Raw genomic sequence first — 144,179 nt, forward strand, 5'->3', positions numbered from 1 at the left:
TTTAAGAAGGCACTTAAAGGCAAAGAGAAAAATAGAATGGCGATGGGGGCGCAGGGACAGAGAGACCTGGGGGTATATGCGCGCAAAACTTTGAAGGTGGCAGGACAGGTTGAGAAAGCAGTTTAAAAAAGAATGTGGGATCCTGGGCTTTACAAATAGAGGCATAGAGTACAAAAGCAAAATCCGCTTCATCCTGGATCACAATGTCTTCACCTTCGATAACCAGTTCTTTACCCAAACACACGGAACAGCCATGGGGATCAAATTCGCACCCCAATACGCCAACATATTCATGCACAAGTTCGAGCACGACTTCTTCACTGCACAGGACCTCCAACCAACGCTATACACCAGATACATCGACGACATTTTCTTCCTATGGACCCACGGCGAAGAATCACTGAAGAGACTACACGATAACATCAACAAGTTCCATCCCACCATCAAACTCACCATGGACTACTCCTCAGAATCGGTTTCTTTCTTGGACACACAAATCTCCATCAAAGACGGGCACCTCAGCACCTCACTCTACCGCAAGCCCACGGACAACCTCACGATACTCCACTTTTCCAGCTTCCACCCCAACCACGTCAAAGAGGCCATCCCCTATGGACAGGCCCTACGAATACACAGGATCTGCTCAGACGAGGAGGAACGCGATGGACACCAACAGACGCTGAAAGACGCCCTCGTAAGAACGGGATATGACGCTCGACTTGTCGATCTACAGTTCCGACGGGCCACAGCGAAGAATCGCATAGACCTCCTCAGAAAACCGACAGAGTACTCTTCGTCGTCCAGTACTTCCCCGGAGCGGAGAAACTACACCATGTTCTCCGCAGCCTTCAACATGTCATCAATGACAACGAACACCTCGCTAAGGCCATCCCCACGCCTCCACTACTCGCCTTTAAACAGCCACCTAACCTCAAACAGACCATCGTTCGCAGCAAGTTACCCAGTTTTCAGGAGAACAGCGTCCACGACACCACACAACCCTGCCACGGCAACCTCTGCAAGACATGCCAGATCATCGACACGGATACCATCATCACACGAGAGGACACCACCCACCAGGTACATGGTTCATACTCCTGTGACTCGGCCAACGTTGTCTACCTCATACGTTGCAGGAAAGGATGCCCCAGAGCATGGTACATTGGCGAGACCATGCAGACACTGCGACAACGGATGAACGGACACCGTGCAACAATCGCCAGACAGGAGGGTTCCCTCCCAGTCGGGGAACACTTTAGCAGTCAAGGACATTCAGCCACCGATCTACGGGTAAGCGTTCTCCAAGGCGGCCTTCGAGACACACGACAACGCAAAATCGTCGAGCAGAAGTTGATAGCCAAGTTCCGCACCCATGAGGACGGCCTCAACCGGGATCTTGGGTTCATGTCACGCTACACGTTACCCCACCAGCAAAAAGGGGAAAAAAAATTATGTTTTTAATATTCCCTCTCTCTCTCTCTGCCATTTGGGTTTCTCTCTGTCTGTCTGTGTAATTGACACAATGTATATCCAGTGTACTGGGACATTTCTTTTTTATTCGTTCACGGGATGTGGGCGTCGCTGGCGAGGCCAGCATTTATTGCCCATCCCTAATTGCCCTCGAGAAGGTGGTGGTGAGCCGCCTTCTTGAACCGCTGCAGTCCGTGTGGTGACGGTTCTCCCACAGTGCTGTTAGGAAGGGAGTTCCAGGATTTTGACCCAGCGACGATGAAGGAACGGCGATATATTTCCAAGTCGGGATGGTGTGTGACTTGGAGGGGAACGTGCAGGTGGTGTTGTTCCCATGTGCCTGCTGCTCTTGTCCTTCTAGGTGGTAGAGGTCGCGGGTTTGGGAGGTGCTGTCGAAGAAGCCTTGGCGAGTTGCTGCAGTGCATCCTGTGGATGGTACACACTGCAGCCACAGTGCGCCGGTGGTGAAGGGAGTGAATGTTTAGGGTGGTGGATGGGGTGCCAATCAAGCGGGCTGCTTTATCTTGGATGGTGTCGAGCTTCTTGAGTGTTGTTGGAGCTGCACTCATCCAGGCAAGTGGAGAGTATTCCATCACACTCCTGACTTGTGCCTTGTAGATGGTGGAAAGGCTTTGGGGAGTCAGGAGGTGAGTCACTCGCCGCAGAACACCCAGCCTCTGACCTGCTCTCGTAGCCATAGTATTTATATGGCTGGTCCAGTTCAGTTTCTGGTTAATGGTGACCCCCAGGATGTTGATGGTGGGGGATTCGGCGATGGTAATGCCGTTGAATGTCAAGGGGAGGTGGTTAGACTTTCTCTTGTTGGAGATGGTCATTGCCTGGCACTTATCTGGCGCGAATGTTACTTGCCACTTATGAGCCCAAGCCTGGATGTTGTCCAGGTCTTGCTGCATGCGGGCTCGGACTGCTTCATTATCTGAGGGGTTGCGAATGGAACTGAACACTGTGCAGTCATCAGCGAACATCCCCATTTCTGACCTTATGATGGAGGGAAGGTCATTGATGAAGCAGCTGAAGATGGTTGGGCCAAGGACACTGCCCTGAGGAACTCCTGCAGCAATGCCCTGGGGCTGAGATGATTGGCCTCCAACAACCACTACCATCTTCCTTTGTGCTAGGTATGACTCCAGCCACTGGAGAGTTTTCCCCCTGATTCCCATGGACTTCAATTTTTCTAGGGCTCCTTGGTGCCACACTCGGTCAAATGCCGCCTTGTTGTCAAGGGCAGTCACTCTCACCTCACCTCTGGAATTCAGCTCTTTTGTCCATGTTTGGACCAAGGCTGTAATGAGGTCTGGAGCCGAGTGGTCCTGGCGGAACCCAAACTGAGCATCGGTGAGCAGGTTATTGGTGAGTAAGTGCCGCTTGATAGCACTGTCGACGACACCTTCCATCACTTTGCTGATGATTGAGAGTAGACTGATGGGGCGGTAATTGGCCGCATTGGATTTGTCCTGCTTTTTGTGGACAGGACATACCTGGGCAATTTTCCACATTGTTGGGTAGATGCCAGTGTTGTAGCTGTACTGGAACAGCTTGGCTAGAGGCGCAGCTAGTTCTGGAGCACAAGTCTTCAGCACTACAGCTGGGATGTTGTTGGGGCCCATAGCCTTTGCTGTATCCAGTGCACTCAGCCGTTTCTTGATATCACGTGGAGTGAATCGAATTGGCCGAAGACTGGCTTCCATGATGGTGGGGATATCGGGAGGAGGCTGAGATGGATCATCCACTCGGCACTTCTGGCTGAAGATGGTTGCAAACGCTTCAGCCTTGTCTTTTGCACTCACGTGCTGGACTCCGCCATCATTGAGAATGGGGATGTTTGCAGAGCCTCCTCCTCCCGTTAGTTGTTTAATTGTCCACCACCATTCACGACTGGATGTGGCAGGACTGCAGAGCTTTGATCTGATCCGTTGGTTGTGGAATCGCTTAGCTCTGTCTATAGCATGTTGCTTCCGCTGTTTAGCATGCATGTAGTCCTGAGTTGTAGCTTCACCAGGTTGGTACCTCATTTTTAGGTACGCCTGGTGCTGCTCCTGGCATGCTCTTCTACACTCCTCATTGAACCAGGGTTGATCCCCTGGCTTGTTGGTAATGGTAGAGTGAGGAATATGCCGGGCCATGAGGTTACAGATTGTGCTGGAATACAATTCTGCTGCTGCTGATGGCCCACAGCGCCTCATGGATGCCCAATTTTGAGCTGCTAGATCCGTTCTGAATCTATCCCATTTAGCACGGTAGTAGTTCCACACAACACGTTGGATGGTGTCCTCAGTGCGAAGATGGGACTTCATCTCCACGAGGACTGTGCGGTGGTCACTCCTACCAATACTGTCATGGACAGATGCATTTGGGACAGGGAGATTGGTGAGGACAAGGTCAAGTAAGTTTTTCCCTCGTGTTGGTTCGCTCACCACCTGCCGCAGGCCCAGTCTAGCAGCTATGTCCTTCAGGACTCGGCCAGCTCGGTCAGTAGTGGTGCTACCGAGCCACTCTTGGTGATGGACATTGAAGTCCCCCACCCAGAGTACATTCTGTGCCCTTGCTACCCTCAGTGCTTCCTCCAAGCGGTGCTCAACATGGAGGAGGACTGATTCATCAGCTGAGGGAGGACGGTAGGTGGTAATCAGCAGGAGGTTTCCTTGCCCATGTTTGACCTGATGCCATGAGATTTCATGGGGTCCAGAGTCAATGTTGAGGACTCCCAGGGCCACTCCCTCCTGACTGTATATCACTGTACCGCCACCTCTGGTGGGTCTGTCCTGCCGGTGGGACAGGACATACCCAGGGATGGTGATAGAAGAGTCTGGGATGTTGGCTGAAAGATATGATTCTGTAAGTATGGCTATGTCAGGCTGTTGCTTGACTAGTCTGTGGGACAGCTCTCCCAATTTTGGCACAAGTCCCCAGATGTTAGTAAGGAGGACCTTGCAGGGTCGACTGGGCTTGGTGTTTTGCCGTTGTCGTGTCCGGTGCCTAGTGGTCCGATGCCGGGTGGTCCGTCCGGTTTTATTCTTATTATGACTTTTCGTAGCGAGATTTTACAACTGAGTGGCTTGCTCGGCCATTTCAGAGGGCAATTAAGAATCAACCACATTGCTGTGGGTCTGGAGTCACATATAGGCCAGACCGGGTAAGGACGGCAGGTTTCCTTCCCTAAAGGACATTAGTGAACCAGATGGGTTTTTACGACAATCCGGTAGTTTCATGGCCATCATTATTGATACTAGTATTTTAATTCCAGATTTTTTAAATTTATTTAATTAATTGAATTTAATTAATTAATTGAATTTAAATTCGCCAGCTGCCGTGGCGGGATTTGAACTCATGACTCTGGATTTTAGTCCAGGCCTCTGGATTACTAGCCCAGTAACATAACCACTATGCTACCGTGACTGGCCTGTTTGAATAACAACGACACCTTTTGATTGGTGTGATGCTGTCCCAGCCTTGTATAAGATATGCGATTTGAGAACCTTTTCACTCATTCACCTGACGAAGGGGATAATCTCCGAAAGCTTGTGATTTTAAAATAAATTTGTTGGACTATAACCTGGTGTTGTAAGATTCCTTAGAAATATATCGCCATTCCTTCATCGTCGCTGGGTCAAAATCCTGGAACTCCCTACCTAACAGCACTGTGGGAGAACCTTCACCACACGGACTGCAGCAGTTCAAGAAGGCGGCTCACCACCACCTTCTCAAGGGCAATTAGGGATGGGCAATAAATGCTGGCCTCGCCAGCGACGCCCACATCCCATGAATGAATAAAAAAAAGTTACCAATACACCTGCCAGTGATGCTTCAGTAAAACAAATAGCAAAAACTGCAGATGCTAGAAATAAAAACAGAAACTGCTGCAATCAGCAGGTTAGTCAGCATTTGTGGAGAGAGAAACATAGGGTTAACGTTTCAAGTTGATAAGATTTTGTTCCGACAAAAGGTCGCTTCAGTGATGGCAACTCCTTAGCCATGCAAAATGTGTCACGTTTTTCTGTGTGAACTGGAAATGTATGTATCATGGAGCCTCAGGGGGCACATATAAAGCTGTTTCCATTAATTTTTATATAGATAAAGTTGTGATACTAACTTTTCTTGGTTTTTTGATTTGCCATTTAGCCATCAGCGAGGGAACAGTGCTACAAACAGCTTTATCAACAAATGAGTTGCCTGGGCTTTGAGAGATTGATTGCCAAAGCTATAGAGCCATGGCTGCAGTTTGAACACACAGAGAGAGACAGAGAGAGGCTACTCCATGGTCATGCACAGTTTACAGTACTAATTCAGGTTTTCATACAACCCTCTTTTCCCTGAATGGTTTCACAACCCTTCACCCCTAGGATCCAGAAACTGTATTTTTAATGGAATCTGCCCTTGCAGAGTTGAGACACCTGATCGATTAACAATTGCCCTTATTTATTTAGTGGATTAAATGTAGTCTCATGCTACACCATCATACTGGCTTTGGAATGGCATATATTAAACTCTAATACACATTCTAATAATCATTATTATACAAATTACAACATTTAGCAAAACACCAACACGTACAAAATGGAATTTAAATACGAGAAAGGTCCATACCCTTTATAAGAACTACTTTCGAAGAAATAAAATAGTCCAAATAAAAAGGGAGAAAAAATGGTAGCTGCTAGAAACCTGAAGTCTAAACAGAAAATCTTTGAGATACATAGCAGAACCATCTTCATTTGAAAAGTGAAAAGATGTTAACTTTTCAGGTATAGGCCTTTTGTCACAACTTATAAATAAAATAGTTTGGAAAACAAAAGTCTTGATCACGTGCAAAGGAACTGAGTAGTAATGTTTTCCTGTACCATTTTTGGTATTGACGTAACAATTGAAATGGATCCTGCAAGCAGGAAGTCAAAATAACACTCAGCTCAGCATCTAATGACAATTTGAATACCTCTAATGTCTTTGCCTCTACTTGCCTAGCAGATTATTCCAAACATTTATGAGTAAAAAAGTCTTCCTAATATCTACTTTAAATTTACGTCACTTGGTCCTACTAGGAAGTAATATGCTGATCTTGCCTTATCTGTACCATTTCATACTTCATATACCTCAGTGAATACCTTTAGAGCTTGAACTGCTCTAATCTTTCCCCATAGCACATCCCCATTACACTTGGGATCATTTTTGTTGCTCGTCTCTTCAATGGATGTTTGTCCTTTTTGTAATAAGGTGACCAAAACTGAACAGTATTACAAGTGTTGACTGACTAGTGCATTGTAAACCTTAGCAAATCCTCTGTACACCTGTACTCCACCATTCTGTCTACATATCGAAACATTCTATTAGTCTTTTTCAATTGCTTTGGGCAAGTGTCCCAGCATTGAAAGTATTGAGTCTGTGTTACTTTCAGGTCCCCTTCTTAGTGTCTTTGTGCTAATTCTATTCTATTCATTGTATATAAAAAAAAGGACAGAACAGGGTACTTTCTAAATGGTAAAAAGTTTTTAACTTTTTACCATTTAGAAAGTACCCTGTTCTATCCTTTTGGGTGTCCAAAGGGACTTAGGGGTTCAGGTACATATATCATTGAAGTGTCATGAACAGGTGCAAAAAATAATCAAGAAGGCAAATGGAATGCTGGCCTTTATATCTAGAGGACTAAAGTACAAGGGGGCAGAAGTTATGCTGCAGCTATACAAAATCCTGGTAAGACCGCACCCGGAGTACTGTGAGCAGTTCTGGGCACCGCACCTTCGGAAGGACATATTGGCCTTGGAGGGAGTGCAGCGTAGGTTTACTAGAATGATACCCGGACTTCAAGGGTTAAGTTACGAGGAGAGATTACACAAATTGAGGTTGTATTCTCTAGAGTTTAGAAGGTTAAGGGGTGATCTGATCAAAGTTTATAAGATATTAAGGGGAACAGATAGAGTGGATAGAGAGAAACTATTTCCGCTGGTTGGGGATTCTAGGAGTAGGGGGCACAGTCTAAAAATTAGAGCCAGACCTTTCAGGAGCGAGATTAGAAAACATTTCTACACACAAAGGGTGGTGAAAGTTTGGAACTCTCTTCCGCAAACGGCAATTGATGCTAGCTCAATTGCTAAATTTAAATGTGAGATAGATAGCTTTTTGGCAACCAAAGGTATTAAGGGATATGGGCCAAAGGCAGGTATATGGAGTTAGATCACAGATCAGCCATGATCTTATCAAATGGCGGAGCAGGCACGAGGGGCTGAATGGCCTACTCCTGTTCCTATGTTCCTATATCTATGCCTCACAATTTTTCACCGGTTTGTCCAGTTGTGTAACTGATCTAAATCTCTTCGCAACTTGTTGGCTACTATCTTGGTCTCTGTTGCTTTCCTTATATTAGTCTGATCTGAAAATTTGACACTCTCGCAATTGGTGCTGGCAGATTCATTTGCTCACTCCTAGCTGCAGGTGAAAATTATTTCAAAACAGCATCCTTTACACCTGGCTGCTGAAAGCTGATTTATAATAATTGTCAGGGTCACTGCCAACATTTTTTTTGTGTTGAGCAAGCTCTTGAAAATATAAACTCACGAAACTAATGCAATGGTGTCTACTTTTCTCTCAGGTATTTTAATGAATTTATATGAAAAGTTAGGCATCATTTTCAAAGTCATTCCATATTACATTGAGTAACTTCCATACCCCTTACTTTTGAAACCATTTTTCTTTAAAGTTAAAAACATAGTCACACTTTAAACAACTAGCCTCTGACACAATAATTCTACTCATCTGAATGATAAGTCATCATAACCAGGGACTGGTTACTAATTACCACAGACTGACAGCTGAAAGCATAAATCACAAGGGTCAGAAACAAATGGGAAAACAATGTGCAGGAAACTGATAAAACATCTAATCATTGCCCTGTTTTTTTTGGTGGTAATCTAGCTCATATTTGAAGGCCATGACTTTAAAAACTAAAAGGGTGGTTAGCTCTGTAAATGAGTCACATTCTCTTTCCCTTCCTAAGAGAAAAAAAATCATAAATTTCACTAAAAGTAAGTGAAACTCGACTGTTGAGAAAACTTTAGCACATCTGAAAGGCAGACAGCCAAATAAATATCATAGCTAGCGATATGCTTTCCACTGTTATTGCTTCACACAAGAATTCTAAATGTTATACTATGCAATGTTTAGTTCATGACGTGACAGCAACCATATATGATTTTCATGCAACTATTCCTCTTTATATGGGCATCAGATCCTCTGACTTTAAATTAAAAGCTGCTGTTTCCCCTTGATCAGCACGCTACAGAAAATCATGCACTAAACACTCAACATTACCTTTGGAACTCCTCTCTCACCATTAAACAAAGTAAAGACTGGAGACTTAAACTAACCGATTGCAATAGTACCTACAATTACAGCCATGACAACAATTGCACTCTTTGCCTTCCTAACAAGTATACTTCAAAGTAGTTAATTGTATGTGGAATACTTTGGAATGTTTCTGAGAGGTGTAAGGCGCTATATAATTGCAAGTTTTTTCTTGCTATTATGACACCTTTTACACCATCATTATGCATCATGTAGCACTCTTGTCTGAGTCAGGAGTGACTTGTGGGTTCAAGTCGCAATCCAGGATTTGAGCACAAATTCTAGACTGACGCTTCAATGCAGTACTGAGGGGCTGTTGCACTGTCCAAAGTTGCTTCCTTCGCATGACATGTTAAATCAACATCCTGTTCCAGTGATTCAGGTGGATGTTGAAGACCCCAAACAACATCATTGCTGTCTGCAAAATGACTTGTGTTTGCCTATACAACACAGTGACTGCAATTCGTTGCATGGCCTTTTTTTTAAATGATTCATAAGGATGATACTGGGTTGCCCTAGTGTCATCAACAGAAAAGAATAAATTTACACTGGACCCCCCTTTTTTTTTAAAGGAGACACAACTAATAAAGAAACTTAAACATAAAGTATACTTTTCAACAAAACAAAAAGAAACTCATAAAACTAAATCATAACATTGTTGTTCATGTCTATTAGACACTCCATTCCTTGCGGTGCCCACCGGTCACAAAAGGGCAATTTGTTGTTTGTGAAGCGCTTAGGGCTGTTTTTTTTAGATATGCAATAAGGTGTTATATAAATGCAAGTTCTTTCTAACTAAACTCATAATATATTACGATATGAATATGACATTCAATGGGCATACCCAATATCTTGCCAAAGAGTGAATAAATACAATGCATGACGTCATCTCCCATTGAACATTTTACAGAGCATTGATGTCACAATTCCGAATAGTCAGGCAGCTCTGCTGAATAAAAAAAATTAGAGCAATGTCACTCAAAAATCTGCAGATCTACTTAGTTCTCATCCAAAATTAAAATGTTACCCACCTTTATAATTTTAATTACTCACCTTATCTGTGGTATAAAGTCACCGAGGAGCTGTGGGATATGAATTAGCCTTGAGTTAGGGCACCAGGACTGGGATATAAATCGTATCCCTAGCTCCTTCATCATGTACCCTCTTTAACTAAAGCCTCCCAACACACAAACATCTAAAAATATATATGTATGTGTGTGTATTTATATTATATTGCATTACAAGGAATTGAAATGTATTGTAGAAGCCTAGGTGAAGGAGACAAGGCCCCAGGGTAGGACAGCAGCAAAGTAGAAAAGAGCAGAAACAAAATATACATTAGAAAGTGATAAAACTGTATTGATAAAAAATACTAAATGCAACTATAATGAATTTATCCAGTAAAAAAAGGAATAATATTTGAAAAACTAGCATTGGGGGAGGGAAGTTGCTGGTTGCTACGGCGACGGGCGCGCAGGCGCTCTGCGGCTGGTGCGTCACTTTGGGGCCTTGAAGCCGGATGAAAGTTTTAGGCTGACTGCAGCCACTCGGCTTAAATTTCGTGGGAAAACCGCGGCCAGCTTAACCGGAGGAAGGAAGAAGCTGCGCCCCTCCTTGCACCGAAGCCTAAGGGACTAGGGCTCTGCTGAGGGCTAATTTTACCCGCTCGTCTTCCGGGCCTTGATTCCCGCCGCTTTCGCGTGCAACTTCCTCCGGGCCGCTCCGCGATGTCAACGAGGAGGAATGAGCAGTCTCCCCTCGAAATCTCCGGTCAACACCCCAGGCAACCCCCCAGCCTGGTGCGTATGGTGAAGTCGATTATGCCTATCCTGCCCTGTTCCACGGTCTCCAGCGCCCTGCTCGGGTGGATCCTGTTCTACCTCACCATCAGGTACAAGGTGATGGACGAACACACCTTTACACTTGGCAACGTCCAGAGCCGCTTTCAAGGTAAGGGGTAGGTCCTGGGCACCAGGGTAATGAGACTACCGAGGGGTAGGTGCTGGGCACCAGGGTAATGAGACTACCGAGGGGTAGGTGCTGGGCACCAGGGTAATGAGACTACCGAGGGGTAGGTCCTGGGCACCAGGGTAATGAGACTACCGAGGGGTAGGTGCTGGGCACCAGGGTAATGAGACTACCGAGGGGTAGGTGCTGGGCACCAGGGTAATGAGACGGCCAAGGGGTAGGTGCTGGGCACCAGCGTAATGAGACGGCCAAGGTAAGGGGTAGGTCCTGGGCACCAGGGTAATGAGACTACCGAGGGGTAGGTCCTGGGCACCAGGGTAATGAGACTACCGAGGGGTAGGTCCTGGGCACCAGGGTAATGAGACTACCGAGGGGTAGGTGCTGGGCACCAGGGTAATGAGACTACCGAGGGGTAGGTCCTGGGCACCAGGGTAATGAGACTACTGAGGGGTAGGTGCTGGGCACCAGGGTAATGAGACGGCCAAGGGGTAGGTGCTGGGCACCTGGGTAATGAGACTACCAAGGGGTAGGTCCTGGGCACCAGGGTAATGAGACTACCAAGGAAAGGGGTAGGTTCTAGACATTAGGGTAATGATGCTCTTATACTTCATCCAATGTGCAAAGCAACCAGTGGTGCAATGACAGGTGTTGCCTGCCAAACCTCCGAGAGGATTTGGATGATGGATGTAGGTCTGCCTGTGGGAGTGGGGGGTATATTACATAAGAATTACATAGCAATTACAACATGGAATTTGGCCCACTCAGTCTGTGTTGGTGTAGTCTAATTCCACATGTCCGCTCTGTTTCCATATCCTTTTATTTCCCTTACCTACATTACAACAGTGGCTACACTTCAAAACTACTTAATTGGCTGTAAAATGCTTTGGGATGTCCTGTGGTCGTGAAAGGAGCTATATCAATGTACGTTGTCATTCTTCATTTTTCCTTCAACCTATCTAACGTATTGTTAAATATTGTGTTGCTGCTTCAATCGCATTCTGCACTCCAATGCACTGTATAATGTAGTGCATTCTCCAGCCTCACTGATTTCAGTTGATGAATTAATCCCTCTTTTACCTTGATGGAGTGCTGAAATGTGTTCTCCTAGTATTGCGGGTGCTCATAGAATAGAACCATAGAAAATTTACGGCACAGAAGGAGGCCATTCGGCCCATCCTGTCTGCACCAGCTGAGAAACGAGCCAGCCTAATCCCACTTTCCCGAATTTGATCCATAGCCCTGCAAGTCACGGCTTTTCAGATGCACATCCAGGTATTTTTTACATGAGTGGAAGGTTTCTGCCTCTACCACCCTCTCAGGCAGTGAGTTCCAGACCCCCATCACCCTCTGGGTGAAAAATAATTTCCTCATTTCTTCTCTCATCCTTCTATCAATCACTTTAAATCTATGCCCCCTGGTTATTGACCCCTCCGCTAAGGGAAATAGGTCCTTCCTATCCTCTATCTTGGCCCCTCATAATTTTGTACACTTCAATCAAATCACCCCTCAGCCTCCTCTGTTCCAGGGGAAACAACCCCAGACTATCCAATCTGTCATCATAGCTAAAATTCTCCTGTCCTGGCAACATCCTCGTAAATCTTCTCTGCACCCTCTCTAGTGCAATTACATCCTTCCTGTAATGTGGTGTCCAGAACTGTGCGCAGTACTCAAGCTGTGGCCTAACTAGTGTTTTATACAGTTCCAGCATAACATCCCTGCTTTTATATTCTATTCCTCGGATAATAAAGGAAAGCATTCCATATACCTTGTTAACCACCTTATCTACCTGTCCTGCTACCTTCAGGGATCTGTGGACATGCACTCCAAGATCCTTCACTTCCTCTCCACCTCTCAGTATCCTCCCATTTATTGTGTATTCCCTTGCCTTGTTTGCTCTCCCCAAATGCATTATCTCACACTTCTCTGGATTGAACTCCATTTGCCACTTTTCTGCCCATCTGACCAGTCCATTGATATCTTCCTGCAGTCTACAGCTTTCCTCCTCACTATCAACCATGCGGCCCATCTTTGTGTCATCCGCAAATTTTTTAATCGTGCCCCCTTCGTTTAAGTCCAAATCGTTAATGTATACCACTAAAAGCAAAGGACCTATTACCGAGCCCTGCGGCACCCCACTGGAAACAGCCTTCCAGTCGCAAAAACACCTGTCGACCATTACCCTTTGCTTCCTTTGCCACTGAGCCAATTTTGGATCCAATTTGCCACAGTCTCTTGGATCCCATGGGCCTTTACTTTTTTGACCAATCTGCCGTGCGGGACCTTGTCAAAAGCCTTGCTAAAATCCATGTAGACTACATCAATTGCGCTACCCTCATCGACCCTCCTTGTCACCTCCTCGAAAAATTCAATCACGTTAGTCAGACACGACCTCCCCTTAACAAATCCATGCTGACTGTCCTTGATTAGTCTGTGCCTTTCTAAGTGACAGTTTATCCCGTCCCTCAGAATTGATTCCAATAATTTGCCCACCACAGGCTGACTGACCTGTAATTACTCGGTCTATCCCTTGCTCCATTTTTAAACAATGGTACAATGTTAGCAGTCCTCCAATCCTCCAGCACTACGCCTGTATCCAGTGAAGTTTGGAAAATGATTGTTAAAGCCTCCGCTATTTCCTCCCTGGTTTCTTTTAACAGCCTGGGATACATTTCATCCGGCCCTGGTGATTTATCCACTTTCAAAGATGCTAATCTCCTTAATACTTCCTCTCTCACTATGTTTATCCCATCCAATATTTCACAGTCCTTCTCCTCCCTAACTTCAATCCCTGTATCATCCCTCTCCTTTGTGAAGACAGATGCAAAGTATTCATTAAGAACCATACCCACATCTTCTGCCTCCACACATAGTTTACCTTTTTGGTCTCTAATAGGCCCTATTCTTTCCTTAGTTATCCTCTTGCTCCAATGTATTTATAAAACATCTTTGGGTTTTCTTTGATTTTACCTGATGATAATATTTTTTCATGCCCTCTCTTTGCTTTCCTAATTTTCTTTTTAACTTCACCCCTGTACTTTGTATACTCCTCTAAGCTTTCCCTAGTATTGAGTTCCCAGTGTCTATCATTGGCTTTCGTTTTCTGCCTTATCTTACCCTGAATGCTTCTTGACGTCCTGGGGGCTCTAGACTTGGCAGCCCCTCCCTTTTTCTTTGTGGGAACATGTTTACCCTGAACCCCTTTGAATGGCTCCCACTACTCTGACACTGATTTACCTTCAAGTAGCTCGAATCGGGCCAGGACCTACTCCATTAATGGTAGGGCGTTGGGGAGAGTTATAGAACAAAGAGATCTCGGAGTACAGGTTCATAGCTCCTTGAAAGTGGAGTCACAGGTGGATAGGGTGGTGAAGACATTCAGCATGCTTGGTTTCATTGGTCAGAACATTGAATACAGGAGTTGGGATGTCTTGTTGAAGTTGTACAAGACATTAGTAAGGCCACACTTGGAATACTGTGTACAGTTCTGGTCACCCTATTATAGGAAGGATATTATTAAACTAGAAAGAGTGCAGAAAAGATTTACTAGGATGCTACCGGGACTTGATGGTTTGACTTATAGGGAGAGGTTGGATAGACTGAGACTTTTTTCCCTGGAGAGTAGGAGGTTTAGGGGTGATCTTATAGAAGTCTATAAAATAATGAGGGCATAGATAAGGTAGATAGTCAAAATCTTTTCCCAAAGGTAGGGGAGTCTATAACGAGGGGGCATAGATTTAAGGTGAGAGGGGAGAGATACAAAAGGGTCCAGAGGGGCAGTTTTTTCACTCAAAGGGTGGTGAGTGTCTGGAACGAGCTGCCAGAGGCAGTAGTAGAGGCGGGTACAATTTTGTCTTTTAAAAAGCATTTGGACAGTTACATGGGTAAGATGGGTATAGAGGGATATGGGCCAAGTGCAGGCAATTGGGACTAGCTTAGTGGTATAACTGGGCGACATGGACATGTTGGGCCGAAGGGCCTGTTTCCATGTTGTAAACTTCTATGATTCTAGCTGTTTCCAATTTACTTCTCCTAAATCACTTTTCAGTTTAATAAAATTGGCCTTTCCCCAATTGAAAACTTTAACACTTGCTCTTTCTTTGTCCTTTTCCATAACTATGCTAAAACTAACTGTACGATGATCACTCCCACTGCAACTTCTTCCACCTGCCCCTCTTCATTTCCTAGAACTAAATCCAGAACTGCTCCCCCTCTCGTTGGCTCTTGCTATATACTGGCTAAAAAAATTCTCCTGTATGCAATTTAAGAATTCTGTGCCCTCTATACCATTCAAACTGTTTGTATCCTAGTTAATATTATGGTATTTTAAATCCCCCACTATTACTGCCCTATTGTTTTTGCACTTCTCAGAAAGTTTCCTACATATTTGCTCCTCTATCTCCCTCTGACTGTTTGAGGGTCTATAGTACACTCCCAGTAGTGTGACTGCCCCTTTTTTGTTCCTTAGCTCAATCCATAAGGCCTCATTTGATGCTCCTTCTAAAATATCATCTATCCTCACAACTGTAATTATTTCCTAAACCAAAATTGCCATCCCCCTCTTTTTTTATCTCCCTCTCTATCGCATCTGAAAACTCTGTAACCAGGGACGTTGAGCTGCCAGTCCTACCCCTCTTTAAGCCATGTTTCTGTAATAGTTAAGATATCATACAGCCACGTGCCTATCTGTGCCCTCAGCTCATCCGCCTTATTTCCTATGCTCCTTGCGTTGAGGTAAATACATTTAAGGACTGCCAAACTCCTCTGTTGTTTATTTTCTAAACATAAAATGCTCCTTAACATAGGTGACCCAATCCCTGGAGAATTGACTTGAATGCAAACAAGAGGTTTTTGTGGGCCATGCAATCTACTGTCAGAAGGCCATGGGTTCAATCAAGCTCCACTGCAGACTTGAACACACAATCTAGGCTGACATTTCAGTGTAATACTGAGGGATTGCTGCACTGTTGGAGGAGCTGTCTTTCGGATGAGATGTTAAACCAAGGCCGTTTCTGCCATTTCAGGTAGATAGAAAAGATCCCATAGCACTATGCAATGAAGAACAGGGGAGTTCTCCTGGTGTGTTGGTTAATATTTAACCCTCAACCAACATCACCAAGAAATAGTTTAACTAGACATTTATGTCATTGCTGTATGTAGGACCTTGCTGTGTGCAAATTAGCAGTCACATTTGCCTACAAAACAAGTGACGACACTTCAAAAATACTTAATTGGCTGCGAAGTGCTTTGGGAAATCCTGAGGTGGTGAAAGCCCTTATATAAATGCAAGTTCTTTCTTTTAAATTACTACTCCTTCTGGCCCATTAATTGTGCCAACCTGATTCGGTGTGCTTGCATCGTGATGCAAAATAGTTAATGATAAAAACCTATTGATGCTTGGTTCGATTTTGATGTCGTTTCCCAGGCCTGCATGTGTCAGAATGTCTGTACGAATGCACAGTGCAGAAAAGTGACAGTGTGCACGTACTGCTGGATGGATAGTCCTCATCAAATCAACCCCAAAAGGTCTGTTGTAAATTGCTCTGTTTCCCACCTCCCTCTCCTCTGTCCATGTTTGCTGCACAATGCAGTTTCTGTTGGCAGACCAGCACTTCCTGTGTTCAGAAACTTATACCCTTGTATGCACTGTGAACAGGAGCAGCATGCCACAGAATTAACGATTATCATTTTTACTGTAGGTTTTGCGTTGGAGGTTGCAGGGGATGCCTCTTGAGGTGTAGTCATTGTTCTAACGTAGGAAATGCGGCAGCCAATTTTTGAACATCAAGATCCCACAAACAGCAATGTGATATATGACCCGATAATCTGTTTTAGTGATGTCGGTTGAGGGATAAATATTGGCCAGACACCAGTGAGCGCACTCATGCTCTTCTTTGAAATAGTGTCATGGGATTTTTATGTCCACCTGAGAGGACAGATAGGGCCTCTGTTTAATGTCTCATCCGAAAGATAACACTTCTGACGCTCGAACACTCCCTCAGTATTGCACTGGAATGTCAGCCCAGATTTTGTGCTCAGGTCTCTGGAGCAGGATTTGAAGCCACAACCTGCTGACTCCGAAGCGAGAGTGCAACCACTGGGCCATGGCTAACACGCCGTGCAATCCCCTCTGAAAGGTGGAACACACTACGCGGTCAGATTGTATAGTTCATGCAACATCACCATCGAGTTACATCAAGTCTACAGCGCACAAACATGCTATTCGGCCCAACTGGTCTATGCCGGCATTTATGCTCCACATGAGCCTCCTCCCACCCCTCTTCATCTAACCCTACCAGCATATCCTTCTATTCCTTTCTCCCTCGTGTGCTTATCCAGCTTCCCCTTAAATGCAATTTGCCTCATTTACTCCTTGTGGTAGCACGTTTCACATTCTTACCGCTCTGGATAAAGAAGTTTCTCCTGAATTCCCTGTTGGAATTATTAGTGACTATCTTATATTGATGACCCCTAGTTTTCGACTCCCCCACAAGCAGAAACATTTTCTCCACATCTACCCTATCAAACCATTTCATTATCTTAAAGACCTCTGTCAGGCCACCCCGCAGCCTTCTATTTTCTAGAGAAAAGAGCCCCAGCCTGTTTAGTCTTTCTTGATAAGTATATCCCCTCAGTTCTGGTAGTATCCTAATATCCATCAAGACTGCCTACTTCCACCTCCATAACGTTACCCGTCTCCGTCCCTGCTTCAGTTCTCTGCTGCTGAAACCCTCATCTATGCCTTTGTTACCTCTAGACTTGACTTTTCCCATGCTTTCCTGGCTGGCCTCCCATCTTCCACCCTCCATAAACATGAGCTCATCCAAAACTCTGCTGCCCGTAACCTAACTCGCACCAAGTCCCGTTCCACCATCACCTCTGTGCTTGCTGACCTACATTGGCTCCCAGTCTGGGAACTCCTCGATTTAAAAAAAAAAAAAAAAAAAAATTCTCATCCTTGTTTTCAAATCCCTCTGTTCCTATCTCTGTAACCTCCTCTAACCCTACAACCCTCCGAGATCTCTGCGCTCCTCCAATTCTTGCCCATCCCCGATTTTAATCGCCCCATCGTTGGCGGCCGTGCCTTCAGCTGCCTAGGCCCTAAGCTCTGGAATTCCCTCTCTAAACCTCTACACCTCTCTACCTCTCTCTCCTCCTTTAAGATGCTCCATAAAACCTACCTTCTTGACCAAGCTTTTGGTCACCTGTCCTAATATCTCCTTATGTGGCTCAGTGTCAAATTTTGTTTAATAGCTTCCCTGTGAAATGCCTTGGGATATTTTACTATGTTAAAGGTGCTATATAAATGCAAGTTGTTATCCTTGTAAATCTTTTTTGCACCTTCTCCAGTGCCTCTATATCCTTTTTATAATATGGAAACCAGAACTGTACACAGTACTCCAAGTGTAATCTAACCAAGGTTCTACACAAGTTTAACATCACTTCTTGCTTTGCAATTCTGTCCCTCTAGAAATGAACCCTCATGCTGGGTTTGCATTTTTTATGGCCTTATTTACCTATGTTGCTACTTTTAGTGATTTCTGTATCTGTACCCCTGGGTCCCTTTGCTCCTCTACCCCATTTAGACTCTTATTATCCAAGCAGTATGTGGCCTCCTTATTCTTCCATCCAAAATGCACCACCTCACACTTTCCTATATTGAAATTCATTTGCCAATTAATCACCCATTCTGTAAGTTTATTAATGTCTTATTGCATTTTGACGCATTCTTCCTTTTTGTATTAACTACACCCCCCAATTTCATGTCGTCTGCAAATTTTGAAATTGTACTTCTGAGTCCAAATTGTTAATATAAATTGTGAGCAGCCATGGTCCCAGCACCGACCCCTGTGGAACACCACTCCCTACCTTTTGCCAGTTTGAGTAGCTACCCTTAACCCCTACTCTCTGTTTACTGTTTTGTAGTCAGCTTGCAATCCATTCTGCTACCTGTTCCCTGATTCCACGTGCTCTGACCTTAGTCATGAGTCTATTATGTGGCACCTTATTGAAGGCCTTTTGAAAATCCAAATATATTACATCTACTGCATTACCTTGTCTTCTCTTTCTGTTACTACTTCAAAGAATTCAGTAATGTTGGTCAAGCATGACTTTCTCTTTTGAAACCATGAAGGGTCTAGACAGAGTAGGGTCGAGATAGAGAGAAATTGTTCCCATTGACGGAAGGGTCAAGAAGTAGAGGACATAGATTTAAGGTGATTGGCAAAAGAACTGAAGGTGACATGAGGAAAAACTTTTTTACACAGCGAGTGATTAAGATCTGGAAGGTACTGCCCAAGGGGATGATGGAGGCGGATTCAGTCATTGCCTCCAAAAGGGAACTGGATAAGCACTTGAAAGGAAAACATTTGCAGGGCTACGGGGATAGGGCGGGGGAGTGGGCCCAGCTGGATTGCTCTTGCATAGAGCCGGCACGGACTCGATGGGCCGAATGGCCTTCTTCCGTGCAGTAACCTTTCTGTGATTCTATGAAATCGATGCTGACTACTCTTCATTATATTTTCGGTTTCTAGATGTTTTTCTATTACATCTTTGAGTAAAGATTCGATTATCTTTCCTACCACCGACAAGCTAACTGGGCTATATTTCCCTGGACTTGTTCTATCCCCCTTTTTAAATATAGGAATAACATTAGCTGTCTGCCAGTCCTCTGGCAATATTCCCTTTTCTAATAAATGTTTATATATATATGTAATAGTTCCTCTGCTATCTCTTCCCTAACTTTTAATATGCGTGGATGCAATCCATCCAGACCAGGGGTTTTATCCTCTCTCTAATTTTGATTAGCTTATCAATTATATCTCCCCTTCCTATCTTGAATGTCTTGATATCTTTTTCGACCTCTTCTTTTAATGTCTTGCCCACCTGGTAAATACTGAGGCAAAGTAACTATTCAATATTTCTGCCATTTCGATGTCATTACATGTGAGTTTATCTTGTGCATCCCTTCATGGCCTTGGCCCAATCCCTATCATGATTTTTCTTTTGTTATTTATGTGTCTAGAATACTTTACTGTTTCTTTTATATTCCTTGATAATTTAATTTCGTAGTTTCTCTTTGCTTTCCTAATTTTTTTTACTTCTTTCCTAACCTATTCACATTCCCTTTTATCATCTTCCTTTATTGTTTGTGTACTTAGAATATGTCTTTTTCTTTAGTTTCAATTTTGCCCCTATTCATCCATGGTGTTTCATTATTGGCTAGTTTGTTCTTGTTATTTAGAGGAATATATTTCTCCTGAACTCTATTGATCACTGTTTTAAATATTTTCCACTGCTGTTCTATCTCTTTGTTTGTTAAAATTTTTGTCCCGTTTGACTTCACTAGTTCCATTCTCATCCTCTCAAAATGAGCTTTTTTCTAATCTATTACTTTGGTCTTTGTCTTACTTATGTCTTTCTCAATCATTATTTTAAACTTTATTATGTTATGATCGCTATTGCCGAGATGCTCCCCTATGCTCACTTACCTTTTCTGCTCTGGTTCATTTCCCATTACTAGATCCAGCAGTGATTCCTCTCTTGGGCTTCTCACATACTGGGTAAAAAAGGAGTCCTGTACACACCATAAAAACTCCATTCCCCTTTCCCTGCATCCTTTTGCCAGTTTATTTGGGAGTAGTTGAAATTTCCCATTGTTATTATTCAATGCTTTTTACTCATTTCATAGATTTGCCTACATATTCCTTCCTCCATTTCCCTTCCACTATTAGGTGGTTTGTAGAATACACCTAATAATGTGATCGGTCCCTTCTTATCCTTTGTCTCAATCCATATGGATTCTGTTTCTATCTTAATATCATGTTTCTTTTTTCTATTGCCATAATATTGTCTCTAATTAATACAGCTACTCCACCCTCCGTCCTTCCCAATCCTTTTTAAATACGTTATATCCTGCAATATTTAACTGCCAGTCCTGTTCCTTATATAGCCATGTTTCAGTTATCCTTACTACATCTGGCTCCTCACTACGACTTATTGCCTACAGTTCTCCCGTTTTGTTTTGGATGCTGTGCCTATTGCTATACAGGCAAGTTAATTTGTTTTTAATAATTGTTCGCCTCACTTTATTTTTAAGTCATTTTGTACTTCTGATCTATAATTGTATTTGTTCCCTGACTGTTTATGCTACCCTTGGTCTGACCTTTACTCTCATCTCCTATTTCTTTTATCTTCAGACTTATGTTATTTTCACCAGATCCCTCCTCCAGTCTTACTAGTTTAAAGTCCTATTGACAGCCCTATTTATCCTTTCCGCTAGGACACTGGTCCCATTCTGGTTCAGGTGGAGCCTGTCCCAATAGTACAGTTCCTTCCTGTGCCAGTACTGGTGCCAGTGTCCCATGAAATGGAACCCCTCCTTCCCACACCAATCTTTCAGCCACGTGTTCATCTTCCTGATCTGTCTATCCATATGCCAATTAGCACGTGACTTAGGTAGTAATCCCAAGATTACCACAAGTGAGGTCCTGTTAATTTAGTTCCTTGCCTCTGATATTCCCTTAGCAGGACCTCCTCTCTTTTCTTCTCTATATCATTGATCCCATGTGGACCACAATAGCTGGATCTTCGCCCTCCCTTTCCAACTTCCTCTCCAATTGTTCCGAGATATTCTTTACCTTTGCACCAGGTAGACAACACACCCTTCTAGACTCTCGGTCATGACTACAGAGGACGCTATCTATCTCCTTAATTGTCTACAATCTTTCTACTCTGCTCTTCCCCTCCTCCGCCCCCCCCCCCCCCCCCCGCCCCGACCTGACCTTAGACTGCCTCCTACTCCTCGGTGTCATGATTAGCATTCTGGCTGTCCACCCCGCAGTCTACATCCTTATCCTCACAGGTAGCAAGTACATTGTACCTGTTGAATAGGACAACAGTAGTCAGACTCATTAGCTTCTGTGTAATTATAAATCTTGCAAAATTGCAATAATCAGCAGTACAAATGTTAGCTTGCATATTATAATCTTGCTTGGAAATCAAAAATGCTTGCATTCTTGCATTCTTTCTCAGACACTTTTAACTGAGTCGTTAGAGATCAGAATGTGGGTGCCTCTGTCCTCAAGTGTTGGCTCACCACTGCAATGTGGAAAACAAGTTGATGGAACGAGAAAAACCCCACCCATTCCCATTCCTTTGAGACTTCAAAGAAGAAAGAGAGAACATGCAATTATACAGTAACTTCAGTCCCCAAAGCGCTTTACAGACAATTAATTACTTTTGAAATGTAGTCACACGAACAGCAGTGAGATAAATGACCAATGTTTTGGTGGTGTTGACTGATGGATAAATGTTAATGGATAAATGGAAATCCCCTACTCATTGTTGAATACTATCATGGGATCATTTACATCCACCTGAGGGCAGGCAGGACCTCTATTTAACACTTCATCGGAAAGATGGCACCTGAAAATGCGGTACTCTCACTACTGCACTGAAGTGTCAAGCTAGATTGTTCTCAAGTCCTCTGTGGGACTTGAAGCCATGCTCGTCTATATGCATCTTTGCACTGCTGATTGACTGACTGATTTGGCCTGTATACCCTGAGGTGGCTTGGAATGATCTGGAGGCATGAAAGTAAAGGGCTCGGGTCACCTTCACCATCACACCGGCAGAGCTGTCCCTGACTTTGATCTTTCTGAAAGTTAAATTGGAGGATATCACTACCTCCCACGTGAAGTGGAGCCAGCAAAGGTAGATTTCCTTTGGAAGTAGTTGTTCCTCGGGTAATTGCATTCATAATTGGATCTGCCTCCCTTTGTTCATCAGATCCTCTGCCTCTTCCTCCAAAACAAGCATAGAGAGGAATGAATGTTGGTAGCAGCAACAACAACTGCAGCTCCCAGAATCTTTATATGCGAGATGCAGGCAAAGAGCACACAAAATGTAAACGCCAAGGCAAAAAAAAAGCTGGAACAATGAATGCAGAAAGCATAAATCTAAAACAAAACTGCAACAAAAAACACTCTCAACGCGTATTTAAGATCGCAAGCTCTCAAGCCAGCATGTTCCTTCCCAGCATTGCCCATGTTATGTGGGCTTAAGTCATCATACCGCTCATTCCCAGCAAGACATTTGAGAAATCAAGCCTTAAGGAAAATTGAAGTCATTATAAAAGACCCTTAATGAAGCTCTTTCATGTTTTGTGAGATGGCACTTCTATGCTGGAATATGACCAGTTGGAAAATAGTTTTTAGCACACTTCAAGCAAGAAATGGGCAAAATGCCTTCTCGCTTAATTTCCTGGCCTTTGTTTGCCTGTTCTTAATCTGCACCACTAGCCATGCAGACTGGAGAATTGGCCTTGATTTATTTTTGTGTATGTGTCCAAAAGCACTACTTAAACATGAAATTCCACTTTAATGCAAGACTGGATAAGAACAGTGTGTAACTGAAGGCCAGTTGCCTTGCATCGTAAGTATGTTCTACGAATGATGAATTCTTTCATGTCATTTAACATTGGCCATCGAGCAGCTCACTAGTGAAAGCAACACTAAATGGTCTTCATACCAGCAGAGAATACAAATACAATGGATGTGGTTATAAAGAACCCATTCAAGGATACTTTGTGAGAGAAGTACTAGAACTGACTTTATATCAGAGGACAAGTTGATACGTCTTTTTTTTTGAAAAAGCATATGGGATCCTTGGCTTTATAAATAGAGGCATAGAGTACAAAAGCATGGAAGTTATGTTAAATCTTTATAAATCACTGGTTAGGCCTGAGCTGGAGTATTGAGTAATTCTGGGCACCACACATTAGGAAGGATGTCATGACCTTGGAGAGGGTGCAGAGGAGATTTACTAGAATGGTACCAGGGATGAGGGACTTCAGTTACGTGGAGAGACTGGAGAAGTTGGGATTGTTCTCCTTAGAGTAGAGAAGGTTTAGAGGAGATTTGATGGAGAGGTTCAAAATCATGAGGGGTTTTGATGAGATTAAATAGGGAGAAGTTGTTTCCACTGGCAGAGGGGTCGGTAACCCGAGGACACAGATTTAAGGTAATTGGCAAAAAAACCAGAGGGGAGAAATGTTTTGTCGCAGCGAGTTGTTATGATCTGGAATGCACTGCCTGAAAGGGCGGTGGAAGCAGATTCAGTAGTAACTTTCAAAAGGGAATTGGATCAATACTTGAAGGAGAAACAGTTGCAGAGCTATGGAGAAAGAGCTGGGGAGTGGAACTAATTGGATAGCTCTTTCAAAGAGCTGGCACAGGCACGATGGGCCAAATGGCCTTCTGTGCTATGTGATTCGATGACATAAACTGATGCCAATTATCTGCAAGATCCTAGACTGCTTCAGATGTTGCACTGGAATAAATCCAAGTTTCTTCCTCCTTTCCTCCCTTGCTCTTTCCTGTGGGTACAGTTCCACAAGCTTCGACAGGCCTCCAGTACCTCACCCAAGTGACCATTCTTCATGCGACGTAAGCAGAAAGTGTCAGATCTTCAACCTTGTGGCTATTGCCGATAAACCCAATTCTGTCTTCGCCTGATGTCCACGTAACAGCAGGTCAAACAGCATGTCTGTTAACCTGGATGGAAGCAAGAATCATCAGGCTGGTGATGTTGATCCGTCTAGCACCGGAGAATTGAGCTCTGATAATTAAGGCCAGAACTGTGTGATTTGCTTTCATGCCCTAGTAATGGAAAATCTGGGCACATGTTTAATTTTTTATTTCTAAAAATTTCAAGAGGAAAAATTGTGTAACACCGTCTTTCTGTTTTGATGATGGTTGCTATGGTTCTCAATAGTCAAGGTTCCATTTAAAACTGTGCACTTGCATGTTGTGCATTTTGCAGTTATTGCACCTTTTTTTGCCCCTCAGGAGGATTTGAGTTGGATGTGTGGCTTATGTATAGGGGGCGTCTACATGGAACAGAGCGTTACACTGTCCCTTGTGACAGGATACTCAAATGGACCTGACTAAACATCATGTTCTTGTGTGTTAAGTACTAGGTTCGTTGTTCATAGACGTCATGTCATATATGCTGATACATTGCGTTCAGTGTTTTGTTTGTCAGCTTGGTCTTAAACTTAGTCCAGAGTGCTGATATTGTTTCCTTCAGGCACTTTGTCGATGGTTCAGTGGATAAAATCACTACTTGATGTGGGCACTGAGCTGCACAGCTCGGGAAGTTATAAATTCAATCCCTTGTCTGTGGTGAGTTAGGTGACTTCAGTCAGGACGCTGATGGATTACATAGAATTACATAAATTGTACAGCACAGAAACAGTCCATTCGACCCAACAGGTCCATGCCGGTGTTTATGCTTCACACAAGCTTCCTCCCTCCCTACTTCAACTAACCCGATCAGCATATCCTTCTATTCCTTTCTCCTTCGTGTGCTTATCTAACTTTCCCTTAAATGCATCTATGCTAGCTGCCTCAACTAGTCCCTGTGGTAGCGAGTTCCACATTCTAAGCACTCTCTGGGTAAAGAAGTTTCTTCTGAATTCCCTATTGGATTTATTAGTGATTAACTTATATTTATGGCCCCTGGTTCTGATCTCCCCCACAAGTGGAAACATCTTCTCCACACCTATCCTATCATAGAAAATAGGAGCAGGAGTAGGCCATTAGGCCCTTCGAGTCTGCTCTGCCATTCAGTATGATCATGGCTGATTCTCTATCTCAATACCATATTCTTGCTCTCTCCCCATACCCCTTGATACCTTTGTGTCTAGAAATCTATCTAGCTCCTTCTTAAAAAAATATTCAGTGACTTGGCCACCACAGCCTTCTGTGGTAGAGAATTCCACAGGTTCACCACCCTCTGAGTGAAGAAATTTCTCCTTATCTCAGTCCTAAATGCCCTACCCATATCCTGAGACTGTGACCCCCTCGTTCTTGACCCCCCAGCCAGGGGAAACATCCTCCCTGCGTCCACTCTGTCTAGCCCTGTCAGAATTTTCTATGTTTCAATGAGGTCCCCTCTCATTCTTCTAAACTCGAGTGAATAAAGACCGAGTCTCTCATCATACGATAATCCTTCCATCCCAGGAATCAGTCTGGTGAACCTTCGCTGCGCTCCCTCTATGGCAAGTATATCCTTTCTTAGGAGCCCAAAACTGCACACAATACTCCAGGTGTTGGTCCCACCAAGGCCCTGTATAACTGCAGTAAGACATCCCTGCTCCTATACTCAAATCCTCTTGCGATGAAGGCCAACATACCATTTGCCTTCCTAACTGCTTGCTGCACCTGTATGTTTGCTTTCAGTGACTGGTGTACAAGGACACCCAGGTCCCTTTGTACATCAACATTTCCCAATCTATCACCATTTAAATAATACTCTGCCTTTCTGTTTTTCCTTCCGAAATGGATAACTTCACATTTATCCACATTATACTGCATCTGCCATGTATTTGCCAATTCACTCAACTTGTCTAAATCGCCTTGAGGCCTCTTTGCATCCTCCTCACAACTCACGATCCCACTCAGTTTTGTGTCGTCAGCAAATTTGGAAATATTACATTTGGTTCCCTCATCCAAATCATTGATATATATTGTGACTAGCTGGGGCCCAAGCACTGATCCCTGCGGTACCCCACTAGCCTATCACCCCGAAAAAGACCCATTTATCCCTACTTTCTGTTTCCTGTCTGTCTATCAAACTCTTTCATAATCTTAAAGACCTCCATCAGGTCACCCCTTAGTCTTTTTTCTAGAGAAAAGAGCCAGAGTATGTTCATGATAGGTATAACCTCTCAGCTCCATTATGATCCTAGTAAATCTTTTTTGCACCTTCTCCAGTGCCTCTGTTCACAGTACTCCAGATGTTCTATACAAGTTTAACATAACTTCTCTGCTTTTCAATTCTATCTCTAGAAATGAACCCCAGTGATGGGTTTGCTTTTTTATGGCCTTGTTAACCTGCATCGCTATTTTTAGTGATTTGTGTATCTGTACCCCCCCAGATCCCTCTGCTTCTCTACCCCATTTAGATTCTTATTATCCAAGCAGTATGTGCCCCCCTTATTCTTCCTACCAAAATGTAATACCTCACACTTATCTATATTGAAATTCATTTGCCAATTACACGGCCATTCTGTAAGTTTATTAATGTCTCCCTGTATTTTGTCGCAGTCCTCCTCTGTTTTAACTATACCTCCCAATTTGGTGTCGTCTGCAAATTTTGAAATTGTACTTCCGATTCCTGAGTCCAAATTGTTTATGTAAATGGCTGTTGGACAATTAGCCTCGATGACTGTAGGGTAGGAAGAGGATAATCAGTTACGGTTTCAGCTCCTGATTGCTATCCAGTGCCCTCTGCTGAAAAGCAGGCATGTGTGGGTGATAGAAGAGGATTGGAATAGGCTCTGCCGTAATGCTTCCATGGTTGAATAGCCAGCCAATGCACCTCCTTAAACTAAGAACACCCACTTGCGTGAGAAGCAGTATGCCCGTGGAACTATATCCCTGTGAGAGTCACTGTCATCTGGAAAGGGAGGGAGAAAATGGAGGGCGTTAATTGTTGCCTTCAGCATCAGTCACTGTTGATAAACTATATTCTTATGCATTGCCGCTAATGTATGTTTTTTTTTTAAATGCAGTGTACAAGTTGCTTAGTTATGTGTTCATCCATAAAAGTATGAGTGCGCTGGTGTGCAACGTTCTTATGCTGTGGTATTTCGGTGGTGCTGTGGAGAAGGACATTGGGACAGTAAAGCACGCATACCTCACTCTCCTGTTCGCAGTTCTCACTGGAATCATCTACGCTGTGATTGGTTCAATACTTTTCGGCCTGCAAAATCTAAAAGAAATTCAGGGATTTACTATAATAGTGTTTGCCTATGTGGGGATGTCTGTCTATCTCTCCCCTATGAAGTACATTGTGCTGATAACAAATGTCAAAATGATCTATCTCCCACTCGTTTTACTCATCGTTGCACTTTTTATACCGGAATCATCGATCTTGGGCAACATTTGTGGAATCGGAGCAGGACTTGCTTGTATCCTTTGTTTTTCAAAAACATTGCTAAAATTCAGAAATCTTAAATATTGTGCTAATTTTGAATTTGGCTAATTCTATCTTCCCTCTAGCGGTTTGAGGGTCTAACCATAATCTGCCTTGTATAGCTGCCATCGAAATCTTAACTGTTATGTGCATACAGGATAAAACTGCACGTCAATCTGATTTGATCAATCAAGATTAATGGACACCTGAGATAGAGATTTCTTCAACCAAGAGAGCAAAGTTTGAGCCAAATTTTAACCCATCATAAGACAGTAAGAAACTTTTTGAGTGATGCAGGAAGATTTGGCCCATGCTGTACCTGATACACTTGGTGCAGTCATTATGTGTGGAATGGAAAAATATTCCATGTCATTTACATACCAACTCAAGTCTGTCTACTTAAATGCCCATTCTACATCTGGACTTGTTTTTCTAATAACTCTGAGACTTTTGGATAGGAGTAAAAGTTCATCATCTCTTGGGCAATCCTTCTAACTTCTAGCCTCCAATTGGTCTTTCTGCTTGTCATGCCTTGAAGTTTTGAATATTATCATTTTGATTCTTGCTCCTGCGGAATTTCCCTCCCTTGCTCCTTCCACTCGGTAAAATACGCTGATCTACACATTCTTCCTGCTCCCTAGATCCTCAATGTGACAAAACCAAGATTCATCGTACTGTTTCTTGCTCTAATTCATTCTTTGCCAGCACTTTAGTGAAATTCCTTGTGTCATTCAGTCTTCCTTTTGCAATTTACAGGTTTTTACAATCCATGTTTGACACCATCTAATCAGAGCTTTCCTGATCTTCTGTTAGTATTTTCAGCCTTGGTGATGTTCTTCACTTTGGGCCTTTCACCCTAGGTTTCTCAAAGAAAAGATTAATTGCTTGATCTCTTAGTAAAGAATCTAAGTCAATCTTTGTATCTAATGAGAACATTTATATTTGTCCTTAATGATGCCCCATTTACCAGATGCTTATGGCCGGAAGTATTTTCCTTATCTGGATCTGCATGAGATGACAGCTGCTTCTCTAGAGAGGTATTTTCCATTCAACTATCTGAAACATTTACCAGGTCTCACATTTTATTCGGCCTTATGGGAGGTGAGAAATGTCGAGGTGACCAACAGGTAAGCATGCTGTTCACAAAAAAAAATTACTCGTGCATAAAATGTTTTTTTTAAATCCAAGTTTCTTCCTCCTTTTCTCCTGAGGGTGTGGACTCCTGTGGGTGCAGTTCCACAAGCTCCGACAGGCCTCCAGTACCTCACCCAAGTGGCCATTCATGTGACCCTAAGCAGTGAGTGTTGGCTCTTAAACTGTAGTTAGTGCCGACAAACCCAATTCTTTCCTTGCCTGATATCCACATGCATACAGTAGGGGTGGCCGCACAGCGATCAGGCATGGGAATGCTAGCTAATTTTCCTCCCAGCCATTAAGCAGTTGTAGCACTGCTACTGTTGCTGCTATCAGACGATACAGCACAGGCTAGCAATTGAATCTGAGACCTTTCTCTTCTGTGCGGTTCAGTACCGGATCACGTGGTCGATGTACTGACAGGCATCAGAGGAGCCTGTTTTTTAAAAAAAAAATGCAGCTGAAGTGTGCTGTCTTTCTTGTGATTTCTTTTTTAAAAAATACCTTTTTATAAAGTGTTATATAAATAATTTTTTTTGTGTTCACATTAAAATGTCTCCATTTTGCTGTCAAATGCTGCATATACCTTATGACACTCCCTGTCTCCTCCCTCAGCATCCTACATGAGCTATAAAATGAAGTGACAAAAGGGAAACGCTGCATTTAGGAGATCTTCCTCTGTCTTTTGAGTCAGAGCTGTAAATAATTGAGCAATTGTTTCTGTGACGATGCCACAGTCCCTCTTTGGGAGTGCGTGCAAGCACAGTGACAAAACTTGACTTGCAAGCAATGTGCTTTGTAACCTGCCTTGGAGGGTGGGATTTAGAGCGATGCCATTATGCAGTAGGCAAAATAGATCTGAGATCAAGGTCTGTGTATATAAGCGTGTTTATATGGTTTGAGATGTTACTAAATGGAGCATTGCAGCTTTAACATCTGTATAAATTTCCAAAATGACACTTTAGAGAATGTTCCACAGGGAGTCTCATCATCAGTATCACCTTTCAAAAGGAATGTCACAAAGAGTTGTGATTTAACATTTTTAAACTTTTTTTTTGTTATGTTGACTTTTGAGGTATGAATGCTGTTGACATCATGGGGTATTCGATCCACACAATGTGTGGGAGCTGAATTATCCTCATCAGGCATCTAATGATTCAGGGTGCATTCTCCAAGTGTTTGTACAGTGTTCTCAAACTGTCAGCTTCATATTCTGATGAAGCCAACTTAAAACCACACAATATTTATCAACTAAAAATTTGCACTCATTCACACGTGGTTTGTGCATTTAACTGATCTACATTTTTATTTGACTGGAATATTTGTATTGCTCCTGTATAGTTGGTCTCTTCCCTCCTTATCTCTCCTTTTGTGTAGTGTATTAAATCATCACATTTTATGGTGTTGGAAAAAATAACATTTGAAGAGTTGGTAAGTGAAGTATGTGTTGGCTGTACAAAGCCAGCTATTATCTCATTCCACAGCATGATCACTGACAATTAAACAGACACCTATTTAAAATCGGAGTTCTGAATATTGAAAATGCTGGTGTGCAAACTAACACCAATTGTTTACTGTAATTTAACAACACACTCCACTTGCTAGATGCCAAAGCACCCAACTCCTGTTGGGATGGTGCAAATTATATCTTCATTCCATCAAATTCTCATTCAAGTTGTAATCTGATAGTGCGGTATTACGTAGGCAGCTTTTACACTGGCACTGGGTGACCAGTGTCCAATAGCCAGCTCCCCGAATTTAGACTAAATCCACCTCCCTTTATCCTGGCTATGGACCTAGAAGTTGGAATTGTAGAACGTGTGTGTGTGTGTTTTGCAGGTATAATGGAGGTAGATTTAGTGGTGTAAATTCGGGGAGACTGCTCCCAGGCGTCAGTCTCTCGGAACGCCAACTAAAACGTGCCAGTATAAAAGTGACTATAGAATGCAGTGGGCTGCGTGGCCATAGTGTTATCGCAATGGTGTTTAAATGGGCAATCTGTTACCATTAGTCAGGTGAGACAGTTAAGTGTTAAATGGTACATATAATATGATGTCTAGGACAACAGGTGTTGGAAATGGAAGAAAGGTCTCTCTTATTCAGTAGGAGTTGTAGTTCTGATGGGACAGATTAGAGGGCATTTGCACATTTTCGCCTGCGAGTGTTTGATGCTGACATTGAATACCCAAAATAGAATCTGATCCTTTCCCCATCTCTAATATTGCTCACCCTGAAATGAATTTAAAATTCATTTTTAAAAAATCAGAATATGATTGTCTATAAAAGTTACCAGTCAAATATCCCAATTTCTAGCTTTCCGTCTCAACTGTAATTAGTATATTTCAGAAATACTGTGGGGCCTTCCTTCCATTGAGGAACAAATTGAATGCTTCATTTTTTCTTAGTGCTTAGTTATTTTGAACCCTGCCTAACAGAAATATTTTGTTTTCAGGTGGTTTGCCAGGTGGGAGTGACTGTTGCATAAGTTCAGGGAGAGGATTTCTCATTAATGAATTTGGTGTCCTTTTATCTTGGAATCGGATGCACTTTAGCTAGCTGTGAACCATGTCAAATTTATACAGGCCAGATGTTATCAGTGAAGCATAAAGGTGATGAGAACCGTCTGTACAACATCGTCTCTAAGAAGGAACATTAAAGAGTTAGACAATCTCTATATAGTTTTGTTATTTATAGGCTCTTTATAGGTCTCTTTCCCACCTCCCCATACTGTGCACCTTGCCCAGGAGAGTGGGCTTGCAGCCTATTTCCTTTATGCCTCCTGTCAATGTTGCCCTATAACTGACCAATTTAAGCTGTACAAGAACAACCAGTCACTAATATTTAACTTTTTCTTTCCTTCCTTATATTGTATAAGGTCCCAAGTTTCCATTCAACACTCATATTTTTCTTTTTGTTTCGTGTGCTTTCTTTCTCATCCTCTTTTCCTTCCATTTTCCTTCTCTTTTCTCTTTTTCTTCCCCTCACCTCTGCCCTCACCTCTGCCCTCACCTCTGCCCTCACCTCTGCCCTCACCTCTGCCCTCACCTCTGCCCAGGAAGAGATCAAGGATTCACTCTTTGGGAACTGAATGCGTAAACCCACACTGGTCCAACAGACTGTGCCACCATTGCAATCTTAGCAGTACAATATCATAGGTAACCAACTTCCTTTTAGGAAGAGGAATCAAAATTGAATCTGGAGTGGGACATGCTTTGTAGTGCTAGAAGTTCAAAAGAAATTTTAGGTATGGGAGTCATATTCCAGTTGAGCTCAAATATCAACATCTGCTGGACATCAAAATTTTAATACTTTTATAGGGGAAAAATGTGGAGTCTGCTGAGTGGAGCAATTAATGGGTCTCTTCTTGGGTGATGTGAGAACTCCATCGTGTGACATCATAGTGTGGTAGAATTGAGATTGGTGAGTTCTTTGATCTCAGTTGTATTCTGTGGAGGCACCAAACACAGCCCACCCATAATTACTCAGGAAGGAAGGGAAAATCTGACAGCCAGGCACCCCGGGCTGCTCTCATGCAACTTCTAGCTGCCAGTAATAGAACAACATTGACTGAGGGCAGGTGTCCATTCTGCCCTCTTGATGTGGCAGGATGAGATGTTGAGGAAGAGGAGGGAAAAGTATCTTACAATTATGTGGGCTGTCAAGTGATTTTAAAAAAATAATTGTGATTAATCTCAAGATTTTTAATCTGTTAACCTTAGTTTTAATTGCATATTTAATTGATACAATTACTGCATCCATCTCATTCAAGTTTGTTTTATTCCTGATGCTATTATTATAATTCAAAAAACAACTCAGCATAAAAATCTTGTTTTCCTAATTTCTGATTCATATTGTTGACCTCTCTTTATAGTTTTACATTTACAGTGTTTTACATTGAAATATATCTACTGTCAATTAATTGCAGTTAACTTCTGCGATTAACGCGTTCATTTTTTAGAGATTAATTTTTAACATTAAGCGCAGAAGTTACATGGAGTACTGTTTACATTATATATATATTTTTTTTAAATCAGACCCCGTCATCTAGGCTGAGTGATCCCAAATTAAAATGATATTTCAGTGTTTTTTTAATAGCTTACATTTTTGATGTTTGCCAATGGTAGTATGCTGGGTTTATGTATATACATATGCAGAACTCTAATGCATGCACTCAATTCAGAATTGTATGTTGTTGGCAAATCAAAGCTCTATCTCTACCTCTTGCAATATCTTCTCTTATGTTCTCACTACTCAGCAATAGACAAGACATTTATGCCCCCCAATCCAGTTATATGGTGAGTTGCCAAAAAGGATTGAGACACCAGCTTTTGTGAAAAGCCCATAATTCAAAAGGGGTTGATATGATTTGCATCCGTTATCTAGGATGGCTGTAGCATACTTCAGCACCTAATAATTGTTTCTTGTATGCTTATCACACTACTACTTTTGCAATGAATTAACCCAACCTTAAAAACCTTTTGCATTGAGCTGTTGAGGCTAGGGGTCAATTGAAAATTTCAAAACTGAGGTTAATAGATTTTTGTTAAGTAAAGGTATTAAGGATTATGGAACCAAGGCGGGTAGATGGAGTTAAAGTACAGATTAGCCATGATCTAATTGAATGGCGGAACAGGCTTGAGGGGCTGAATGGCCTACTCCTGTTCCTATGGTCCTATTTTCCATTATCAACATCTTTTTTTAAAAGGTTAGATTTAACCAAACAGCAAGAGTACAGTTACCATTATTAACCTAATATACAAGCAGGGTATTCAATTGGAAGATTGAGGTTTTTAACGTAATATTATAGTGGGTCAATATGAACCCAAGGTGTTATGGCAGTGGGAACTCGTGCAGCTGAATTTCCAATCTCAGCCATGCTATTAAGGGAGGTGCCAATCAGAAGCAAGAAGCCTCCCTGTAAGAAGAAAAGAAACAAAGGGAAAAAAATTCAGGGCACACACCCTCACTGACAGAAAGTGTTTCTATGCTGCTGAATGCAGTATAATCAATAGTTTTAGTATGGTGAAAGTGCTGTCTAATTTAATGGTAGTGATTCATATGAAAGTCATGTTAACGTCAGTGTGTTTTGGGCTTTGCCTTTTCCACATCTAATGTTTTCTGCTGATTTTGTTGGAGTTTAGCTGCTTTTTTGCAATCTCTACCTTGCTCTTTCATGCTGTAGGTGCTTTCTTTATCCTTTCTCCAATGGCCCTATTAATAAATGCTCAGGATATGAACCATTTAAGCAGATGTCAAGTTGTGATTTTTCTTTTAAAAATTGTAAATGCATTGCTGCAAAGTGATACTTGAGATTGTATTGGTTAAAATAGCAAATTCTCATGTAAAGTATTTGTAATATAAAACAATAGAACATTTTCACAACACGATTAAAATTACTCTATTCAAAACCTCAATTAATATAATGTTATTTACAAATTGATAGAATTATCAACTTAAGGGAAAGTTTCAACATCAACCATTTTTAAAGATTAGTTAAGGAATTTTGATAATGCTTTGTTTTGCTCATTGTCCATTTAAATGAGAGTTGCTGACATATCTGGAGGGGAGAAACTGCCTTAGAAGGATTAGTCAACCCAACAGTGCAGGGGAGCTGGAATTTATCTATATATTTGATTCTAAATTATTCCTGGGTTTGAGACTATACTTGCCTTCAGCTCCTAACAGTCTGCCTTAGTAACAAAATATTAAAAACCAAAGAAATAAACTAAACAAAAGGATAATGGTTATATTGTTTTCTATTTTAGAAGTGTCTTGTTGGTGAGAATACTTCATGGCTCAGTAAGCCATTGAAATTGCAGTAAAGGAGGTGGCCATTCAGCCCATTGAGCCTGTGCCCATGCTCCAACTGGAGCAATCTACTCTAATTCCATTCCTGCATCATCTTGTATTCTTCCATTTCAAATACTTATCCAAACACTTTTTAAATGATGTTAGAGTCTCTGCCTCAATAGTCATTTGTGGTAAAGCTTTCCATGTTCAAATAACTGTGAAAAATCTCTTCTACCTTTTGCTCTAGTGATAATCCTAAATCTATGTCTCCTTGTCAACCAGTGAAAACAATCCGTCATTATTTACCCACAAAACTTTTCATAATTTTGAAAACTTCTGTTCGATTCCCAAGAATCTTATCTGTTAAGGTTTTTAAAAAAGCCCTAATTGTCCAAACCTTTCTTCATATCTATGACCTCTAATTCCTCGTATCATTCTAATAAGTCTTTTCTATACCCTTCCTACGGCTTTAATATCCTATGTATAATGGGTACCAAGAACTGCACACAATACTCCCAACTGTTGGTTAACCAATTTCATGTACATATTCAATGCCTTTGTATATAAAATCCAGAATCCTATTTCCCTTTTATATGGCCCATTTCTACCTGCACACCCACCTTATTAAAGATCTATATATCTGCACCCCTAGATCCTGACCTCCCTCCTCCCCTCTTCAGGGTATATTTCCTTTCACTGTTTCTTTTCCCAAATCTGCTACTTCACGTTTCTGTGCATTAACTGCTGCCAATCTGCCTACTCATCTAACCTGTCCTCCTGCATTCATCCTCAGTTTGTCAGAGCCTTGAAGTATACTGACAATAACAATTTAAAGATCATTCCTCATGTGCCTGTGTCTAATTCATTATAAAACAAGGTCCCAGCACAGATCCCTGGGGCAGACCTTATCCCACCAATCTGGAAAAACCTGCATTTACTCCATTTTGTTTTCTATCCCTTGGCCATCTCTCTATCCACACAGCTCCATTCTCTTTAATACCATGCACTATAATTTATTTTAAACATTTTATGTAGCAGCTCATCAAATGATTTCTCAAAATCCATACATATGACATCCATTGTGTTCCTTTTACCTTTACATGATTTCCTCAAAAATTCAATTATTAGTTGAGCAAGATCTGCCCTTTACAAATCCAGGTGACTGTCCCTAATTAGCCTAAGTCTTTCTAAGTGTTCAGTAACCTTGTCCCTTATTATAGATTCTAGAATTTTACCCACAACTAAGGTACAACTAACTGGCCTATGATTTCCTGGCTTAATATTTTCCCTTTCTTGAAGAGGTATGTAACATTTACCACTTTCCAATCCTTTGGCATATTTCCTGTTTTGAAAGATTTTTTTTTTGAAAATTATGTGTCAGCTGCCTCTCTTGTCTCTATTTCCAACCTCCTTCAGTATTCTGGGATGCATACCATCTGGGCCTGGTGACTTTTCTACTTTTGGTCCCATTGACTTTTAATGCACTGTCCCTTTGAATACTTACCTCCAGTAGCAGCTCTTTCACATCCTCCTCCAGATACTTCTGCACTTGCATTTTCACCTTTCCTTTTTGGAAAAAAAATGGTTCTTGGGATGTAGGTGATGCTATCAAGACTGTTATGGCTCATCGCTAATTGCCTGAGAAGGTAGTGGTGGGCCTTTTTCTTGAACTGCAGCATTTGTGGTGATCATCTGATACAATGCCTGGATTGTTACCTCTGCTCAATTTGTAATATGTTCTGAACATAGCATCTAATTATTTGCTTTAAAACTGTAACTCCCTCCACGATACAGATATTAGAGTTGCTAATTAATATGCCACGATTAAAACTGTGCACAATTAAGTAAGGCAAAGGCCACAGGGTATGCCGTTTTCCCTATAATGAACAATGGAATAGACCACAAACAAACCTACACTATGGCCCCGATATTTACGGGGAGGGAGCATGGGTGACTACCAGCAGCTGGGACATTCGGGGAACATGAAGGTCCTGTTGTATTTAAAAGCAGGACCTCATTTGAGCTATTTTTCCTCTGTTTCCTGCCCAACAGCTAGCCAGATTGAGAGGCTGGCTGGATGCTGGGCAGGAAGGCCTGCAATAGAAGGCCGCCAGCTGGGGCCCAGGAGGGAGGGTGTCGCCGGGGTGGGGGAGATCACGGGTCGGCATTGGATCGCGGGGAGGGATCGGATTGCGGTGGGGAGAGGAGTGTCGGCGATCGCGGGAAGGAAGGTTGGCAGATCGCGGGGAAGGAAGCAGGTTAGCTTGAGGGGCGGGGGGGAGCACTTCTGCTCCTCCTGGCCCACAAGCAGTGCTGGAAAAGCACTTACCTGCAATTCTCTCCTCCCTTCAGCTGCCGGGTTTCCCGAGCCTGGGGAAACCCGTCCCATAGCCATTAAATCTCAATAGCTGCTAAAATCTGAGGCATGCCGCCTCATTAACATATTTAAATTACTGACCCGCCTTTCGAGAGCAGGTTACTTGCCCTCCCCCGCAACCCGCCTCGGTTAAACCAGAAGTAGGTGCGTTTGCAGCGGGTTGGAATTGGGTTTCACAATTTTAAGAGTTTAACATCCCTCTCCTGCCCATCTTGGGGAGTTAAAATTCTCTTTCCCCCCCCCCACCTCCCCCAGCCCCCATGTGTCTCTATATTGCAGTGGGTATCATACCTTTCAGAGAAAACTGTTAAGTGTCAATGTTGTACCAATATCAGGAAACACAAATGTGTTTTTTTTGCTATCAACTCGGTTCTGGTTGGTGACACATTTGATGCCAACTGTACCAAAAGGCCGTGAAAGGTGCTGTATAAATGCAAGTTCTTCCCTTCTTATTAGAATTTTTTTTAAAGCAACAAAAAGCTTATTCTTCATTAAGTCACGTGACCTTGCAAAGTGTGCTCCCTCAGGTGAATATTCCAAGTCTGTTTTCTCCAGCTTCAACTTCTGTTGTACTGCTGCGTGGGAATCCCTTTGTACCCCTTTGAGATTGAGAGCAAATAGTATTTTGTCTAGTTCTTTGTATATGTTAGTTTCAGCATTTCAATTCTTTAAATAAATGAAAGAGACTGGTGTCTTCAGTGTGACTTCCCCAAGCCGAACTTTGCTTCATGCAAATTCTGCCATACATTCTATTGACTGACTATAAACAGATTAATACTCCCATGAATTTCCTATGTGTGGTGAAATCATGTGAAAAAATTTTCCCTGGCCTTCGAACACATGAAGAACAATAATCATATAGAGACTGCTATAACAATGTGAATTGTATGATGGTACAGGTAAATACTCTCTGCAGGTTTTCTGATTCACTTCTCCAGTTTATCAATCTAGCCGTTGCAGCCATAGCCAGCAGTGCCTGTTCTAGGTAGTGAAAGTACTACAGTGCTAATTAGATGCAGGAGAGACTAGCCCAGGTGGCACGTGAAAATCGAACACTTATAGAACTGAAGTTCTTGATGTTTGGACTTCTAGTTAAAAATAGTTTAACGGGATTGAAAAAAAAATTGGTATTTGAAATAAAAACTAAAGAAACATTGCAACATATACAACTGAAAGACCTAGCATCCTTGTCTGCTACAAGATGCTGTACAGGGCTATAGTTTACTTTGTTTGCTAATGTTAGTGGAAAAAGTCAGCTTGGGTATAAAGTGGGGAAACCTTCTTTAACTTTAGTCAACTTTTTGCTAACGATAAATGGAGTAAAATATGTCCTTGTATCCTATAGTTTGACATTTGAGCCTCTTGATTGTATTACAGCTCTGCAGCTTCCTCTACTTTATATGCATTTCAGTAATGATTAAAATTACATTTCAATAGTAGTGTGATTACATTATGAAATCGCCTCAGTTAATGCAGTTAATTCCTTTTTTATGATTGGTGAAATATCCCTCTGGTTCAGATCGTACGGTACAATTCAAATCTTGATTGGGTTGTAGAATCCTACTGTCCATGCATTTAGTGTGGTGTGGGGGGAGGAATGAAGAAATAAAAAGAAAAATAAACATAGCTTATGATGGCATCTGAATCCTTGTGATACTGCTTTTCAATTCACTGGAGCATTTGGATTATCCTAAATGTAAAGCTCAGTACTTTGTTATATAGCAGTGTATTATAAATACATTATTTAATAAAACGCTTCCTGAAATATTTTGAAATGCTTTACAAATGGAATTTGGTGCTGGTGTTAGAGGATTTAAAACTGGCAAGACATTACAGGGATGAGCTATTGTACCATGGTGTGTAGTCCAGCATCAGGCATAAATGCTGCCGAGGACTGAAAGTCAGACTGGGAAGGAGAAAACGCAGGCACCGTTTGCATAGTTGTGAGGATTTTGGAGACAAAAACAAACTTGATTTATATTTGAATGGGATTTATTTTTAAAAACATTACAAAAAAGCAACAAAACCCTGAATTTGGAACACAGAAGTTTCTTACAGAATTCCTTGATTTAAGTTGTGTTTTTCTTCCGACTGCATTTTCCCCCCTCTCCCGGTCCTAGATGAGAGTTGAGGCTCCCAGCCTTGCCACCTTTGCTGTAATAAGGTAGCTGCTAGGAGGCGTGCAGCAGTCTAGGGATGACTGTCTCTGACAAACGCATTGACTGTTGCCACACCTGACATACTCCAGACACCCCAACAGGTTTGTTCTTGTCACACATGGTCAGTCAGATGTTGCTTGGATGGAGCACAGTTGGTATATACCTGACAAATTGGTATATAAAGTTTAAAAAGAGCCAATAGATGATAGCTTCGGGTTCTAGGAGCTGATGGATGAATTTGTTCTATTTGAAAGTGTACTTCTGTTGCTTGTGGTTTACAAAATCTAGTAAACCATGCCCTAAGAGGCAAATGTGTCCCTGTGGTACATTATCTCCCTTTTTTAATGAAGAAACTGAAGCTGGGTTAGAAAAAATAATTGCGAAAAGCATCTGAATGTCAATCTTTGAACGTTCTTATAACCTTTACAGTCTGGGGGTCAAATATTGGTCATTTCACCCTTAGCAAGGTATTAAAGTGAATTCTCTTAATTCTAAATTATTATAGATGCAAACACACTTACTAGTAACTGATTTATTTTAAGACTACACTACAGAGTATTTGCAAACCAAAGAACACCATGTAAAATAACCCAAGGCATTCATTGAATGTAGTGTAAGTAGGAGCAGGTCAGTAATTCTAGACAAGGATTTCAAGCAACCAACAATGTTTCACAATAAACTTATTTTCTTCTTTTTGACAGCTAAATTAACTCCAATTTTTCTAATCTGCTATAAATACCTCATCTGTTTTAGTGATCTTGTTTCATTGGGATTGGAGCTAAAAATAGCTAATTACAAGAATGGTTAGTTTTCCCAGGCTCTGACTCCTTAATATTAATCCCATAGAGAAATTGTTCATTCCATACCTTGTGTAGGACTTCCTCACTAATTATTTAGGATTGGCATCTTTTATAAAATAAAAAAACAATAGAATTAGGCAAAATGATCAAGGGAGTGATTTGGTATAATAATGGGAAAGTTCCTGAAATACTAACTTCTAAAAATATTCAGAGAGTGATGTTGTATACTGTAGTCTTTTTGGAGGAGGACAAATGAGTGTTTTGGCTGGCAATCCAGCTGGAATTAATTTTAAAAGACGTTTGGTGCGTGACATTGCAATTTTCCATCGGTCTGTAGCGTTCTCTGCTCTAATGTTGAAAGTGATGGGGAGAAGTGGTATGCTTCTCTGATGGGGGAGTCAAGAATGAGGGGACATAATCTTAAAATTAGAGCTAGGCCATTTAGGAGGGAAATCAGGAAGCACTTTTTCACACAAAGGGTAGTAGAAATCTGGAATTCTCTTCTACCCCGCCCCCCACCCCCCCAAAATGCTGTGGATGCTCAGAGAATTGGAGATTTCAAAACTGAGATCGATAGATTTTTGTTGAGTAAGGATATCAAGGGACATGGAGCAAAGGCGGGTAAATGGAGTTGAGGTACAGATCAGACATGATCTAATTGAATAGCGGAGCAGGCTCAAGGAGCTGAATGGTCTACTCCTGTTTCTATGTTCCCTGGTTGCTTAGTGTAAATGGCACTGCCCAGAGGCATATTGACTAGGTAAAGCAAAGGTTTGATTCTAGGTCTGTGCTACGTTAGCTGATCTTAGCCTGGGTAGTGCTCTCGGTGCTACAATTAGTTTCAGTACCCATGGTCCAGAGTGGGGAAAAGAATCTAGACAGGGTTCCCACTCCTGATTGTTATTCAGTTACCCCCCTCACTGAAAAATGAGACATTGGGTGAGACAGACCAATTAACATTTCTAGTCTAGGCTCACCTATGAAGAATGGGTACTTGGATGAGTTACAAGAGGTTTCTCAGTACCTGAGCAACTGTACTCCAGGAGGAGTCAGTAAATTCAGTAAAATGGGGAGAAGATTGGCATAATACCTGTCTGTTAATACAATAAAACGCGTGTTCTCTGCATCTACTACCTTTCAGGCTCTCCAAAATCTCTTCCGTTCCCCGCCCCCCTCATAGCCTACGCACCGAGTGATGAGCCATCCTTAGTGACTTCAGCCCGCATCCAAACTCCCCTCTGCCCTTTCCTGACTCAATTTCATCCTGCACATTAATCACTGCATGCACACCCTACCCACCCATCTGACACCACGTGAGGCCTTCGTCACCAGCGAGGTTATCTCATTTTTAAAAAAAAATTTGTTCACAGGATATGGGCATCACTGGCAAGGTTGCATTTATTGCCCACCCCTAATTGCCTTGAGAAGGTGGTAGGCCGATGCCTTGAACTGCTGTAGTCCTTGTGGTGATGGTGGTAGGTAGGGAATTCCAGGGCTTTGACCCAACACTGATGGAGGAACGGTGACATATTTCCAAGTCAGGATGCTATGTGACTTGGAGGCAATGGCTATCACTGCCTCCTCACCCTCACTATCCACATCCCCTACTTCACGACCCCTGTCCTCCCAACTTCCATTCACCACAACATCGATGTTTCTGTCATCCTGCTCAAAAGCTGCTTTGCTTCATCTTTCATTGCTTTCAACTGTGTTAGATCACTCACAGTCTCCCTTTTCCTACTGATGTAGCACCCATCTCTGTGACCCTAAATTTGAGAGCTAGGGGCTTGAGGACCCATGATCATGACTGTACTTCAAAAAGTAATTAATTGGATGTGAAATGCTTTGGGACTTCTTAAGGTACTATATAAATGCAAGTTCATTCTTTCACATGGCATGCAACTGGCCTGGTTGTCCACTGCAGATACTAGCTTGACCACTCGAGCAATATTGCCTCTCCCTCTCTGTGCTGCCAAATTCTTTTACTACTCCAAGACTATCCATGAAGTTAAGGACGACCACAAACTCGCCTCCACCACATACTGCCTCCCTCAGTCTCCCTTGCTTGCCTCTTTCGTCCTCATCTTCTGACGTCAAGTAGGAAGAGTTTGTGGATCATTATGTCTTCAAAATTGACATCTGTCTCAACCTCCTGTTGCCCACCATGAAGTCCCTGTAGGCCTCCCCTGATCCCAGAAAACATTCCAGCTTCTCCCCTGTCTTAGCACCCCGCCCCATCCCTCAGCCCTGATTTCGATCAGTCTCAGCATCTGCTTTCCTGACTCAGGAGCTCAACTACTCTTTAGCCCCTGCTTGCAGACATCACCAACTGCATCTCCCTGGTATGGTCTCCCGCTTTCAAAACTGCTTCGACATACCTTCTTCAAAAAGCCTCTCAACCTCTCCGCCCACTCTCAACCCCTTCACCCTCTCCCAATTAGCCCATTCTTACCAATTCTCAATACATTGATTTCAACATGCTCATCTTGTCTACAAATCTCTTAATGGCCTTGCGTCACCCTATCTCCGCAATGTACTCCATCCTTTTAACATAGCTGGCACCCTCTGCTCTTTAATTGAGATTACTGCATGCCCCCATCCTTCGTCAGCTCTGCCATCAGTGGCAGAGCCTTCAGCTGACTACTACATTCAAAAATTCTCTCCAAACTTCTCTGCTTTGCTTCATCTCTCCTTCTAAATGAATGATGCTGAAAATCTGAAACAAAGTCAGAAAACGCTGGAGACAGTCAGCAGGTCAGGCAGCATCTGTTGAGAGAACACAAATCAGTTAATGTTTCTGGTATAAAGGGGCAGTGTATACCTGAAACATCAATTGATTTGTGTTCTCTCGACAGATGCTGCCTGACCTGCTGACTCTCCAGTGTTTTTATTTTTGTTCTTCCTCAAAACCTACCTCTTTGACCTTTCTTTCAGTCACTCCTCCCCCCCCCCCAGTCTCTCAATTGCTGCTCATTATCTGATTTTTCCCTCTTGCAAAATTCTTGGGATGGTTTGCTATGTTAAATATATTTTCTACGGGTGAGTTGTAGCGCTGTGGGTGGCAGTTAAATCTATCCAGCAACAAAAGAAAAATCAAGTGTCAAGCTTTTCCCGTTGGCTGAAATAAACAACATAACCATACTAAGTCGCTGAAAGGTAGATCCCACAGAAAGGCAACACCTTCTGAAAGTTGGAATTTCAGCTAATCACATTGCTGAATTCATTTTTTTTCCCCCCAAAGTAGTTCCTTCTTACATTGCAACACTTCAAAAGTACTTCATTGGCTGTAAAGAGCTTTGGGATGACCTGAGGTGGTGAAAGGCGCCATAGAAATTCAAGCTCTTTCTTTCTAATGCAGCTTAATGTATAGCTGTGTAAAGAAATTGTAAACAATTTTACAACACCAAGTTATAGTCCAGCAATTTTATTTTAAATTCACAAGCTTTCGGAGATTTTCTCCTTCCTCAGGCAAATGTTTTGGAAGGAGAAAATCTCCGAAAGCTTGTGAATTTAAAATAAAATTGCTGGACTATAACTTGGTGTTGTAAAATTGTTTACAATTGTCAACCCCAGTCCATCACCGGCATCTCCACATCATGTGTAAAGAAAAGTAAGATAACCACAAAAAAATACGTGATCCTCCTTGAAATCATTCCACATTCCTACACTACGATTTCTTTCCAGAGCCCTACCTAGGGGCTTGGGACTTCACTATCCTGCAGCTTTATTTTTTCATGACCTTTCCACCAGTTTTATTTCCTTTACAGATTGGGCCACTTGCATGAGTGGGCTAAGATCCTTACTCTCTGCTATCCGTCGGAGCCTTTGTCTTTTCCTGTTTTGCTGACTGTCTTCCCCACGTTCCCCAATCTGCTTCTACTCTCCCAGCTGCCCAATGTGGACCTGCTGTTCGCTCCGCTGAGATGAAGCCTTCTGCTCCCCTGAACCCACCTATCTCCTGCTCGCTACTCCTCTCCTGCCCTGTCACTGGTTGCAGTTCCTGCTTGGCTCCTCTCCATTTCATCCTTTCATATTTTCCTCTTTGCTACGCCTTCTGTTCTCAACGACCTGCTGACCAGCTTCATGGCTGGCACTATGTCAAAGAAAGCAGAAATGAGTGGGAGATATTGCAACGGTCATGACTATGACCAGCCACTTTGTTACTTCAAAGATTTCTGTACAATTTTATCATAGAATTGTCAGAATTGGTTTTATATTGCGAGATGCATTAATACCAGTTAATTATATTGCCCTAGCAAAGTCTCCATAGGAATGAATTCAATCTGCCTACACTTTCCTCAGCTTTACGTTTTCATACAATTCCATCTGAAAAGTGTGCGTCAGATTTCAGTAATGTTTCTGATTACTTTTATTATAGATTGTGGTCACAAAGTATAACCCTCCTATCATTTTATGTCTACTCCATCTGAGTAATACCAGGGGAGAACCACTAGTATATATTAAATATTAAGGAACGATTCTGTTTGGGGCACAAACCCAGGTTCCATCTTAGTTTCCCATATGAGAAGCTACTAATTTCAGTGCGTGCTGTGGTAAGATGGGGCCAAATGAAGGTCAAGCACTTTTTCAGTGGGTGGGAGGGAAAATTGAAGGACTGGTCACCGAGTTGTGGGTGGTCACAGGGCAGGGTTAGCTTGTGAGCAGGAAGCCTGCTCTCAAACAGGGATGCATGTTCTGTTGGGATAACATTAAAGGGAATGAGGAGTTTCATTTGGATATATAATGGGAGATACATGTATATAATTAGATCTCCCATGACATTTCACACAGGAAGGTCAAGGCCAAGTGGTCTTCAGGGTGAGGGATAATTGAACCAGGATGTGAAGTCATAATTTTGTCCCTATTTTGAAGTCACACATTCTGTCCTTATTTTTATATTTCCATTATAAATTCCCATGTCCACATTTATAATGGAATCTGCCTATATAAATTTGTCACGCTGTAATTGCAGCCTCCTGCCAATAGTGGTGCTGCTGCTCCTGCACTGGCAGAAGGGTGCAATTACAGCGTGACCTGTTTACATAGGCAGTTTCCATAATAAATGAGAATTAGGAAGTGCATACCAATATAAGATTTTTAATGTTATATATGTGTGCGTGTTATGTAAGGTTGTTAAACCGACACTAAGTTATGCAAGTGGATCTTTCACATAATGCATTTGCTAAATTAGGGATGGGCAATAAATGCCGGCCTTGCCAGCGACGCCCACATCCCGTGAACGAATAAAAAAAATTTTTTTTAAATCGCTTGAAAAATTTCCAAATTTTGTAACATCTGCAAACCATTTATTTTTAGATTTCTAAAATTGCTTATGAGGAAAGAATAATACTTTCTGTGTGAAATACTCTGCTAACTTTGTAAATTCGTAAAGATAATTGTTTGACTGTCTCCTACCTGAGATGGGTAAATCCCTATAGCCCCAGTGAGAAAGCAGCCTGCTGGAGAATTGCCATTTTGGGTCTCCAAGTCGGCAAAGATCTAGTTCAGGGGCACATGCAGCCAGTCTGTCTTTGGCTGGTTCTTGTACATTTTGCAGGGCTCACCATCCTTGTTGGTCTTGGAAGCCGTTCACAATGCTGCAATGTATGTAGGTTCAGTTTCACTGAAGGGGACCAAGCTGGTACTGTAGCTTTTAGTTTCATTTTAAAAGCAGCAAAAGTTGCCAGTTTTCTTCCCTCCTCTTCTCGCTAAGGTATGGTTTCATGGTCACCGGGTGCCCTCCAATATTTCATCCAAGTGGGCACTATTGATGTCATTGAGTTGCCTTGATATTGAGTATTGGCAGGCCATTCAACTGCAGAGGCATTGGAGCACGTCCTCACTTGACATCCAAGCGGCTGCAATTTCAGCCGGGGTGGGAACTATCTCAATTTTAAACATTTGTTTATTATAAGTTCATTCCTTGCATCTTATGAAATAATTTACAAATTTTGGGTTATTCTTGATCTCTTTATTGGGCAACTGCTCTGGGTTGAGCTATTGGTTTAAGTTTGAATGCCTTTTCTTTTTCCTTTCACAGTCTTAAACTGGCCTTTTAAAATCTTTCCATTTTTCTCCCATTGTTTTATTTTCAAGTGCCACCTCCCACGTAGAGAGATATTCCCTAGTACCTTCTGCAAAGCCCAAGTGCACTCTTCTAACATCTTGCAGATCTGTATTGTTCTTGGCTTTAATCTTAATTGCCGTATCAAAACGTAAAAGTTGAAGCTAAGTAGAAGCAGACCTCTAGACTAAAAAAAAACTTTAAGATCTCCAAACCTAAATCAACAAAAAGTAAAATGCAAATAATGAAAAGGGCACCAGGCGGATTTTAAACTCCTGGCAAACTTTTTGTGAATGTAGTCATTGGTAATTAGGGTTTTGTGTGAATGTAATGGTCTAATGCACAGGCTGGTACTGTGAGAAAAAATACTGTATCCAAAGTGTAAGCAGACCAGGCGTGGTACTGGTGTGTGTCTTATTTTTTCTCTTTTCATGCTGATCTGGTAATTGGGCAGAAAGTTGATACCCTGAAGAAACATCGAAGTGCTCGTCCTGTGGCCGGCCTTGTCACCAGTGTCTGTGCTGTCAGTTCTGGTCACCTCTTTCCTCACCTTTTTATACCGCCCCACCCCATCCTAGCACCTTGAGGCCCCGTTTGCTCTGTTCCAGTTGCATTTCAGTTACGCTCGTACATTACACTGATTCATGAGTAGTGTTACATTCAGGCTTATGCTAAATAGTTTCCGCGGAAACTTGGGCGCGGTTTCGCCTCGGCCAGGCAGGCGCAATTTGGGTGCAATTTTCCGATTGCGCCCACGGAGGAAACTCCAGGCCGTTGTCCTCTACACGTCTCCTGGTTAATGGAAAGTTGTAAGACTGCAATAAATGGGACTAGCTATGTAGTTGGTGCTGAAGTGGTGGAGTGGAAGTGTGACTTGAACTTCATGCCAACATTACAAATCAGTAACAAGTGGAATGGGTGGTTAATTGTGAGGGTGTGAGAGAGAGGTGGGAAACGTTCAAACATTTGGTGGTACAATGAGATGCTGTTTATCCAGAACTGAGGAAACACCACTGTGGATAACAAGTTAATGAATTCAGTGCTATGCTGTTTTAAATAATATTAATTCAGAACAAAAACTGGCATGTGGTGTGAATAACCATACACATGAGTTGTGGTTTAGATAACTGGGCAGGTTAAACAAGTGATGTTTGGATAAAGAGGACCCCTCTGTATCATGTGAAGCAGTCCTACTGAATTCTAAGTAAATATTTATGGATTAAAAATGTGTATGAGTTACTCTATCCAGCAGAGATGAATCCAAGCTGCATTCTCAACTAACTAGGACAACCACTGACTTCAAGCAGAAAGAACTGGTATGCTCCTCCACATCCTTTCCACCACTAACCATCACCTCATGTCCCATTCACAACTGAACTCCTATCTGGTACTACATACCCTCTGTCTCCAACGCCCTCTGCCTTTTTGCGGCAGGCTGATGGTCCCGAGTATTAAAATGAAGTGTGAAATTATCAGCTGCTATTGAGAATTGGATGAGTCTTAGCAGGCCATCTCGCCTAAGACCAGTGCTGTTCTCAGTGCACGTCCGTGCCTTTTCGAGCAGGAGTGACTGGATAGTGCTCAGGAGTAGGCACCCTGGCTAGGACAGAAGCTAAAGATCTAGGCTTTTTAGCAATTTTCTTTCCTTCCCCTCCAAATTTCTTGCCTCCTCTCCTAAAGATGCTGACTCATGCTAGGATACCATTCCATAGGCACCAATTGTACTCTGGTAGTTCTTCAAACGACAGCAACCATAACTATTATAATTACTTTATTGCACCTTTAACACAGACATGCGCCCTAAGGTGCTTCACAGAGACATAATCAAAAATGTAGCCATCATTGCCTGAAAGAGTGGTGGAAGCAGATTCAATAGTAACTTCCAAAAGGGAATTGAAAAGGAAAAAATGCAGGGCTACAGGAAAGAGCAGGGGAGTGGACTAATTGGATGGCTCTTTTCAAAGAGCCAGCACAGGCACGATTGGCTGAATGGCCTCATTCTGTGCTGTATTGTTCAATTGTGTATGAACTGGATATTGAGTTTTGGCAGCTATCCAGCAGGAGGTCACAAGATGGCGATCTGGAGTAGGAACCAGAGCTGGTTTTTCCTCTCCCTAGCCTAGTTTTAGTGCAAATTCTCCCACCTTGGCTGAGATTAACTAATTCAGCACAGGCCAAGAATTAAACATCGGTATTCTTGTCTGCGGTTTTTTTATTTGTTCTTGGGATGTGGGCGTCATTGGCAAGGCCTGCATTTATTGCCCATCCCTAATTGCCTTTGAGAAGTTGGTGGTGAGCCGCCTTCTTGAACCGCTGCAGTCCGTGTGGTGAAGGTACTCCCACGTAGCTCAATTACACATTCATTGCACCAATTAAGCCATCAGGGGAGCAATTAACCTTTACTAACTAGGCAGAAATGTTGTAAAAAATACAATGGTTTATCAGTGGGGGATCTAGAACAAGCCTCACTTAACTTGATTCTACTTAAGCTAAAACATGAAGTGCGTGCAAAATCAGTAAGACACCTTTCTGCATGTGGCCAAAAGATCTCACAAAGAGTGGGGAACAAGTATCTAGTCCATCAAGGCTGCCTCATCTAGACATGGTGCAACTAGGTACATCATTGACCGACCCCCTAACTACACAATCTTCTGAGAGCTCGTCAAAAAAATAAAAACCTGCAGCCAATTGAGGAAAAACGTTGGGAAATTCCTCTCTGGCTCTCCAAGGCAGTCAAGCAAGTACCCATAATTCCTAATAATTGCTGTTAACTAGCAACTTGCCCCATGTTAGAGATGTCCTCCTCACTCGAGAACTTTCTTAAGCTCCCTTTAGAGGACTGCAGCAAATTCATACCCACTGTGTTTTGGCAGTCTATTCCAGATGACGATGACTGTCAGTCAAAAGAAATACTTTCTGGCATCTACCCTAACTTTGCCTATGGAATTTATATGGTCCTACCATCCTTATTCATCTCAAATAACTTATCCAGCTGGACAGAATCCAATCCTTTCGTCATTTTTAAACACCTCAATCATATCCTCTCTAAGCCTGTTTCTCTTAAAATAAATATCCCTAACTCTAGGAGCCTATATTCATAACTTAGAGCCCCTACACACAGTATCATTCTGGTCACTTTCTAATGCACCTCTTCCACAACCTCCATATCCTTTACCACATGCAGGACACACTGCTCCAAGTTGCAGACAAACCAAAGCCTTATAAGGCCTAAATATAGTGCTTCTGTTGCTGCTGCTTCAGCCTTGTCTGGTGAGCTGGGTGTTGGCTGACAAAAGCAAACCCACAACCAGCAGCTCCTGGTTACAGGGCTATGTTGTCAAATGGACGGAAAAGGCTCATGGCCATGCGCCTCTCACAAACCAGAATCAAGACTTCAGCCCAGGTTTGGCTGTCAATCAAACCTCTTACTTCAGAACATTCACAGGATGTTAATTACATCAGATGTTTGCCCCAGTTACTTTGAATTATCAAACATTTTAACCAGCTAATATCAGGGGCACCACTGGACAGAATGACACTAATTGTTCTGCACTCAACAGGCATTAGCATATTAAATCCCCTTTTGTTTGACAGGAGCAAACTACACATGCAAATTAAAATGCCTTCATTATTATTTTAGGTGTCACGGTTCAGTGGTAGCACTCTCGCCTCTGAGTTAGCAGGTTATGGGTTCAAGTCCCACTCCAGAGACTTGAGCACAAAATTTAGGCTGACACTCCCATTGCAGTACTGAGGGATTGCTGCACGGTCAGAGTTGTCATCTTTCGGATAAGACCAAGGCCCTGTCTGCCCTCTCAGATGGACGTAAAAGATCCCATGCTACTATTTCGAAGAAAAGCAGTGGAGTTCTCCCTGGTGACCTGGCCAATATTTATCCCTCAGCCAACATAACTAAAACCGATTATCTGGTCATTTATCGCATTGCTGTTTGTGGGACCTTGCTGTGCGCAAATTGGCTTCCACATTTCCTACATTAGAACAGCGACTACACTTTAAAAGTACTTTGTTTGCTGTAAAGCATTTTAGGATGTGAAAGGTGCTATATAAATGCAAGTTCATGCTTTTCATTGGCACACAGTCCCCACTGCTTATAGCGGGCTCATTGGTGCGAACGTGATTTGCCCGTTGTATGCGATGGCCAGAATAAGTTGCGAATGTTGTAGATTACAAATAAGTTGAACAAGACTGCGTGTAATGCAACTAGCTTTATTTAAACTGCGGTCAGTGCTTAGAACAAACTGTAACCCCACAGCACTTAGCAGGGATTAGAGGGGTTTAAGTATATAAACAATAATTGAACCTTAACGAAGTGTTATTTACTTATACAAATGTAAAATACTGTTTCCAGCATTTTCTGTTTTTATTTGCTATTTACTTATGTTTGTTCTTGCATTCAGTGCACCTTAATGAGTTGCACTGAATGCAAGAACTACTGAGTAAGTACAGCTGTTTCTGCCCGAAATAAACTGAGCTCTTTAGACGCTATAATCGGCAACTTTGAAATTGACTTTTATGACAATAATGGTTATCACCTTTTGGCCGATATATGTGTCTGCCTGTTTTAAACGTGGACGTTTTAAGTGGTGGAGACTGTACCAGACATAATACATGTTCCTTGCAGCTTGATAGATCGACATCAACTTACATTTATTTAGCACTTTTAACATAGAAAATATTCAAAGATGCTTTGGGTAGGGGTGGCGCGGGTTGGGGGGCTGGGAAGTAGGACTAGATAAGGGAAAGTGTAGGAGAGGTGACCAGCAGATTGGTGGAAAAGATGGGTTTGGAAAAGGGTTTTAAAGGCGGAGAGAGGATGAGCTGACTACCTAGCTTTAACTCTAAATATTCTCAGCAGCAAAAAAGAATTCAAGAAATAATCCATTATACACAAAGAATGCTTCATTTTTGTCACACAGAGGTCATGAAATTAACTTGGTGAAAGGAAAGTTAGTCTAGATATCAAGGACAACCTTTTTACTCAAAGGGTCGTACCTGTTTGGAATGATTTGCCAGGCAGGGTAGCACAGCTAGGCATTAGGAGGATAATTTTGACTTTGGGCAATATTGTAAAACGGGCAATATCTGATCAGCTGCCCGTTATACACCCCCCATTTACATTTCTATTGTGGCAATGAATATCAGGAGAGATGTATAACTGGCGGTAGATCCATTATCGCCTAATTTACACTATTGCCCAAAGTCAAAGTTGCCACCTGGGCGTGTACAAATGCAGGTGGCCGCTAGAAGGGAAGAGTTAGGACAAATGACCTTTTTTCATCCCTGCCTTATATTCAAAAGTATACCAGCCTCCATTAGCTGGCCAACCAACAAAGTGTAAGAGTCAATGTTTGCAATGCAGTATCTGTAAATCTTTTGTTCAAACCATTCACAGCTAGGAAGTCGAAGGCAGAGGAATGGAAAGATGCAATGAAACAGAAATAACTAATGTTGTGTAGTTTCCTTTCCATCTGGTTCTCATTTTTCTTGCTTAAGGCTAATTTTTCTCTAATACTGCCATAGAATGGAAGCAGGCTTTTCTCTTCCCCCTCCCATTCCACCATGATTTCTTCCTTTCCCCCAGATAATGTAGTTTTCTATATTAAAGGCACTCTATAAACCCAGACTGGAGTTGCCACCTATTGCTGAGTTCAAAACTGTCTCAATTTTGGGTTTTCTAATAGAAAGGATGAACTTGTATTTATATAGCACCTTTTATGACCTCCGGACGTCCCAAAGCACTTTACAACCAATTAAGTACTTTTGAAGTGCAGCCACTCTTGTAAGGTAGGAAGATACTCTCTTGGATTCAGTGTCACTCCAGTAAGGACCGAGCATCCCCTTTTACTGCCTAATAGCTAGTTAAATGATTGCAAGATCTAAGGACCTAAGAATCTGTTCTCTGGCTACTGAAATATTGGACATAATGCCTCATGAATTCTTTCTTTACAGAAGATGGACAGAAAAACACTATCGAGATGAGGCACGACTTCAAACCATGAACTGGTTTATATACATAACTTATGCTGTTCACTCATAAATTTTTTCATAGTGAGAACAAACCATTTCACTATGCCTCTCAGTTATGACTAATAATGAAGATACAACTTGCTAACTGTACAAACACAGGTTCACTTCTCTAGCTCAGCTATTCAAACCTAATCTGCTTCAGATTTTTAAAATGCAGAACACTTGCTGCTGTTACTCTAACCTTACACCTCACTGTGTCTGGGAGAAAGATACTTCTCGTCATCTGCCTCAAGTTTGTAAGATGGGGGTTGGGCCATTGAGCTGTCAATCAAAGTTACTGCCCCTTTGTGTGAGCACAAGGCTGCCCAGCATCTGCCTTTGCCAAGCCTTCAATTAGGCAAATGGAATGGAATGACACCTCTCCCCTCGGGTGTGGCAAGAGACATCTTCCCACAACGGCATGAAATGCTTCAGATTGTGTAACCTCCTTGTACCAATTCGGACTGCAAATCGCTGGCCTAACATTTAGGAAAAAAAAATGCTGTGTGCAACCTTGGGAGTTAACCCTTGATAAGCTGAATCTAACATTATAGAAATATAACTTTGAAAAATCCAACTCTGGCACAACTGCAAAATCCAAGTTGCTACATGTGTCAATTTTGTACCATTGTGTTTTTGATTTTGATGGATAGTTTCCAAATGTGATAATGTCTCAGACCAGCTGGTGCTCTCTGGACACAGGGACTCGGGTAGAACAATGTTTGTTTAGTGACAAGAGCACAGGTCCCGTAATCAAACTGAATGAGGTTCAGTGTTTGACCAGCTCATGTGAATTTGAGCCATAAAGAGGAAACTAGGCTTTGGTTTTTGATTGACCCTCCTGAAATTTTGACAATCTCAAAACTCGACTGTCCGGTTGAAAGCCAGACCAGTGGCTACTCTACAAATGACCTATTGCCAGGCCTCTCCCATGGTGCTGTACTGTTTTTACCCACCCTTCCCTCCTCCATGTGAGAGTTCCTTTGTGTGGCACCTCCCTTTGTGCATTGCTCCAGTAGACTAATGCCATCTGCCCACTTCAGCAGAGCATGGTTTGATAACCAAGAAGTTCTTCAAAATGAGATTGTCGTATGCTTGAAAGAATACATTTATAAAATTCACAGAACCGCTTTCAACAGAATACATACGTTTGTCATGTCAGTGATGATTTATTAGACATATAACTAAGTGATGTGGAACCTGTAGATTGCTTTTTTATTTAATGGGTTACAGAGGGTAGGAATTGTTCTGCATTTAATTTGCTCATAATTATTATAACTATATTTCAGATGAAAAATCTGAGCCTCTTGTAATAAAGAAGGGTATTGCCAAGAACAATGTTGATTTGATTACAAAATGCCCTTTTGTGGGTCTGTGGCACTGTGAAGGGGCAGAGATCCATTCTGTTCCAAATTATAGAAATTCTATATATTTCATCTCTTCATAAAGTTTTGATTATATGGTTTCTCATTTCTGACTTTAAATGTATTAGATATCAACAAAAACAACTTGCATTTATATAGCACCTTTAACGTAGGAAAACGTTCCAAGGCACTTCACAGGAACGTAATCAGACAAAAATTGACACTGAGCCAAAGCAGGAAATATTAGGATATTTGGACGGGTGATCAAAGAAGTAGGTTTTTAGGAACATCTTAAAGGTGGAGAGGTTTAGTGAGGAAATTCCAGAGCTTAGGCCCCAGACGGCTGACGGCACGGCCGCCAATGGTGCAGCGAAGGGAGTGGGGGATGTGCCGTTCTCGGAGTGTTGTAGGGCTGGAGGAGGTTACAGAGATAGGGAGGGGCGAGACCATGGAGGGATTTGAATACGAAGATGATGAGAAGTTTAAAATAGTGGCATTGCCGGACCAGGAGTCAGTGAAGGTCAGAGATCACTGGGGCAATGGGTGAACGGGACTCGGTGTGGATTAGGGTACGGACAGCAGAGTTTTGGAGGAGCTCAAGCCTACGGAGGGTGCAAGTTGGAAGGCCGGCCAGGAGAGCATTGGAACAGTCAAGTCTGGAGGTAACAAAAGCATGGATGAGGGTTTCAGCAGCAGATGGGCTGAGGCAGGGGTGGAGACGATGGAAGTAGGCGGTCTCTGTGATGGAGAGGATATAGGGTCGGAAGCTCAACCCAGAGTCAAATAAGACACCATGGTTGCGACCGTTCTGGTTCAACCTGTGACAATGACCAGGGAGAGGGATGGTATCGGTAGCGAGGGAACAGAGTTTGTGGCGCGGGCCAAAGACAATGACTTCGGTCTTCCCATTGTTTAATTGGAGGAATTTGCAGCATATCCAGGACTGAATATTGGACAAGCATCCTGACAACGCAGGTAGTGGAGGGGTCGAGTGGTGGTGGTGAGGTAGAGCTGGGTGTCGTCAGCGTATATGTGGAATCAGACGTCATGTCTTCGGATGATGTTGCCGAGGGGCAGCATGTAGATGAGAAATAGTAAGGGGTCAAGGATACATTCATGGGGAACTTCAAAGGAAACGGTGGAAGGGCAGGAAAAGAAGCCAGCCATTGCAGGAGATTCTGTGGCTACGATTGGATAGGTAACAGTGGAACCAGGCAAGGGGAGTCCCGTTCAGCTGGTCAACGGAGAAGCGTTGGAGGAGGATGGTGTGGTCAACTGTTAAAGGCTGCAGAGAGGTTGAATGGATGTGGCGGGATATTGCACCACGCTCACAGTCACAGAGAATGTCAATGGCAACTTTGATTAGGGCTGTTCCAGCGCTGTGGCTGGGGCAGAAACCTGATTGGAGAGATTCAAACAAGTTGCATGAAAGATGGACACAGATTTGAGAGGCAGCAACACATTCAAGAACTTTGAAGAGAAAAGGGAACTTAGAAATGGGGCTGTAGTTTGCAAGGACAGAGGGGTCAAGGTTGGGTTTTTTGAGACGGGGGATGATGATGCAGATTTGAAAGGGAGGGGGACAGTATCTGAGGAAAAGGAACCGTTAACAATATCAGCTAGCATAGGGGCTAGGAAGGGAAGTTGGATGGTCAGCAGTTTAGTGGGAATAGGGTTGAGAGAGCAGAGGTGGATCACCTGGACAAGATGAGTTCAGAGAGGGGAAATGGGAGAGAAACTAGAGAAAGTTGTGGGTTCAGGGCAAACTGATGGCTTTTGAACTAGTTAGGGTTAAAAATGGAAACTACCTGTCCTCAGAAGAACACCGGTTTAGAATGGGGTAAAATTGTCTGAGAAAGCATGCCAGATTGTTTGATCTGGTAAATATGGCAACTCAGTGGATAGCGCACTCACCGCCGAGTCAAAAGGGCATGAGTTCAAGCCCCACTCCAGGACTTGAGCACATAATCTAGGCTGACAACTCTTTGCAGTATTGAAGGAGTGTTACATTGTTGGAGCTATCTTTCCAACGAGAGGTCTGCCTGTTTAGGTGGATGTACAAGATTCCATAGCACCATTTGAAGAAGAGCAGGGAGTTCCCACTGGTTAACACTCCTCTCGATCAACATCACCAAAAGCAAATTAACTGGTCAATAATCTAATTTGCAAGGCACAGGCTCGATGGGATGAATGGCCTCCTTCTGTGCTGTAACAATTCTATGATTTGCTGTTTGATCATGGCTGATCCTCTATCTCTATACCATATTCCCGCTCTCTCCCCATACCCCTTGATGCCTTTTGTGTCTAGAAATCTATCTAGCTCCTTCTTCAATATATTCAGTGACTTGGCCTCCACAGCCTTCTGTGGTAGAGAATACCACAGGTTCAGCACCCTCTGAGTGAAGAAATTTCTCCTCATCTCAGTCCTAAATGTTCTACTACCCCGTATCCTGAGACTGTGACCCTTCGTTCTGGATCCTCCAGCCAGGGGAAACATTCTCTCTGCATCCAGTCTGTCTAGCCGTGTCAGAATTTTATATGTTTCAATGAGATCCCCTTTCATTCTTCTAAACTCAAGTGAATACAGGCCGAGTCGACCCAACCCAGTCTCTCCTCATACCACAGTCCTTCCATCCCAGGAATCAGTCTGCTGCACTCCCTCTATGGCAAGTATATCCTGTCTTAGGTAAGGAGACCAAAACTGTACACAATACTCCAGGTGTGGTCTCACCAAGGCCCTGTATAACTGCAGTAAGACATCCTTGCTCCTGCACTCTCATCCTCTTGCAATGAAGGCCAACACCATTTGCCTTCTGAACTACTTGCTGCACCTGCATGTTTGCTTTCAGTGACTGGTGTACAAGGACACCCAGGTCCCTTTGTACATCAACATTTCCCAATCTATCACCATTTAAATAATACTCTGCCTTTCTGTTTTTCCTTCCGAAGTGGATAACTTCACATTTATCCACATTATACTGCATCTGACATGTATTTGCCCACTCACTCAACTTGTCTAAATCGCCTTGCCTCTTTGCATCCTCCTCACAACTCACAATCCAATCTGGTTTTGTGTCGTCGGCAAATTTGGAAATATTACATTTTGGTTCCCTCATCCAAATCATTGATATATATTGTGAATAGCTGGGGCCCAAGCACAGTGCATGCACTTGAGAAAAGTAACTCATTGGTTTGAAGCACTCAGATGTCCTGAGGATGTAATAAGATCAATATAAATGAAGTTCTTCCTCCTTCATTCTAATTTGGGGTCTTTGGTGGTATCCTGTATTATTTCCAGTGCATATAGGGATTCATTCACCTTGTAGCCCATTATCCCAAATGTTTTATTAATATCAAGTTTGGTTCATTCAAACTGTGGGGTTGCCTACAGAAATTAGAGCTAGGCCATTCAGTCAGGAAACACTTCTTCACGCAAAGGGTAGTAGAAGTCTGGAGCTCCCCCACCCCCCACCAAAAAAAAAGCTGGCTGGGCCAATTGAAAATTTCAAAACTGAGAATGATGTTTGTTAGGTGGAGGATATGGAACCAAGGCCGGTAGATGGAATTAAGATACAGATCAGCCGCAATCTAATTGAATGGCGGAACAGGCTCGAGGGGCTGAATGGCCTCCTCCTGTTCATTATGTTCCTAGAAGCTGACTTTTGCAGAGAACACAAATGAGGAACATAGGGAAACAAAAAGCAAAATACTGCAGATACTGGAAATCTGAAGTAAAAACAGAAAATCCTGGAAACACTCAGCAGGTCAGGCAACACGCATGGAGAGAGAAAGAGAGTTAATGGTTCAGGTCGATGCCCTGCCGAATGTTTCCAGCATTTTCTGTTTTTATTTTGAGGACTACTGGGAAGTGGCCTGAATTATAACGTCCACATCAGCCACCTTCTGACATCATGCATTAGCCAAACAATTGTGGAAAGTAGACTCCTTTTGTAGCTACTTCCATCACTTGGAATTCTCTCCGCTTTTTAAAAAAAAAATTCTCTTTTCACTACTTTCATTGTTTAACATTTTTTTAAACTTCACGTCTGGCAGATATATTTTTCCCTACATATGGACCCCTATTGGTAGACTTTTAATCAGCCTGTCAGACTTCTTACCTCCTTGATTTATTGAGTTGTTCATTTAGTTGAGGGACCTGTGACACACTTTCCTGTGTTATCAACTGTGCGTTACCGTTAATAAAATTGCTGTAATTACATCATGGTCATTAATCCTTCAGTGTCATAATGCTGGTCAGACAACCACTACCAGGAAGCCATTGGCAAGTCAAAATGAAATAAAATCCTTTCATGAAAACCACAGCCTATATTACAAAAAGAATGAATGATTCCTAGGAGTGACTTCTAGACTGTGACCCCATCTCAGGGTTCAGAGCACTGTCCTAAACTCACTTGACCATCACTTGTGTGGCTGAGATCCCGTCAGACTGCAGTTCTCAGATATAACTATCCACCTGCACCTCAATTACATTGTTGCCTCGTGATCACTTTTTGGTATCCATTGCTCTATATGTAAACTATCTGACTCCTTTGATTATGTCATCGCCTTGTAATCACTAATAGATTTTAAGATGCAGTCCGATGTTGTAATGGTACATTATCTGAAACAGCAATTTATTGGCTGGACAAAAGCCCAATCTCTCCTGAAGGTGTCGATTTCTTGCATGGGGCAGTCCCACAGGCACTGGGCATCCTTGGGTATCTTGTCCAACTGGTCATTTTGCATGCATGAACCTGGACAGTGAGTGTCAGCAGGCTGTTCAACCATTTACAAACATGTGAAAATGACAGGTAGGAAAAGACTAGCTGGTCCATCAAGTCTGCCCCACACACTGTGATGGCTGGAGCACTATGACTAGACACTTCCTACCCCCAGCAGCCATGTAATCTCCTGGGAGAGGCAGAAAAACAAACAAGGGGGAGAAAAAGCTGTAAAATTCCTCTCCGACACCCCCCCTGGACGATCGAAACCAGTCCAGGAGATCGCATTGACCGTGTTAATCCACTTACCTTCTATATGATGCGATCTCTGCCCCAGCCAAGAATCGGTCCAGCTCCCTCTTGAAAGCTTGCAGAGAGCCTTCATTCGCGGCACCAGCTGGCAACATATTCCTGATTCATATCCTCATTTTATAATCTATGTGCACGCTTCCAGCCAGGGTCCCCAGTGATCGGGAGACCCTGCCCCGATTTTCTCCTCCCTAATCAAAGAGCGCTGAGACCAATTGCACTGCTCCAACTACCAGCCTGCCCGAGATCAGTACCAACCTGGGACATCCCTGGTTTTAAATGCCTCATCTGCAGACTGTCTTAACCAGCAGAGCCTTTGGGTAAATCACCCAAGTTTAATGTTTTTATGGCTGAACACTTGTTTTTTAATTGAATTCTCAACAGTTTACATTCACATAAATATGTTATGAATATGTTGTACATTTTAATTCTACGTTGCTCGTGGAAGGAGTGCATTGCGGCATTATGGTTTTGTAGCATGGTTGTGTCTGTGCTGGGAGCAATGCAAGTTTGAGTCGTTGAGTCAGGAAGTTGCCTGCTGGTAGTCATGTTGATTTGGATGGCGGTTGTTGTTATCGCCTGCCCGTGTGGGTGGGTGGGTCACCGTTGCTAGTCTAGATACTTGTGTGAGGGGGTTCGGAGGGGTGAGGAGAATGCTGAGCGAATCTCCAGGAATGGGCCAGTGACTGCTTGGTATTTCTACAGTCCCAGGCGGATGTCAGACATCATTTGATCAGACCGAGTTTCCACCGTGTTTGTTGTAGGAAGGGCTGCACTCCACCATGGAGAGGGAGGGAAGTGAGATGGGGGGGCCGAGGAAGTACCTTCTTACAGCTAATAACAAGAGCTCCGCTAACCTGCCAGGAGTCGTACCTCTTTACTGAGTAGGCCCAGTAGTCCCCGGATTGGAAGATCTGTCTTTTTGTGATTTGCTGTCCATCATCCGGAATGGCTGATGTGGGGACTGATGTGTTGGAGAGAGCACTTCTGACTGCAGCTCCTCCAGCACAGGGTTAACATTAGAGTCATTTTATTTCAGGAAGTCATAATTGGACTTTAATGCCGTAAGATCTTGCTGATAAAGTTTTACTGCCTATTGCAAAATCACAGCTTTATAATCTGGGAAGTGTCTAAAGGATTTAATTTGTGTATATTCACTATTTAGACAATGGTCATGTGTTTTTACTTGATGTGATGTCTGACTGTTTCTGACAGTTTATCATATGCCTTACACTGCTCCAGCAATTTATAGCAGTGTTTAGATAACACAAAAGTTTTGAATATACTTGCCTGTATGTATTTTTGCTAGAGTAGGTTTTGCCAAGAGTTCCTGCACATCTAACCATTTATGGGATACTTGGTGCAATTGGAATGTAAAGTGCTTCATCAGGAACTTGTTTCCTGCAAGTGAGAAATGTGTTTTTGTAACTTGCTGACATTAATACTGGATGTTGTGATTCACATTGTTTTCAACAACTTCACACTATAAACCTTAACATGATGTTGGCTTGCTTATACGGGGATAATACTTATTGGATGGAATTATATATGGCAGTTCAACATTGGGATAATTTTTTCTCTTTATTTTAGGTGCAATCCTAAACCAGGGTCCTATCCCACTCAAACCTATTACTTTCCTCCATCCACTGTCCCCCAGTACCACCATTATTCAGGGATTGTAAATGAGCAGGTACATTGGTATGCACATGAGCATCAACAGAGATCTAGTTATGGTCTTGAATATGGTCCTGGACTTGAATATGATGTTGGACACACATCTGGACACGGACACAGCCATGATTTCAGACACACATCTGGACACGGACACACCCATGATGTCGGACACACACCTGGACATGGGCACAGCCATGATCTTGGATGCACATCTGGACATGGGCACAGCCATGATCTTGGACATACATCTGGACATGGGCACAGCCATGATCTTGGACATACATCTGGACATGGGCACAGCCATGATCTTGCACATAATCCCGGACACAGACATATTTGTGATCATGAAAGTGATTATCAAAGTGCTGAACTGTATGGACAGGTGCAGTTTAATTCTCCCGGGCTCCAACAGAGTTACTATGAGAGCCATGCCCATACAAAAGACTTTGAAGGTTCCTGTTCTGTGGTCGTGAACCAAGTTTTACCTCCTGGTCCTTTGCTAGCGCAGGCTGCTGCACAACATGGAGGTGCCGTGCCATCATCATAAAGGACACCACTCAATGCCAAAGATGCCATTTTATTGATTACCAATTATCAGATGATAGAAATACAGAAACTCCCAAGTGCTGGTTCAAGTCAGTGAGACAGTAGAAAAGTTCATGTTGCTTCATAGTGAATTGTATCATTTGGTATCAAATTCAAGGTGCGAAAGATTTGAAAATCTGCAACTTTGTATGTACCAAATATTGGTATTAAAAATGTTGTCATACTTTCAGTAGTTTGTTTGCATTTGCTGGTTATTTTAACATTCAATTAGTGTTTCTTGTCTGTACTACATTCGTCACTTTTACCACAGGTGGCATGGATTGGAAAATTGTTTTCTGGTTGCAAAGTATGATCGAATTGTAGATTTTGTCTTAACCCTGGCACTATGCCCATTTCAATCCCATCTGGCGATGTCTAGGGGTCAACATTAGTACAGCTAGAATAATGGGGCAATTGAAGAGTATGACATGACTTATTTGTCATTCAATTAATGTGCTAATTAAAAATTAGCAGCTGATGGGTCTAGTAGTGTGAAGGACATACCTCCAACCTAGCCAGTCTTGAGTTTGACTCTGCTGCTTGCTTGACTCTGACTTGTACTGTTAGAGAATGTGTTTGTGAACTTTGTCTGTTAACTGGACAGGCCAGTAGACGTTCAAAAGTAAGGAATGAGAAGAAAGGAAATTCAGACCAAGATGGCCTGCCCTGTACCTTACAGAATGACCTAGAAAGCAGGTGTGGAGAATCCCGTGTGGACTTGACATTCTGTCAAGCTTGATATTAGCCAGGCCATTTGCGGAAGGTAGAAGATGGAGGCAAGGATTTTCACCCGATAGTGAGAGAGGGAAATGAGAGGACAAGTTATCCTGGGCCACTGATGACACACATGGTTATAGATGAGCATTGGTGGAGCTTGTGAATGGGTCACTTGTTTGCACCCAAGTAGGAAATGATGTGTGTGCCTGGGTGGGGGAGAGAGAACTGTGGGGACAATATCATTTTGAAAAAGGGAATCAAAATACAATTTGTTTAAGACAAAACTCTGGGAACCACTTTTGCTGTCTACGAGAACAGGACTACCCAATCTATCGCTATGGTCACATGACCCTGAGCCCTGACCAACCAGCTCTTGAAGCCCAGGGAATTGTGGTCCTAGTTGCACTTATTTCTCATTTGCTAGTTTGTTGTTTGAGTTTTGTGGGCTCTGAAAAGGTGCTGATGTCTTCATTGGCGGATGAATTTGAAATTAGAAGACCGAGATCTGTTAGCAATAGCAACTTGAGATATCTGGAAATTAGTAGCAAAATGGATGTTACCTGAGGCTCCTGATGCTCCATGGTACAGGCCTATGCAGCCCACGGAGATAAAAACTTGGATGCACCTGAACTAGACCACGTAGGAGGTGATTACGGTAAGTCTTCAATTATTTATTTAATGATTTTTATCTGTAAAAAGTGCGACTAAAGCAGAGTACTGAGAGAAATCACAGTCCTTGTGTTAACTGTTATTTTTGTGCCAATTGAGAATTTCAGACCCATATGCTTTTCATGGAGAGTGTCAAAATCAGACTCCTCAGCAACGTTCCTGGATACAGAAATAAACCTCTTTCCTCCATTTTGCTAGATAACAGATTATCATTGCGTTACCAAATCTTCTTGGTCTAGAATGCTTTATTTGCATTTCATCCTTCTCTTTTTCCATCCTCCTACTCCCAACATCTTGACCCTTCTTTGATCGCATTTAAACCATACATGCATCACCAATGCCCCTACCCTCTTTAATTGCAGCAATTGCCACTCCAAATTCCATGTTTGGAAGTACAAATTAAAACTACCTGATACTAGTGTCAGCCATGGCTCAGTGAGCAGCATTCCCTCCTCTGAGTTAGAAGGTTGTGGGTTTAAGTCCCTCTCCGGAGACTTGAGCACAAAATCAAGGCTGACACTTCGGTGCAGTACTGAGGGACTGCTGCATTGTTGGAGGTGCCGTCTTTCAGATGAGATGTTAAACTGAGGCTTCACCTGCCCTCAGGTGGAAGGAAACAATCGCATGGCACTATTTCGGAGTTCTCCCCAGTATCCTGGCCAGTATTTATTCTTAAACCAAAATCATTAAAAAAACCCAGATGATATGGCTATTGTCACATTGCTGTTTGTGGGACATTGCTGGGTGTAAATTGGCTGCCATGTTTCCTACGTTACAACAGTGACTAAACTTTAAAAGTACTTCATTGCCTATAAAGAGCTTTGGGACATCCTGAGGTTGTGAAAGGTGATATATAAATGCAAGTCTTTCTTTCTTCATTATTTTCTTTACACATTGAACAGAACATTGCAAAATGCAGCTAAAATTCTATTATATTTACAACCAAGCTCTTGTGTGGATAACAGGGGCTAGAATGTGAAGCATTTCTGAGGGAGCCTTTGGAAACATGAACCAATGATATCGGAACTGTAACTGAGCAATAGACAACAGTACATAAAATAGTTTTCTGCCTCTCCCAGTTTTTCCAGTGAGAACCTGAACCTTATCAACTTGGAAAGTCTTAGGTTTAATTCTCTAGCTGTACTGATTCCAAGAAGAGAGAGTTGAATTTGGCTTGGAAGAGGGTCAAATATCTTGTGCAAAAGGCAGAGCATAGAAATTGCATTCCTCTATCTTCAGAAAAAGCTAAACAGATCCAGCTGTGGAATTCCCTCCCTAAACCTCTCCACCTCACTTGACTAAGTGAATGGGCAAAACTGTGGGCAGATTGGATTTCAATGCAGGTAAGTGTGAGGTCATCCATTTTGGACCAAAAAAGGTTAGATCCGAATATTTTTTAAATGGTGAAAAGCTAGGAGCAGTGGAGGGCCAAATATATTTAGCAGTCTATGTACACAGATCACTAAAATGTAGTAGTCAGGTACAAAAAATAACCAAAAAGGCTAATGGAATGTTAGCCTTTATAACTAGAGGGCTAGAATATAAAGGGGAGGAAGTTTTGCTACAGCTATACAAACTACTGATTAGACCACAGCTGGAGTACGGTGTACAGTTCTAGGCCCCGCACCTTAGAAAGGATATATCGGCCTTGGAAGGAGTGCAGCGCAGATTCACCATAATGTTACCAGGGCTCCAAGGGTTAGATTATGAGGAGAGATTACATAAACTAGGCTTGTGTTCCCTGGAATATAGAAGGTTAAGGGGTGATTTGATTGAAGTTTTTAGGATTTTGAAAGGAATTGATAGGTTAGATAGGAACTTTTTCCGCTGGTGGGGGAGTCTTGGACAAGGGGACATAACCTTAAAATCAGAGCCAGGCCATTCAGGAGAGAAGTTGGGAAACACTTCTTCACACCAAGGGTGGTAGACGTGTGAAACTCTCTCCCACAGAAAGCAGTAGATACTAGCTCAATTAGTAATTTTAAATCTGAGATCGATAGATTTTTGCTAACCAAGGCCATTAATGGATATAGAACCAAGGTGGGTGGATGCAGTTAGGATACTGCAAGATCAGCCAAGATTTCATTGAATGGCAGAACAGGCTTGAGGGTCTGAATGGCCTAATCCTGTTCCAATGTTCCTCTCTCTCCTCCTTTAAGACACTCCTTAAAACCTATCTCTTTGAGCAAGCTTTTGGTCACCTGTCCTAATATCTCTTCATGTGATTTGGTGTCAAATATTAACTGATAACACTCCTGTGAGTTCTGGTGTGGGTGGTGGGGGGTGCACACATGAGGTGACAAGCCAAATACTGGTGCTTCCCTGAAGGTGGGAGAAAACCAGAGACCAGGACAGCCATGGTGCATTCTCATGCATTTAGTGCAGCTCATTGTATAACGGTACAGGCGGAATCCTGGGAATAGGTTGCCTAGCAACCCTATCAGCTAGATATATATAAATGTGGAACAAAGACAGTCATTTCTTGGGCTGAGCATTAAGCTTGTCATCCCATTAAGTTCATGGGAGCAGGGACCAAGTACTGTGTCCATCACAGCTAAACAATTAGGGATGGAGAATTTATTTTAAATTATTTGCAATATTGTTCCTTCTTTTCTTGAAGGCACTGAATCAAGCTGATGTACAGTGCCACAGGTGCTAGCAACCCTCCATTATCACCCAACTGATGCTGCCTCCAGGAAATTTAGATTTTTGTCACTTTTTTGGGTGCGTTTTGCGGTGTAATGGATTCTTTTCCTAGCTCGCTTTTCTGTTCTTTTGCTACGCTTTAGTCTTTTTATATGAATTTCTGAGTTTTTTTTTGTCCTGCGTTTAAAATTAAACCCAATGGTTTCTAGCACCTTACACCCTTGTGCTTGTGTACTCCATTCTTTTGGTCCATGAGCACTGACATGGGACTTAAACTAATTAGATTAGAAAACTCAATACAGGAAAATGGTCGGCGACCAATCGGCACAGCTCCAGGGCTGCATCCTCAGCCCAACCAAATCAGCTGCATTATCAACGTCTGTCCCTCTTACGGAATGCCAGAAATGAGGCTTGTTCGCTAATGATTCCAGTGTTCAGTTTCTTTCACAATTCCTCCAATAATGAAGAAGCAGCTGCCATGCCAGCCTACAGCAGGATTTGGATAGGCTTGGGCTGTCATGTGGCAGGTAACATCCAGACCACAAGCGCCAGGTAATGACTATCTCCAACAAGTGAAAACCCAACCTCCTCCCCACGACTTTGAACAGCACAATTATCACTGAGTTCCCCATTATCAACATCTTGGAGTCATCATTGACTAACTTGAGTAAGTTCTTTGATGAAATAACTGAGAGGGTTAACGAGGGTAGTGCGGTTGTTGTTGTGCATACGGACTTTTAAAAGCCATTTGATAATAGACTTGTTAACAAAATTAAAGCCCATGGGATTAAAGGAACAGTGGCAGTGTGGTTATAAAATTGACTAGGGGACAGAAAGCAGAGAGCAGTGGTGAACGGTTGTTTTTCAAACTGGAGGGAAGTATATTCCCCAGGGGTCAGTATTAGGACCACTGCTCTTTTTGATATATATTGATGACCTGGACTTGGGTATACAGGATATAATTTCAAAGTTTGCAGATGACACGAAACTCAGAAATGTAGTAAATGATGTGGAGGATAGTAACAGACTTCAGGAGGACATGGACAGACTGGTGAAATGGGCAGACACATGGCAGATGAAATTTAATGCAGAGAAATGTGAAGTGATGCATTTTGGCAGGAAGAATGAGGAGAGGCAATATAAACTAAATGATACAATTTTAAAGGCAGTGCAGGAACAGAGAAACCTAGGGGTGGCAGGACAAGTTGAGAAGGCTATTAAAAAAGCACATGGGATCCTGGGCTTTATTAATAGAGGCATAGAATACAAAAGCAAGGAAATTTTGCTAAACCTTTATAAAACACTGGTTCGGCCTCAGCTGGAGTGTTGTGTTCAATTCTGGGCACCACACTTTAGGAAGGATGTCAAGGCCTTAGAAAGGGTACAGAAGAGATTTAGTAGAATCATGCCAAGGATGAGGGACTTCAGTTATGTGAAGAGACTGGAGAAGCTAGAGTTCTCCTTAGAACAGAGAAGGTTAAGGGGAGATTTAATAGACGTGTTCAAAATCATGAAGGGTTTTGGGTTTAAGGAGAAACTGTTTCCGGTGGCAGAAGGGTCAGTAACTAGAGGACACAGATTTAAGGTGATCGGCAAAAAAGTCAGAGGCGACATGAGGAAACATTTTTTGATGCAGCGAGTTGTAATGATCTGGAATGCACTGCCTGAAACGGTGGGGGAAGAAGATTCAGTCATAAATTTCAAAAGGGAATTGGATAAATACTTGAAGGGAAAAAGTTTACAGGGCTTTGGGGAAAGAGCAGGGGAATGGGGCTAATTGGATCACTCTTTCAAAGACCCAGCACAGGCATGATGGGCTGAATGGCCTCCTCCTGTGCTGTACTTACTATGTATCTATGATGCATGCTTAACTAGACTAATCATATCAATGCTATGGCCGCAAAAGCAGGACATGGGCTGGGTCATGTTCGATGAGTGGCTCACTCCTGACCCCTCAAAATCTCTCCACCTTCTACATACCAAGAGCGTGATGAAACACTCACCACTTGTCTGGATGAGTGTAGCCGCAACAACACTCAAGATGCTCGACATTATCCAGGACAAAGCAGGTCGCTTAATCTGCCCCCCCTGCAAATGGGCTCAATATCCACCCCCTCCACTACCAGTACACTGTGACTGAAGTACGGACTATCTCCAGGGTGCATTGTAGCATCTCATCAGCACCACTGAGCTCCGTGACCTGTACCACCAAGAATGCCGAGCAGCGTTATTGTGGGAATACCATCATCCTCAAGTCACACGTCCTCCTACCTTGGACATATATTGCCATTCCTCCATGGGGGTAGATCTTGACTTTGGTGCAAGATGGATGATAGCGAGTCGGCATTTCCATTAAAGTCAGGGAGAGATGTAACACGAGTTGCTGACTCACTAGCACCCATTTTACACGACCGCACAAAGTCAAGATCTATCCCAATGTCACTGGATCAATATCGTGGAATTCCCTCCCCAACACCATCATGGGAGCACCAGCACCATCTCAGAGGAAGGAGGGGTGGGCACTAAATGTGGCGATGCCAGCTTCGCCCACATCCTGAAACCAAGTTTTAAAAAATCCAAAATGGCTGCAACAAATTAACACAAAATAAAATCATCTGCACGGACCATGTGCTGTAACCATCTGCGGTTTGGCTAGGTTTGGAATCGAATAAGTTATGAGCGTTTATATAGAGTGTTATTTTATCGAGGCCAAGGTCCACATTCACTAACCTTTCAGACTAAAATAAAACTGTCAATTTTCTTTTCAGTGCGGAATCGCTCCCATTTCAATCTCTCTGCTTCGTTTGTGCAACCTCATATTATTAATAAAATTAATTAATTTTCCGCTACTTGCCCTCTGCTTCTGTTACAGCATCCATACATTCAATAAACCATCTCTAACAAGTATTCATGAAAGACATTGATCAGCAAAAGGAATTTCCACTGAGCTTGCACTGTAATCAAACAATTAAACTGCAATCACAGGGACATACTGTGCTTTCACATACCTATGAATCTATGTCTAATGTATATTTTAGTTTCTCTGACAAATTTTAAGTATGTGTACTGCACAATATAAAACCAAACATAAAAAATTGAGGATTAACTGTAATTATCCCAGATTTTGAAAGCATTAGTCAAAAGAAGAAAGGCACAGTTAATTCTACTGGAGCTTTGAAAAATCTGTCATAAATTAAGCAAGATAAAATTAATAAAGTCTTTAGAGTCAAGGCTGATGTGTGGGTTTGTGAAGAGATTTATGATAGTAGACTTTACCTGTACTGCTGCTAGGAAGGTAGGACAGGCTATGCAAATCTAGCAATTGGAACTGTTCAGTTACTCTTTAAGTTCTCCCTGGAGCAGAGAAGGTTAACGGGAGATTTAATAGTGGTGTTCAAAATCATGAAGAATTTTGATAGAGTAAATAAGGAGAAACTTTCCACTGGCAGAAGGATCGGTAACCAGAGGATACAGATTTAAGATAATCGGAAAAAGAACCAGAGGGGAGAGGAGGAGAAATGTTTTTATGCAGCGAGTTGTTACGAAGGGTGGTGGAAGCAGTTTCAGTAGTAACTTTCAAAAGGGAATGGGATAAATACTTGAAAATGAAAAATTTGCAGGGCTCTGGGGAAAGAGCGGGGAGTGGGACTATTTGGATAGCTCTTTCAGAGTCGGCACAGGCAAGATGGGCCAAATGGCCTCCTTCTGTGCTGCGTGATTCTATTATTCTATGAAGTGCTTTAAACACCTGAGCTCACAGTAACCCCAGAGACTTGTGCAGGGTGAATGCTCACAGAATCAGGTGCATTATGGAAAGAGCCAACTTGCAACTGAGTGGGAACAGGGCCTGATAGTGCTGATGTCAACTCCAAAAGCAAATGTTTGGCAATTATATTTACCACACTTTTCTAAATCCCTTCCGCTGCCTCTATAATCTTTTTCCAAGTACGATGACTATTGCTCTATATGTTAATCCATGTGTGGTCTCACTCGAGCAAAGGCATCCTTTCCTTGGGCTTGTGTTTATTCCTATAGATTTATTAGAAAGCTCCAACACTCACAGGCCAATTCAGAAGAAACCAATGTGCATTGCAGATACCAACAGAAATATCAAACCGTGGCACATCAACAACAACTTGCATTTATATAGCGACTTTAACATAGCAAAAGCATTCAAGCTTCACAGGAGCGTCATCAGACAAAAATTTGACACCAAGCCACATAAAGATATATTAGGACAGGTGACCAAAGGCTTGGTCAAAGAAGTAGGTTTTAAGGAGCGACTTAAAGGGGGAGAGAGAGGTAGAGAGTCGGAGAGGTTTAAGGAGGGAATTCCAGAGCTTAAGGCCTAGGCAGCTGAAGGCACGGCCACCGATGGTGGAGCGATGGAAATCGGGGATGCGCAACAAGCCAGAATTGGAGGAGTGCAGAGATCTCGGAGGGTTGTAAGGTTGGTGGAGGTTACAGAGATAGGGAGGGGCGAGGCCATGGGGGGATTTGAAAACAAGGATGTTGCCAGACCGGGAGCCAATGTAGGTCAGCGAGCACGGGAGGGATGGGTGAACGGGACTTGGTGCGAGTTAGGATACGGGCAGCAGAGTTTTGGATGAGCTCAGGTTTACGGAGGGTGGAAGGTGGGAGGCCAGCCAGGAGAGCTTTGGAATAGTCAAGTCGAGAGTTAACAAAGGCATGGATGAGGAATTGCTAACATCTTAAGTTGCCACACCATTCTGCATGATTTAAATAAACCCACACTTTGAACTGCAGAAAACAAAGAGGAGTGTTATAGTGTCCAGAAAGTTAACCCTCGAGATCTCCAGTTGCTTTTTACAGAATTGGAACATTTTGCAAGCTATTAAAAGGACAGGCCTCAGTATAACTGCAACATTCACGCTGTTAATGTCCACAGGGATTCTCTCAATTGTAACTTCGGCGGAAGATCTGTGGAAATCCCGAAGAAATGGTGTAAACGCCATTTACGCTGTTTTCCGGGATTTCTACCAACCTTATGACAAACGATCGAGAGAACCTACAGAAATTGAAAGTATTATAAACATATTTAGTATAAATTGTTAACTATTAATTCATGGGGGAGTTATGTTCTTCTGAAGTTCAAATTGAAACAGTCTCCTACTAATACTGTCTCCCACACCACAATCCCCAGTAATACTCTGTCTCCCACACCACAATCCCCAGTAATACTCTGTCTCCCACACCACAATCCCCAGTAATACTCTGTCTCCCACACCACAATCCCCAGTAATACTCTGTCTCCCATACATAAACCCCCAGTAATACTCTGTCTCCCATACATAAACCCCCAGTAATACTCTGTCTCCCATACATAAACCCCCAATAATACTCTGTCTCCCATAACACAATCCCTAGTAATACTCTATCTTCCATACCATAACCCCCAGTACTACTCTGTCTCCTGTACCTCAATCCCCAGTAATACTCTGCCTCCCATTCCACAATCCCCAGTAATACTCTGCCTCCCATTCCACAATCCCCAGTAATACTCTGCCTCCCATTCCACAATCCCCAGTAATACTCTGCCTCCCATTCCACAATCCCCAGTAATACTCTGCCTCCCATTCCACAACCCCTAGTAATACTCTGCCTCCCATTCCACAACCCCCAGTAATACTCTGCCTCCCATTCCACAACCCCCAGTAATACTCTGTCTCCCATTCCACAACCCCTAGTAATACTCTGTCTCCCGTACCACAACCCCCAGTAATACTCTGTCTCCCACACCACAATCCCCAGTAATACTCTGTCTCCCATACATAAACCCCCAGTAATACTCTGTCTCCCATACATAAACCCCCAGTACTACTCTGTCTCCTGTACCTCAATCCCCAGTAATACTCTGTCTCCTGTACCTCAATCCCCAGTAATACTCTGCCTCCCATTCCACAATCCCCAGTAATACTCTGCCTCCCATTCCACAATCCCCAGTAATACTCTGCCTCCCATTCCACAATCCCCAGTAATACTCTGCCTCCCATTCCACAATCCCCAGTAATACTCTGCCTCCCATTCCACAACCCCTAGTAATACTCTGCCTCCCATTCCACAACCCCCAGTAATACTCTGCCTCCCATTCCACAACCCCCAGTAATACTCTGTCTCCCATTCCACAACCCCTAGTAATACTCTGTCTCCCGTACCACAACCCCCAGTAATACTCTGTCTCCCACACCACAATCCCCAGTAATACTCTGTCTCCCATACATAAACCCCCAGTAATACTCTGTCTCCCATACATAAACCCCCAGTACTACTCTGCCTCCCATTCCACAATCCCCAGTAATACTCTGCCTCCCATTCCACAATCCCCAGTAATACTCTGCCTCCCATTCCACAATCCCCAGTAATACTCTGCCTCCCATTCCACAACCCCTAGTAATACTCTGCCTCCCATTCCACAACCCCCAGTAATACTCTGCCTCCCATTCCACAACCCCCAGTAATACTCTGTCTCCCGTACCACAACCCCCAGTAATACTCTGTCTCCCATACCATAACCCCCAGTAATACTCTGTCTCCCATATCACAACCCCCAGTAATACTCTGTCTCCCATATCACAACCCCCAGTAATACTCTGTCTCCCGTACCACAACCCCCAGTAATACTCTGTCTCCCATACCATAACCCCCAGTAATACTCTGTCTCCCATATCACAACCCCCAGTAATACTCTGTCTCCTGTACCACAACCCCAAGTAATACTCTTTCTCCTGTACCACAACCCCAAGTAATACTCTGTCTCCCATTCCACAACCCCTAGTAATACTCTGTCTCCCATTCCACAACCCCTAGTAATACTCTGCCTCCCATTCCACAACCCCCAGTAATACACTGTCTCCTGTACCACAACCCCAAGTAATACTCTGTCTCCTGTACCACAACCCCAAGTAATACTCTATCTCCCATACCACAACCCCCAGTAATATTCTGTCTAACAACCCGAGTAATACTCTGTCTCCCATTCCACAACCCCTAGTAATACTCTGTCTCCCATACCATAACCCCCAGTAATACACTGTCTCCTGTACCACAACCCCAAGTAATACTCTGTCTCCTGTACCACAACCCCAAGTAATACTCTATCTCCCATACCACAACCCCCAGTAATATTCTGTCTAACAACCCGAGTAATACTCTGTCTCCCATACCACAATCCCTAGTAATACTCTGTCTCCTGTACCCCAACCCCCTGTAATACTCTGTCTCCCATACCCCAACCCCCAGTAATACTCTGTCTCTCATACCCCAACCCCCAGTAATACTCTGGCTCCTGGGTCACGACCCCCAGTAATACTCTGGCTCCCATACCCCAACCCCCAGTAATGCTCTGGCTCCTGGATCACGACCCCCAGTAATGCTCTGGCTCCTGGGTCACGACCCCCAGTAATACTCTGGCTCCCATACCCCAACCCCCAGTAATGCTCTGGCTCCTGGGTCACGACCCACTGTAATACTCTGCCTCCCATACCACAACCCCCTGTAATACTCTCTCCCATACCCCAACCCCCAGTAATACTCTGGCTCCTGGGTCACGACCCCCAGTAATACTCTGGCTCCCATACCCCAACCCCCAGTAATGCTCTGGCTCCTGGATCACGACCCCCAGTAATACTCTGTCTCCCATACCCCAACCCCCAGTAATACTCTGGCTCCTGGGTCACGACCCCCAGTAATACTCTGTCTCCCATACCACAACCCCCAGTAATACTCTGGCTCCTGGGTCACGACCCCCAGTAATACTCTGTCTCCCATACCACAACCCCCTGTAATACTCTGTCTCCCATACCCCAACCCCCAGTAATACTCTGGCTCCTGGGTCACGACCCCCAGTAATACTCTGTCTCCCATACCCCAACCCCCAGTAATGCTCTGGCTCCTGGATCACGACCCCCAGTAATGCTCTGGCTCCTGGGTCACGACCCCCAGTAATACTCTGTCTCCCATACCCCAACCCCCAGTAATGCTCTGGCTCCTGGATCACGACCCCCAGTAATGCTCTGGCTCCTGGATCACGACCCCCTGTAATACTCTGTCTCCCATACCCCAACCCCCAGTAATACTCTGGATCCTGGATCACGACCCTCTCTAACCCTCCTGTTACCTCACACGTGATGTAGGACGCAGCTTACAACAATTTTTTTTTAAAACATTTTAAAGGCCCAAAAAATACCTAATACTTAATGGGGCAGACTTTCTACTGTATGGGCTTAAAGGGGCAGCGCAGAGGGTTAAATCGGGTGGGGAGAATCGCAGTCCCATAATGGTGGGCTCTGTTATGGACGTGTGATATTCCCCACCTTAATTTCCCTCTCTACGCAGGGCCCAGGTGTTCCTTTACGCCCAAGTAGAGGATAATCAACCCCTGTAAGTTTTAGTGAAGTACAAAACACTTCCCTCAAAGACTGCAGTGGGAAGGTCTGTGGTTTTAGATAGCAGGGTGCTCTATTGGGAAATTGTTCTGGGTGTTTGTGACCTAAGGTGGTTCCAGTGACCATGAGGTATGAGTTAACACAGGCGGGACGTGCCTCTGTGGGTTTGGTGCCCCTGAGTCATGTCAACTCCACACCTGCCATGGTGCTGTCACAAGACTCCCAAATGCCTTTGCCATTATGCAAGGCTGAAACTTGTTTTAATTGGAACATTGCTGGTGTTTTTGTTTTGAAATATGTTTGCTTTGTGTGATGGGTGCCTTCTAATAAGCACCTGAGTCACATGCTGCTGGGTGGGGGATTGCTTCTAGGCTGCAAAATCAGAGAGAACGTGTTGCATTAAGACAGCTACAGATTAGTGTCTCCTGCACTGACAGGTAAGTAGGAGTGTTTGGGTATGCAAAACAAATTCTTTTGGTTGAATTATTTCATCAACCTCTGGTCTGCCTCTCCTGACTCGGGCTGGGCTATGGTGTCAATAATCTGCAGCCAGGAAATAACTTTAGACTACTTCATATCCGGCACCTGCTCCCTTGCACCTTTGTCACATCTGATGACTCGTCCTGTCCACTACACTGCCCTGCCGTTATTGCACTCACTTGCTGGGCGAGATCTCCACAGGTTCCAGTCACTCCAGGTGGCAGACACCCTGCGTAAAGTTGGCATGACGGGCTTTATGCCCGCACGACTTCCCCGTCGCTGACCTTGGCACAATTCCCCGGGTCAGCCTGACTGGTGTCTTTCAGGAGGGTTCACAGCTGCCCGCATCATTGGAGCAGGGAGGAGGCTGTCTGTCTGGAGCAGGGAGGGGGCTGTCTTTCTGGAGCAGGGAGCGGGTGTCTGTCTGGAGCAGGGAGGGGGCTGTCTGTCTGGAGCAGGGAGGGGGCTGTCTGTCTGGAGCAGGGAGGAGGCTGTCTGTCTGGAGCAGGGAGCGGGTGTCTGTCTGGAGCAGGGAGGGGGCTGTCTGTCTGGAGCAGGGAGCGGGCTGTCTGTCTGGAGCAGGGAGGTGGCTGTCTGTCTGGAGCAGGGAGGGGGCTGTCTGTCTGGAGCAGGGAGGAGGCTATCTGCCTGGAGCAGGGAGGGGCCTTCTTTCCGGAGCATAGAGGGGCTGTGTTTGTCTCTCTCCCCCCATCCCCTGGGCACTGGGCTGGTGAAATGGACTCTGTCATGACGTGAAGACCTTCAGCGGTGGTAATGACCAACGGTTTCCTAGTCTTCTGGCTGCTGCCCATAAACAGGTCCTCCGTTAAATCTGGCATGACCGGGGAAGTGTGCTGTGTGGGGTGGTGCTGGGCCCTACACACCAGGGCCGAGCTTTGCTTCCGGGTTTATGCGGAACTCAGTGGGGCAATGCAATCGGCAGCTGGGGAGGGGGGAGGGTAAAAATCAGCAAGGGTTCCCGCTCCAGATTAGTGCCTGGGTAACACCCGTTTGTGAATGTGAAGTGAGGACTGAAACCAGCTTGGCAGTGATGCCAACATTCGGTGTTTGTGCTCCCACATAAAGAATGGCCACTTGACAAGAGATTTGAATCAGTTGATTTTAGTGGGCGTTTGCTGTCACTGGCTCCCTGATGAGTCCTGCTCTCCCTGACGCTGTGTCTGCTCACAGACTGACAACCAGCAGTGAACCCTCAGGTTGGATTACACCCTCAATATTAACACTGGGAAGAGCAATTGCTCTCTCTGCTTGCCCCAAGCCAATGCCTATGGTTTGGTGGTGGGACAGAGTATTGCAGGATTTTGAATGAATATCTGAACACCTGGCCTGGACTTCCCTGAATAGTGAAAAAAAAATTTTGCATTTATATAGAGCCTTTCGCAACCTCAGGACGTCCCAAAGTACTTTACAGCCAATGAAGTACTTTTGAAGTGTAGTCACTGTCATAATGTAGGAAACACGGCAGCCAATTTGCACACAGCAAGGTCCCACAAACAGCAATGTGATAATGACCAGATAATCTGTTTTTGGTGATGTTGGTTGAGGGATAAATATTGGCCAGGACACCGGGCAGAACTCCCCTGCTCTTCTTCGAAAGTGCCGTGGGATCTTTTACGTTCACCTGAGAGGGCAGACTGACCTCAGTTTAACATCTCATCCGTAAGACGGCACCTCCGACAGTGCAGCACTCCCTCAGTACTGCCCTGGAGTGACAGGCCTGGATTAAGTGCTCAAGTCTCTGGAGTGGCACTTGAACCCATGACCTCCTGACTCAGAGGCGAGAGTGCTACCACTAAGCCTACCACTTATAAACTACCCACAAATTTAATAATAATTCATTTTTCAAGGAATTGGGGACACAAAACCTTCATTAACTGAAGATTAAATGTCGCTCTGAACATAAAAGAACCTCTACAAGTATTTAATAGTTAAATTCCAGTCTATGGGATACTATAGGTCTGGGTTAAATAATGTCAAGCAGATTTAATATTACAGCCTAGGGCTTGGGAGAGCAAACTGACTGTAATGATTGTGCCTGTGGTTCCATAAACTGACTGTACTGAGTGTGTCTGTCATTATATTACTAACTGTACTGAGTGTGCCTGTGGTACCATAAACTGACTGTACTGTGTGTGTCTGTCATTATATTACTAACTGTACTGTGTGTGTCTGTGGTACCATAAACTGACTGTATTGTGTATGTGGTTCCATAAACTGACTGTACTGAGTGTGTCTGTCATTATATTACTAACTGTACTGAGTGTGCCTGTGGTATCATAAACTGACTGTACTGTGTGTGTCTGTCATTATATTACTAACTGTACTGTGTGTGTCTGTGGTACCATAAACTGACTGTATTGTGTATGTGGTTCCACAAACTGACTACTGAGTGTGTCTGTCTGAGTGAGTACTGACTGTACTCAGTGGGCCTGTCATTCTATAAACTGACTGTATTGAGTGTGTCTATCATTCTATAAACTGACTGTATTGAGTGTGTCTATCATTCTATAAACTGACTGTATTGAGCGTGTCTGTCATTCTATAAACTGACTGTATTGAGTGTGTCTGTCATTCTATAAACTGACTGTATTGAGTGTGTCTGTCATTCTATAAACTGACTGTATTGAGTGTGTCTGTCATTCTATAAACTGACTGTATTGAGTGTGTCTATCATTCTATAAACTGACTGTATTGAGCGTGTCTGTCATTCTATAAACTGACTGTATTGAGCGAGTCTGTCATTCTATAAACTGACTGTATTGAGTGTGTCTGTCATTCTATAAACTGACTGTATTGAGTGTGTCTGTCATTCTATAAACTGACTGTATTGAGTGTGTCTATCATTCTATAAACTGACTGTATTGAGCGAGTCTGTCATTCTATAAACTGACTGTATTGAGTGTGTCTGTCATTCTATAAACTGACTGTATTGAGTGTGTCTATCATTCTATAAACTGACTGTATTGAGTGTGTCTATCATTCTATAAACTGACTGTATTGAGCGAGTCTGTCATTCTATAAACTGACTGTATTGAGTGTGTCTGTCATTCTATAAACTGACTGTATTGAGTGTGTCTGTCATTCTATAAACTGACTGTACTCAGTGGGCCTGTCATTCTATAAACTGACTGTATTGAGTGTGTCTGTCATTCTATAAACTGACTGTATTGAGTGTGTCTGTCATTCTATAAACTGACTGTATTGAGCGTGTCTGTCATTCTATAAGCTGACTGTATTGAGTGTGTCTATCATTCTATAAACTGACTGTATTGAGTGTGTCTATCATTCTATAAACTGACTGTATTGAGTGTGTCTGTCATTCTATAAACTGACTGTATTGAGCGTGTCTATCATTCTATAAACTGACTGTATTGAGTGTGTCTGTCATTCTATAAACTGACTGTATTGAGTGTGTCTATCATTCTATAAACTGACTGTATTGAGTGTGTCTGTCATTCTATAAACTGACTGTATTGAGTGTGTCTATCATTCTATAAACTGACTGTATTGAGCGAGTCTGTCAATCTGAGAGTTTCTGGAATATTTTGCCCAATCCGAATGTAATGAAATGGGACACCATGACCTCATCACCGACAGATGCTGGTGCCACGGATGCTGTGCATTTATTGGTTCCACGAAGACAGGCAGCTGTCAGGTGGAGCTGGTAGGAACCCTGCGATTTTACCTACACCTGGCTACCGGCTTCAGGAGACACAGGCAACGCGAGCCATCGGTTGCAGAACCATAGACAAGCAACTTCAGATTGATATCGTTAGACCCCTTGAATATGTTAAGTGGGGGCCAAACACAAAAGAACCAGAGTGGGGATGAGGAGGAATTGTTTTACGCAGCGAGTTGTTATGATCGGGAATGCACTGCCTGAAACAGATTCAATAGTAACTTTCAAAAGGAAATTGGATAAATTCTTGAAGGGGAAAAAATTTGCAGGGCTATGGGGAAAGAGCAGGGGAGTTGGACGAATTGGATAGCTCTTTCAAAGAGCCGGCACAGACAAGATGGGCTGAATGGCCTCCTTCTACGCTGTCAAGATTCTATGATTCTATGAAACACCTTTTGAAGGGCCCCATCAAGAAGTTTGTGGGCGATGAATGTCAGACTTGCTCAGGATTCTTCAGCGGACCCCACGGCTGCTAACGAGAGGCAGGTGAATTTGTTCTTTTAAAGACTTTTTTTTTAAAGGAGGGCTCCCCCAACTCCACAGGAGTCACATTAGACCTGCCCCCCTTCCTCCGTAGCCTGCTCCAAGCCCCTCCTCCCAGGACTTAACTGAGCGCCTCTGCCAGAGAGGCAGGCCCCCCGACATTGATCTCTTCACTCGGGGCAAGCTGCCTGTGGAGGCCCGACCAGTGCCAGCAGCTCACCCCCGAGTATGTTGATGAGGCCCCGAAGACCAATTTCCAGCGATCCTAGGTCCTCTCAGTTCGGGTGGGAGCTGGTTGCCCAAAAACAGGCCCAGATCAAAATCCTTTCTAAACGTATTTCTGATTCGGCCACACCTAGTGCATAAGGAGGTCTCCCCTCAAGTGATGAATCAAAGAAGAATCATAGAAAATTTGCGGCACAGAAGGAGGCCATTCGGCCCATCGTGTCTGCGCTGGCCAAAAATGAGCCACCCAGCCTAATCCCACTTTCCAGCCCTTGGTCCGTAGCCTTGTAGGTCACGGCACTTCAGGTGCACATCCAGGTACTTTTTAAATGAGTTGAGGGTTTCTGCCTCTCCCACCCTTTCAGGCAGTGAGTTCCAGACCCCACCACCCTCTGGGTGAAAAAATTTTCCTCAGCTCCCCTCTAATCCTTCTACCAATCACTTTAAATCTATGCCCCCTGGTTATTGACCTACTCGCTAAGGGAAATAGGTCCTTCTTATCCACTCTATCTAGGCCCTTCATAATTTTGTACACCTCAATTAAATCACTCCTCAGCATCCTCTGTTCCAAAGAGAACAACCCCAGCCTATCCAATCTTTTCTCATAGCTAAAATTCTCCAGTCGTGGCAACATCCTCGTAAATCATCTCTGTACCCTCTCTAGTGCAATTACTTCCTGTAATGTGGTGACCAGAACTGTATACAGTACTCAAGCTGTGGCCTAACCAGTGTTTTATACAGTCCTAGCATAACCTCCCTGCTCCTATATTCTATGCCTAAGCTAATAAAGGAAAGTATTCCATATGCCTTCTTAACCACCTTATCTACCTGTCCTGCTACCTTCAGGGATCTGTGGACATGCACTCCAAGGTCCCTCACTTCCTCTACACCTCTCAGTATCCTCCCATTTATTGTGTACTCCCTTGCCTTGTTTGCCCTCCCCAAATGCATTACCTGGATTGAATTCCATTTGCCACTTTTTTGCCCACCTGACCAGTCCATTGATATCTTCCTGCAGTCCCTACAGCTTTCCTCCTCACATGGCCAATTTTTGTATCATCCGCAAACTTCTCAATCATGTCCCCTACATTTAAGTCCAAATTATTAATATATAATCACAAAAAGCAAGGGACCTAGTACTGAGCCCTGTGGATCCCCACTAGAAACAGCCTTCCAGTCACAAAAACACCTGTCGACCGTTACCCTTTGCTTCCTGCCACTGAGCCAATTTTGGATCCAACTTGCCACTCTCCCTTGGACCCGTGGGCTTGTACTTTTTTGACCAGTCTGCCATGTGGGACATTGTCAAATGCATGTAAACTACATCAAATGCACTACCCTCATCAACCCTCCTTGTTACCTCCTTAGACACAACCTTCCCTTAACAAATCCGTGCTGACTATCCTTGATTACTCCGTGCCTTTCTAAGTGACAGTTTATCCTGTCCCTCAGAATTGATTCCAATAATTTGCCCACCACCGAGGTTAGACAGATTGGCCTGTAATTACTTGGTCTTTCCTTCGCTCCCTTTTTAAACAACGGTACTACGTTAGCAGTCCTCCAATCTCCCGGCTCCATGCCTGTATGTGGTGAGGATTGAAAAATGTTGGCCAGAGCCTCTGTTATTTCCTCCCTTGCTTCTTTTAACAGCCTGGGATACATTTGCTCTCTCACTAAGTTTATCCCATCCAATATTCACACTCCTCCTTAACTACACTGTCTGCATCGCCCCTCTCTTTTGTGAAGACAGACGCAGAGTATTCATTAAGAACCATACCAACATCTTCCGCCTCCACACACAGGTTACCTTTTCGGTCTCTAATAGGCCCTACTCTTTCCTTAGTTATCCTCTTGCTCTTAATGTATTTATAAAACATCTTCGGGTTTTCCTTGATTTTACTTGCCAATATTTTTTCATGCCCTCTCTTTGCTTTCCTAATTTCCTTTTTAATTTCACCCCTAAACTTTCTATACTCCTCTGGGCTTTCTGCAGTATTGAGCTCTCGGTGTCTGACATAAGCTTTCCTTTTCTGCCTTATCTTACCCTGTATGCTGCTTGACATCCAGAGGACTCTAGGTTTGGCAGCCCCACCCTTTTCCTTTGTGGGAACATGTTTACTCTGCACCCCTTGAATCTTCCCCTTGAATGACTCCCACTGCTCTGACATCGATTTACCTTCAAGTAGCTGTTTGCTAATACTTTTGAAAGAACACTTTACCAGGACTGAGGTGTGTCTCACCAACTCCCATCTGAAAGTGTTGAACTCCTGCTGGAGTTGGGTTCCTCTGGTACCTTCTGGTATCTCGTTCAGTGGCTGTCGTTCACGTGCGAGCCTTGACAGTATTGGCAGGTTATTCAACCGTGAGGGGACATCACTCCTATCGTCACCAGACTTTCACGCACATGCACTCCAGGTCACTGGAAGTCATTGGGTACCAAACAGGAGCAGGAACTTTAGTTGATTAACTGGAATCTAATCAAGGGGTTCAGATGGTTACATCGAGAATACTGGATACCCAGGATTGAGCTACAGGCAAATCAGTAAAACTGAGGGTTGCCAATGCTAGTTGGACGTATTCCTGGAGGGTTTCATCACATGACCTCCTGCTTCCAACTGCCCCACCCAGTCAAACAGCCTTTTTTTCCCCATCTCCAATATTTTTATAACTAATAAACAAAAGTGTTTAAAGAAAATGAAGAAAAGGAAATAAGAGGGGCAAAGAGAAGAGTATGAGAATAGATCGGTGGCCAACATAAAAGGGAATCCAAAAGTCTTCTACAAGCATGTAAACAGTAAACAGGTAGTAAGAGGAGGGGTGGGGCCGATTAGGGAACATAAAGAAGATTTACTCATGGAGGCAGAGGGCATGGCCGAGGTACTAAATGAGTACTTTGCATCAGTCTTTACCAAGGGAGTAGATGCTGCCAGAGTCTCAGTAAAGGAAGATATAGTTAAGATACTGGATGGGCTAAAAATTGATAAAGAAGAGGTACTTGAAAGGCTAGCTGTACTTAAAGTAGATAACTCACCCGGTCCGGATGGGATGCATCCTAGGTTGCTGAGGGAAGTAAGAGTGGAAATTGCAGATGTACTGGCCATAATCTTCCAAACATCCGTAGATAGAAGGGGGTGGTGCCAGAGGAGTGGAGAATTCCAAATGTTACACCCTTGTTCAAAAAAGGGTGTAAGGATAAACCCAGCAAATATAGGGCAGTCAGTTTAACCTCAGGAAACCTTTAGAAACAATAATCCGGGACAGAATTAACAATCATTTAGACGAGTGTGGATTGATTAGGGAAAGTCAGCACGGATTTGTTGAAAGCAAATCATGTTTAACTAACCTGATAGAGTTTTTTTGATGAGGTAACAGAGAGGGTAGATGAGGGCAATGCAGTTGATGTGGTGTACATGGACTTTCAAAAGGTATTTGATAAAGTGCCGCACGGTAGGCTTATCATCAAGATTGCGGCCCATGGAATAAAGGGGGCAGTAGCAACATGGATACAGAATTGGCTAAGGGACAGGAAACAGAGAGTAGTGGTGAACGGTTGTTTTTCGGACTGGAGAGAGGTGTACAGTGGTGTTCCCCAGGGGTCAGTGCTGGGACCACTGCTTTTCTTGATATATATTAATGACTTGGATTTGGGTGAACAGGGCACAATTTCAAAATTTGCAGATGTCACAAAACTTGGAAGGGTGGTATACAGTGAGGAGGATAGTGATAGACTTCAAGAGGATATAGACAGTCTGGTGGAATGGGTGGACACATGGCAGATGAAATTTAACGCAGAAAAATGCGGAATGATACATTTCGGCAGGAAGAACAAGGAGAGGCAATATAAACTAGAGGGCACAACTCTAAAAGGGGTACAGGAACAGAGAGATCTGGGGGTATATGTGCACAAATCGTTGAAGGTGGCAGGGCAGTTTGAGAAAGCGGTTAAAAAAGCATACGGGATCCTGGACTTTATTAATAGAGGCATGGAAGTATGGAAGTCATGATGAACCTTTATAAAACACTGGTTCGGCCACAACTGGAGTATTGTATCCAGTTCTGAGCACCGCACTTTAGGAAAGATGTGAAGGCCTTAGGGAGGGTGCAGAGGAGATTTACTAGAATGATTCCAGGGATGAGGGACCTTAGTTACATGGATAGTCTGGAGAAGCTGGGGTTGTTTTCCTTGGAACAGAGATGGTTACAAGGAGATTTGATAGAGGTCTTCAAAATCATGAAGGGTTTAGACAGAGTAGATAGAGAGAAACTGTTCCCATTGGCGTAAGGGTCAAGAACCAGAGGACATAGACTTAAGGTGATTGGCAAAAGAACCAAAGGTGATATGAGGAAAAACTTTTTTGCACAGCGAGTGGTTAAGATCTGGAATGCACTGCCCGAGAGGGTGGTGGAGGCAGATTCAATCATGGCCTTCAAAAGGGAACCAGATAAGTACTTGAAAAGAAAAAATTTGCAGGGCTACGGGGATAGGGTGGGGTAGTGGGACGAGCTGGATTGCTCTTGCATGGAGCCGGCATGGACTCGATGGGCCGAAGGGCCTCCTTCCATGCTGTATCCTTTCTACGATTCTATGATTCTAAAACAAACCCTTTTTTTAATGCTCCTATGATTTTTCTCCTGGGATTTGCTCGGAGCGGGGATTAATCTTTAATTCCTGGAGACCGCAGGACAATCGTGGAGGGTCGGCAACGCGAGCAAAACTTGGATGGGTTCTACATTTTCTTCAAATACTGCTACTTTGTTTTGAAAAGTAATTTGAGAAGCAAAAATAAGAAAGATCAGAGCTGTTTGTTGTTGATGTTCTGCCCGTGAACTCGTGACTTTAATACCCAGAAGCGCAGGAGCTGGTTCGTGCTTTTTGTTTTTTTAAATTCTCTCCGTGTTGTTTGTCTTCAGCTCCTCCAGAATAAACACAGCCCCCTCGTTGTTATGACATCCTTCTCTGAGGCTGCAGCCTTGTAAAGTGCACATTTTGTGGTTGAATGCTGACATATTTATGGCTGTGCACGGGGAGATTTCAGGCCTTTCTGCACCACAAACAATTCGGACTGTTCCCAGCTTCAGCCACGGTTCCCTCTACTTAAAGCCACCCATCACTGTCGGATCTTCGTAACAGAGCCTCAATTTTGTCACTATTTTTGTCACTGGTGTTTTTATGCCATATTCATTGCTTCTTTAGTATGAAATCCTCCAGCCCTACAGCCCTTCGAGATAGATCTCCGTGCTCCTCTCATTCAGGCCACTTGACCATCCCCCATTTACTTCGCCCCAACATTGGCGGCCTTGCCTTCAGCTGCCAAGGCCCTAGGCTCTGGAATTCCCTCCCTAAACCTTTCCACCTCTTTTAAAACGCTCCTTAAAACCTACCTCTTTGACTCTCACCTGTCCTCATATCTCCTTATGTGGCTCGATGTCAACGTTTGTCTGATATCGCTTCTGTGAAGCGCCTTGGGATGTTTTATTATGTTAAAGGCACTATCGTAGAATCATAGAATGATACAGCACAGAAGGAGGCCATTCGGCCCATTGTGTCTGTGCCGGCTCTTTGAAAGAGCTAACCAGTTAGTCCCGCTCCCCTGCTCTTTCCTCATAGCCCTGCAAATTTTTACCCTTCAAATATTTATCCAATTACCTTTTGAAAGTAACTACTGAATCTGCTTCCACCACCCTTTCAGGCAGTGCATTCCAGATCATAACAACTCACTGCATAAAAGTGTTTTTCCTCATGTCACTTCTGGTTCTTTTGCCAATTACCTTAAATTTGTATCCCCTGGTTAGACCCTTCTACCACTGGAAACATTTTCTCCTTATTTACTCTATCAAAACCATTCAAGACTTTGAACACCTCTTTCAAATCTCCCCTTAACCTTCTCTGCTCTAAGGAGAACAATCCCAGCTTCTCCAGTCTCTCCACATAATTGAAATCCCACGCCCCTGGTACCATTCTAGTAAATCTCCTCTGCACCCTCTCCAAGGCCTTGACATCCTTCCTAAAGTGTGGTGCCCAGAATTGGGCACAATACTCCAGTTGGGGCCTAACCAATGTTTTATAAAGGTTTAACTTAACTTGCTTTTGTACACTATGCCTCTATCTATAAAGCCAAGGATCCTATTTGCATTTTTAACAGCCTTCTCAACTTGTCCTGTCACCTTCAAAGATTTGTCTACGTATACTCTCTGTCTCTGTTCCTGCACCCCCTTTAAAATTGTACCATTTAGTTTATATTGCCTCTCCCCATTCTTCCTACCAAAATGAATCACTTCACACTTCTCCATGTTAAATTTTATCTGCCATGTGTCTGCCCATTTCACCAATCTGTCTATGTCCTCCTATGCCACTTTTTTGCAGTTTGTCTTTTCACTGTGGGAGGATGATCACTTTTTCCCAGTTGTCAGCCTGCCCCTTTGAGCAACTGAAATGCCACGGCTGCACAAGATATCCCCCCCCAACAGGGTAGCAGACTTGAACCCATGACCTTCTGACTTAGAGGTAAGAGTGCTACCACTGAGCCAAGGCTGATCCCATGTAGTCGATACAAAAGTTACAATGAACACAATCAGTGAGCCAGCAATGTCATCAGCTCAGTGACTGCATCGTTTGTGCATTGCTTTGTTTTCACGCTGGGTGAAATGGCCTTCATTAGAACAAGGTCACCCCTTTAAGTGTTGAGATCAGTTTGTTCAAACTCTCATCGTGTTATTATTCACTCTCTGATGGATGGGGTCTGGTCAGACTGAATGCAAGGAAGTGTAACTTTCCCCGGGTAAGTTGGAGCTGACTGACGAGGGGAAGTGTTTATGTGTTTAATTTTTCATCACATGAACACTTGTTCTTTCAGACAGGTGCTAATCTTGATGTAAAACAACACTATCCAGCATCTAGACAGTCAAATCTATGAATAGCTTTACTGGAAAATCAAACCCTGTTGCTTTGAGATTTTCTTATTTTCAGGAGTTCATTAGTTTTAAGGTTGTTGTTTTGGAGACTCTGGGAAAACAACAGAGGCTACAGAGGTGCCGTCTTTCAGATGAGACGTTAAACCGAGGCCCCTTCTGCCCTCTCAGGTGGACGTAAAAGATCCCATGGTACTTTTGAAGAAAAGCAGGGGAGTTCTTTCCGGTGTCTTGGCCAATATTTAACCCCCAACCAACATCACTAAAACAGATTGTCTGATGATTATCTCATTGCTGTTTGTGAGATCTTGCTGTGCACAAATTGGCTGCCTCGTTTCATAGGATCATAGGAACATAGGAACAGGAGTAGGCCATTCAGCCCCTCGTGCCTGCTCTGCCATTTGATAAGATCGTGGCTGATCTGTGATCTAACTCCATATACCTGCCTTTGGCCCATATCCCTTAATACCTTTGGTTGCCAAAAAGCTATCTATCTCAGATTTAAATTTAACAATTGAGTTAGTATCAATTGCCGTTTGCGGAAGAGAGTTCCAAACTTCTACCACCCTTTGTGTGTATAAATGTTTTATAAGGTCTGGCTCTAATTTTTAGACTGTGCCCCCACTCCTAGAATCCCCAACCAGCGGAAATAGTTTCTCTCTATCCACCCTATCTGTTCCCCTCAATATCTTCTAAACTTCGATCAGATCACCCCTTAACCTTCGAAACTCCAGAGAATACAACCCCAATTTGTGTAATCTCTCCTCGTAACTTAACCCTTGAAGTCCGGGTATCATTCTAGTAAACCTACGCTGCACTCCCTCCAAAGACAATATGTCCTTCCGAAGGTGCGGTGCCCAGAACTGCTCACAGTACTCCAGGTGAGGTCTAACCAGGGTTTTGTATAGCTGCAGCATAACTTCTGCCCCCTTGTACTCCAGTCCTCTAGATATAAAGGCCAGCATTCCATTAACCTTATTGATTATTTTCTGCACCTGTTCATGACACTTCAATGACCTATGTACCTGAACCCCTAAGTTCCTTTGGACATCCACTGTTTTTAACTTTTTACCATTTAGAAAGTACCCTGTTCTATCCTTTTTTGATCCAAAGTGGATGACCTCACATTTGCTTACATTGAATTCCATTTGCCACAGTTTTGCCCATTCACCTAATCTATCAATATCCCTTTGTAATTTTATGTTTTCATCTACACTGCTTACAATGTCACCAATCTTTTTGTCATCGGCAAACTTAGATGAGACTTTCTATGCTTTCATCTAAGTCGTTAATAAATATTGTGAATAATTGAGGCCCCAAGACAGATCCCTGCAGGACTCCACTAGTCACATCCTGCCAATGTGAATACTTACCCATTATCCCTACTCTCTGTCGCCTTTCGCTCAGCCAACTTCCTAACCAAGTCTGTACTTTTCCCTTGATTCCATGGGCTTCTATCTTAGCTAACAGTGTCTTATGTGGGACTTTATCAAATGCCTTCTGGAAGTCCATATAAATAACATCCTATGATTCCTACATTAAAAGAGTGACTACTCTTCAAAAGTATTTCATTGGCTGTAAAGCGCTTTGGAACATCCTGAAGTCATGACAGGTGCTATATAAATGGAAGTCTTTATTTATTTTAAAAGCTATTATCTGTAGCTGATAGTCTACCCTGACGCTGGAGCAGTGAACACTGCAATACCTGCTACATCCGCCAGGAAAGAAGAGACTTGCATTTCTAAAGCACCTTTCACAACCTCAGGACCTCCCAAAGCACATTACAGCCAATTAGGTATTTTTGAAGTGTAGTCACTGTTGTAATGTAGGAAATGCAGCAGCCAATTTGCGCACAGCAAGATCCCACAAACAGCAATGTGATAATGACCAGATAATCTGTTTTAGTGATGTTGGTTGAAGGATAAATGTTGGCCAGTACAGGAGGAGAACTCCCCTGCTCGTCTTCAAAATAGTGCCACCTAAGAGGACAGATGCAGCCTGCGGTTTAACGTCTCATCCAAAAGACGACACCTCCAACAGTGCAGCACTCCCTCAGTACTGCACTGAAGTGTCAGCCTGGATTATGTGGTCAATCCTAGAGTGGGGCTTGAACTCACAACCTGCTGACTCAGAGGTGAGAGTGCTATCAACTGAGTCACGGCTGACACCGTTGCAGCTGGAACTTTGCAATCAATGATTTTTGTTGTAAGATGGAACTTCTTAACTTAAAAAATCACCATAGTATAGTAGCTGTCACAATGTTACTTTGCTGTTTAATCTCTTTGTTCTTGCCTATGCTGAGTTACCTGACTCAGTTACCTGAGTTGGTGAGCTGCAGGCACAAATAGCCACATGGGAATATGATGTTGCGGCAATAATGGAGACCTGGCTCAAAAAAGGGCAGGATTGGGTACTAAGTATTCCTGGATACAAGGTGTTCAGGAAAGATAGAGAAGGAAAGAAGGGTGGGGGGCGGTGGCAGTATTAATTAAAGAGAATATTGCAGTACTGAAAAGAGAGGATGTCCTGGAGGGGTCAAGGACAGAATCTATTTGGTTAGAGTTAAGAAACGATAGAGGTGCCATTGCACTACTGGGTGTATTCTACAGACCACCAACTAGTGGGAAGGATATAGAGGTGCAAATTTGCAGGGAAATTACAGAAAGGTACCAGAGTCATAGAGTAGTAATAATGGGGGACTTCAACTACCCTAATATAGACTGGGATAGTAATAGTACAGGGGCAAAGAGGGGAGGAATTTTTGAACTGTGTTCAGGAGAACTTTCTTGACCAGTACATTTCCAGCCCAATAAGGAAGGAGGCATTGCTGGATCTGGTTCTGAGGTGGGTCAAGTGGAGCAAGGGTCAGTGGGGGAACATTTAGGGAATAGCGATCATTGTATTTTTTTTAATTCGTTGTTGGGATGTGGATGCCGCTGGCAAGGCCAGCATTTATTGCCCATCCCTATTTGCCCTTGAGAAGGTGGTGGTGAGCCACCTTCTTGAACTGCTGCAGTCCCTGTGGTGAAGGTTCTTCCACAGTGCTGTTAGATAGGGAGATATCACAAGGTTTAGATTAGCGATAGAAAAGGACAAGGAGCACTCTAGAGTAAAAATACTCAATTGGAGGAGGGCCAATTTAAGTTGGTTGAGAACAGATCTGGCCCGGGTAAATTGGAATCAAAGATTAGCAGTCAAAACTGTAATCAAGCAATGAGCGGCCTTTAAAGAGAAGATGGTTCGGGTACAGTCTAGGTACATTCCCACAAGGGGGAAAGGTAGGGCAACTAAAGCCAGAGCTCCCTGGTTGATGAAAGAGATAGAGAGTAAGATGAAGCAGAAAAAGGAGGGTATAACAGATGTCAGGTTGATAATACAAGTGAGAACCAGGCTGAATATAGAAAGTTCAGAGGGAAAGTAAAAAAGGAAAGAGGGGCAAAGGGAGAGTATGAGAATAGACTGCCGGCAAACATAAAAGGGAATCCAAAAATTTTCTATAGGCATATAAATTGTAAAAGGAGGGGTGGGACCAATTAGGGACCAAAAAGGAGATCTACGCATGGAGGCAGAGGGTATGGCTCAGGTACTAAATGAATACTTTGCATCTGTCTTTACCAAGGAAGAAGATGTTGCCAAAGTCACAGCAAAAGAGGAGAAAGTTGAGATACTGGATGGTTAAAAATTGATAAAGAGGAGGTAGTAGGAAGGCTAGCTGTACTTAAAGTAGATAAATCAGCAGGTCCGGATGGGATGCACCCTAGGTTGCTGAGGGAAGTAAGGGTGGAAATTGCGAAGGCACAAGCCATATTCTTCCAATCATCCTTAGAAAAGGGGGTGGTGCCAGAGGACTAGGGAATTATAAATGTGACACCCTTTTTTAAAAAAGGGTGTAAGGATAAACCCAGCATCTACAGGCCAGTCAGCTTAATCTCAGTGGTGGGGAAACTTTTAGAAACAATAATCCGGGCCAAAATTAACAGTCACTTGGACAAGTGTGGGTTAATTAAGGAAAGCCAGCATGGATTAGTTAAAGGCGAATCATGTTTAACTAACTTGATTGAGTTTTTTGATGAGGTAACAGAGGATAGATGAGGGCAATGCGGTTGATGTGGTGTACATGGGCTTTCAAAAGGCATTTGATAAAGTGCCACATAATAAGCTTGTCATCAAAGTTGAAGCCCATGGAATAAAAGGGACAGTGGCAGCATTGAAATTGGCTAAGTGACAGGAAACAGAGTAGTGGTGAACGGTTATTTTTCGGACTGGAGGGAGGTGTACAGTGGTGTTCCCCTGGAGGGAGGTATACAGTGGTGTTCCCCTGGAGGGAGGTATACAGTGGTGTTCCCCTGGAGGGAGGTATACAGTGGTGTTCCCCTGGAGGGAGGTGTACAGTGGTGTTCCCCTGGAGGGAGGTATACAGTGGTGTTCCCCTGGAGGGAGGTGTACAGTGGTGTTCCCCTGGAGGGAGGTATACAGTGGTGTTCCCCTGGAGGGAGGTGTACAGTGGTGTTCCCCTGGAGGGAGGTATACAGTGGTACTAGGACCACTGCTTTTCTTGATATTTATTAATGGCTTGGATTTGGGTGTACAGGGCACAATTTCAAAATTTGCAAATGACACAAAACTTGGAAATGTATTGAACAGTGAGGAGGATAGTGATAGACTTCAAGAGGACAGGCTAGTGGAATGGGCGGACATGTGGTAGATGCAATTTAACGCAGAGAAGTGTGAAGTGATACATTTTGGTAGGGAGAACAATGAGTGGAATTATAAACTAAAGAGTACAATTCTAAAGGGGGTGTAGGAACAGAGAGACCTGGGGGTATATGTGCAGAGATCGTTGAAGGTGGCAGGGCAGGTTGAGAAAGCGGTTAAAAAGGCAAACGGGATCCTGGGCTTTATAAATAGAGGCCTAGAGTACAAAAGCAAGGAAGTTATGTTGAACCTTTATGAAACACTGGTTCGGCCACAACTGGAGTATTGTGTCCAATTCTGGGCACCACACTTATGGAAGGATGTGAAGGCCTTAGAGAGGGTGCAGAAAAGATTTACTAGAATGGTTCCAGGGATATTCAGTTTGCATGGATAGACTGGAGAAGCTGGGATTGTTCTCTTTAGAGCAGAGAAGGTCGAGAGGAGATTTGATAGAGGTATTCGAAATCATGAAAGGTCTAGACAGAGTAGATAGAGAGAAACTGTTCCCATTGGTGGAAAGGTCAAGAACCAGAGGACGTAGATTTATGATGATTGGCAAAAGAACCAAGGGTGACATGCGGAAAAACTTTTTTACACAACGAGCGGTTATGACCTGGAATGCGCTGCCTGAGGGGGTGGTGGAGGCAGATTCAATCATGGCTTTCAAATTGGACAAGTACTTGAAGGGAAAAAATTTGCAGGGATATGGAGAAAGGGTGGGGGAGAGGGACTAGCTGGATTGGTCTTACAGAGAGCCGGCACAGGCTCGACGGGCTGAACGGCCTCCTTGGAATCATAGAATCATGGAAAGGTTACAGCATAGAAGGAGGCCATTCGTCCCATCAAGTCCGCTCCAGCTCTATGCAAGAGCAATCCAGCTTGTCCCATTCCCCCATCCTATCCCCATTGCCCTGCAAATTTTTTTCCTTTCAAGTACTTATCCAGTTCCCTTTTGAAGGCCATGATTGAATTTGCCTCCACCACCCCCTCAGGCAGTGCATTCCAGATCCTACCCATTAATTCTAATTCCCTTCTCTTGATTACTGATCAGTGAGTGGCACCTGCTGTCAGATGTATACACCTGGGTGAAAGGCCTTAGAGAGGGTGCAGAGGAGATTTACTAGAATGGTACCAGGGATGAGGGACTCCAGTTATGTGGAGAGACTGGAGAAGCTGGGATTAGAGCAGGGAAGGTTAAGGGGAGATTTAATAGAGGTGTTCAGAATTATGAGGGGTTTTGATAGAGTAAATAAGGAGAAACTGTTTCCACTGACAGAAGGGTCGGTAACCAGAGGACACAGATTTAAGATAATTGGCAAAGGAATCAGGGGGGAGATGAGGAAACATTTTTTTATACGGTGAGTTGTTATGATCCAGAATGCACTGCCTGAAAGGGCGGTGGGAGCAGATTCAATAATAACTTTCAAAAGGGAATTCGATAAATACTTGAAAAGGAAAAATTTGCAGGGCTATGGGGACAGAACGCCGGGTGTCAGGGTGGGGGGAGGACTAATTGGTAGCTCTTTCAAAGGGCTAGCACAGATGCAATGGGCTGAATGGCCTCCTTCAGTGCTATATCATTCTATGAAACCAGTGAGGTTTTGGAAGCTGTGCAACAAGTGTAGACCAGAGAAGCTTCATTAGATTCAGTCCGTGGGGAGTATGATCTGGTTATATTTCTACATCGTACAATGTACTGAGGCATGACTGCCTGTCTCCCTGGACAGTTTGCAAGGGACTGTGTTAAACTGATTAATCAAGGCCCATGTCTCGTTAATTAAATGAATTACCATGAAAGCAGTGAGGGGATTAGATCTTCAGTTTCATTGGAATTGACAGTTGTTACCAGTACTCTGCATTGAAAATAGACCTGTCATTTAGAATTTGTTTTAGAACGGTATTGATTCAAAATATGCCAAATATTATAAAACTTAAGTCAATCTCCTGCAGGCTGCCCTTAATTAAAAGGCAGCTACTAAGGAGTTATTTAGCTCTGTCTCATAAGCCCAGAGCCAGAAGGGTCGAGTTCCTGAAGATGGTGATCAGTCATTCACATAGTATCCTCGTGGGCTCCCAGCTGTTAAACAGCTGGGCAGACCAGAGCCCACATGTCGCGAATTCTTTGCTCAACGGGATTATTCATGAATGAAGTTTTGACAGTTGAAGATGTGAAAGATCCCATGGCACTACTGGAGGAAGAGCCAGGGGAATTCTGGCCAACATTCCCTCAACCAAAAATGGATTATTTGGTCAATCATTCATTTGCTGTTCGTGGGAACTTGCTGTGCGCCAATTTGCTGCCGGTTTTTGCCGACATGACAATTGTGCACATGGCATGCCCGAATTTCCAATCTGAGCTTCCAATGGGTGGGGTTTCCTGTCGGGAGTGAAAAGTCAGAAATTTACCGTTTCAATTCCCTTTGCTTTCAGATGCGAAGGACCATTTGAGCTGGAAGGATGTGACCGTCACTGAGAGGCGACACGCCATGGGGGGCGATTTTAAACATATGCCCAAAGTCGGCGGAGTGTCTGCTGTGCTCGCCCGAACCCTTCAATGGGAGGCCCGATCCATTGGTAGGTTCAGGCCTCATTAGAAAGCAGTCGGAGAGCTGCCCAGTGCCCAATGAGTGATACCGGGCAACTCGCGGAACGGTCGGTGGAGGGGGGGGGCGCGGGGAATCCAGCGGCTCCATGAGCCAGCTGAGCCAGAAGTCGGCTGTAAGATGGGGTTGGGGGAGGGGGTGCTGCAGTATTTATCAGGGGCCAGGAGGTCATTTATCGTCTGGTACAAATTGTACCTTGGTGCTTGAAAATTTCAAGCGGGGTCTGACAATCGTTGTAGGACCCCGATTTGTATATGCTTCAGGCAGTAGTGCTGGACATCCAGTTACAGGCCTGCCCAAAAATTGCATCAGGCCGACCTTGGGCAACCAAGGGAGTCCCGCAGTTTCCCTGCCATTTTCAACTGCCACACGTCTCATAAATGGGTTGGGCAGCAGTTGAAACCCCTCGCCATGGTTCCTAGGCCACTAACTCATTGTTTTCTATGACGTGAGTCTGCTTGGATATTGTTTATTAAAGACAATCTACAAACCAACTGCTTGAAAGGAAAAGACATCCTTATATTCCAAGGACCTTCTCATGGTCTTTAGTCATCTGTTCACTGAGCCTCTATGTGTGTAGGTGGCTACAGGGGCTACACTAGAAATAATCTTACATATTAACATGATAGTAGCTTTAGCCTGTACACAGTGCTCCAGTGTTGTGATAGATTTACACCTTGTGAGGAAATGACAGAATGTGATGGACATCCCACATTTTCCCCAGTAAGCAATTCACTCTGACTCCGTCCGGGTTAATTGTTAGACTATGGCATTAACCTATACATAGCACAGAATGGAGACATAAGTTTTCAGACTTGGTCTGTTTGTGGGAACTATAGTCTGACCAGGAACGGGAGAAAGGTGTTGGGAAAATGCCTGGACTTTAACAAGCTTCTCCCTTTTCTTTGTTTCTTTGCTTTATAGAGCAATTTGCAGTTGTTTGGATTACCATGTCAAGTAAAACCCAATGTCTGTACACAATCCTAGTGGCGTCTTTGGTCATGTTATGGCTTGGCTTATTGAGAGTTTATTTTGGAAGTTACTAGATTCCATTTTGCCACTAGTAGCTTTTCTTTTTAACTGATCTGTCAAATCCTCTTCCCAGATGGTCCATAAGCATATTTATTCATAAAAACTGATTCTAGATAGAGGAGGGGCTGTAACAAAAGCTCAGTATTTTAGAGCTAACATTTGGACCTGACATCACAGCATTGTATATTACAGCACTCATAATCTGCCCTTCATAAATATATATAGTTGCACCAAGTGGTGTTTTATTCTGACTTCAGCCTTTTATGAAAACATAGCTGAGGCTTTTACAGCAAATACAATCATTTTTTATCTTTGTAAAATCTGTCAGTTCATACTTATCTCACGTCTTTATCCCTAAATTGCAACGTAATTGTTCTGTCAAGTGTCTCGCTGAGGGATTCCATACATTTTCTGTAGCAAAGGTAATTTTACAATTGAAACTTGGTTGACACCAGCTGCATAAGAATGTATTATCCCAAGATGAGGGAAAGCAGCACCCAGGCCATAGACACTCAATAACAATGACATGTGGGACACCAGGGTCCAACTTGCCACATCTCTGAATTATGCTAACACTGGAATTTCCTTTGCCTGTGATAGGAGCACTTGAAGTGTCAGCCTTGGCTCAGTGGGTAGCACTCTGACCTCTGGGTCAGAAGGTTGTGGGTTTAAGCCCCACTCTGGAGACTTGAGCACAAAATCTAGGCTGAGACTCCAGTGCAGTAATGAGAGAGTGCTGCACTGTCAGACTGCTGGCTTTTGCATGAAACATTAAACCGAGGCCTCATCTGCCCTCTCAGGACGTAAAAGATCCCATGGCACTATTCTAAGAGCAGAGGAGTTCTCCCTTGTGTCCTGGCCAATATTTATCCCTCAACCAACATCACTAAAACAAATGATCTGGTCATTATCTCATTGCTGTTTGTGGGATCTTGCTGTGTACAAATTGGCTGCTGCATTTCCTACATTACAACAGTGACTAATACAAAAGTACTTCATCAGTTGTAAAGCGCTTTGGGACATCCAGAGGTCATGAGAGTCAGTCTTTCTTTCTGTCTTTCTTTCTTGCTGCCTTGCTTTCTTCCTTCTTTCTTTCTTTTCCCTGTGCATTCACAGCACAGACATTTTCTCTCATGATGTGGTGTTAATTTCCCTTTCCTTCAGTGGGGAAAACCCATTTGCTTTGCCAAGGATTTCTACTGAGAACAAAAAGTGTGCAAAAAATAGCTGTTGCTTTGGACTTATCAGTGTAATCTTTTAACCTACATTGAAAATACAGAGGCAGACTTTACAGAGAAAGTATTATTATAATATGGGAATTGATGGAAATACCAATTCAATGCTCATGCATGAGATGTGTCAACAGAACCATAACGCTTTGTATCAGGGCTTTGCATGGATGAACAGTAAATGTAGAACTGGTTGACTGGCAACACTATGTGACGAGGACTCTTGTCCCAACTACCTGGTACATGGGTACTGTTGTATAGTGCGACCCTTAATTTTGAGCTGCAGCCTTTGAGAGCTGCTTGCTCCTGCGATCTCACACGCCCCTTCCCAATGTAGTCATTCGTCCTGTGCAATGCACCAGTGGCTGCAGGGAGCTTGTTTAAATGAGATGCATGAACTGGGCTTGGGTTATGAGCAATTCCAGCTCCCCACTCTGTTGGCGTGTTTATCGGCCCATCCACAGCCTTCCACCAGGATTGTAAAATCGGCCCTCGTATTTTCACAATACATATGTAATGGAAGAAACGACACGTCAAAGTGGGGTAGATTTTCAACTTGCCGTCCGAGCATAAAACTGGCAGTTAGGATCAGCTATCCATTATAGAAACTGCCCGATTCTCATTCCCATTGAAATCAATAACAGGCGGCTGATCTGTCAGTTTTATGCCCAGGCGACAAGTTGAATATCTGCTCCAGTATATTTAAAACTGTATTATATTTTATTACCGAGCTTCAATGTTATACAGACGAACTAAAGTCTCTATACCTTAGCAGCCAGCACTGAGATGGTAATCGGGACAATGTCCCTTCCAAAACATTTGTCCACTGAGTCCAGCCTGGGGACCAAACTAAACCAGCCGTAGTCCAAGAACTATTTACACAACCTTGACACCAGCCCTTGACGACCATTGTTTGCAACACACTGTATTTTTGTAGGCCAGGAATTCCTTGTGCCAAATGGGCTCTTTGGAGTGAATGAATTAGTAACTCATTGTTTTCAGCACATTTCCTGCAGGCTGGCGGTCTCTTGTGATCTCTGAATATCTCATTAGCTAAGCTTGTGCTTCAACTAAGTGGAACTTTCAACAGCAAGCTTCAAATATTGGATATGAACCAATTTCTCCCCGATTTTAAGCAGCTTGGAGACACGGGGTTTTTTATGGAAGTCAAATGACACCTTTTGAAATTTTTAATATTAATTCCTTATATTTCACATACCTAAGGTAAGTAATGTGACAGAAAAAAGGAAGGATGCCTGTCCCTTTAAGAGCTTTGCCGGGAAGAGTCACATGATCTTCCCTTACACCTATTGGACCACACCCTTGGCCATAATGTGAGCAGTTCACCCATTGGAAAAATAAATCCAGTCCTCACCACTTACACTGTCCACGATTATCACGGGCAGCCGACTGTATCGAGCAAACGATGCTAACCATTTGCCAGTACCACAGGAGTCAATTACATTAAAAGTTCCTGGAAGTTTGTTAAAGATACTTGGAATACATTTTGTCCAATCTTTTATGATGTTAGCTGCTTTTAAGCTCCACACAAGTTGCAGAACACTTTTCCCAGTAGCAGACAGGTGCATAGGGCTGAGGGTGTGATCTGTAAAATTTGCCATGGATCTTTTAAAACACAAGATCAGACTCCCGGATGGCGAGATGGAGTTAAGATACATATCGGCCATGATTTAATTGAATGGCGGAACAGGCTTAAGGGGCTGAACGGCCTGCTCCTGTTCCTCTGTTCCTTTATTCCTATGTTCCAGAGATTCAACACTCTGATTCACCTCAAACCGATTGATAGGAGCGACTGGCCAAACGACAGTGGGGTAATTTTACAAGTTTGTGAAGCTTGCATGAAATCTGTCCACTGACTGCACATAGCAAGAAATTGCAGGTACTTTACCCTTGATGTTCCATCCATACTGTATGGAAAACCCTAGGCAGCGGTCCTGGGATTTCCCTAAATGCTCAGCTGTGACTGAGAGTCACTGCCAGCAGCACAAGCTGAAAAATTGGTCCTCACATGAAGACTAAAGAACAAGATCTTATATCCTTTATCTTTTTCTCTGCAGATGAAGACTTGTGATGACTCTGTTTTGCTTCAAAGCATAAAAGCCTCCTGTATTTTTAATACTTTATTGGATTTTGGCAGCAGGCCAGCTTGTAGTTATCTTAATTTGATTTCTGTCTGTGTGTACATGAAATACATATTATCTGCCTCGTGTAAATACCACTTCAAAGGCAGATGGATCATCTGTGTCTAGGTGGACTACTTAATGAGTGTTAGATGCAAAGTTCATGTACATAGAATTACATAGAACAACAGCACAGAAACAGGCCATTCAGCCCCACTCCCTCCCTACTTCATCTAACCCTATCAGCATGTCCTACTAGTCCTTTCTCCCTCATGTGTTTATCTAGCTTCCCTTTAAATGCATCTATGCTATTCTCCCCAACTACTCCTTGTGGTAGCGAGTTCCACATTCTAGACACTCTCTGGGTAAAGAAGTTTCTCCTGAATTCCTTATTGGATTTATTAGTGACTATCTTATATTTAAGGCCCCTAGTTCTGGTCTCCTCTGCAAGTGGAAACATCTTCATGTCTACCCTATCAAATCCTTTCATAATCTTAAAGACCTCTATCAGGTCACCCCTCAGTCTTCTCTTTTCTAGAGAAAAGAGCCCCCAGTATGTTCAATCTTTTCTGATAGGTATAACCTCTCAGTTCTGGTATCATCCTAGAAAATCTGACCTCTCATCTCTACGTAGCCCAGAAGCACAGAGGTTAAGAACAATGCTATAAGCGATGACCTTACTGTCAAAACCTCACAAAACGCATTTGCAGGGGGATCATACCACACACCTGTTAATATGAGGAAAGATCATTAAATGGTGATGGGTCTTAACGAGCACTCTCTGCCCATAGCACCGACAAGCTGTATAGAAGACAAAGTGAGCCTGAAGTGTCTGGAGGCCTCTTTGAAGGACTGGTGGTGACAGCTCGCTCGGTTATAGACACAACAGGGTGGATGCCTCAGCCTCAGACAACAGTGCAATGCGTGTTTTGAAAATGTTAACTACCAACAAACACAACAGCTGGATATAATTGAGGAGTTCCAGTCAAACAAGAGGCAATTGCGTTTGTCACTGATTAGATATTGAATGTTGTGTAGAACTTTTCTCTAGTGATTGATTGATTGAATTAGGGTTATTTCTGTCTTATTTCTCCCCTCCTCTATCTGGATTCCCTGGTCCATTCATCTTCTGATGCCTAGAGGGTGAGCAATCGACTCGGCTTCAGCAGTGCTGATCTGTAAGTGCTTGAGGTGGATGAGAGTGGCCTAGTGATGCATCTCCTTCAATTCTCACTCCTTACTGCTGAAATTGCCAAGTCCGTAGAGGAGGGAATTCAGCCTGCCCGTGTATGACATCGTGTGCTGGTGCTCCTGGGCACTCTGCCATCTTGACACTACATTGACCGAGTTCATTTTCATATTTCCCGCCCTTCCCTTTCTTTAGATTTCCCCATGGCATGCACCATTGGCTATAGGACGGGCAACAACTTGCATTTACATAGTGCCTTCAACATGGAAGGACATCTCAGAGGAGAAGCATTGAGCCTGTAAAGGAGAGTTAGGGGAGATAGCCAAAATCTTGATTGAAGAAATTTGTTCTGAGAAGGCTTTTGAAGCTGTGAGGAGAAGTAGGGGTTGAAATTGGCCTTGGGTCGTGGGGCCAAATGGGCGATTGTGAATCGGCAGCCAGTTTTACTCCCTCGCGATTTCCTTTTCCATTGGCTTGGACAGGCTGCAAAATGGGCGGCCGATTCGCTATCACCCATTTTGCGCTCCCAATTTCACCCCTGTAGAGGGGCAGAGAGGTTTGGGCTGGTGATTCTCCCCTGGGCTTCTACAAGTGCTCTGAAGGCAGCTCCAAAGTGGAGCAAAAAGGTGGTCTCAGGGGTGACTTGTTTTTCAATTTGCTTCTACCTTCACGTCTTGCCTACTGCCTCCCTTGAGAACACAGCTGAGACTAGGATCCCAGCATGGGGGGTATCACAGGCACAAACACGTTTCAGAACACTCTATTGCATTGTGTACTGAGCTAAGGAACACTGTGCCCTCTCTAACCTGAAACAAAGTGATTTATTCACACTTTTATTTTGCTACAGAAATATTACTGCAGTCTTCAAAGTGTTAATACACCCATGATCTCCCCCCCCCCTCAGCAGCAGTCCGGTGAGTTGGAGTCATTTCATTACTCAGCCTTTCTTCCCTGGCAATTTAACCAAAGTGACAAGTTTCATAAAATGTTGCAGAACGTGTTGTTTTCTCAAGGTGTCGGCCAATATTCTGAACACAGAATAGAAGCGTTATTCATGAACAGATGTATGAAATGTTGGCACGTTTCCAATTGCCTGCAAATTGGGCAAAATGAATGACTTGCCCCTTAGCTGTGCTGTATCGTTGACCTTCTCAGTCTCTGCAGTTATCCTGGGTATCAGTCATGGCTCAGTAGCAGTGCACTCTTGACTCTGAGTCAGAAAGCTTGTGGGTTCAAGCCCCACTCCAGTAAATAGATCCCGTGGAACTATTCTAAAGAAATACAGGGGAGTTCTCCCCAATATCCTGGCTAATATTTATCTCTCAACTAACACCTAAAAGTAGATTATCAGGGTGTTATCACATTGCTGTTTGTGGGACCTTGGCTTCTGTTTCCAACATTACAACAGTGACTACACTTCAAAAGTACATCATTGGCTGCAAAGCATTTTGGGACATCCTGAGGTCATGAAAAGTGCTATATAAATAGAAGTCTCCCTTTTTACTGCAAGTTGTTGCAGATTTTACTAAACTTTTCATTGGAGAAAAGCACGTTTAGAGGGACATGACTCTGCTCAAGTCAGCATTATGGATGTAAACAGGTCATTTAACCTGGACACCAGATGTGGAACTAGGAGACATCAAGATAAAATTATCAACCTTCAAGCAAAACTAGAGGTCAAAACTAGAGGTTCCAATTTTGTTCATCCCGATGTTCTGGCCAATATTTATCCCTCAACCAACATCACTGAAAGAGATGATCTGGTGAGTATCACATTGCTGTTCTAGTTTTTAACTTGTAGTCCCAAGTTTCAGGAGCATGCTTCTGTCCAACACTCCACCACCTTATTACAAAAACGTCTTTTTCTAGGATTAATTGTTCAAGGCGAGGGATGTTCAAGGTAGAGAAAGAATATTTTGCTACTTTTTGCATCCAATGCCGGCACTGAGCCCAATTTAGATGCACAGTTAATATCCTTCAACTCTGCTTCAGTGATGGGGCTGAGGTCGCACGGCTAAGCTGCCAGCTCAGAACATCCATATTGGCAAGCGCAGAGCAGAGTATCCGGGCTTTCTCCGACCTGTGCTTCCATCTAGTGAGGCTCCACTTCCTGTCAGCTGTCGTTCAGTGACATCGCTCTTGCCTCCTGAGTTAGAAGGTCGTGGGTTGTAGCCCCACTCCAGAGACTTGACCACATGATCTAGGCTGACACTCCAGTGCAGTATTGAGGGAATGCTAGAGCATTTTTTGGTTGAGACATTAAACTGAGAACCCGACTACTCTTTCAGGTGGACGTAAATGATCCCATGGCACTATTCGAAGAAGAGCAATGTTCTCCCCTGGGTCCTGGCCAATATTTATCCCTCAACCAACTCCACTAAAAAACAAATGATCTGATCATTATCGCATTGCTGTTTGTGGGACCTTGCTGTGCACAAATTGGCTGCCGCGTTTCCTACATTGCAAGTGACTACACTTCAAAAGTACTTCATTGGCTACAAAGTGCTTTGGGAGGGCCTGAGATTGTGAAAGGCACTATATAACTGCAAGTCTTTCTTTCCATTTCAACTTCGGCCCACATGGGTCAATGTCAATCTCAGAAAAGTGGCCCAACTGCACCAGTGTGTTATCCCCTCCTCCTGTGGCCTCCCCGAGACAAACGGCCATTTTAGTACTGGAAAACGAGCATTTTTTGTGTTGTGAACTAACGCACACCAAGAACTGGACTGCTGAAACTTAAATTTGTTTACAACCCTTACAGCAAGCATGGAGAGAGAGGGGAGAATTTCTGCTGTCGATACATACTCTAGTCTGAGAGGTGGAAGAGCAATCTTACGTCTTAGTATATCAAGGCGCACCCCCACCATCCGACATTTTAACCCTTACCTCAATGGATAAACAGGAGATGATAAACAAATGCTGTGCCCATGTCTGGCACCTTATGAGTTAAAGTGTCACTCACAGTGTGCCAGTGTATTGGGTTGAATTGAAGTACTAACACTTTGGAAACCAAAAATGAGCTTAATCTGGCTTGACACCACAGCCTGTGTTGTGTGGGTGACGGATAGTTGTATTTTCCACTCTCACTTGCATCTGAGTGCACCACGCCCAATAGATTTAATGAGATTCCCGAGCTGGGGAGACCATGTAAATATAGAGTGTGGAGTTTCTCACTCAACAGCTGTGCTGAGCAACAGCTTTCCATTAGTGAACTGACAGCCAACCAGCCATATCAAATCTGTTTTCCCAGGAAGTGTAATGTAGCTAACCCCTTTGCTATGTCAATACCTCATTTGCAGCAGTATTTTATTTACTTACAGCACACACACTCACACACACAGTGCTGATTCACCCCACCTCAAGTGTTTCAGGGAAGCAAAGCTTGTCCTGAGCACATTGGCCTCTGAACGTTCAGTTACTTTCTTGAAATATCGCCCCTTCGATATCACGTACATTGTCTTTCACTCGAGACCATCTGCTCCCTTAATCCACTCGCCCATGTGCAATCTGGTTGTATTTTAAAAAAAACCTCAACAGCATTTAGATATCAGGCCCAGTTTGCATTTTGTTGCCATGATATTAATTTGTGGATGTCTCACAGCTGTACACTGAGTGAGCATTGCACGGGTGGGCAGCACTGAGTGAAGGAAGTTTGGATCAAATTCATTATTCATCACAATTCAGATCAGCCATGATCTTATTGAATGGCGGAGCAGGCTCGAGGGGCCGATTGGCCTACTCCTGCTCCTATTTCTTATGTTCTTATTAACCACGGCACTGTTGGGGGGGGCTGATAGATGTGCGGGTAGGCATTATGGGTTGGATTACCTCCCCTCCCCCCAGAGTTCAAACCAAGGGGTGCGGAGCTGGTCTCTGGCAAAGAAATAGTTTTGAGAAGGAAAACAACTAAACATATGTCAATAGCAGATGGCCTATGTGTGTTATAAGGCTGAATTTCACTCAATAGGATCAACAGAGAAGAGTAAAGTGTGCTCAGCTTAAAATTGCCAGCCAAACCCTGAGATTATCTTAGGATTGACTCACATATCTTGTTATTTACAGTATGCACAGAGCCTCCACTTTCTTGAGGGTGTATTACCTGCCTCTCCCCAATGATATGAAGAATCAGCCATATTGTGTGGGACTGTATACCAGGTAGGGATGGTAGGTTCACTTGCCTGAAGGAAGGACAGTAGGATTTTTACAACAATCCAGTAGCTTTCATGGGCATTTTCTCTGGTGATAGTACACAAATTACCAGATTTATTGAATTTAATAATTTGCCATGGTGGGATTTGAACTCACAACTCCTGGGTTACTAGTCTAGTACCATAGCCACTAAGCTGCCATACCTGGCCTTCCTTGTTTATGCCACAATGTCTAATTGTTCTCAATAGGCCAAAGCCAATTGTTGTTGGTGAAGAAAATTTTCAGATTGGCAGGTGCTTACATAGAAATTACAATATGGAAACAGGCCATTTGGCCCAACCAGTCCGTGTTGGTTTATCCTCTACTTGTGCCAAATCTGTTCCTATATCACTTAATTCCTGTTTCCTTCAGCCGCCTAACTAACCTATTCTTAAATGTTGACTTGGGAGATGATTTTAACCCTACTCTCACAATGTAAACTGGGCGGATGGGCAGTTAAAATCGCCCAGGTTCCTTACCCATCCTGGAGCCCCCAAGAGCAGGGTTCCCGATTTCAACCTGCTCAACTTTTTTTTTATTCGTTCACGGGATGTGGGCATCGCTGGCGAGGCCAGCATTTATTGCCCATCCCTAATTGCCCTCGAGAAGGTGGTGGTGAGCCGCCTTCTTGAACCGCTGCAGTCCGTGTGGTGACGGTTCTCCCACTGAGCAGGCGGCAAGGATCGCGCCCAAGGCCGTTATGATCTGAGGTGGTTTGGTCACCCCTGCCACAGAAACACTGGGATCTGCCAAAAGATTCAACCCACTGAACTAATTTTAAAATCACATTTACCCTGTCTATCCAAAGTCATAGAAAATATAATACTGAGATCTAATATTTTGTCACAATGTGGTAGGAGAGTCTTCTTCCACTGTAAATAATGAGTAGAGGGCTCTTCCTCCCCTTTGGTTATGGGATAGATTTAATGAAGGGAAGGAGGCAGCCTCCCTCCATTTAGTTATAGGATAGAGGGGCTTACTTTCCTTTAACGAGAGAGGGATTTTCCTTTCCACTAGTTCTAGGATTGAAGGTCTTCCTCCCATTTAGTTATTGGAGAGGTATTGTTTCCTTTAGTTATGGGTGTAGAAGAGCATGCCGGGAGCACCAGGCGTAACTAAAAATGTGGTTCCAACCTGGTGAAGCTACAACTCAGGACTACATGCATGCTAAACAGCAGAAGCAGCATGCTATAGACAGAGCTAAGCGATTCCACAACCAACGGATCAGATCAAAGCTCTGCAGTCCTGCCACATCCAGTTGTGAATGGTGGTGGACAATTAAACAACTAACAGGAGGTGGAGGCTCTGCAAACATCCCCATCCTCAATGATGGCGGAGTCCAGCACGTGAGTGCAAAAGACAAGACTAAAGCATTTGCAACCATCTTCAGCCAGAAGTGCTGAGTGGATGATTCATCTCAGCCTCCTCCCGATATCCCCACCATCACAGAAGCCAGTCTTCAGTCGATTCGATTCACTCCACGTGATATCAAGAAACGGCTGAGTGTACTGGATACAGTAAAGGCTACGGGCCCCGACAACATCCCAGCTGTAGTGCTGAAGACTTGTGCTCCAGAACTAGCTGCACCTCTAGCCAAGCTGTTCCAGTACAGCTACAACACTGGCATCTACCCGACAATGTGGAAAATTGCCCAGGTATGTCCTGTCCACAAAAAGCAGGACAAATCCAATCCGGCCAATTACCGTCCCATTAGTCTACTCTCAATCATCAGCAAAGTGCCCACATGCAGCAAGACCTGGACAACATCCAGGCTTGGGCTGATAAGTGGCAAGTAATATTCGCGCCAGACTAGTGCCAGACAATGACCATTTCCAACAAGGAAGAGTCTGACCACCTCCCCTTGACATTCAACGACATTACCATTGCTGAATCCCCCACCATCAATATCCTGGGGATCACCATTGACCAGAAACTTAACTGGACAGGCCATATAAATACTGTGGCTACAAGAGCAGGTCAGAGGCTGGGTATTCTGTGGCGAGCGACATCTACAAGGCACAAGTCAGGAGTGTGATGGAATACTCTCCACTTGCCTGGATGAGTGCAACAACACTCAAGAAGCTCAACACCATCCAGGACAAAGCAGCCCACTTGATTGGCACCCCATCCATCACATTAAACATTCACTCCCTCCTCCACCGGTGCACAGTGGCTGCAGTGTGTACCATCCACAGGATGCACTGCAGCAACTCGCCAAGGCTTCTTCAACAGCACCTCCCAAACCCACAACCTCTCCCACCTAGAAGGACAAGGGCAGGAAACGCATGGGAACAACACCACCTGCACGTTCCCCTCCAAGTCACACACCATCCCGACTTGGAAATATATCGCCGTTCCTTCATCGTCGCTGGGTCAAAATCCTGGAAATTCCTTCCTAACAGCACTGTGGGAGAACCTTCACAGCGGTTCAAGGAAGCAGCTTACCATCACCTTCTCAAGGGCAATTCGGGATGGGCAATAAATGCTGGCATTGCCAGCGATGCCCACATCCTATAGAAAAAATCATAGCTGGTGTTCCTGGGGCTTAGAGGGTTAAATTATGAGGATAATTTGCATAAACTTGGCTTGTATTGCCTTGAGTATAGAAGATTGAGGGGTGATCTGATCTGATCGAGGTGTTTAAAATGTCAAAAGGATTCGATAGGATAGACACAGAGAAACTATTTCCTCTGGTGGGGGGATCAAGAACAAGGGGACATAATCTTAAAATTAGAACCAAGCCATTTAGGAGAGAAATCAGGAAGCATTTTTTCCCACAAAGGGTAGTAGAAATTCAGAACTCTCTCCCTAATAGGCTGTGGGTGCTGGGGGTCAATTGGAGCTTTCAAGGCTGAGATCAATAGATTTTTGTTAGGTAAGGGTATCAAGGGATATGGATCAAAGGCGAGTAAATGGAGTTGTGGTATAGATCAGCCGTTAGCTGACTGAATGATGGAGCAGGCCGGAGGGGCTGAATGGCCTACTCCTGCTCCTATGTTGCGATATCTTGGCAAACAATGCATCCATCACCTGTTGTATGCAGATCTCCTCTGACATACCCAGGTAGCTGTGCCACGGTTTATACTCACTGCTCCTTCGATAAGGGGAGGTGTGGACAGACTGCTTCTGGTGTCTCTCTCTGTGCCTCCTCTGATCCTCTTCTTCATTCTTCAACAGTCTGAGTGAAAGATTGACACCCCGAGGAATTTCCATCTTTAGATTTTTCAAAGCTGCAACTAAATTTGCAACTCCCAGAAATACTGAGATGGAAAAAGCAGCTGAAAAGAAACACAAAAGACACAAAAAATTAATTCAGAAAGTTCAAATCCAACAAAGTAACCGGCATCACAAAACTCCAACACATTTTTAAGATAACAAGTTCTCAAAGGCCAGAACATACCTTCCCTTCATCGCCCAGTTAGTTTGGGCTCGCAGACCAGACAGGGCTTTCCTGTCAAGAAGGCTAAGGAATTGCGTCCTCCAAGTATTATAATTATTTTGCATAATTAACAGGGCCTTAATGAGTCTCTTGAACATTTCCTGTGAGTGCATTCTTAGGCCCCAATCTTGCTGACTGGAAATTGTGGTCCATTAGAATTGGGCAAGAAACAAGCCTAAGGCCTGCTTGCCCAATTTCCTGACCTCTGCTTGCCCAATTCACACTGGCCCCACCGTTCCACCTTTCCGTCTGCTTATGAAAACTGCTGTCTAGCTATAAACACAAGAAGAGATGTTGGGATAAAGATTGACAATAATACTCATCTCTTCAGCCGCTTTTCATTCAAAATGTTCATTTGGATGGTTGTTTCATTAGTATTTTCTCTCTATCCCCACTCCTGGTTTCCTCGCTGCCCCTGGTACGCAAGCCCTTTGTGGGTCGGTGCCAATGGCGGCATGTGATTAAAGGTTAGGAGATATGACCCAGGGTGACTCCACCTCCAATTTTACCACCTCCTGGGTATAGCCTCACCTCCTCTCAGAACCTCCAGCAACAGCACAGCTGGGAGCAGGAATCACCATTGAGGTGGACTTTGCATCCAGTTGCCTTTTGATTTTAAATATTAAGTATTCAAAATTGTAGAGATGGCCTCTTTGCCTCTCTCCAGCTGCCTGCTTTATTAATTCTGGCATTGAGAAGTTCCCAGAAGGGCTCCCAAAGTCCTGTCTGCATGAATAAAGCTCTCAGTCACAGCTAATGTGCATAAGAAATGCCGTCGGAATCTGAAATTATGGAACATTCCCAGTCATTGTGACACCTCCAGTGTTTGGAATGTTATCATTTGAAATCTTGGCGTCAATTCATCCAGCTTGTAATGGTGACCTGATGGCATGCAATCTACGCAGTTAAAGGCTCCACGGACCAATGGCACTGAGTTCCTTGTTGACATTTCAATGAACTAATTGTCATTTCCATTCATTGAGGCCGAGCACAGCCTAACACAGCTCCTGCTGAACTGTGCTTCTCCAAAAGACCTCGAGGTAGATGTTCATCTCTCACGCCTTTATCCTCTGAGCAAAGTGCGGAGAGGAATATTGGGTGGAGAGGATGGCACACTTGTTACAGACGGAAGGAAACTCAGGCGGGTTCAATAAGGGCCGTGCGATCCTCCAGGTCAGAATTCCCGTTCACTCCGTCCAGGCGATGCCTTAACGTCCAAGAGGTTAAGACAAAAATCTGCCCACTGGTTCAGGACTTTTTTGGGGGCAGCCTGAGCTCTTGGAGCCAGGAACAGCAATGCTTTGAGAGCTCCGTGGCAGCGGCTACGGAACACCTGCGCTGGGGCAGGTACCATGCTCGTGGGCGTGGAACTCGTTTTTGAGACAGGTCGGTTTTCAGAACAATAGTAGGCGCTGTGATCCCCGGGTCCACGTCAAGGGGTGGGCAGCCTCTGAGAAGAGGCAATGAAACGGCAGCTGCAGGGCGAGGGAAAAGTCATGCGTCGTCGGCTTGTTCTGAGACTGATGCTGAAGTTCCGCCATCAGCTATCGGAGAACAGAGGGATACACTTGTTGGAATAGCTGGGAAGAAGGTCACTGAATGCGGAAGGAGGTATCCTTGGCTCTGAGAGGCCGTATCCCCTTGGAGTGTTGGAGGAAGTTTAATAACCTCAGCAAAGGTAGGTGATCATTTAGATAAGGTGCCTACGAGCAAGGCAGCTGGAAGACTGTTTGACCACAACATCACAGATGAACCCAATATCCGTGCGTTACAGCAGGGGTTAACTAGACAGTGATCAGAATAGCAAACCCTGATTGTTTTTCTCCTCCTAATGGAGTAAAACGCCCCAAGGCACTTCACAGGAATGTTATCAGACACCGAGCCACATAAGGAGATATTAGGACAGGCTACCAAAAGCTTGGTCAAAGAGGTAGACTTTAAGGAGCGTCTTAAAGGAGGAGAGAGAGGCAGAGAGGTTTAGGGAGAGACTTCCAGAGCTTAAGGCCTGGGCAGATGAAGGCACGGTCATCAATGGTGGAGCAAAGGAAATTGGGGAAACTCAAGAGGCAAGAGTTGGAGGGCTCTGAGGTCAACACCAGCACTTCTCAGCTGATGCAGCACAGACTGGGAATCCAACGTGGGACCTGCCCCGACACCATGGTCTATCAGCCTGGTTTTTATTTCATCCTGAATGAAATGAATAACGTTAGGTTTTTAAAAAGGAAAAAAATTAACCATTTCTACCCACCATTGCTGCACACTCAATAACATTCGACGATCCTGATTATGACATAATGATTAGGTCACTGTGAGAAGTCATTTGCAGTTTGGAAAAAATAAAACCCAGCAAGGGGTAAAAAAACAATAAAACCCGAGGGTGAGGCAAATACTTGTGTGAACAAGAAGAAGAACAAAACCCCCAAATGGCAGTCAATGTTTACTTCACATCTTCGACCAGCGACAACCTGAGTCGCCATGACATGCTGGCCTGGGTTAACAATTCGCTGCAACTCAACTACACCAAGATCGAGCAGCTGTGCTCGGGTGCGGCCTACTGCCAGTTTATGGACATGCTGTTCCCCGGCTCCATTGCCCTGAAGCGGGTGAGGTTTCAGGCCAAGCTGGAACACGAGTACATCCAGAACTTCAAGCTGCTGCAGGCGGCCTTGAAGAAGATGGATGTGGACAAGATCATCGCGGTCGACAAGTTGATGAAGGGCAAGTTTCAGGACAACTTCGAGTTCCTGCAGTGGTTCAGGAAATTCTACGACGCCAACAACGACGGCAAGGCCTACGACCCGGTGGTTGCCCGGCAAGGCCAGGAGGCGGGCCCGTCGCCCAGCCCCCACGGCCAGGTCTTCAACAAGCCGAAGAAGACGCTCAGCACGCTGAGCGCGGCCACGGCCCCCGACAAGAAGGCCCTGAGGTCGTCGTCGTCGGGAACCTACCTATTAAGATCCAAGGCGCCTCAGAAGGGGGGCGCGGCAGCGCCAAACGCGGCCAATAAAAGCGCCGCAGCTGTGCCCGAGCGCTCCAGCATGGCGGGGAACGGAGACGCCCATGTGGCCGAACTGGCCGAGCAGGTCAAGACCCTCAAGACCGACATGGTGGAGCTGGAGAAAGAAAGAGACTTTTACTTTGGCAAACTGCGAAGTATTGAAGTGATCTGCCAGGAGAACCAGCAGGGTGACAATGCAGCCATTCAACAGGTGGAGAAGGTGCTCTACTCCATCGATGACGGATTCAGCCCACGGGAGACTGTCACTGAGCAGCCAGAAGAAGCACCAGAGGAATATTAAAGCAGCGAGCCCATGGCCTCCATAGCTTATTGTAAAATCACAGGTAGAGGGGGAAACACCCTCATGCGCTGTGAGGTTAAACAAAAAAAAGGTTTTGCGTGCAAAGTTGCTAGCATAAGCTAAATTAAAGTGTACCTCCTTTTTCAATAAGTGAACTTTTTTTTTGCCGTCATTTCAGTTCCTAAGCGAAGATTTTTCTGTTTTATTCATTCTGGGGGATGTGGGCGTCGCTGGCGAGGCCGGCATTTATTGCCCATCCCTAATCGCCCTTGAGAAGGTGGTGGTGAGGCTTCTTCCTGAACCGATGCAGTCCGCCACCTTCTCAAGGGCGATTAGGGATGGGCAATAAATGCCAGCCTTGCCAGCGACGCCCACATCCCATGAACGAATTTTTAAAAAAAGAGGTTCTCCCACAGTGCCGTTAGTTTGGGAGTTCCAGGATTTTGACCCAGCGACGATGAAAGAAGGGCCGATATGTTTCGGGAGCAATTTTAACCTAAGTCGCCAGTCAGAAAGCCGACGGGATCGGGCGCAGAGCTGGTTTAACATCCCGTCCGATTTTACTCTGCGTTGAAGTCGATGGAGAGCGATATCAGGCGGGGTGTAAATCCACATCTCATCCAATCCCGCCTGGCGGGTTAGTTTAAAATAGCCCTCATTTCTGGGCAGTATCCGTGCACACAGGAGCTCCGTCCTTGCCCCTGCAGTGTGACGGGGCTGCAGCGCCGTGCTGTCTTTGCGTTGCCAGCGCTAAAAGCAATCCGTCAGACCAGTGTTAAGAGGCTGATGACAGGACGACCGCTGCCCGACAGTGACCCCCTATCCCGGGGTTTTCTCCCGCACCGCCGCTACAACCTTGTCCCGAAGCTCAGCGTGAACCCCGCTTTGGTTTAAAACCCTTGCCGGGGTTGGGGGGGACTTTAACTCCCTCGGCCCAGGGAAAACGGAGCGGGAGCGGGGTTAAAATTGAGGAGTTAAAGCCACTCCGGTTACCGCTCCGCTGCCACCCTTCCCGGGGCCTTCCGCTGGGAGGCCGAGGCTTCCTCCTGAATCAGGCGGGAGCATCTTGAATCCACGTGAATCGGGCTCCTTGCTGTGACGTACATAGGAGACCGGCCCAATTTCAACTCCCCCTTACTGGTGCACTGTGGTCAATCCGCTCAGTAAAATCTGGTGGGTAAGAGGAAGAGGCCCGACAAGATAAGCGCTAAAATTATGTTTGCGGGGCCTGGAGGCACAGGAGTTCTCCTCCAGACCGCACAAGAATAATGTGGGCCACTGTCAAACCAGGTTCCCTCCTCCCCCCGCGATCAAACCACTCCCCTCCCCTCCCCCTCCCACCCCCTGGACCGACCTATCTGCTGGCAGGGTCGGCCATTGGGCGGCCTGATATTGCATCGGCCCTGAGCTGGCGAGCTGAGGGGACACCTGTTCGGGGCGTGTAGCTCACCGGAGTCATGTTAATGAGGCCCGGATCTCAAAATGGTCGGTCCTCCAGCCGGAGGGATCCAGCGACCAATCACCCAGTAGTTAAAATGTCCCCGTTCCCCTCCCCCGCAACGTGGTCTCAATACAACAACAACTTGCATTTATATAGCACCTTTAACATCGTAAAACGTGTTATCAAAAAAAAAACGACACCGAGCCAAAGAAGGAGACAATAGGACAGGTGACCAAAACCTTGGTCAAAGAGGTAGATTTTAAGGAGGGTCTTAAAGGAGGAGAAAGAAGGAAAGAAAGAACTTGCATTTATATAGCGCCTTTTATGACTTCAGGATGTCCCAAAGTGCTTTACAGCCAATGAAGTACTTTTTGAAGTCTAGTCACTGTTGTAATGTAGGAAACACAGCAGCCAATTTGCTCACAGGAAGATCCCACAAACAGCAATGTGATAATGACCAGATAATCTGTTTTTGGTGATGTTGGTTGAGGGATAAATATTGGTCAGGACACCGGGGAGAACTCCCCTGCTCTTCTTCAAATAGTGCCATGGGATCTTTCACGTCCATCTGAGAGGGCAGACAGGGCCTCGGTCTAACGTCTCATTCACCTCCGACAGTGCAGCACTCCCTCAGTAATGCACTGGAGTGTCAGCCTAGATTATGTGCTCAATTCTCTGGAGTGGGAGATGAAGAACCAGAGAGGTTTAGGGAGGAAATTAAGAAGAGAACGGGACATGGTGCGAGTTAGGATACGGGCAGCAGACTATATCCTAGAGTCTTGATGTTTCATGTGTCCCTGAGCTGCCCCCTGTGTCCAGCGGAGGGCTGTAACTTGGGATTTAGTGGTGTTCTCTCCCCTTTTCTTGCCTGATTAAGCACTGGAGGTAGGGCAATCCCAGCAAAGCACAGCGTCAGTGGAAGTGCCACTTGGCAGCTTCCCCCTGCAACGCAATTGAAATGAGGACACGTCCCATCACCAGAGACGGTCCAGCATATGTAGGTGAGGGGACATTTGTTGAGGGCATGGTGAAGGTATTGGGAAGCACTGTCCATGAAGGGGGTCAATGGGAGCAATCAGAGTTTGACAAACGGCGACCGCGACAGGCAATGGTGGGTCAACCAGCAGCAGCCTCGACCCTCCTGTCCCCTTTCAATCATCTTCTTGAAGCTGTAGGCCCTCCTCCAGGCATTCATTCCCCATTGTACAGCAAAATAACAGAGTGTGCAGTAACCATGGTGATACCTTGGTTGCTTGGGCTATGCGGAAGATGCCCCCCTGGTCTGTCCAGGTCTCAGGATCACTGCCTCCCCAGGCTCAGTGAGGGCTCTCGTGGATTCATGAACCTCATTATGTCTTTACATGGCTGCTACCGAGGGATCGAGCATGAGCCAGGGCTTCAGCAGCTCCCTGGTCTCCTAGGATCCAATCTTGCAATTTTGGGTGTGGGCAAATAATGACATAGATTACATAGAATGTACAGCACAGCATATTCGGCCCAAATGATCTATGTCAGTGTTTATGCTCCACATGAGCCTCCTCCCATGATACTTCATGTAACCCTAGCAACATATCCTTCTATTCCTTTTCCCTCAAGTGTTTATCTAGCTTCCCCTTAAATTCATCAACGCTATTCCCCCCAACCACTCCTTGTGGTAGCGAGTTCCACTTTTTTTACCACTCTTTGGCTAAAGAAGTTTCTCCTGAATTCCCTATTGGATTTATTAGTGACTATCTTATATTCATGGCCCCTAGTTTTGGACTGCCCCAAATGGGGATACAGCAGATTGCCTGACGACTCCCGCTGGGGAAGCGGTGATTTATATGAATTATCCTGTGCAGATGGTCACAGATGACCTGTGCGCTGACCCACTATTGTGGGCGGGAGCACACGGGGTTATAGATGCGCCCACTTGGGGAACCCAGCCAATTGGACGGAAATTCCCGGTTCCCTTCTGCCGTTGCCTCTTGCTCACGAGGAAAATGGTATCATCGTTTGTCCTTGTGAACAATGCACCCAACACCTGCTTTATACATCTGCAGACTGCATGCGGACTGCCGGCTTCGAAAGAGCCAGATAGGAAATAGTTTTGGGCTGAAGTGCCTTTGACAGCGACTGACTGTGCTGTGCCTGCCTGGTGTCAGCTGTACCTCGGTGAGTAGCACTTTCATCTTTTGAGTCAAGAATGTTGTGGGTTCAAGTCCCACCCGAGAGATTAGAGGACAAAATCTAGGCTGACACTCCAATGCAGTACTCAGGGAGTGCTGCACTGTCGGAGGTGCCGTCTTTTGGATGAGATGTTAAACTGAGTAATTCCTAAAGCAGGGAATAATGATACTGTTGTGCACATTTTATATTTTTCTTTGTAGCACCGACAAAAAGGAAACAGCTGTTGGAGTTTAAACATTTAGTACGTCCTTCTATGCCCGTATAAGGAACAAAGCTAGTTCTGTCAATTTGTCCCCGGTAGTCACTATCTGACGGGCTGGACAATGCAGCCTCCTGTGCTTTGACACAGAATGGTCTGATTGTTAGACACACAGAGAAGGGTCCGAGGGGAAGGCAGGGAGGGAACAGCAGAGCCGTAGCTTGGTGATTAGAGTGCATGCTGGGTAAATATGACAATCACAAATATATATAGACAGATTTGCATTTATATAGCGCCTTTCACGACTGTTTAAAGCCAACAATGTACTTTTGAAGTTTAGTCACCGTTGTAATGTAGGGAAATGTGGCAGCCAATTTGTGCACAGCAAGGTCCCACAAACAGATAATGACCAGATGATGGCCTAGAATTTGCTGTCAAAATAACGGTGAGGTTAATGGCGCTCACCGTTACTCATGCGCAAATCGTACAGCAACTCCAGGTGAGGGGCAGATACGTGGTTACACACAGAAATCCATAAGTGTCTGTCCGAGATGCTCCGCTCTGCCGTTAGCTTCACGAAAACGGCATCTTGCCGTCTGACTCACCATCGAACTGATTGAACGGTGTGAAGTTGCTGTATTTGTGTGGTAGGTACGAACTACACTCGCCACGGAAAATTAGGTCTTGTCATTTCAAGCCTAAGTACCCTTTTAACGATGTGATAAATATTAATTACTGCCAGTCAACCTCTCTGGCACTGAAAATGAACCATTACAAGTGTGGAGTCTCATTCTTTTAATTGTTGTTGGAGATTTTACAAAAATGTTTTTTTTACTTTTTCCTTCTGTCTCTTTTTTCTCTCTCTCTTAATCCCATTTTTCTTTCCCTCTCTTTATTTCTTTTTCCGTACCTGATTTGACATTGAATTCACTATTCTAACTTGTACTTCCTTCTCAGTCCTTGCATTGTTAATTTCACAATCCTTCAATCTGATTGGTTAAGGAGATACACAGTTGCTTGCCCTGTTCACTCAGGTCCCAGATGCCCTGTAGGGGGCAGCACACTGTTTCCATCTCACACTTCCACCAACTTGCGGCACAAAATATCATGGAGATTAAACGGGCAAGGACGTCTTACTAACGGCAGGCACTGTTTGTCGACCGGCTACCGCAAATTCTGGCCAATCTGTTTTAGTGATGTTGGTTGAGGGATAAACATTGGCCCTGCTCTTCTTTGAATAATGCCGTGGGATCTTTTACGTCCATTTGAGAGGGCAGACGCGGCCTCGGTTTCATTCGAAAGACAGTTAAAGACAGACTGGATGTGGTGCCTTTTAAAAGAATGCATTCAGTGTTAGCCTGGTAGAGGGCAGGCTGCACGATGCTAAAGAAAGAAAGACTTGCATTTATATAGCGCCTTTCATGAACCTCAGGGTGTCCCAAAGCGCTTTACAGCCAATGAAGTACTTTTTCGCAGTGTAATGTAGTTAAATACATTGCCTATTGTCCCTATGACTATCAAGAAGGTGTTTCTTTGCAAGATGAGTGAGATTCAAAGTTAGTGCCATTTTGTACCAGGCTGTGGGCCATTTTTGCTCTCAGTTCACACCCAGTAGAAATAGGCAGCGGAAAGGAAACTCTCATCCCATTACTTCGGTATTAATTGGAGTTCAGAGGTGAAAGAACAATATGGTAATCCGCCACTGCTGCAGAAAAGGCTGTTGTATGTGACTTACTTATTGTTTAAGGCAACACTACCTGAGAGCGTGTGCTCTTAGCTTGTCTGTACAGGAAAAGTGAGGAGAGGTGAGCATTTTTGCCCAAGAGCTAGCAATGATAATATCATGGTACATAAAAACCAGCTTCACTCAGAAAAACATATCTTAATTTACTCTGATAAAATAGTTACAGAATTACTTGGTTTGTCTGAGACAAGTGTCGGAGGGATGTGCTAAGCTGCTCAATTCGAATACAAACATCTTGTGGCATTGATTTGAATATATGTTTGATTGGCAGCTCCCTTTGAAATAAATAGACAGTTAATTACATTTATTTTGTCCTAATCACTTTTTTGAAGATGTTTATAGGCTAGTCTTATTCAAACCTGTTAGCAAGGAAGTTATGGTAAACCTTTATAAATCACTGGTTAGGCCTCAGCTAGGGCACTGTACCCAATTCTGGGCACCACACATTAGGAAGGATGTCAAGGCCTTGGAGATGGTGCAGAGGAGATTTATTCGAATGATCCCAGGGATGAAAGACTTCAGTTATGTGACGAGACTGGAGAATCTGGGGTTTTTCTCCTTGGAGCAGAGAAGGTTAAGGGGAGATTTAATAGAGGTGTTCAAAATTATGAATGATTTTGATAGAGTAAATAAGGAAAAATTGTTTCCAGTGGTAGGAGGGTCAGTAACCAGAGGACACAGATTTAAGGTGATCGGCAAAAGAACCAGAGGCGACATGAGGAAACATTTTTTTACACAGCGAGTTGTTCTGATCTGGAATGCACTGCCTGAAGGGGTGGTGGAAGCAGATTCAATAATAACTTTCCAAAGGGAATTGGATAAATATTTGAAAAGGCTATGGGGAAAGAGCAGGATAGCTCTGCCAAGGGGCCAGCACAGGCACGATGGGTCTAATGGCCACCTTCCATGCTATGATGATTCTAAATCCAGGTAAAGCTGGTCCAAGACACTGGGGGTAAATTTGACTTGATATGAATGAAAGTCAGGAAAGATGTATAATGCACCATATTGCAGAGTTTCCCAAAGTACAGGGGATCATTGGTGTCACCCATGTAGCCACAGGAGCTTCTAGATATAATGCCATGGTTTACATGAACAGAAAGGATTGCATTCCATCAGTGGTCAGTGATCACCAACACAGGATCATAAGAACAGGAGTAGGCCATTCAGCCGATCAATCCTGTTCCGCCATTCAATTAGATCATGGCTGACCTGTATCTTAACTCCATTGACCCTCCTTGGTTCCGTGACCCTTAATGACCTTGCCTATCAAAAATCTATCAATCTCCGTTTTGAAATTTTCAATTGATCTCAACAGCTTTTTGGGGGAGAAAGTTCCAGATTTCTGCTACCCTTTGTGTGAAGAAGTGCTTCCCAGGCAGCAGTCAAAGTGCTTACATTTCAGAACATCAGTGCCAGACTTATTGAAAGGTGAAGACTTAATAGAAGGACAGTTCCTCAGGGACCAAGGCTAACCCCCTTCAACTCTTGCGACAGCCATGGACGGAAGCAAAGCCTAAACGCAACAAGACCAGTGCAGCTACCAGGATTGCAGAGCAATTCACTGGCATCTTGAAGTAGTGCTAGAGATGTCTCAGGAGCTCGGAGGCATCTTACAGCACAGCCCGCCAGGGTCTTCAAGATCATTGTCACCTGATATTTGCAGGTACAAAGAGGCCTAACCATGGAGGCCAACGCAGAAACAAGGGCTGAGCAGGATGCAGACACTGACCAAGAGGATACTGCTATAGGAACATTCGTGCAACCAGGAGGACCAATGAGGCCGTCATCCAAGGCCCATTTGCCTGGTTTGGGACTCACCAGAAGGAGCCTGCCAATGTGAAGAGGACAATATCAAAGGTGCTGCCACAAGCATCCCCTCTCCTCCTCAGATTCCCACCCCTACCAGATGGATCCATCCAGAATATGCCCTACCAAGCCGTTAGAATTCTGGGGCTTTTACCTTTTATACCATTTCACGTGCAAAAGCAAGAGTCGGCAAGAACCAATTATCAGAATAAAAACTGCTGTGGTACTGGACAAAGAGAACAAAGAGAGAGAGAGGTGAGGACAGAGAGAGAAGGAGAGAGACAGAGATGGAGAGAGGGATTCAGAAAGAGAGAACGAGAAAGGAAGCAGAAAGGAAATGAGTTGACGCAGATCTGGTAAGAGAGAGCAGAGAGAGAAACAGATAGAGATTCAGAGAGAAAGGAGACAAACAGAGAAAGAGAGGGGTAACGAAAGAGGGCAGAGAGAACAAGACAGAGAGAGACAGATGGAGAAAGGAGATGTAGAGGGGATCGAGAGGTGGGGAAGGTGTCAGAGAGGGCAACAGCGAAAGGAAACAGGCACAGAGATATACAGAGGGATTCAGAAACAGAAAGAGAGCAAGTGATGGGAGAGAGAGGAGATAGAGAGAAAGAAAGAGATAGACAGAGGGAGAGCGGGATACAGAAAGAGATTAAAGGAGGCAGAGAGTGAGAGAGAAGGAAGGCGACAGATAGAGAGTGGTTCAGACAGAGAGGGAGGAGAAGACTCAGTGAGAAGGAGATAGACAGGGAGAGGTAGTGAGAAAGAGAGAGCATGGGTAGGAGACAGACAGAGACAGAGAGGCAAAGAAGGACAGAGAGAGAGAGGGGGTAAATTTGACTTGATATTAATGAAAGTCAGGAAAGATGTATAATGATATCACCTATTTTACACCATCGCCCAAAGTCAAAATTACCCCCTCTGAATCCAAAAAATATCTAGAGTTAAAAAAAGTAAACAAAACGGAACGTGAGGGGCTGTGAGACTAACAACAAACTCTGATGTCAACACCTTTAGCAACTGGGTGTAAACTATTTGAGACAAATATGTTCTTTTGACACAAATTTGATTGTCGGTCTTCTGAATTTTTTTCTTGTTCTTTCTGAACCCCAACTAATGCTTCCCTTCACATTCATCCGTTTTCCCTGAACACCCACTGTGTTGAAATCAAGACATGTTGCACAGTTTCCTACGGCAACTTGTTCTTTTCCAGGACCTTGTTTTTCACAGGCTTCCCTTTTTCCCACAGTTTGCTTTTAAAAACCAAGCCTGGTGTCACCGAACCGCTTAATTCTGCTTTACCTCAGGAGATGGCTTGGTGATATTCTGCACCATGGGCCTTGCCCCTCACCTAAGTCCCTCGTATCTGTGCCGTAAATGCGACTCACCCTCGGCAGTGACCTGAGAGAACATCAGCTTCCTTTCGTGCACAGAAAGGTTATACTCCCTCCTTCTGGACCTCTTGGAGAATTGCGGGTCAGTAAAAGTGACAATGAAGCTGTTGGATTGTTGTAAAAACCTAACTAAAATGCCCTTTGGGGAAGGAAATCTGCCGTCCTTACCCGGTCTGGCCTAGATGTGATTTCAATCCCAGACCAACATGCTTGACTCTTAATTGCCATCTGAAGTGGCCTGGAAAGCCCCTCAGTTGTAGATGGGCAATAAATGAACCGGCCTTGCCTGCGACGCCCATGTCCTGGGAATGAACAAAATAGTGGGTATTATATGTAAATATGAATATTTTAAGATAAATACATTTCTTCATAGCCTGGAATCTCCTGCTCCAGTGAGAGATGTATGTGTGGGGCTTGGAGAATTGTGAGCTTCTCAACTTGTTCACTTTCCGCCCTCTCTAGGGTACACCGGACCAGTTGCACTCTCACACTGAGTGTGCAAGAGCTCTATTACTAATTCAAATCTAATCAGAAAAAGAATTAAAGGGGAAGTTAGAAAAAATAAAATTCCTCACACAGGGTGGTTAGGATGTGGGGATTCCCTGCCACTAAATGTTATTAAAGCAGAGTCCACAAGTTCTTAAAAAGAAATCGATACTTGCTTGAAGAAGAGGAATATTAAAGGGTACGGGGAGCGAGCAGGGGAGTAGGATTAGAGCAGGCTGTTCATGTTGAAAAGATACCACATCGTGATGGAGCCTGTGATTTTCCTCCATTCATGCAGTGCTTGTGCAGTGCATTAATCTCACCCATTTTCAATGCTCCAGGTTCTTGCATGTCGGGGAGAAGATCCCATCGAGCTACATTGTTCATTTCTTTTCGCCGGCACGCACTTGCAAGCTCTGGGATTTGCTGCCAGTGCTCCCACTGCATGGAAGTGGTTGACGGAGGACTAGGCAGGAATGCAAGGGATTTCAGATGGCACCAGAATCAAACCGGCTGCACACACGCACCATTATTTCACCATCCATAGACCCCACGTGCAGCTACCTGGCAGTGTCAGAGAGCTCATTAGGGAGTTAGTTGCAGATGTACCAGTTGCTTTAGTGTCCTGCAGCCAACCTCCATCATAGAGATGGCACTTCAGGGCATGCTTTTAGATAAGTACATGAGGGAGAAAGGAATAGAAGGATATGCTGATAGGGTGAGATGAAGTAAGGTGGGAGGAGGCTCATGTGGAGCATTAACACCGGCATAGACCTGTTGGGTTGAATGGCCTGTTTCTGTGCTGTACACTGCTATGTAATGGAGGCAACCACAGCCATCAACCTTTATTCCTCTGGCTACTTCTAGACTAGCCCAAGGGACATCAGCAGTTTTGGTCAATTTTCTCTCCATGGATTCTCTCAAGTGACTGATGCTTCATTCACCAGGGCCAAAACATTAGCCTCCTTTGGTGCTGAACAGCAACAGCAGCTAACAGGGCTGCCTAATCTCTCCATATTGCAGAGTTTCCCAAAGTACAGGGGATCATTGGTGTTACCCATGTGGCCACCTGAGCTTCTAGACATAATGCCATGGTTTACATGAACAGAAAGGATTGCATTCCATCAGTGGTCAGTGATCACCAACACAGGAACATAAGAACAGGAGTAGGCCATTCAGCCGATCAATCCTGTTCCGCCATTCAATTAGATCATGGCTGACCTGTATCTTAACTCCATTGACCCTCCTTGGTTCCGTGACCCTTATTGACCTTGCCTATCAAAAATCTATCAATCTCCGTTTTGAAATTTTCAATTGATCTCAACAGCTTTTTGGGGGAGAAAGTTCCAGATTTCTGCTACCCTTTGTGTGAAGAAATGCTTCCCAGGCAGCAGTCAAAGTGCTTACATTTCAGAACATCAGTGCCAGACTTATTGAAAGGTGAAGACTTAATAGAAGGACAGTTCCTCAGGGACCAAGGCTAACCCCCTTCAACTCTTGCGACAGCCATGGACAGAAGCAAAGCCTAAACGCAACAAGACCAGTGCAGCTACCAGGATTGCAGAGCAATTCACTGGCATCTTGAAGTAGTGCTAGAGATGTCTCAGGAGCTCGGAGGCATCTTACAGCACTGGGTCTTCAAGATCATTGTCACCTGATATTTGCAGGTACAAAGAGGCCTAACCATGGAGGCCAACGCAGAAACAAGGGCTGAGCAGGATGCAGACACTGACCAAGAGGATACTGCTATAGGAACATTCGTGCAACCAGGAGGACCAATGAGGCCGTCATCCAAGGCCCATTTGCCTGGTTTGGGACTCACCAGAAGGAGCCTGCCAATGTGAAGAGGACAATATCAAAGGTGCTGCCACAAGCATCCCCTCTCCTCCTCAGATTCCCACCCCTACCAGATGGATCCATCCAGAATATGCCCTACCAAGCCGTTAGAATTCTGGGGCTTTTACCTTTTATACCATTTCACGTGCAAAAGCAAGAGTCGGCAAGAACCAATTATCAGAATAAAAACTGCTGTGGTACTGGACAAAGAGAACAAAGAGAGAGAGGTGAGGACAGAGAGAGAAGTAGAGAGACAGAGATGGAGAGAGGGATTCAGAAAGAGAGAACGAGAAAGGAAGCAGAAAGGAAATGAGTTGACGCAGATCTGGTAAGAGAGAGCAGAGAGAGAAACAGATAGAGATTCAGAGAGAAAGGAGACAAACAGAGAAAGAGAGGGGTAACGAAAGAGGGCAGAGAGAACAAGACAGAGAGAGACAGATGGAGAAAGGAGATGTAGAGGGGATCGAGAGGTGGGGAAGGTGTCAGAGAGGGCAACAGCGAAAGGAAACAGGCACAGAGATATACAGAGGGATTCAGAAACAGAAAGAGAGCAAGAGATGGGAGAGAGAGGAGATAGAGAGAAATAAAGAGATAGACAGAGGGAGAGCGGGATACAGAAAGAGATTAAAGGAGGCAGAGAGTGAGAGAGAAGGAAGGCGACAGACAGAGAGTGGTTCAGACAGAGAGGGAGGAGAAGACTCAGTGAGAAGGAGATAGACAGGGAGAGGTAGTGAGAAAGAGAGAGCATGGGTAGGAGACAGACAGAGACAGAGAGGCAAAGAAGGACAAAGAGAGAGAGGGGGTAAATTTGACTTGATATTAATGAAAGTCAGGAAAGATGTATAATGATATCACCTATTTTACACCATCGCCCAAAGTCAAAATTACCCCCTCTGAATCCAAAAAATATCTAGAGTTAAAAAAAGTAAACAAAACGGAACGTGAGGGGCTGTGAGACTAACAACAAACTCTGATGTCAACACCTTTAGCAACTGGGTGTAAACTATTTGAGACAAATATGTTCTTTTGACACAAATTTGATTGTCGGTCTTCTGAATTTTTTTCTTGTTCTTTCTGAACCCCAACTAATGCTTCCCTTCACATTCATCCGTTGCCCCTGAACACCCACTGTGTTGAAATCAAGACATGTTGCACAGTTTCCTACGGCAACTTGTTCTTTTCCAGGACCTTGTGTTTCACAGGCTTCCCTTTTTCCCACAGTTTGCTTTTAAAAACCAAGCCTGGTGTCACCAAACCGCTTAATTCTGCTTTACCTCAGGAGATGGCTTGGTGATATTCTGCACCATGGGCCTTGCCCCTCACCTAAGTCCCTCGTATCTGTGCCGTAAACGCGACTCACCCTCGGCAGTGACCTGAGAGAACATCAGCTTCCTTTCGTGCACAGAAAGGTTATACTCCCTCCTTCTGGACCTCTTGGAGAATTGCGGTTCAGTAAAAGTGACAATGAAGCTGTTGGATTGTTGTAAAAACCTAACTAAAATGCCCTTTGGGGAAGGAAACCTGCCGTCCTTACCCGGTCTGGCCTAGATGTGATTTCAATCCCAGACCAACATGCTTGACTCTTAATTGCCATCTGAAGTGGCCTAGAAAGCCCCTCAGTTGTAGATGGGCAATAAATGAACCGGCCTTGCCTGCGACGCCCATGTCCTGGGAATGAACAAAATAGTGGATATTATATGTAAATATGAATGTTTTAAGATAAATACATTTCTTCATAGCCTGGAATCTCCTGCTCCAGTGAGAGATGTATGTGTGGGGCTTGGAGAATTGTGAGCTTCTCAACTTGTTCACTTTCCGCCCTCTCTAGGGTAAACCGGACCAGTTGCACTGTCTCACACTGAGTGTGCAAGAGCTCTATTACTAATTCAAATCTAATCAGAAAAAGAATTAAAGGGGAAGTTAGAAAAAATAAAATTCCTCACACAGGGTGGTTAGGATGTGGGGATTCCCTGCCACTAAATGTTATTAAAGCAGAGTCCATAAGTTCTTAAAAAGAAATCGAAACTTGCTTGAAGAAGAGGAATATTAAAGGGTACGGGGAGCGAGCAGGGGAGTAGGATTAGAGCAGGCTGTTCATGTTGAAAAGATACCACATCGTGATGGAGCCTGTGATTTTCCTCCATTCATGCAGTGCTTGTGCAGTGCATTAATCTCACCCATTTTCAATGCTCCAGGTTCTTGCATGTCGGGGAGAAGATCCCATCGAGCTACATTGTTCATTTCTTTTCGCCGGCACGCACTTGCAAGCTCTGGGATTTGCTGCCAGTGCTCCCACTGCATGGAAGTGGTTGACGGAGGACTAGGCAGGAATGCAAGGGATTTCAGATGGCACCAGAATCAAACCGGCTGCACACACGCACCATTATTTCACCATCCGTAGACCCCACGTGCAGCTACCTGGCAGTGTCAGAGAGCTCATTAGGGAGTTCGTTGCAGATGTACCAGTTGCTTTAGTGTCCTGCAGCCAACATCCACCATAGAGATGGCACTTCAGGGCATGCTTTTAGATAAGTACATGAGGGAGAAAGGAATAGAAGGATATGCTGATAGGGTGAGATGAAGTAAGGTGGGAGGAGGCTCATGTGGAGCATTAACACCGGCATAGACCTGTTGGGCTGAATGGCCTGTTTCTGTGCTGTACACTGCTATGTAATGGAGGCAACCACAGCCATCAACCTTTATTCCTCTGGCTACTTCCAGACTAGCCCAAGGGACATCAGCAGTTTTGGTCAATTTTCTCTCCATGGATTCTCTCAAGTGACTGATGCTTCATTCACCAGGGCCAAAACATTAGCCTCCTTTGATGCTGAACAGCAACAGCAGCTAACAGGGCTGCCTCATCTCTCCATATTGCAGAGTTTCCCAAAGTACAGGGGATCATTGGTGTTACCCATGTGGCCACCTGAGCTTCTAGACATAATGCCATGGTTTACATGAACAGAAAGGATTGCATTCCATCAGTGGTCAGTGATCACCAACACAGGATCATAAAAACAGGAGTAGGCCATTCAGCCGATCAATCCTGTTCCGCCATTCAATTAGATCATGGCTGACCTGTATCTTAACTCCATTGACCCTCCTTGGTTCCGTGACCCTTAATGACCTTGCCTATCAAAAATCTATCAATCTCCGTCTTGAAATTTTCAATTGATCTCAACAGCTTTTTGGGGGAGAAAGTTCCAGATTTCTGCTACCCTTTGTGTGAAGAAGTGCTTCCCAGGCAGCAGTCAAAGTGCTTACATTTCAGAACATCAGTGCCAGACTTATTGAAAGGTGAAGACTTAATAGAAGGACAGTTCCTCAGGGACCAAGGCTAACCCCCTTCAACTCTTGCGACAGCCATGGACAGAAGCAAAGCCTAAACGCAACAAGACCAGTGCAGCTACCAGGATTGCAGAGCAATTCACTGGCATCTTGAAGTAGTGCTAGAGATGTCTCAGGAGCTGCTCCGGGCTGGGCCTGGTGGCCACGCATTGCCTGTCACAGTTAAAGCAAGAGTCAGCAAGAACCAATTATCAGAATAAAAACTGCTGTGCTACTGGACAAAGAGAACAAAGAGAGAGAGAGGTGAGGACAGAGAAAGAAGGAGAGAGACAGAGATGGAGAGAGGGATTCAGAAAGAGAGAAAGAGAAGGGAAACCGAAAAAAAAAGGAAATGAGTTGGGGCAGATCTGGTAAGAGAGAGCAGAGAGAGAAACAGATAGGGATTCAGAGAGAGAGGAGACAAACAGAGAAAGAGAGGGGTAACGAAAGAGGGCAGAGTGAACAAGACAGAGAGAGACAGATGGAGAAAGGAGATGTAGAGGGGATCGAGAGGTGGAGAAGGTGTCAGAGAGGGCAACAGCGAAAGGAAACAGGTACAGAGATATACAGAGGGATTCAGAAACAGAAAGAGAGCAAGAGATGGGAGAGAGAGGAGATAGAGAGAAAGAAAGAGATAGACAGAGGGAGAGCGGGATACAGAAAGAGATTAAAGGAGGCAGAGAGTGAGAGAGAAGGAAGGCGACAGATAGAGAGGGAGGAGAAGACTCAGTGAGAAGGAGATAGACAGGGAGAGGTAGTGAGAAAGAGAGAGCATGGGTAGGAGACAGACAGAGACAGAGAGGCAAAGAAGGACAAAGAGAGAGAGGGGGTAAATTTGACTTGATATTAATGAAAGTCAGGAAAGATGTATAATGATATCACCTATTTTACACCATCGCCCAAAGTCAAAATTACCCCCTCTGAATCCAAAAAATATCTAGAGTTAAAAAAAAGTAAACAAAACGGAACGTGAGGGGCTGTGAAACTAACAACAAACTCTGATGTCAACACCTTTAGCAACTGGGTGTAAACTATTTGAGACAAATATGTTCTTTTGACACAAATTTGATTGTCGGTCTTCTGAATTTTTTTCTTGTTCTTTCTGAACGCCAACTAATGCTTCCCTTCACATTCATCCGTTGCCCCTGAACACCCACTGTGTTGAAATCAAGACATGTTGCACAGTTTCCTACGGCAACTTGTTCTTTTCCAGGACCTTGTGTTTCACAGGCTTCCCTTTTTCCCACAGTTTGCTTTTAAAAACCAAGCCTGGTGTCACCGAACTGCTTAATTCTGCTTTACCTCAGGAGATGGCTTGGTGGTATTCTGCACCATGGGCCTTGCCCCTCACCTAAGTCCCTCGTATCTGTGCCGTAAACGCGACTCACCCTCGGCAGTGACCTGAGAGAACATCAGCTTCCTTTCGTGCACAGAAAGGTTATACTCCCTCCTTCTGGACCTCTTGGAGAATTGCGGGTCAGTAAAAGTGACAATGAAGCTGTTGGATTGTTGTAAAAACCTAACTAAAATGCCCTTTGGGGAAGGAAACCTTCCGTCCTTACCCGGTCTGGCCTAGATGTGATTCCAATCCCAGACCAACATGCTTGACTCTTAATTGCCATCTGAAGTGGCCTGGAAAGCCCCTCAGTTGTAGATGGGCAATAAATGAACCGGCCTTGCCTGCGACGCCCATGTCCTGGAAATGAACAAAATAGTGGGTATTATATGTAAATATGAATGTTTTAACATAAATACATTTCTTCATAGCCTGGAATCTCCTGCTCCAGTGAGAGATGTATGTGTGGGGCTTGGAGAATTGTGAGCTTCTCAACTTGTTCACTTTCCGCCCTCTCTAGGGTAAACCGGACCAGTTGCACTGTCTCACACTGAGTGTGCAAGAGCTCTATTACTAATTCAAATCTAATCAGAAAAAGAATTAAAGGGGAAGTTAGAAAAAATAAAATTCCTCACACAGGGTGGTTAGGATGTGGGGATTCCCTGCCACTAAATGTTATTAAAGCAGAGTCCATAAGTTCTTAAAAAGAAATCGAAACTTGCTTGAAGAAGAGGAATATTAAAGGGTACGGGGAGCGAGCAGGGGAGTAGCATTAGAGCAGGCTGTTCATGTTGAAAAGATACCACATCGTGATGGAGCCTGTGATTTTCCTCCATTCATGCAGTGCTTGTGCAGTGCATTAATCTCACCCATTTTCAATGCTCCAGGTTCTTGCATGTCGGGGAGAAGATCCCATCGAGCTACATTGTTCATTTCTTTTCGCCGGCACGCACTTGCAAGCTCTGGGATTTGCTGCCAGTGCTCCCACTGCATGGAAGTGGTTGACGGAGGACTAGGCAGGAATGCAAGGGATTTCAGATGGCACCAGAATCAAACCGGCTGCACACACGCACCATTATTTCACCATCCATAGACCCCACGTGCAGCTACCTGGCAGTGTCAGAGAGCTCATTAGGGAGTTCGTTGCAGATGTACCAGTTGCTTTAGTGTCCTGCAGCCAACCTCGACCATAGAGATGGCACTTCAGGGCATGCTTTTAGATAAGTACATGAGGGAGAAAGGAATAGAAGGATATGCTGATAGGGTGAGATGAAGTAAGGTGGGAGGAGGCTCATGTGGAGCATTAACACCGGCATAGACCAGTTGGGCTGAATGGCCTGTTTCTGTGCTGTACACTGCTATGTAATGGAGGCAACCACAGCCATCAACCTTTATTCCTCTGGCTACTTCCAGACTAGCCCAAGGGACATCAGCAGTTTTGGTCAATTTTCTCTCCATGGATTCTCTCAAGTGACTGATGCTTCATTCACCAGGGCCAAAACATTAGCCTCCTTTGGTGCTGAACAGCAACAGCAGCATGACAGGGCTGCTTAATCTCTCCATATTGCAGAGTTTCCCGAAGTACAGGGGATCATTGGTGTTACCCATGTGGCCACCTGAGCTTCTAGACATAATGCCATGGTTTACATGAACAGAAAGGATTGCATTCCATCAGTGGTCAGTGATCACCAACACAGGATCATAAAAACAGGAGTAGGCCATTCAGCCGATCAATCCTGTTCCGCCATTCAATTAGATCATGGCTGACCTGTATCTTAACTCCATTGACCCTCCTTGGTTCCGTGACCCTTAATGACCTTGCCTATCAAAAATCTATCAATCTCCGTTTTGAAATTTTCAATTGATCTCAACAGCTTTTTGGGGGAGAAAGTTCCAGATTTCTGCTACCCTTTGTGTGAAGAAATGCTTCACAGGCAGCAGTCAAAGTGCTTACATTTCAGAACATCAGTGCCAGACTTATTGAAAGGTGAAGACTTAATAGAAGGACAGTTCCTCAGGGACCAAGGCTAACCCCCTTCAACTCTTGCGACAGCCATGGACAGAAGCAAAGCCTAAACGCAACAAGACCCGTGCAGCTACCAGGATTGCAGAGCAATTCACTGGCATCTTGAAGTAGTGCTAGAGATGTCTCAGGAGCTGCTCCGGGCTGGGCCTGGTGGCCACGCATTGCCTGTCACAGTTAAAGCAAGAATCAGCAAGAACCAATTATCAGAATAAAAACTGCTGTGCTACTGGACAAAGAGAACAAAGAGAGAGAGAGGTGAGGACAGAGAAAGAAGGAGAGAGACAGAGATGGAGAGAGGGATTCAGAAAGAGAGAAAGAGAAGGGAAACTGAAAAAAAAAGGAAATGAGTTGGGGCAGATCTGGTAAGAGAGAGCAGAGAGAGAAACAGATAGGGATTCAGAGAGAGAGGAGACAAACAGAGAAAGAGAGGGGTAACGAAAGAGGGCAGAGAGAACAAGACAGAGAGAGACAGATGGAGAAAGGAGATGTAGAGGGGATCGAGAGGTGGGGAAGGTGTCAGAGAGGGCAACAGCGAAAGGAAACAGGCACAGAGATATACAGAGGGATTCAGAAACAGAAAGAGAGCAAGAGATGGGAGAGAGAGGAGATAGAGAGAAAGAAAGAGATAGACAGAGGGAGAGCGGGATACAGAAAGAGATTAAAGGAGGCAGAGAGTGAGAGAGAAGGTAGGTGACAGACAGAGAGTGGTTCAGACAGAGAGTGAGGAGAAGACTCAGTGAGAAGGAGATAGACAGGGAGAGGTAGTGAGAAAGAGAGAGCATGGGTAGGAGACAGACAGAGACAGAGAGGCAAAGAAGGACAAAGAGAGAGAGGGGGTAAATTTGACTTGATATTAATGAAAGTCAGGAAAGATGTATAATGATATCACCTATTTTACACCATCGCCCAAAGTCAAAATTACCCCCTCTGAATCCAAAAAATATCTAGAGTTAAAAAAAGTAAACAAAACGGAACGTGAGGGGCTGTGAGACTAACAACAAACTCTGATGTCAACACCTTTAGCAACTGGGTGTAAACTATTTGAGACAAATATGTTCTTTTGACACAAATTTGATTGTCGGTCTTCTGAATTTTTTTCTTGTTCTTTCTGAACCCCAACTAATGCTTCCCTTCACATTCATCCGTTGCCCCTGAACACCCACTGTGTTGAAATCAAGACATGTTGCACAGTTTCCTACGGCAACTTGTTCTTTTCCAGGACCTTGTGTTTCACAGGCTTCCCTTTTTCCCACAGTTTACTTTTAAAAACCAAGCCTGGTGTCACCGAACCGCTTAATTCTGCTTTACCTCAGGAGATGGCTTGGTGATATTCTGCACCATGGGCCTTGCCCCTCACCTAAGTCCCTCGTATCTGTGCCGTAAACGCGACTCACCCTCGGCAGTGACCTGAGAGAACATCAGCTTCCGTTCGTGCACAGAAAGGTTATACTCCCTCCTTCTGGACCTCTTGGAGAATTGCGGTTCAGTAAAAGTGACAATGAAGCTGTTGGATTGTTGTAAAAACCGAAATAAAATGCCCTTTGGGGAAGGAAACCTGCCGTCCTTACCCGGTCAGGCCTAGATGTGATTCCAATCCCAGACCAACATGCTTGACTCTTAATTGCCATCTGAAGTGGCCTAGAAAGCCCCTCAGTTGTAGATGGACAATAAATGAACCGGCCTTGCCTGCGACGCCCATGTCCTGGGAATGAACAAAATAGTGGATATTATATGTAAATATGAATGTTTTAAGATAAATACATTTCTTCATAGCCTGGAATCTCCTGCTCCAGTGAGAGATGTATGTGTGGGGCTTGGAGAATTGTGAGCTTCTCAACTTGTTCACTTTCCGCCCTCTCTAGGGTAAACCGGACCAGTTGCACTCTCTCACACTGATTGTGCAAGAGCTCTATTACTAATTCAAATCTAATCAGAAAAAGAATTAAAGGGGAGGTTAGAAAAAATAAAATTCCTCACACAGGGTGGTTAGGATGTGGGGATTCCCTGCCACTAAATGTTATTAAAGCAGAGTCCATAAGTTCTTAAAAAGAAATCGATACTTGCTTGAAGAAGAGGAATATTAAAGGGTACGGGGAGCGAGCAGGGGAGTAGGATTAGAGCAGGCTGTTCATGTTGAAAAGATACCACATCGTGATGGAGCCTGTGATTTTCCTCCATTCATGCAGTGCTTGTGCAGTGCATTAATCTCACCCATTTTCAATGCTCCAGGTTCTTGCATGTCGGGGAGAAGATCCCATCGAGCTACATTGTTCATTTCTTTTCGCCGGCACGCACTTGCAAGCTCTGGGATTTGCTGCCAGTGCTCCCACTGCATGGAAGTGGTTGACGGAGGACTAGGCAGGAATGCAAGGGATTTCAGATGGCACCAGAATCAAACCGGCTGCACACACGCACCATTATTTCACCATCCGTAGACCCCACGTGCAGCTACCTGGCAGTGTCAGAGAGCTCATTAGGGAGTTAGTTGCAGATGTACCAGTTGCTTTAGTGTCCTACAGCCAACATCCACCATAGAGATGGCACTTCAGGGCATGCTTTTAGATAAGTACATGAGGGAGAAAGGAATAGAAGGATATGCTGATAGGGTGAGATGAAGTAAGGTGGGAGGAGGCTCATGTGGAGCATAAACACCGGCATAGACCTGTTGGGCTGAATGGCCTGTTTCTGTGCTGTACACTGCTATGTAATGGAGGCAACCACAGCCATCAACCTTTATTCCTCTGGCTACTTCCAGACTAGCCCAAGGGACATCAGCAGTTTTGGTCAATTTTCTCTCCATGGATTCTCTCAAGTGACTGATGCTTCATTCACCAGGGCCAAAACATTAGCCTCCTTTGATGCTGAACAGCAACAGCAGCATGACAGGGCTGCTTAATCTCTCCATATTGCAGAGTTTCCCAAAGTACAGGGGATCATTGGTGTTACCCATGTGGCCACCTGAGCTTCTAGACATAATGCCATGGTTTACATGAACAGAAAGGATTGCATTCCATCAGTGGTCAGTGATCACCAACACAGGATCATAAAAACAGGAGTAGGCCATTCAGCCGATCAATCCTGTTCCGCCATTCAATTAGATCATGGCTGACCTGTATCTTAACTCCATTGACCCTCCTTGGTTCCGTGACCCTTAATGACCTTGCCTATCAAAAATCTATCAATCTCCGTTTTGAAATTTTCAATTGATCTCAACAGCTTTTTGGGGGAGAAAGTTCCAGATTTCTGCTACCCTTTGTGTGAAGAAGTGCTTCCCAGGCAGCAGTCAAAGTGCTTACATTTCAGAACATCAGTGCCAGACTTATTGAAAGGTGAAGACTTAATAGAAGGACAGTTCCTCAGGGACCAAGGCTAACCCCCTTCAACTCTTGCGACAGCCATGGACAGAAGCAAAGCCTAAACGCAACAAGACCAGTGCAGCTACCAGGATTGCAGAGCAATTCACTGGCATCTTGAAGTAGTGCTAGAGATGTCTCAGGAGCTCGGAGGCATCTTACAGCACTGGGTCTTCAAGATCATTGTCACCTGATATTTGCAGGTACAAAGAGGCCTAACCATGGAGGCCAACGCAGAAACAAGGGCTGAGCAGGATGCAGACACTGACCAAGAGGATACTGCTATAGGAACATTCGTGCAACCAGGAGGACCAATGAGGCCGTCATCCAAGGCCCATTTGCCTGGTTTGGGACTCACCAGAAGGAGCCTGCCAATGTGAAGAGGACAATATCAAAGGTGCTGCCACAAGCATCCCCTCTCCTCCTCAGATTCCCACCCCTACCAGATGGATCCATCCAGAATATGCCCTACCAAGCCGTTAGAATTCTGGGGCTTTTACCTTTTATACCATTTCACGTGCAAAAGCAAGAGTCGGCAAGAACCAATTATCAGAATAAAAACTGCTGTGGTACTGGACAAAGAGAACAAAGAGAGAGAGGTGAGGACAGAGAGAGAAGGAGAGAGACAGAGATGGAGAGAGGGATTCAGAAAGAGAGAAAGAGAAAGGAAACAGAAAAGAAAAGGAAACGAGTTGGGGCAGATCTGGTAAGAGAGAGCAGAGAGTGAAACAGATAGAGATTCAGAGAGAAAGGAGACAAACTGAGAAAGCGAGGGGTAGCAATAGAGGGCAGAGAGAAGACAGAGAGAGACAGATGGAGAAAGGAGATGTAGAGGGGATCGAGAGGTGGGGAAGGTGTCAGAGAGGGCAACAGCGAAAGGAAACAGGCACAGAGATATACAGAGGGATTCAGAAACAGAAAGAGAGCAAGAGATGGGAAAGAGAGGAGATCGAGAGAAAGAAAGAGATCGACAGATGGAGAGTGGGATACAGAAAGAGATTAAAGAAGGCAGAGAGTGAGAGAGAAGGTAGGCGACAGACAGAGTGGTTCAGACAGAGAGGGAGGAGAAGACTCAGTGAGAAGGAGATAGACAGGGAGAGGTAGTGAGAAAGAGAGAGCATGGGTAGGAGACAGACAGAGACAGAGAGGCAAAGAAGGACAAAGAGAGAGAGCGATTCAGAGAGAGAGAGAAAGAGAGGAGGCAAAGCGAGAGACACGCCAGCACTTAAAGCCGGTGGGACAATATTCAAAGGGCCAATTGAACTATTTAAACTACGTAAGGATGTTAAATTTTTGTGGTTTGAACTACACAACCCATTTTAACTGCTTCTGAACGTGTCTCCCGTGGCCCCTGGAACATGTCATTGAAGCAGAGGCGAGTTGCAGACGGCACCCATTTGGACCTTTGAACCAGTGATTGACATGTGAAGAAAAGGTGAGTTTTTGCAGTAGGACAATCAGTTCTCTCAAACAAACTTCTGGCTGGGAGTTCTTTGTGTTTAGTCTGATTTCTTTGGTCACATTCAGAATCCTTGTGCTCGCACATATTTACCTACATTTTGGACCCCTTTAAACTGAGACCATCAGGATGAGGTTGGGGGGGGGGGGGCAATGGATTTATTCAGCAGTCCATCTGAGGAGGAGGCACATCAGCATCCGTGGCAGGCACAGCATGCAGTTCTGGGACTTGAGTCTCCACAAGACAGAGGTGTGCCACGAGGGCCTGCAGAAGAGCAGAGAGGGGACCAATGGAGGGGCCGAGGTTGCAGGAGGCACTACCCACGTGAGAGGGTCTACATACAGAGGCTGAGCTTCCTGGACACCTCTGAGCAGTGCCTACGAAGGCCTCAGATTGAGTTGCCAGGTGGTCGCAGACATCTACAGGCTCCTTCATGCAGAGCTGCTCCCGGCTGGGCCTGGTGGCCATGCACTGCCCGTCGCAGTTAAAGTCACCACTGCCCTCAATTTCTTCACCTCCGGATTCCTCCAAGGCGCCACGAGTGACATCACCAGGATCTCTCAGTCGTTTGCACATAAGTGTATACGACAGGTCACGGCTGGTTTGTTTGCCAGGGCATCCCACTATGTCAACTTCCACAGACAACATCAGCCAGACTGAGAGGGCAGTGGGTTTATTCTCTCTGGCTAGCTTCCCACAGGTACAGGGCGCAATTGATTGCAAACGCGTAGCAATTCGAGAACCTGCACATGAGCCAGGACTGTTCATTAACCAATAGAGATATCACTCCATCAATGCGCAGCTGGTTTGCGACCACCGGAAGTGGTTTCTGCAGGTGTGTGCTAAATTCCCTGGCAGCTGCCACGATTCCTTCATTTTGCGTGAATCCAACATCTCGGCCCTCTTCCACGCACAAGACAGACTTAAGGGCTGGCTCCTTGGAGACAAGGGATACCCCCTGCAGACGTGACTAATGACACCTCTGAGAAACCCCACCAGCGAGGCACAGCAGCAGTACAACAACAGTCTCATCACTACCAGGTCGGTCATTGAACAAGCCATTGGAATGGTCCAGATGCGTTTCAGGTGCCTGGCTCGATCTGGGGGAGCCCTTCAGTATTCACCAGCGAGGGTGTGTAGAATAATAGTCGTGTGTTGTGTCCTGCACAACATCGCTCAACAGAGGGGGTTACAGGTGGATGAGGTCCCATGCGCTCAAGAAGCAGCCGCACCTGCCATCAACAGAAGATGAGGAGGACGAGGAGGATGATGGGCGACCCATCGGCAGAACTCACCGGGCTGCTCGTGATGCCAGGGAGTCACTCATATATGATAGATTCTCATAAGGAGATCTGCAAAGTGACGATAGTCAAGTACTCAGACCACCTGGAATGGCCACCACCACTAGCCCCCTCCCCCCAGTTTGCACAAAACAGTCCTACAACCACATACACCCATTGTAAACTCACCCAATGGGTGGCATCAAGTCGTGCCGTTCAAGATGAGGGACATGAAAGGGCACTTTCATGAAAGGGACTCTCAAGAATGGACAAGATGTGGCAGTGGCAGTGACAAGTATGACATTTATTGTGAATATAAATAAAACAAAGAGAAATGAAAGACATGACAATCTGTCAGACACCCTTAGTGATCACAAAACCTTCGCCTTTCTCTTCCTACTACTTCTACAGGCTGCATCCCTTGTGGCTTCAGCAGAGGTTGTGGCAGGTTGCTCAGGTCCCAGCCCTGACTGCCGAGATGCTCTCAGACTACGCCCTCTGGGTTTTGGAGCCCATGAGGGCCCCTTCAAAGACTGCTCCACCTGCACCTGTGCAGGGGCAGACTTGGCTATCTGGAGAGGAGGCAGCATTGCGGGTACTGGTTGGGCGGGGGGGGGGGTGCAATGGGTGTGACATGGGAGCGCTTTGAGTGGCGTCCTGACTTCCATGTCCCCTTTCGCCATCGTCCCTCTCCTGGGCCAGGCCCACATCACTCCTACCACTCTGCTGGACAACAGCTTGGAGGACATCTTGTAAGGCCATGGCTAAAGTATCTGTCAGCCTGTTTAAGGCGGCAGAATGTGGACACCCTGAGTCTGCATGGCCGTAGTCAGGGCCTGAATGGACTCATTTGTGAGCCGTGCTCGAAGTTCATTGGAGGCTGCCATTTTCCCCTTCGCAAACATTCCCGCACTTACCTGCACCACCAGTCCACCAATGCTGGAGGTGGACTCCTCCATCCTCTCCGCTATTGAGGAGAGTGAGTGTGGCACGTCTTCCAGTACGTCGCAAAGGTGCATCTGTACCTCAATCCTTCTCCTTTTCAAGGATGACCCCCAGGGTTCAGCATCTGTGTCCAGCCAAGCAGAGCTTGGAGAGGAGTGTGCCCTCTGACACGGACTCTCCACCACTGCCCCTGCCACCAGTGTCTGCTCGTGCTCACTTGTGAGTGGTGAATCACCAGGTGACAACCCAACTAACTCTCTAATAGGACCCACTGAGCTGTTAGTATCTGCGCTGGTGTATGGCTGGGTATGATGTGATGATGCGGCATGGAGCTCCTCTGGGGAATCGCCCTTGTCCATGTCGCACGCCTCTTCTGTGCTCCTTGAAGGCCCTGGAAGAGAACATATAGCTGTATTAAGAATCATCACAGAAGTGATGTTGCGACGAGCAGACTGAGATGTACAACAGGTCAATCATTGATAACATCAATTCATGATGTGTGTGAGGGATGTTAAAGTTCTGTCACCAGCCAATGGCAGGGTGCCAGTCTCGGGATCTCCGACGGCCAGGCATCTGCCACATCTCCCATGCATTTTGCGCTCTCTTCTTCTACAAAGGGAGAAAGAACAGACGTGTGAGTGAGTGAGGGTGACGGGGTCACCCGATGGATGCATTGCTTTGGGTGAGGCTGACAATGGAAGAGATGCATCAGAGGGTGAGTATCAGACAGATTCACGACATTTCATGAGGGTTGGGGTGAGTGGGAGTGGTGGGTTCACAAATGGAGAGGTGAGGAAATACACAGAAGGTATGAGACTTAAGTGGGTGTGAAGAGTGATGTGATGGAATAGGCTTGGCAAGACAAAGTGGGAGGAGGGTAATATACACCACAGGATGTAGGTGAATCAGTAACTGTACTCACTTTTCCTGACCTGGTTAGGTCATTAAAGCACTTCCTGCACTACACCCGCAACCTTGGCCCCGTGCTCCTGCTGCTCACCTCCTCTGCCACCTCAAGCCAGGCTTTCTTGGTGGCAGAGTCAGGGCGCTTCCTCTATCCTCTGGGTATTGGACTTCCGTCCTGTACATCACACCGGCCAGTAGCAACTCAAGTGACGATTCAGTAAAGTGGGGTCTGGCTTTGTCCCTTGTTGTTCTATTTCTTTAAATTGCTCCTTTCTCCTTCAAAATCCATGGTTTCAGTATCCTTTTAAATACTCCAGCTGCCAGCACGTCATTTGGGTGTGCAGTACGCAGCTGGGAGACCCGAAACCCGGAAGTCACGTTAAGGGCCTTCAATTGAGTCACACTCGCTCGAGAAAACGCACAAAAATTTTTCCCTGGTTTCCCACCCGCGTATTGACCCCCCCCCCTGCTGAGACCCCGCCTCTATGTTAAGTTTTACCCCATGGATACACAATGAACCATAGCACAGCAGTTTTGAACGTAAGACAGCATGGAATGAGAAAGGGCCATTCTGGACATCAAGCCTGGACCTTGCACAGATTTTGTGCAACGTACCCTATGAGAAATTCTTCTCCATCCATTTAATCTCCTGAGGGAAACTTCAAAATGGATGCATCGTGACCTCAAAAGCAGCGAAGTGAACTCCAGAATATCTAAAGATCATCACATTGCCATGCCATAGTCAACCCTGAGCCCGCTGACCATCAGTAACACAGAAAACACTAGTCATCAATGACACAGAAAAAACTGGTCATCAGTGACGCAAAAAACACTGGCCAACAGTGACACAGGAAACACTGGCCATCAGTGACACAGAGAACACTGGCCATCATCGACACAGGAAGCACTGGCCATCAGTGACACAGAGAACACTGGCCATCATCGACACAGGAAGCACTGGCCATCAGTGACACAGAGAACACTGGCCATCATCGACACAGGAAACACTGGCCATCAGTGACACAGAGAACACTGGCCATCATCGACACAGGAAGCACTGGCCATCAGTGACACAGAGAACACTGGCCATCATCGACACAGGAAGCACTGGCCATCAGTGACACAGAGAACACTGGCCATCAGTGACAGAGAGAGCACTAACCATCAGAGACACAGAGAACACTGGCCATTATTGACACAGAAAACACTGGCCATCATTGACACAGAAAATACTGGCCATCGGTGACACAGAGAACACTGGCCAATTAGTGATGCAGAGAACACTGGCCATCGGTGACACAGAGAACTGTTTGCTTACTATTGTTCCATTGGCTGAAGACTGGCTTCTGTGATGGTCGGGAAATCAGGAGGAGGACGAGATGCATCATCCACTTGGCACTTCTGACTGAAGATAGTTGCTATTGTCCCATTGGTTACCAGTGTCGCTTTATGTACTATTGTTCTATTGGTACGAATCTCCCATTATTTCCTATTGTGTCATTGGTTACCAGTCTCCCTTTGTTTACTATTGTCCCATTGGTTACCAAGGTCCCTTTGTTTACTATTGTCCCATTGGTTACCAAGGTCCCTTTGTTTACTATTGTCCCATTGGTTACCAAGGTCCCTTTGTTTACTATTGTCCCATTGGTTACCAATCTCCCTTTGTTTACTATTGTCCCATTGGTTACCAATCTCCCTTTGTTTACTATTGTCCCATTGGTTACCAAGGTCCCTTTGTTTACTATTGTCCCATTGGTTACCAAGGTCCCTTTGTTTACTATTGTCCCATTGGTTACCAGTGCCTTATTGTTTACTATTGTCCCATTGGTTAGCAGTGCCCCTTTTTTACTATTGTTCCATTTGCTACCAATGTCCCATTGTTTACGAGTATCTGATTGGTTACGAGTGTCCCTTTGTTTATTATTGTCCCATTGGTTATCAATGTCCCTTTGTTTACCATTGTCCCATTGGTTAACAAGGTCCATTTGTTTGCTATTATTCCATTGGTTGCCAATGTCCCTTTGTTTATTATTGTCCCATTGGTTACCAGTGTCCCTTTGTTTACTATTGTTCACCAATGTCCCTTTGTTTAGTATTATTCCAGTGGTTACCAATATCCCCTGTTTACTATTGTCCCAGTGGTTTGCATGTCCCTTTGTTTACTATTGTTCCATTGGTTACCAATATCCTTTTGTTTACCACTGTCCCATTGGTTACCAGTAACCCATAGTTTATAATTGTTCCATTTGTTACCGATGTCCCATTGTTTACTATTGTTCCTTTGGTTACCAGTAACCAATTGTTTACTACTGTTCCATTGGTTGCCCATGTCCCACGGTTTGCTGCTGTTCCATTGTTAACCAGTGTCCCATTGTTTACTATTGTTTGATTGGTTACCAATGTCCCATTGTTTACTATTGTTTGATTGGTTACCAATGTCCCATTGTTTACTATTGTTCCATTTGTTACCAATGTCCCTTTGTTTACTATTGTCCCATTGGTTACCAGTAACCCATGGTTTACAATTGTTCCATTTATTACCAATGTGCCATTGTTTACTATTCTTCCTTTGGTTACCAGTAACCAATTGTTTACTACTGTTCCATTGGTTACCAATGTCCCATGGTTTGCTGCTGTTCCATTGTTAACCAGTGTCCCATTGTTTACTATTGCTCCATAGGTTACCAGTAACTAATTCTTTATTATTGTGCCTCTGTTTACCAATGTCCATTTGGTTACTTTTGTCCAATTGGTTACCAGTGACGCTTGGTTTAATATTGTTCCATGGGTTATCAATGTCCCATTGTTTACTATTGTTCCATTGGTTACCAATGTCCCATTGCTTACTATTATTCCATTGGTTGCCAACATCCCTTTGTTTACTATTGTCCAATTGGTTACCAGTGGCCCTTTGATTACTATTGTTCCATTGGTTACCAGTAACCCATTCTTTACTATTGTTCCATTGGTTACCAATGCCCCATTGTTTACTATTGTCCCATTGGTTACAAATGTCCATTTTTTAATATTGTCCCATTGGTTACCAATGCCCCATTCTTTACTATTATTCCATTGGTTACCAATGTCCCTTTGTTTACTATTGTTCCGTTGGTTACCAGTGTCCCTTTGATTACAATTGTCCCGTAGGTTACCAGTGTCTCTTTGTTTATGATTGTTCTATTGGTTACCAATATCCCATTGTTTACTATTATTCCATTGGTTACCAATGTCCCTTTGTTTACTATTGTCCAATAGGTTACCAGTGGCCCTTTGATTACTATTGTTCCATTGGTTACCAATAACCCATTCTTTACTATTGTTCCATTGGTTACCAATGTCCCATTGTTTACTATTGTTCCATTGTTTACCAACATCCCATTGATTACTATTGTTCCATTGGTTACCAATGTCCCATTGTTTACTATTGTTCCATTGTTTACCAACATCCCATTGATTACTATTGTTCTGTTGGTTACCAATGTCCCATTGTTTACTATTGGTCCATTGGTTACCAGTGTCTCTTTGTTTACTGTTATACCATTGGTTACCAATGTCCCAACTAACAGAAAACAAAGAGTTGGGATAAAACGGCCATTTTAAAAATGGCAATCTGTAACTAGTGATGTGCCGCAGGGCTCAGTGCTGGGGCCTCAACTATTTACAATATATATCAATGACTTGGATGAAGGAACAGAATGTCTTGTGGCCAAATTTACTGATGATACAAAGATAGGTGGAAAAGCAAGTTGTGACGAGGGCACAAAGTGTCTGCAAAGGGATATTGACAGGTTAAGTGAATGGGCAAAAATTTGTCAGATGGAATATAATGTGGGAAAATGTGAAGTCATCCACTTTGGGAGGAAAAATAAAAAAGCAAATTATTATTTGAATGGAGAAATACTACAAAATGCTGCGGTACAGAGGGATCTGGGTGTCCTCGTACATGAAACATAAAAAGTGAACATACAGGTGCAGCAGGTAATCCAGAAGGCAAATGGAATATTGGCCTTTATTTCTAGGGGGATGGAATATAAAAGCAGGGATGTCATGCTACAACTGTACAGGGTGCTGGTGAGACCACACCTGGAGTACTGCGTTCAGTTCTGGTGCCTTTATTTAAGGAAGGACATACTTGCATTGGAGGCAGTTCAGAGAAGGTTCACTCGGTTGATTCCGGGCATGGAAGGGTTGCCTTATGAGGAAAGATTGAACATGTTGGGTCTATACTCATTGGAGTTTAGAAGAATGAGAGGAGACCTTATTGAAACATACAAGATTCTGAGGGGACTCGATAGGGTAGATGCTGAGAGGATGTTATCCTTCATGGGGGAATCTAAAACTAGGGGGCATAGTCTCAGAATAAGGGGTCGCCCATTTAAGACGGAAATTAGGAGGAATTTCTTCTCCCAGAGGGTCATGAACCTTTGGAATTCTTTACCCCAAAAAGCTGTGGAGGCTGAGTCATTGAATACATTCAAGGCTGAGTTAGACACATTTTTGATCAGCAAGGGAGTCAAAGGATATGGGGAAAGTGGAGTTGAGGTAAAAATCAGATCATCCATGATCTCATTGAATGGCGGAGCAGGCTCGAGGGGCCGAATGGCCTACTCCTGCTCCTATCTCTTATGTTCATATGCTCTTATGCTTATGCACTTATGCACTTATGCTCATTGGTTACTATCGTCCCATTGGTTACCAGTTTCACTTTGTTTTCTATTATCCCATTGGTAAGTAATGTCCCATTGTTTACTATTGTCCCTTTCTTTACTATTATACCATTGGTTACCAATGTCCCTTTGCTTACTATTGTTCCATTGGTTAACAATGTCCTTTTGTTTACTGTTGTTCCACTGGTTACCAGTGTCACTTTCTTTACAATTATCCCATTTGTTACCAATATCCCATTGTTTCCTATTATTCCATTGGTAACCAATGTCCCTTTGTTTACTATTGTCCCATTGGTTACCAGTATCCCTTTGTTTAATATTGTTCACCAAGGTCCCTTTGTTTAGTATTATTCCAGTGGTTACCAACATCCCTTGTTTATTATTGTCCCAATGGTTTGCATGTCCCTTTGTTTACTATTTTCCATTGTTAACCAATTTCCCATTGTTTACTATTGTTCCACTGGTTACCAATGTCCCTTTGTTTACTATTGTCCCATTGGTTACCAGTAACCCGTGGTTTACAATTGTTCCATTTGTTACCAATGTCCCATTGTTTTCTATTGTTCCGTTGGTTACCAGTAACCAATTGTTTACTACTGTTCCATTAGTTACCAAGGTCCCACGGTTTGCTGCTGTTCCATTGTTAACCAATGTCCCATTTTTTACTATTGGTCCATTGGTTACCAGTAACCCATTCTTTACTATTGAGCCATTGTTTACCAATGTCCCATTGTTTACTATTGTTCCATTGGTTACCAGTAACCCATTCTTTACTATTGAGCCATTGGTTACCAATATCCCATTGTTTACTATTGTGCCATTGTTTCCCAATGTCCCTTTGTTTACTATTGTCCAATTAGTTACCAGTGACCCTTGGTTTAATATTGTTCCATTGGTTATGAATGCCCCATTGTTTACTATTGTTCCATTGGTTACCAATGTCCCATCATTTACTATTATTGCATCGGTTACCAATTTCCCATTGCTTACTACTGTCCCATTGGTTATCAGTGTCCCTTTGATTACTATCGTTCTATTGGTTTCACATATCCCATTGTTTACTATTGTTCCATTGGTTACTAGTAACCCATTGTTTACTATTGTTCCATTGGTTACCAATGTCCCATTGTTTACTATTGTTCCATCGTCTACCAATGTTCCATTGTTTACTATTGTTCTGTTGGTTACCAATGTCCCTTTGTTTACTATTGTCCAATTGATTACCAGTGTCCCTTTGATTACTATTGTTCCATTGGTTACTCATGTCCCATTCTTTACTATTGTTCCATTGGTTATCAATGCCCCGTTGTTTACTGTTGTCCCATTGGTTACCAATGTCCTATTGTTTAATATTGTCCCATTGGTTATCAATGCCCATTGTTTACTATTGTCCTATTGGTTACCAAGTTCCCCTTGTTTACTATCGTTCCATTGTTTCCCAATGTCCCTTTGTTTACTATTGTCCAATTAGTTACCAGTGACCCTTGGTTTAATATTGTTCCATTGGTTATGAATGCCCCATTGTTTACTATTGTTCCATTGGTTACCAATGTCCCATCATTTACTATTATTGCATCGGTTACCAATTTCCCTTTGCTTACTATTGTCCCATTGGTTATCAGTGTAACTTTGTTTACTATTATTCCATTGGTTGCCAACATCCCTTTGTTTACTATTGTCAAATTGGTTACCAGTGTCCCTTTGATTACTATTGTTCCATTGGTTACCCATGTCCCATTCTTTACTGTTGTCCCATTGGTTACCAATGTCCCATTGTTTACTATTGTTCTGTTGGTTACCAGGAACCCATTGTTTATTATTGTTCCATTGGTTACCAATGTCCCATTGTTTACTATTGCTCCAATGTTTACCAACATCCCATTGTTTACTATTGTTCCATTGGTTACCAGTATCCCTTTGTTTACTATTGTTCCATTGGTTACCAATGTACCATTGTTCACTATTGTTCTGTTGGTTACCAGTAACCCATTCCTTACTATTGTTCCATTGGTTACCAATGTCCCATTGTTTACTATTGTTCCATTGCTTATCAATGTCCCATTTTTTGCTATTTTTCTGTTGGTTACCAGTGTCTCCTTGTTTACTGTTATCCCATTGGTTACCAATGTCCCATTGTTTACTATTGTTCCATTGGTTACCAATGTCCCATTGTTTACTAACGTTCCTTTGGTTACCTATGTCCTTTTTAAACTATTATTTCATTGGTTACCAATGTCCCTTTGTTTACTATTGTCCCAGTGGTTACCAGTGTCCTCTTGTTTACTATTGTTCACCAGGTCCCTTTGTTTAGTATTATTCCAGTTGTTACCAATATCCCTTGTTTACTATTGTCCCAATGGTATGCATGTCCCTTTGTTTACTATTGTTTGCATTCTTTACAAATGTCCCACGGTTTGCTGCTGTTCCATTGTTAACCAGTATCCTTTTGTTTACTATTGTTCCATTGGTTACCAGTAACCCATTCTTTACTATTGTTCCATTGGTTACCAATGTCCCATTGTTTACTATTGTTCCATTGGTTACCAGTAACCCATTCTTTACTATTGTTCCATTTGTTACCAGTGTCCCTTTGCTTACTATTGTCCAATTGGTTGCCAGTGTCCCTTGGTTTAATATTGTTCCATTGGTTACCAGTTTCCCTTTGTTTACTATTGTCCCATTGGTTATCAGTGTCCCTTTGATTACTGTTGTTCCATTGGTTTCCCATGTCCCATTGTTTATTATTGTTCCATTGGTTACTCGTAACCCATTTTTTACTCTTGTTCCATTGGTTATCAGTGCCCCTTTGTTTACTATTGTCCCATTGGTTACCAATGTCCCATTGTTTAATATTGTCCTATTGGTTACCAAGGTGTTTACTATTGTTCCATTGGTTACCAATGCCCATTGTTTAATATTGTTCCATTGGTTACCAATGCCCCATTGTTTACTATTGTCTCATTGGTTACCATGGTCCCTTTGTTTACTATTTTTCCATTGGTTACCATTAACCCGTTATTTACTATTGTTCCCTTGGTTACTAGTGTCCCATTGTTTACTATTGTTCCATTGGTTATCAATGTCCCATTGTTTACTATTGTCCAATTGGTTGCCAGTGTCCCTTGGTTTAATAGTGTTCCATTGTTACCAATGTCCCATTGTTTACTATTATTCCATTGGTTACCATTTTCCCTCTGTTTACTATTGTCCCATTGGTTATCAGTGTCCCTTTGATTACTATCGTTCTATTGGTTTCACATATCCCATTGTTTACTATTGTTCCATTGGTTACTAGTAACCCATTGTTTACTATTGTTCCATTGGTTACCAATGTCCCATTGTTTACTATTGTTCCTTCATTTACCAATGTTCCATTGTTTACTATTGTTCTGTTGGTTACCAATGTCCCTTTGTTTACTATTGTCCAATTGATTACCAGTGTCCCTTTGATTACTATTGTTCCATTGGTTACCCATGTCCCATTCTTTACTATTGTTCCATTGGTTATCAATGCCCCTTTGTTTACTGTTGTCCCATTGGTTACCAATGTCCTATTGTTTAATATTGTCCCATTGGTTATCAATGCCCATTGTTTACTATTGTCCTATTGGTTACCAAGTTCCCCTTGTTTACTATCGTTCCATTGGTTACCAATGTCCCTTTGTTTACTATTGTCCCATTCGTTACCAATGCCCCATTGTTTACTATTGTCCCATTGTTTACCAAGGTCCCTTTGTTTAATATTGTCCAATTGATTACCAAGGAACCTTTGTTTACTATTGTTCCATTGGCTACCAATGTCCCATTTTTACTATTGTTCTGTTGGTTACCAGTAACCTGTTATTTATTATTGTTCACTTGGTTACCAGTGTCCCATTGTTTACTATTGTTCCATTGGTTACCAACATCCCATTTTTACTATTGTTCTGTTGGTTACTAATAACCTGTTATTTATTATTGTTCACTTGGTTACCAGTAACCCATTGTTTACTATTGTTCAATTGTTTACCAATGTCCCATTGTTTACTATTGTTCTGTTGGTTACCAATGTCCCATTGTTTACTATTGGCCCATTGGTTTCCAATGTCCCATTGGTTACTATCGGCCCATTGGTTACCAGTTTCACTTTGTTTACTATTATCCCACTGGTTACCGATGTCCCATTGGTTACCAGTGTCCCTTTGTTTACTATTATCCCATTGGTTACCAATGCCCTTTTGCTTACTATTGTTCCATTGGTTAACAATGTCCCTTTGTTTACTATTGTTCCATTGGTTACCAATGTCCCATTGTTTACTAGCGTTCCATTAGTTACCTATGTCCTTTGTTTCCTATTGTTCCACTGGTTACCAATGTCCCTTTGTTTACTATTGTTCCATTGGTTACCAACATCCCTTTGTTTTCTATTGTTCCATTGGTTACCAGTGCCCCATTGTTTACTATTGTCCCATTGGTTACCAACATCCCTTTGTTTACTATTGTTCCATTGGTTACCAAAGTCCCATTGTTTACTAGTGTTCCATTGGTTACCGACATCTCATTGTTTACTATTGTTCTGTTGGTTACCGGTAACCCATTGTTTACTATTGTTCCATTTGTTACCAATGTCCCAGTGCTTACTATTGGTCCATTGGTTACCAGTGTCTCTTTCTTTACTGTAATCCCATTGGTTACCAGTTTCACTTTGTTTACTATTATCCCGTTGGTTACCAATATCCCATTGTTTACTATTGTTCCATTTGTTACCAATGTCCCATTGCTTACTATTGGTCCATTGGTTACCAGTGTCTCTTTCTTTACTGTTATCCCATTGGTTACCAGTTTCACTTTGTTTACTATTATCCCGTTGGTTACCAATATCCCATTGTTTACTATTGTTCCACTGGTTACCTATGTCTCTGTGTTTACTATTGTTCTGTTGGTTACCAATGTCCCATTGTTTACTATTATTCATTGGTTGCCAACATCCCTTTGTTTGCTATTG

At 44.0% G+C, this 144,179-nt stretch overlaps 3 protein-coding genes across 7 annotated transcripts in view; 2 read left to right on the forward strand and 1 right to left on the reverse strand.

The window, feature by feature from the left end:
- The first annotated feature begins 10,294 nt into the window (after positions 1 to 10,294).
- Positions 10,295 to 60,965, forward strand: LOC137344815 (rhomboid domain-containing protein 2-like). 3 transcript variants are annotated; one of them, XR_010968465.1, is made up of 5 exons: positions 10,295 to 10,770; positions 27,365 to 27,763; positions 28,739 to 28,895; positions 31,355 to 31,511; positions 60,104 to 60,189. XR_010968465.1 is itself a non-coding variant. In XM_068007989.1 (5 exons), exons 3-5 carry the CDS (start codon positions 27,403 to 27,405, stop codon positions 60,732 to 60,734), a joined length of 1,149 nt encoding a protein of 382 aa, XP_067864090.1. In that variant the 5' UTR covers positions 10,684 to 10,770; positions 11,632 to 11,709; positions 27,365 to 27,402; the 3' UTR covers positions 60,735 to 60,965. The 3 variants fall into 3 exon arrangements, 2 of the variants coding, with proteins under 2 accessions (XP_067864089.1, XP_067864090.1); XM_068007989.1 differs by lacking the exon at positions 31,355 to 31,511 and adding an exon at positions 11,632 to 11,709 and having other exon boundaries at positions 10,684 to 10,770; positions 60,104 to 60,965; XM_068007988.1 differs by lacking the exon at positions 31,355 to 31,511 and having other exon boundaries at positions 10,297 to 10,770; positions 60,104 to 60,965.
- A 46,980-nt stretch (positions 60,966 to 107,945) lies between these two features.
- LOC137299247 (microtubule-associated protein RP/EB family member 1-like) lies at positions 107,946 to 108,950 on the forward strand. 3 transcript variants are annotated; one of them, XM_067967908.1, is made up of 2 exons: positions 107,946 to 108,419; positions 108,486 to 108,950. In XM_067967908.1, exons 1-2 carry the CDS (start codon positions 107,946 to 107,948, stop codon positions 108,819 to 108,821), a joined length of 810 nt encoding a protein of 269 aa, XP_067824009.1. In that variant the 3' UTR covers positions 108,822 to 108,950. The 3 variants fall into 3 exon arrangements, with proteins under 3 accessions (XP_067824009.1, XP_067824010.1, XP_067824008.1); XM_067967909.1 differs by having other exon boundaries at positions 107,946 to 108,400; positions 108,479 to 108,950; XM_067967907.1 differs by having other exon boundaries at positions 107,946 to 108,950.
- Positions 108,951 to 139,609: 30,659 nt separating this feature from the next.
- The window catches only part of LOC137344758 (uncharacterized), a 7,933-nt gene continuing 3,363 nt past the window's right edge, over positions 139,610 to 144,179 (reverse strand). Inside the window, exons 3-6 of the mRNA XM_068007884.1 lie at positions 143,511 to 144,085; positions 141,542 to 142,052; positions 140,570 to 141,390; positions 139,610 to 140,372 (exon numbers count right to left, since the gene is read on the reverse strand). Coding sequence (XP_067863985.1) covers positions 139,610 to 140,372; positions 140,570 to 141,390; positions 141,542 to 142,052; positions 143,511 to 144,085 — 2,670 coding nt within the window. The remainder of the gene's footprint in view (positions 140,373 to 140,569; positions 141,391 to 141,541; positions 142,053 to 143,510; positions 144,086 to 144,179) is intronic.

The sequence above is a fragment of the Heptranchias perlo genome, chromosome 28 (genome assembly GCF_035084215.1).
Source record: "Heptranchias perlo isolate sHepPer1 chromosome 28, sHepPer1.hap1, whole genome shotgun sequence".
NCBI lineage: Eukaryota > Metazoa > Chordata > Chondrichthyes > Hexanchiformes > Hexanchidae > Heptranchias > Heptranchias perlo.

Excerpts from the sequence above, each read along its gene's own strand:
- LOC137344815 (XM_068007988.1), top strand. The coding sequence starts at position 10,548 with ATGTCAACGAGGAGGAATGAGCAGTCTCCCCTCGAAATCTCCGGTCAA. Across the intron at positions 10,771-27,364 it reads CGTCCAGAGCCGCTTTCAAG|TGTACAAGTTGCTTAGTTAT; the intron begins GTAAGGGGTAGG and ends TTTTAAATGCAG. Across the intron at positions 27,764-28,738 it reads AATCGGAGCAGGACTTGCTT|ATGCTTATGGCCGGAAGTAT; the intron begins GTATCCTTTGTT and ends CCCATTTACCAG.
- LOC137299247 (XM_067967907.1), top strand. The coding sequence starts at position 107,946 with ATGGCAGTCAATGTTTACTTCACATCTTCGACCAGCGACAACCTGAGT.